This window comes from Rhinichthys klamathensis, unplaced genomic scaffold (genome assembly GCF_029890125.1).
Source record: "Rhinichthys klamathensis goyatoka isolate OS25496 unplaced genomic scaffold, OSU_Roscu_1.1 h1tg000237l_1, whole genome shotgun sequence".
Classification (NCBI taxonomy): domain Eukaryota; kingdom Metazoa; phylum Chordata; class Actinopteri; order Cypriniformes; family Leuciscidae; genus Rhinichthys; species Rhinichthys klamathensis.
Genome location: NW_026606760.1, coordinates 1,407,213 through 1,542,500, shown reverse-complemented (window position 1 = coordinate 1,542,500; position 135,288 = coordinate 1,407,213). Strand labels below are relative to the sequence as shown.

Genomic DNA, 135,288 nt, shown 5'->3' with positions numbered 1-135,288 from the left:
GCGTCCGGTGTGAACGCACAGTAAGAAGGAGTGCAACAGTTGGTATTTTCTCCCACTTATTTTCTACATAGAGACATATACCAAACCAACCAGATTACGTCCAGATTACATTCATACTACACAAAATCTTTTACTAAACGTACTTTTTTTAGCAGTCGCAAAATAATTGCTTATTCAAAATAAGTCCTACCTACTCAAGAGAGTATGCGATTTTGGATGCGGCCTAAGTGTTACTGTATATGTTTTCAGTAAGGCGAAATACATGTTAGCGTTAATTGTTCAGTTATGCTGGACATTTAGAAGAGTTTCTGTAATGTTTTTGAATTTTTTGAGTAAAAGTGGCGCTTGTGCTTATTTTGGTATGAGTATAATTGCTTCACTCCGTGTGTAATAACTATACTAATGTCAGTATTAAAGGAGCATTGCGTAACTTCTGAAATTTCTAACCGTTACTGACACCAGTGGCCGTTAGAGAAACTGCAGCCAGTCTCATGCTCGTTCTCAGTGTGCACGCCGCACTAGATAAGGCTTCTTTTTCTTTTTCTTTTTTTTTTTTACTTAGGAGGAGTTTCCGTGGGTGTCTGGATTGTGCTGGAGGCTGGTCACTTCTTTCCGTCTGCAGAGTCCATTTGAAACACTACTGCTAGCGATTGCCGCTGCTTACTAATGGCTGCCGTACGGATGTAAGCCCAAGTAGATGAGAACGCGCATGATGTCACATTTTGTGAATTTTCGCGCCAATTCGGACCCGACTCCTCCACACACACTTGAGCCTACAGGCTGATAGAGGCAAACGTGGTGAACAGTCAAGGTGTCATTCTTTCTATTACATTATGGTTGGCTCATAAATGTACAAATGAAAACTCTATCTTAAAGATTTTTTTAAGTAAAAACCTACACATTTGTGTATTCAACCTTTAACACCAGTCTATTCTTATTTGTTTATTGTATACATTGCATATAATGATGAAAGAAATTGCATTAGCAATAGTGCATGGCAGAATGCTATAGACATATGGTTAGTATGGGGCAGGAACCTTAATTTATTAAAGGGACAGTTCACCCCAAAAAGAAAATTCTGTCATCATATATTCACCCTCAAGTTGTTCCAAACTTGTATGAATTCCATTCTTCTGCTGAACACAAAAGATGCTATTTTGAAGAACATCAGTAACCAAAGAGTTGATGGGCCACATTGACTTCCATAGTATGGAAAGAAAATACTATGGAAGTCAATGGCTACCGTCAACTGTTTGTTTACCGATATTCTTCTAAATGTCTTCTTTTGTGTTCAGCAGAATAAATTAATACCGGTTTAGAACAACTTAAGAGTGTGTAAATGATGACAGACTTATTATTTAATTTTTTTGTGGATGAACTATCCATTTAAGTTGGCTCAAAAAAGTTTATATATCATTACTAAATAATCTGTTGCTCTAGAAAATGTATGGGATTTCTACTATCTAAATCCTGAAAGGGTAGATCTGAAGATAAATCTAAAGTAAGATGTCTTGAAGTAGACCAGAGCGCTAACACCTGCAAATGATACTGCTACTCAGGGCCAAAAAAGGGAATTCAGGGCCTCTGACTGTTTTAAATATAAAATGTAGTAATTGTTGTAAGATCTTCTGGACAAGAATTTCCCCACCTTTTACCCCACTAGGGTCCCAGCTGATACTATCGTAACATAGGTCAGATCACAGAGCACAAGTCATTAAGAATGAGTGGATTTAAGAATTCATGTACTAATCTAGAGCCCATCTTAGACTTCTGTATGGAGTTAATATTGTGCCATAATTAAACAAACAAATCCAGCATTTTGCAAACAAACTCGATCTGCTTTGCAAAGGAAATCTTGACTCGCAAAGGAAATCTCGACTCGCAAACAAACAGAAAGCAATGTGCAAGTACAAAGGTCAATTTGAGCAAAAATGCAGTGGAGTAACAAATAAGTATTGTGTTTTACAAATATAAATAAATGAGCCTAGATAATATGTCACAAATGTGTTCAAAGGTTACACAATTTGTAGGATGGTTTATATTTATTTGTTAAATATTATCTAGGAGGCTCATTTATTTATATTTGCAAAACACAATGCATATGTGTTACTCCACTGCATTTTCGCTCAAATTGACCTTTGTACTTGCACATTGCTTTCTGTTTGTTTGCGAGTCGAGTTTTCCTTTGCAAATGTTACACCCCGTCTAGGGGAAAAGGGGCAACATGAAAGAGTCAACAAAAGGCGAGGAATTGGAACAAAAGTTATTTATTTTTAATTTGGGACTTACGATTCAGGAGCTGACAAAGCCAAAATAACAAACAAAACAACCTTAAATTTAAACCTCTTTCCTAAACCCTAACCCAAAAGAAAAGAAAATGAAGATACAATCAATAAACCTATCTCCCTAACCAAAAACAGAGATTAAACAGTTTACAACAAAGAAAATGGCATCGAGCTCCCTACTTTCCCAAAAATCAATCAGTATTTACAATATATACAGCCAGGCAAACTGAAAAGGGCAGTCCAAATCAGTGTCGGTAAACAGGCAAAGGGTCAAATATACCAATGAGGATTATTCAGATACAAACAGCTTTCAAAACAAATAAACAAACAGTACTCACAGTTTCAATACTCTTAACAGTCTCAAATCACAAACTTTCTCTTTCAAATCAAACAAACAAACAAAAAGGGTACTCAGTCTCAAAAACTCTTAACATTCAAATCACAAACTCTCTCTCTGCTCAAAACACAATATCTCCCGACTTCATGTAAAGGAAGTGATGTCTCTTTTTAAAACAAGCTGCACCAATCAGGATCGAGCAGCAATCATCGTGCAGGAAACAATCAGATGGGCGTTCCAATCATCCTGCAGGAACCAATCAGACGATGTTCCTAAACAGACATACTGAGAGACTGACAAAACAACAGAGATAGCAAAATACAAACCATAGGGTCGTAACACAAAGCAGTTCGAGTTTGTTTGCAAAATGCTGGATTTGTTTGTTTAATTATGGCATAATATTAACTCCATACTTCTGTTTCATTCACCATGTAGGAGAAGAGAAAGAAAGAGAGAGCACTCAAATGTACTTGACAGCTCCCCAGCTCTCAGTTATGCAAGGATCCCCACAGGCATCCCATTTCTCGCCTCAGCATCCAGACACTGATGTGCATTACGGTCTGAGCAACTAGAGACTATGGCTTAGCTCAGAGAAGCGGCAAAGGTCTGATTGTTTTGGCTGATCCGACTCAAATCCATTTAGTTGTTTGTTGTCTAGTGAATCGCGAACAAGTCATGCTTCTGAACCAGTTCTTTTGAATGATTCACATGAACCGATTCGCAATTGCAAAGTGTTTGTAAAGCATTCCACTGTAGAACTTAGGGTATAAAACACAAAATTACCATGGTAATCATAGTTTCCATCAAAATACCATAGTTATTTTTGAAGTAATACAGCAGTGTATACATCACACTATCATAAATGGAAACCAAACAAAAGGACAATACGATTCTGAAAGCTTCTTTTACTGTTTGAAGGTGCCATAATATTATTAATTTATAGTAACTATGATATTTTGGTGGAAATGTATGGTTATCATTGAAGAAGAGTGACATTGGAACCATAAACTACTCTGCAGTTCACATAATCTTTATAAAACGGCTATATAATTAAAACAACAATTGACTACCGAAATTAGATGTAAAATGCTAACTGTAATGAATAATGAATGATAATATATAATTCTAATAAATCTGCGAATTGGTTATTTTAAACCAGTTCTTTGAAATGAATTGATCTTGATCTTTCCACTGTTAGTCCATACAGGGGATATCCAGATTTTTTCCCCCTCTCACTGGGATATGACAGCCTAGATAACGTCATATGCATTGCATAGCGCAGTACTGTCTGCTGTGTCTCATTTTCTCTCGCACTATATTGAATAGTCAATAAGTGAACGGTTTCGGACATAGAGTACTGTATGTATAAATGTGTGCATTTTACAGTAATGCTCCTGCTGCTTATGTTTTCTGAAGAATGATGAGTTCAACGCCGCCATGAGAAGACGTATCATTTCAGTTTTCAATCCTCTTCCACAATGACAGCTTCCCTCATGTCTCTTGCTGTCACTTATTTCATTACTATGGCGACCGGTGCTGATATACGGGATATTAAGCACACCATCTGACAGCCCATTCTCATCCCTAGGCGTCATGAAACTGACGCCTTGGGAATCATTTTGACCATGCTTCAATATTCGACGCTTTAGGCACCCTTTAGCGTCAGTTACATGACGCGATCCTAGGGCGTCATCTTGCTGACGCTTTACCTTTAACGTCAGTTAGATGACGCTATCTAATCCTAACCCTACCCCAGACCTAAACCTACCCGCGTCATCTAACATCTAATGAGGATCTGAGATCTTAGGTAAAGCGTCAGTAAGATGACGCCCTAGGATCGCGTCATGTAACTGACGCTAAAGGGTGCCTAAAGCGTCGAATATTGAAGCATGGTCAAAATGGTCATTTTAGTGACGCCTTGGGGTGAGAATGCGTTGCAGCTGAACAAGGATCTGAGTTCAGCACTTGCAAAATAACAGTGCGGACAGTCACTCCTAAAGATCTGATTTGATCAGATTTACATGCATTATGAACAAACCCAGAGATGCACTATAATTAAACCAGAAATTCCAAAGTGCTTTTGAATACACTGTCCTATGTTAGTAATGCACATTTTTAATGGATTTACTTTGCAGGAAGCATTGGTATGAGTTCATCTCAGTGGGTGGTTGACTGGTTTATTTTCGAGTCAGTGAGGACACATTAATGTAGCTCAGGCTACTCTCAAGGACCTTACAGAAGACTGTTCTTCCTGTGTCTGTTTCCCACCAGCCTTTTAAATGCACAAGGGAATTATAATGTACCTCCTGCACAAAGGCTTCACAGGAATCACATATATGAGAGAAGCTCTGGTTACACACACCCAGAGCTATGTGCTGGCTTTATCCCAGGATTCTCACTTCCCGTTAGAGAGTGTCAAATATGATACACCTGTCTCTACGCGGGGTCTAACCCCAGCAATCGTCACCAAGCTCACTGTCTGACGCACGTTGGCACCAGTAATGGAACCAATTTCCACATAAATTTGACAGCTGAATGACCCCATCTGCATTACCATTAATGTATAGCTGGGTTTGGTACGAACTGCTATTTATGATACTAAATCTTACTTTTGTGAGATTTCATAAGCATTTAAGGATTTCATGAACATTTATTTACTTATTTACAGTATTTATTCTAAATGTAATCATCTACAGGAGGTGAATAATGAAACTAAAACCCCTGGTTTTAGACCACAATAGTTTATTAGTATAGTGTAGGGCCTCCTTTTGCAGCCAATACAGCATCAATCTGTCTTGAGAATAACAGATACTAGTCCTGCACAGTGGCCAGAGGGATTTTGAGCCTTTCAGTCAGTATATGATGCTGTTTTCTGACTCGCTCCTCCAAATTACCCCAAAGTGGCTCAAAAATGTTTAGATCTGGTGACTGTGCAGGCCATGGGAGATGTTCAACTTACTTGCATGTTCATCAAACCATTCTGTCACAAGTCTTTCTGTGTGTATTATCATGCGGATACACGGCACCGCTTCAGGGTACAATGTTTGAGCAGTAGGTGCGCATGGTCCTCCAGAATGGCTCGGTAGTCATTGGTTGTAACACGCCCATCAAGCACAGTAGTGGATTCCCTGATATTGCAGCCCAAACCATCACTGATCCACCCCCATGATTCACTCTGGGCATGCAACAGCCGGGGTGGTAAGCCTCTTTGGGGCTTCTACATACCGTAACTCCCTAGGAGTGGATTCATGAGAGAAAACACGTTTCACATTGTCCACAGCCCAAGATTTGCACGGTTGGCACCATTGAAACTGACATTTGGCATTGGCGCGAGTGACCAAAGGTTTGGCTATAGCAGCCCGACCATGAATATTGACCCTGTGGAGCTCCAGACGAAAGTTTTGTTGGCAACAGGAGAGTCGAGCTGTGCATTTAATTCTGCAATGATTTGGGCAGCTGTAGTTTTATGTTTTTTTGGATATAATCTGGGTTAGTTCCTGGACATCCCTTTCAGATAGCTTCCTCTTGCGCCAACAGATTGGATGTGGTTCGTCCTGTGGATGTATGCCGACATTACCCTGGATACCGTGGCTCTCGATACACCACAAAGACTTGCTGTCCTGGTCACAGATGAGACGCGCACCAACAATTTGTCCTCTTTTGACCTCTGATATGTCTCATTATGTTGTGTGGGTTAATTCAACCTCCACACACTGCTCTTTCTGATGGAATTTGCACTCAGTGAAGATTGGCCACCAGGCTGCGCAAGTGTAAGCGTGAAACCTCCAACACTGTTTTGGCCAGTGTTTCAGTTTCATTGTCCAACCCCTGTGTATATTTATATTATTAATTTATTTATTCTCTTTTTTTACATTAAAAACATTAGCATGGCACAAGTAGTTTTGCTGACCCAATGGAATTGTTTTTGGTTGACCCAGGATTTTCAATGCAATGGATCTGTAATATTGCTAACATTCAGGCTTTCTAAGTTTAATTTGGCTCACGCTGCGCCCAGACAACTCCGACAGGATGTTCCCAGAGGCATATGGCATGCTCACTGGGCTCTTTCCCTGACAGCTGTGGCCTAAACACCCTATGGCTCTCAGATAACAGCACCTGTCCTTGTTGTGTCCACCATGGACTCTCCTGGGAAGTGTGTGAGAGAGGCAGGGTTTCTCAGAATGCATAGGTCAAACATCTGACAACAGCATGAACTCTGTTTACTTTCAGGCAAAACTGGGGGCACAAACGTGGGGCGAACAGTTGTGGATTAATAACACCTCCAGCTCGGTTGCTGTGGGACCCAGTTTCAGTCACGTTGAAATTGGCTGAGGTTTAATTATGTGCACTGTCCATGTCTGACGCATTTTCACATCTCTTGACGTCAGCTGTGCAATTATACCTCTTATATTTCATCTGTTCATTTGGAAATAGGATCATTTGTGGCAGGTCAGAAAATAGGACTCTCCAAACTGGCATTCTTGTACTTGTGCTGCATTTAGTGTGCATTTGACATGTGTCTGTACTGCAGTAATGTGCACATTGTACATCTCTGCATATCTCAATTCTGCATTCCCTGACTGAAGTTCTCTTGTTGGACCATGTGAAAATTGTTAAAACTGAGCAGATCACCCAACAGCCAACAGGCCTTGCAAGGATTAAAAACGAATTGAAATCACACATCCTCCTGGGAGCCATTCACTTTTTTCCCTTTGTAGGGGACTCTGTCTTTTTTCTGAATGTCTTTGAGGGTTTGCCACGATAACTTCTTAACTTCCTCTTCCTGGTTTTTGAATATTGTTGACTCATCTTATACAGGAAAGACCAGCCCGTTCTCATCCTTTGGCGTCATACATGTGACGTGACGCTTTGTACATTTCGTTGAAATCTTACGCACATGGCATCCTTTAGCATCAATATGAGACGCAGAACCCAAGGCGTCATACAGGTGACGCTCGTCTAAATTCAACGCACATGGCATCGTTTAGCGTGAATATGAGACGCAGATCCCAAGGCGTCATAACCGTACCCTACCCCAGACCTAAACCTACCCATAACAGTGCGTGTTATATTGACGCTAAAGGATGCCATGTGCGTAAGATTTCGACGAAATGTCATATGGCGTCACCTTTATGACGCCAAAGGATGAGAATGCGTTGGAAAGACATACATTTTTATATCTGTATATTAGGACTTACTGCATGCTTTTTTTCAAGTTGGATACACTACATGTAAAAAAAAAAAAAAATCAATTACAGGTTTTCTACTGTAAATTTGTCACATTTAATCAAATGTGTTAATTGCTGTTTCTTTATAATTGCTTGTAAAATTTACTAGCAATTTCTCAGTGAAAATTATTTGTTCACCAATTTTTTTCTCACAAATGTATATATTGTAACGTGTAGAAACACACACACTCATATACACTCACCGGCCACTTTATTAGGTACCCCATGGTAGTAACGGGTTGGACCCCCTTTTGCCTTCAGAACTGCCTCAATTCTTCGTGGCATAGATTCAACAAGGTGCTGGAAGCATTCCTCAGGGAGTTTGGTCCATATTGACATGATGGCATCACACAGTTGCCGCAGATTTGTCGGCTGCACATCCATGATGCGAATCTCCCGTTCCACCACATCCCAAAGATGCTCTATTGGGTTGAGATCTGGTGACTGTGGAGGCCATTTTAGTACAGTGAACTCATTGTCATGTTCAAGAAACCAATTTGAAATGATTAGAGCTTTGTGACATGGTGGAAGTAGCCATCAGAGGATGGGTACATGGTGGCCATAAAGGGATGGACATGGTCAGAAACAATGCTCAGGTAGGCCGTGGCATTTAAACGATGCCCAATTGGCACTAAGGGGCCTAAAGTGTGCCAGGAAAACATCCCCCACACCATTACACCACCACCACCAGCCTGCACAGTGGTAACAAGGCATGATGGTTCCATGTTCTCATTCTGTTTACGCCAAATTCTGACTCTAACATCTGAATGTCTCAACAGAAATCGAGACTCATCAGACCAGGCAACATTTTTCCAGTCTTCAACTGTTCAATTTTGGTGAGCTCTTGCAAATTGTAGCCTCTTTTTCCTATTTGTAGTGGAGATGAGTGGTACCCGGTGGAGTCTTCTGCTGTTGTAGCCCATCCGCCTCAAGGTTGTGCGTGTTGTGGCTTCACAAATGCTTTGCTGCATACCTCGGTTGTAACGAGTGGTTATTTCAGTCACTGTTGCCCTTCTATCAGCTCGAACCAGTCTGGCCATTCTCCTCTGACCTCTGGCATCAACAAGGCATTTCCGCCCACAGAACTGCCGCTCACTGGATGTTTTTTCTTTTTCGGACCATTCTCTGTAAACCCTAGAGATGGTTGTGCGTGAAAATCCCAGTAGATTAGCAGTTTCTGAAATACTCAGACCAGCCCTTCTGGCACCAACAATCATGCCACGTTCAAAGTCACTCAAATCAACTTTCTTCCCCATACTGATGCTCGGTTTGAACTGCAGGAGATTGTCTTGACCATGTCTACATGACTAAATGCACTGAGTTGCCGCCATGTGATTGGCTGCTTAGAAATTAAGTGTTAACGAGCAGTTGGACAGGTGTACCTAATAAAGTGGCCGGTGAGTGTATATACATGTAATGTCTAGTTTTTGTGGGGTTCCACAATAATGGGAAAATTATTTATTTACAGGTTTTTTCCCTCAAAATTATAATCATTATTGTTTATAGCAATGTTATATGAGATCCTGTTTATATTGCCTGTATTGCATTGCCTTATTTTTATTAAACAACTTATTCCGGATCATAACTGAATGTGACGAGACATGAAACGTTTTGAGTTTTGGACATATTAAGGCCCGTTCGCACCAACAATGATGAATGTGAAGATAACTATAACGAAAACTATATTAGGGTCCACACCAGCGAATTATATCATTCTGTTTATTCTAAGCTTGTGCTTTTATGTCACTTTAAATGCTCGAGGTCATTACAGCAGAATGGATTCTGATTGGCTGTCAATGTTTTTATCGTTCATCAGCTGGATAAAATCATTCTGAAAGTGATTCCAACGATATTGTTTCTTTGTGCTGTTATCGTTATAGCTGTGGTGCTAACTTTGCCATTCTTTAATATTGAGAATGATTTTTAGAACAACCGGTATCATTTTCTTTATAGTTATCGTCCTTGGTGTGAACGGACCTTTAGACAAATAAGAGTGAATGTGTGCATATTTTTTTTAAATAAAATATTATTTGCAAAGAATTTAAATTGATTACTTTTTTACCGTTTTTCTTTTCTTTATTCCCTTCAATCCCTTTTAATCCTTTAATTAATTAATTTATCTAAATATAGACCAATAACACCCCCCAACTTTGGTCCCCCCAATGTTCAAGACATGGTTACGACCTTGTTACAATTAAGTGCAAAGAACATTCCAAAAGTCCAAAAACACGTTGTTTGGGGCCTATTTGAGGATATCAGATAAGCCGTACTTTGAAAACAGCGTGTCTTTTGAAATTGAGCAAGTGATATAACTCTACATTATCACATCAAATGCACCACAGTCCATTATTCCCTTGGAAGGATGTTTTATTCAAATGTCTTGTTTACTTTACAGATAACTGGAAATTGTACAAGTAAATAGTCGACTCCCTTGAAATCCTGGTAGCATTCCTGAGGGGGGACCGGTGCCATCTGGAGGGTCTTTAGTGATTGTTTTCATTGAGTAAAGACCCTCCCGTCTTCCCATTTCCTGTGCTATCAAAGACAGGGCTTGATTAGAAAGAACAAACACACATTTGGCGCCTTTGTTTCCGGAATGGATTTGTGCTGCCCTGGTCAATGTGTCACAGCAGGTCACAGGCTACGGTATAGGGTTCAGGACCCCAGTGTATGTAATGTGGAGTCAAAGATTTAGTCCGAGTTCAGGAGTGATCCTGAATTATTCATACATTTTTTGAAAGATTTGTCATGAATGTTTTCTTCTGAAATGGAGTACCACCTACCAATATGAATACGGCTTTTTTTTTTCTTCTTCTTCTTTTCTTCATTCCAGCCTCGGATGTAATTCTCAGTCGTCCAAGTTTCCCATGAAGTCATATATTTAGCTCGGCCATACAGTATGTCAGCAGGTTAATGTAGGCTCAAAGTTTAAAAGTGCAGCTAAATTGCAATTTCCTATGGATGTTCTCATTGTGTCCCTTCAGGGTCTTGTTGGAGACAATTGTTTGCAATTATTGTAAAGTGACAGTTATGTCGTCGATCATAATATTGCCCAATGTGATTTAAAAAGTGATTTGATTGTTATATTTAGATGCCGATGTTTATATATGGAAATTAAAGAAAGCTTATTTGCACGTAATGCTACTCACGTGTGCATTTCATTTACCCGTGCATGTTGTTTGGGCAGTCATGATCGTTTTAGGTAAATGTGCAGTCATTTCAACAATATAATCATTTTTGGTGATGTAAGAACTATGTGCAAATAAACAAAATGGAAGAATAGGCTTTTTTATGTGTGTGTGTGTGTGTGTTCCATTCGCTGTGCTTCAGTCATGTCTTTCCCTATAGGCGCATTAGTGTGTGAGTGTGAGTATGAGAGAGAGTGTTATTCATCCATCTGTGAATTGTAATAAAGCATGTTTTCATCAGATTTTGAAGCTAAATGCAGGTGACACTGGCCTTGGGCAGCCTCCACCCTGTGTTATATTCCATTAGTGTGGCCTTCCTGCTATTTAGGTCATTTGTTCTTGAAACATGGATGTTAATGTTGTTGCCTCACCATTGTGTGAGATTCAAATCATTTATATCAAGACAACTGAATAGTTTAATTAATACCAAAACAGATGAACCCATTTAGAGGTGAGAAATGTTAACTGGAATACATTCACAGGGGGAGAAAAGATGAGTTACTTCAAAGTATGGATAGAAAGCTTTAAGGTGCTTACAAACACTGAAAACACTCTTTTCAGTGTAGCTTGTGTGGATGTTGCTTTACTGTAATGTATGTAGTTTTCTGTTTATTAGGACTAATTCATTTCCATTTATTTGATTTTGGCCTGACAGTGCTAAAAGGAATCCAAGGTAACTTACATGAAGTCGGCTTTACAACACTGCTTCTGTCATATAAAGATATTGACAGTGTTGAGATCAGTGGAAGATACTGTATTAGTCACATTTTTATTGTGCTAAATGTTCAATTACAAAAGAGAAATCATCAAGCACTGTTAATAAAGAAATTCATATGTTATTTCTCTTTTAGATTTTAACCACTATTATTCTCAAAGGTAGTGAAGATATTTAAAAAATAGTAAAAAAAAATTGTTTTATCATTCATGCTATATATTCTATAAGTTTAATTGGTGAATCTCACAAAAACATATCTAAAGGTCTATAGAATTGTAAAATAATGTCTATTTAATTTATTATAAATAAATCATAAATAATAAATTATAAAATATATTTTCTATGGCTATAAAAATGTTTGCGTTATTTTCATGACATTTAAAAACATTTTCCACAAAATTACCATTACCAAAATCATACCAAAATGTCTCCAGATGTATTTATTGCAATGCATAGAAAATACCGCAATACAATGATTTACCACCAATAATTTATAACTACTTTTTCTTGTCTTGATATTTAATTAGAATGAGAATTATTTTATTTTTTTTACATTACATTACAGTAATGAGAATTTGTGGGTGGGTGTTTATTATTAAAAATAATGTTGAAATGTAAAATATTTATGCAAAATATATTTTCCTTCTTTTGTAAGACTTTTTCTGTGGTTTATTGAAAGACATCGCGTTTAATAAAACAGCATATAATTTGTCCCCATAATAAATCAACATCATTTGCAGTCAGTGTGTGTGATATGCAAAGTCTCCTGAGAGCTGCTGCTGCTTTTTAATTTATTCTTTTTTCCATCTGACATTTTCTTTATGTCCTTGTCTTTAGCATTGATTTCAGGAAGTACATACGATATCCACAAAATGAATCGGGAGTGTGATCGAACATGAAAAAAACATAACCGCAAACATGATTGCACATGGAAACATGCTAATTGAACTTTATTGAATTTTATGAATTCTGCTTATGTAAAACCAATTTTCAGCAATGAAAATCCTGTGTTCACTTACCATGTTGTGTGCTATTTTTTATTTCTTCCTTGAAATGCTAAATAATATTAGGATTTTTTGAGCTGTTTATGCTCTTTTTATTTTATGTTTCGTGAAAGACATGAGGGTTAGGATGACAATTTTGGGGTGAACTATTTAAGATCACTAATGTGGCATTTTTAATACTCTAACTTTGTTTTTAACCCAAAACTATCAACTTTTTTGGGTTTATTTCCTCTTATAACCTCTTGGTAAAAAAAAACATAGTCTCTTCTCTCATTCTTCGCCTGACAGAAATGTCTCATCATTCCTGCCGTATCTCCCTGAATACAGATGAGCACTATTTATTTAAGACAATGACGTAGGTTACTGTTAAAATTCTTAGAAAAAGCAGAACATATGGTGAACACACGTTCATGTGGGCAGAGGAATGAATGCGTATCTCCTTTTTGTCAAGTGTTTTTGTATGTTAGCCCACCTGTTTCACCAGCCCTCAGTTTCAGTGGACTTTCCCTCTGATTAGACACCGTTCTACGTGTTGAGAGAGCTTGAACAGTATTTCTCAGTGTGTCATTCAACTCTTTCACTGTTTGTTTCCCATTCAAGTGTTGTAAAGACTACATCACAATGCTCTTTGGGATTGCCCCGTTTACTTAATTCTTGTCCAAGATGGTGGACATGTGTTCTCAATTTAATGCTGCACTGTGGCATGTCAAAGGAAACATCTGGCGGCCACTTCTTCCTTTGTAGATCTTTTTTTTTAGTCTTCAATCCCAGCATGATGCCCTTTAGTTCTCAAAAGTATCTATGACATGCAGTATAGACATTACTCCTGTAAATTTACTCTAGCAGGTATAGGAATTCAGCTATACCATCTTATTTTTACTTTTTGTGTTCTGATTCCCGTTTTTTAAAAGTAACTACTTGCAGTGTTCATTTTCATTTATTACATAAAATAATGACATTAGTTATTTCTATTCAGTGCTTAATTACACATCTAAATTTTTTTTCTTCATCAATGGCTACTAAATGAGCAGTTCACAGTCGGTTTATGTTCAGGCAACTATATTTTCATACTGTTAAAAGACTGTTTTATATATAGTCAAGTCAAGTCACATTTATTTATATAGCGCTTTTTACAATACAGATTGTTTCAAAGCAGCTTTACAGAGACAACAGGAAAATAATGCAAAAAAGTTTGTTTCCAGAAGAAAATAGCGTCACGGTCCAGCTTAAGTAAGTTCAGTGATGTTTCATTTTTGTTTTTAAAAAAGTTATTAATTTAGTTCATTTATATATATATATATAGCCGTTTTGGAGTAAAACGTGATGTCCTCGTCCAGCTCAGTTCAGTTCTTGTGTAATAGTGTCAATGCAGGCAGATCAATATTATTGTTGAATATTAAATTAAATGTTAAATTTAATGTCCCCAACTAAGCAAGTCAAGCCAATGGCAACAAAGGTGGAAAAAGGCGACAGTGACAAGGAACAAAAACTCCATCAGGGCAGAATGGAGAAAAAAAAACCTTGGGAGAACCCAGGCTCAGTCGGGGGGCAGTTCTCCTTTGGCCAATGAATGAACAGTGTATGATTATGATTCAGGCAGCATTACAGGTCAGAAGTCAGATTGGTTTGGAACAATCAGAATAATATCCAGTTCATCTGGTTGACAGGGGAGAGGCTAGTCGACTTAGTGGCTCACAGGGGAGAGGCTAGTCGACACAATCTCTGCTGACACTTCAGGGATGCGTTGTGGTCGTGTCTAGGTTGTGTCCACCATCTGAACTGCATACACTGCAAAGGTGGCACAGAAGCGCTTCTGAAGTGGCATTTAGGTGTCTACACAGTTTAATGCTGCTCAGAGGTGGCAATGCATCTACACAGCAATTAGAGGTGGGTCAGAGCAGGCATACTTTAGTCTGGCTTTTATGCAGCATTTCATCCTTGCACTAAATTTTGAGCTGGCACAGAACCGCCTTAACTTGGCTGTGTAAAGATACCTATAGATATTTTATAGTATAGTATTTACAAATTAACACTAAATAACAATATTTTTTTGCCTATATATATACAGGTCCTTCTCAAAAAATTTGCATATTGTGATAAAGTTCATTATTTTCCATAATGTAATGATAAAAATTAAACTTTCATATATTTTAGATTCATTGCACACCAACTGAAATATTTCAGGTCGTTTATTGTTTTAATACTGATGATTTTGGCATACAGCTCATGAAAACCCAAAATTCCTGTCTCCAAAAATTAGCATATTTCATCCGACCAATAAAAGAAGTGTTTTTAATACAAAAAAAAAGTCAACCTTCAAATAATTATGTTCAGTTATGCACTCAATAGTCAATACTTGGTCGGGAATCCTTTTGCAGAAATGACTGCTTCAATGCGGCGTGGCATGGAGGCAATCAGCCTGTGGCACTGCTGAGGTGTTATGGAGGCCCAGGATGCTTCGATAGCGGCCTTAAGCTCATCCAGAGTGTTGGGTCTTGCGTCTCTCAACTTTCTCTTCACAATATCCCACAGATTCTCTATGGGGTTCAGGTCAGGAGAGTTGGCAGGCCAATTGAGCACAGTAATACCATGGTCAGTAAACCATTTACCAGTGGTTTTGGCACTGTGAGCAGGTGCCAGGTCGTGCTGAAAAATGAAATCTTCATCTCCATAAAGCTTTTCAGCAGATGGAAGCATGAAGTGCTCCAAAATCTCCTGATAGCTAGCTGCATTGAGCCTGCTCTTGATAAAACACAGTGCACCAACACCAGCAGCTGACATGGCACCCCAGACCATCACTGACTGTGGGTACTTGACACTGGACTTCAGGCATTTTGGCATTTCCTTCTCCCCAGTCTTCCTCCAGACTCTGGCACCTTGATTTCCGAATAACATGCAAAACTGAGCAACAGTCCAGTGCTGCTTCTCTGTAGCCCAGGTCAGGCGCTTCTGCCGCTATTTCTGGTTCAAAAGTGGCTTGACCTGGGGAATGCGGCACCTGTAGCCCATTTCCTGCACACTCCTGTGCACGGTGGCTCTGGATGTTTCTACTCCAGACTCAGTCCACTGCTTCCGCAGGTCCCCCAAGGTCTGGAATCGGTCCTTCTCCACAATCTTCCTCAGGGTCCGGTCAGCTCTTCTCGTTGTGCAGCGTTTTTTGCCGCACTTTTTCCTTCCCACAGACTTCCCACTGAGGTGCCTTGATACAGCACTCTGGGAACAGCCTATTTGTTCAGAAATTTCTTTCTGTCTTACCCTCTTGCTTGAGGGTGTCAATGATGGCCTTCTGGACAGCAGTCAGGTCGGCAGTCTTACCCATGATTGCGGTTTTGAGTAATGAAACAGGCTGGGAGTTTTTAAAAGCCTCAGGAATCTTTTGCAGGTGTTTAGAATTAATTAGTTGATTCAGATGATTAGGTTAATAGCTTGTTTAGAGACCCTTTTCATGATATGCTAATTTTTTGAGACAGGAATTTTGGGTTTTCATGAGCTGTATGCCAAAATCATCAGTATTAAAACAATAAAAGACCTGAAATATTTCAGTTGGTGTGCAATGAATCTAAAATATATGAAAGTGTAATTTTTATCATTACATTATGGAAAATAATGAACTTTATCACAATATGCTAATTTTTTGAGAAGGACCTGTATATATATATAAATAATGGGCCAAGCCAAAAATGGGTAAACTCTAAGCTTTTAGTCTGAACCACAAATTATTGGTTCGAAAATTCGGTAAATTTAAGCAATTGCAATACTTAAAAAGCCACTGCTGTCTCAGAAAAACATCAAAAATGGAATAAAGTTTTTGTCAGAATATGGGAAGTTGTGTGTGTGGAGTCACAATGAAACACGAGTTGCATGGTGATACTCCAGAGCAGTGTCTTTGAAAATTTGATGAGAAATATAGTAATAAATGCATGTGTACCACAGAGAAGCATGGAGGAAGAGGTGTCGATAGGGAGCCTTTTTAGCTGCTGGTACTGGTGAGCTACTTCACTGTGAAAAGTCATTTAATGCTTCGGAGTACTGGGGAATATTGCAGAATGGCTTACTTCCCACAATTGAAAAGGAACGATCAGATTGTATTTTTCAACAAGACAATGCTCCTGATCAAATAGCAAAGACAACCATTAAGTGGCTTGAGGTTTTGGCCTTCTGTCTAGATTTGAACACTTTATTGAATATTTGGTTTTAAATTAAACTCAAATGAAACGATTTTTCAACTACTCATGAACTATTTGAAGCCACCAACACGGACTGTAAAAAGCTGTCTGCAAATTTACCCACACGGCTTAAACATTTAAAGAAAACAAAAGGAAAGGCTATTCTGTGCTAAGTTACTTTATCTACAGTATTTGTGCAATTCATGTTAATTTCCTGACCAGTGATTTGTGATTAAAATGGTGAAGACTATTAAAAGACCCCTAAATATTTAGCCATTTTTGCATTGCCTTTAGCTGTTCCTAGAGAATTGTGTGCAGTTGAAGAACACGTTTGATGAGGAACATGGCTTTGTGAGTGGACGTCATTAGATTGCCCTTGGAATTTGAGTAAATTAACTTCAATCGTGTTCAGTGTGAATAGTGGAACCTTTTATGTGCCTTTATATTTTGACCAGCGTCTGTTCCACACCCCAGTGCTTTTAATGAAACACACATTAGTATTCAAACAAGACACTTAAAATAATAATCTATAATTACAGAATAATACGATACACATGATTGCAACTGCCCACATTTTATGAAATAAATGTTACACGAATACACCTTAGGAGAACAAAAGACAAATTACATTCATACAGAAAAGAACATTTGTAGTGGTTGAATTTAGGTGCAGCATAGACACAATACAACTATTCTGATACAAAGTACAACCTTAAATACCAGGTCGAAAAATGACAAGCGAATATGTATTTGCAACATATATGAAACATAAACCGTCCTGCAGTGAGTGTTTTGTTTTCACTAAACAATTATCACAAACAACATAAAAATAACAAAACATCATGAGCAACAGTAATTGGCACACATTCATGAAAAAGAAATTACATTCAAGGAAAAAGATACTGCGGAACTTGATGAGACGATAGAGTGGATGTTTGATTGGCATTTTTTTACATGCTGTGATTTGCAATATTAATACTGATTTGTTCTGAACCCAGATTGAGTTATGTTTCTTGTTTATAGTGGAAGAAATGCAGTGCATATTGTATAATGCACACCCCTATAACATATTCAGATGTGATTACAGCTAACAATACAATATTTACATATTTAGGACAAGCACATTCCTGCTTTTGTAGCATTGCCTGTCTGTCATCAATTCTGTTTTTATGGCTTAATATGGACAAAAGCATAAATGAGTAGGTCACCCAAAAATAATGTGACAATATCAGGGAGGTTTTTTTTCCACTTATTAATGAACCACATCAGTTGGCTCATTCATAACAGACCCAAAATAATTGAACTCTTAATGAATTGAATTTCAGTCTGTTGAATAGATTGAAATTTAAATATTGTAGGAGTTCAGAAAGATTAGAATATAGTGCATGAGTCAGATTTGAATGATATTAATGGTACGTTAGACAGATGTGAACATCATTGGAAAGAGTGGCGTATAAGATTCATCAGAAGTTCTCCTTTTGTCAAACAGAAATAACTAACAGCATGTTGGTTGAGCAAGGTGAGGAAGGTGAGCAAATAATGACAATTTCCATTTTTGGGTCAGATATTATGAAAATATAACTATTTATGAAAACTTGCTGATTTCTTAGAGAAGAACAGAGTGAGTTTAGGTAACTCTGTGACAAAGGAAATAAACACTCGGCGCATTATTTAAATCATATGGAATGTAATTGAATTTAGGCCGAGTGAAAGGTAGAATTAAAAGCATCTTTAGAAGCCACAGGGTCAAATATCAGGAACCTCTTTTTTTATTTAGATTCACAGATTGCTTCTGAATCCCTGCCTTTGACACAAGAGAGCGATATCTCAAACACTCCAAGCGTATTATAGGAAATATGAGTAGCATTGGTAGCGGATTATTGTACCTGATTTCAAAGGTCACATGACTGAACACTACAAGCATGTTGAGAAATATGTCAAACACTGAAAATGTGGCATGTATAGTATAAATTTATTTGTGAAAAAATTAGGCATATAAATTAGATTATATTGAGAAATATATTTTAAAGTGATGAGCATGTTTTCATACTGTAAGGCTTCACACTGAGTTCTAACTAAAGCTAGAAATCTTACATAAATGATGGTCCAATCTCCAGTGTCATTTTCAGGGGCCCCTAAAGCAGGTGTTTTTGAATTACTTTACAATGTTCTCACAATATTTGTGATCTGTGTCGTCAAATAACAGATATACTTATGTAGCAATCAGAATTGAAAATCGTGCATACTAAAAACACTAAATCTTATTGATGTCTTCCTGAAGTTTCAATTGACTTCTTGTCCAAATAAACAAAGACAACAGCTGGCTAATACTGTCTTTAGATTTACATTAAAATAGTTGCCAAATCAGTGTTATAAAAGAGAAAGCGGCACTGGCTTTTGCACCCTCTTCAAATTTTGTTTCGACACTATATATATATATATATATATATATATATATATATATATATATATATATAGTTGTTTTGTTTTTGTTTTTTCAGTAAAATATACATTTCTCAGTGTGGTCATCATTTGGATTAGATTTATCTTTCTTTTTTTATCACAAGGACAATCCTATAAGACAAAGAAGTGCATTACATACAGTATAAGAGCTGAATATTTACACAAACTCCACTGCAGACAGCAGTCGAGCAAACTACAATACTGTGAAGTACAAAGACCAGCCAAATAATGCTTGTATTTGTCCAATGAACTTTAAATGAAGGTAGCAAAATGTTTTTCAGTGTAAATTCTCGGAGAAATGCCTTTTCTCCACCCTTCAGAGAGTATGAGCAGTGAATTATGAACATTTGTAGTAGAAAGGTCCAAGTCAGCCATGTAACTGTCGCTGTAATAAACAGTTTATATTAATATATTATATATATACTGCCACGTTCAGTGGCATCAGGCAAAGGGATTCTCTGGTTTGAAGATGGTGCTGTCAATGTCATTGCAGCTTTTGCCATTCAAGTGTTCTGTGTGGCCATCGATGCTGTAACAGCCCTGGACCTCTGTGATGGAGGACGCCGTGTACGAGGCAGACCTCAGAGCATCGGACTGTGTGATGGTGCTTCCAAACTGAATGCGGTACTGATTCCAGTGCCGCCTTAAAACCGCTTGGACCTGGGGAAGTTTGGACAGATGATCTCAGTGAACATACTGTACATCACTTATCATGCAGCATGAATAATACATTATCTACTTTTTGAGCATTTGTAACAAATCCATTTTTACTAGTTTTATCAAATAAAATTGATAATTTAGACATAAAATCTCTAAACACATGGCACCATTTTGGGGTGAGGGTGTCATGACCAAAATCATAAGATTAATTTCTCTGTAGTTGTATTTATCACAATTGAGTTGTTTTTAATGGATATTTAGCAAATAATAATATAATGGTAATATAAAAGTTTATTATTTAGAAATTTAGAGATATGCTGATATTTGCTAAAACAGCGATCATGATGTTGCTTTTATAACCATGTGGTAATGCATATTTTTGAATATTCAAATTAAAACAATTACTATACAATTGAAAGTGCGTCATCTAATTCGATTTATAAGTTTAACTATATATAAGTCTGGCATCAATTCTAAAATAGTGCACTGCCATGCAACAAAACTCAAAACAGTAAAACATTTATTATAAAATTGATTTTTACAGTGGTATACTGCATAAACTAAGGTTGGTTCTTCAGATTATTAAAATACTATACACTGAGAAAAAAATGTTCACTTAAAGGGGCTATATGTAAGAATTTTAATGTATTAATCACTATTTTATTGACAATGTGTGCACAGCTTGTAACAAAACTTAAAAACAAGACCTTCCCTAACTTCCTAGGTTGTCTATGAAAGCCTATAGACAGTTTTTTTGTTTTTTTATGGGAAGGATTTTTCCGGGAAAATCTAAAGGATGTGACATTTACACGCACTCCTGAGATTTTCTTTCAATGACACATGAAATGAATGCTTATACAATGTTCAGGATAAGGGCAACAGAGCTATTCTGAAATGTAAATGTGTCATGCTAAGAAAAGGGATTATTTCAAATGTCGTCTCAAATATAGGCTACTTTATAATCAAATTATCATTACAGTGTAATTGTAATTACCTCATCTATCGACATGATGGCAGTGAATTGCAGAGCTGGTGCAAACATCTCCACATCACCATGATCTAATGCTTTCTTAACTGCTGTTTTCTCACCGCTGTCAGTTATGTTGTGTGTTTATTTTGTTATTGAGAGGAAAGCGTGCATCACATTACATATTCATCTAAACGTCGCTCTCAGCAGCGTGGACGGCATCTGGATGTTCGTTAAAAGTATATAGCTGTAAAGGTATTCAACTTTTTTTTACTTCTGAGCAAAGAACAAAATCGGGACATTGAATCACGTTCAGTCTCTTGTATGTTACGTGTGCACGAGTGCGAGCACAAGCAATAAGTTGTTGGCTGCAGTTCATTAAACGGCCACCGGTGTCGCTATTAACAAGGGTCTCTGAATTCTACATATAGCCCCTTTAAGGGTTTTTTGGGAAGCAAAAATGGTTCTTCTAAGCCATTGCTGTGAAAACCTCCTTTTGGAACCTTTCGTCATACATTTTGAAAGCAATACAGCAAACACTGTAGCTGATATATCATCATAGCATCAGCCATCAATTCAAGCACACAGGCTGCATTAACTGCCGGACCGGTAATGTCATCCATATTAGCTTCTGCATGCCTCATTACCACATTGTCTCTAAAATAAAATGATTTGGACAGGTTCCCTCTGAGTCAGGCTTCTCATATTGGTACATGTGGACATCTGCCAATGTTTTTAGGATTTAGAAATACACAGCCAATACAGAATCTCCATATCTGAGCTCTGCTTTCAAGGAAAATGATGTTGCACAATCCGTGAAGATAAACAGGACATTTTTCATTTCAGTGGGGTAAACTCTTACCTCTCCGTTGAAAAAGCAGAAGATTGTGGCCACCAACAGTCCCTTAAACATACAATCAGAAATGCACGTCAGCAGTAAATCCGCATAAACTGCTATCTTGCATTGCTAAACTATAATCTCCAATATCGCAACCTCTTCACTAATCATTTCTCGGCCGGTGGTGAGTACTGTTCTCCCTTGTGTTTTGACACATTTTGGCAGCAAGTGCTCTTGATGTGCACAAAGAGTCATCTGGGATGACAAGCCTGTTTTGTTGCATTATTCATTGTGCCGATTCAGCTAGGTCTAGCAGTTCCAGCTGTCCAAGGCTTCTCACTTTGCTGTTTTCTCCACAGCAGACTACAAATTATTATTTTCTTGTTGCTGTACATCTACCAATTTCAGAATAAATGTTCAGGAGTCAGACTTTTAAGAGGCAAGTGGCCTGATGTTTTTTTAAATGAATGGTTCACCCCCCCAAAAGGGATATATACGTTTGCTATGCCGTTATTTCTTCAGCTTAAAAAAAATTAATGTGAATAATGACTTACACTTGTACTTTTTACGGGACTTTCATAGTGTTGTTTAATGGAAAAGACCAGTGTGGAAAACTTTCTTTTTGTTTACCACAGAAAAAATAACAGAATATGGTTTAGGAACAATACGAGGATTAGTGATTAAAAGCAGAATATCTAAAGAGACAAGTTTTCCCCTCTGGCTAGTAACAACAGAGCTTATGTTGTCATTTGCTTTACAAGTTTTTTAAGTAACTAATGGCAAAGTAAATTTAATTATAGGTTGCTGAGCTTCTGCCAGTCAAAGAGATAAAGAGAATGGGAAATCCAGTCTTGTAATAATAATAATAATGTACCTTAGGTCAAAACGGAAAATAGTGCAAAATACAAGAAAAAATTGGCATTGGCAAATAATTAAAGTTAGGAACTGCAAAATAATATTTGTTTCAAATATAATTGAGAATTATAGTCTGACCCTCGCTGATATAGGCCACGCACATGTTGTAAAGTTTCAGGAGTGACAACCACATTTAAATAAGGGAGTACGGAACACGACTCACTCCCGAAATTGTGATGCTTGACAGCATGGTAGCTAACCATTGCAAAGTTCTGGCATCTGGTGTGTTTGGTATCCACTATTTTTGACAAAAGTAATATTACAGTGGCCACAGACTATTTATGTTCTGTAATTTTAACTAAACCACCATTCACAAAGGCGTCATGTTTTGTTTCTGTTTCTGTAAAGCCGCTTCGCAGAGGGCGCTTTTGAAGTTTAGTCATTTCCACTTGTTATAAGCGTTTTTGGGCTTGTTGTTTGGGTTTGGTTCATAAAGCGATCAAGTTTATGGGGACATTAAATTGGGCAGGTGCAGGTCGCCATATTTTGGTCTTGTAAATATAAAACACATGGATTTATCTTAGTGTATTATGAGCTTCTTCTTGTTGATTGTTTTTTCGAGCAACATGAATGAGACAAAGATCGTACCAATTTCCCTGTGGTTTTCTTGCACCGCACACATAAGAGAGACACATCTCTGATGCTTGTTTAAATATGCCATTAACAACTAATTGTTCAATTCGGTTCCATACATACTGCATAGAATGTTTTAATGCGGTTGTTAATCCGGTTGTAGAATGCAGTTGTCACTCCCATAAATTACTGAACTGTGTGTGTACAGAACAGGATTAAGCACTAAAAGGTGAACTGACAAACAAATTAAACTGCTGTGTGTACGTGGCCTAAGTGACATGAGACAAACCATCAACTATAATTGAAAATACATTATAGCCATTGGAGAGTGTAGCAAAGATTAATTTTGGGCCCTGAATGTACATGTCAGATTGATAATAACTATTTGACAGCATTTTACCTGATAATGCATTAAGATATGCATGATGTAGTCGTAGATTTCAGAGGAAACGCGCCCCCCAGGTTTATATGGGAGGAGAACGTACTGGATGCCCAGGAGTGGAACCAGAATGAGGGTGGCGCGGACAGCTTTCATATACAGACTAGACTCAGCTTGGTGTGTTACTTTCAGTTTGGTGATGAGGACTCGTACGATGTTCAGCAGAAAGAACAAGTTCACCTGGAAGGACAGGCAAGATGATTGGAAAACGCAAAGCAAAGACAAAGGATCTCAGCTGGCTGGCAGATCATGTCAGATGTCAATATTCAAACGCTTTAGCATGCTGCTGTTTTTTTTTTTGATGTACTGATACATATAAAAATTGTGCTTGGCTACTCGAAAATGAATTCAGATTGGTGAATACAATCTTCTGGATGTAATTTGCACAAACAATACACAAAGATTATAATTAATGTTGCACAAAAAGAATGTGTTTTGAAAACGAAAAGGACAAAAACATCCAGATGTCTTACCAGCAGTGCAGCACAGATGGGGCCATGAATAATGTATAGCAGAGAAGTATTTGAGCTGATCCAACAACTGTGGATTAGGAAGGCAAGGGTTAGCCAAATGTTCAATATTGATCCCTTAAACAGGAGTATTATTTTGTGCAATAATTACTTTAATTCATGCGGATTTAGGTAAGCATCTTATTAAAAAAAAACTTTAGTTTTTGAGTGTAGCGTATAAAAGTACAAATAAATGAAATATAAAAAATAAAAAGTATCACTATACTTGCCCAGATGTTTGATTACATTAAGAATGGTAAACATTCAGTTTTCTAAAATGCAATGTTTAAATATGCACTAATTTACATAAATGTCCAGAACAGAAATCTGAACAATGGATAAAGTTTTCATTTTGGCAAAGGAAATCTATTTTGGATATCTTTTTTATCACACCATAAATCATAAAATACTGTCAGCAGCCAGAATTTTTTTTTTAGGAATAAAATGTGTAAAAACAGGCAAATATATATGCACAAACCCCTCAGTAAAAACCTTCAGCATATACATAGGAATAAAACTGGAAAGTTTGGCATATGCACGTGCTACTGAGATTTCTGGCTCAGTGTACGAAAAAAACTCATTGTCAGAAAGAAGCCTTTAAGATATGTATTGTAATTGAAATCTACAGACACAAATAGATAAGGTGCAATAACATAAATACTTAAAAGTGTATTTTTGAAGTTTTTTTCCCATTAGACCGAACCAACACGTTATGAAAAAACTAATTCTCAAAGTTGACTAGTGCATGAAAAAAAAATGTTTTGCCTGAAAGCTACAGAACAAGTATACTCACTTATCATTGTAGTAATAACTTCTGGCTACAGCATGTATTGTAGCGGGTATAAGTGGGAAACCTGTTGTTTAAAAAAAGATATGGTTCAAAAGAAGTTAGGTTTAGTTCGTTTAATCAACGCCGTAAATAAAATGCTTTGATTTATTCGAAAACTCACCCCATCCAAGAAGGTAGTACCACATTAAATGCTGTTTTTCAGCAAACACTGCCACAACAATGAGAGTGTGCAAGTAAATCCCTTCACAAAGCATCCAGAAGTAGTTGCATCCAAAGATGTACAGATGTATAAATTGTGATACTTTGCAGCTGACCTGAATAAAAGTAGCACAGACATTTAAGGACGATTAGCACAGCAGATTGATGACACACTGTAATGCCTTTAAATGATCAAAGGAAAACACTGCCTTCATTTATCCACCCTTTTGTCCCATAACCCGCAAGCCTGCATTATATGGCAAGATATGCAAATTTCTTACAGGAAAAAAAATTTCAGCATACAGGTTTGGGATGACATAAGGGTGAGTAAAAAAAAAAAAAACAATATTTTATTTTATTTATAGTGTCAGCACACACTTACTGGGTTTTGCTGAACTAATTCCTGGTTGTTTGCCACTGCTGTTAACCATATGATAGTGATGATGGAGTTTAATACAAAGGAAAAGAAAAGGTTTTTGTGCAGGGTAATTCTCTGGCAGCTCAAACTCCTATAAGCACAAAAAAGACAGCAAAATAACATAAAAATTATTGTGATGAGCATTAAACAGGAATACAATAGTGAGAGAGACATTTGCACTTACTTGAAATGGAAGAATATGCCTAGCGAGACGAACAAAGACGTTAAAGAGAGCCCATGACCTATTAACGCCAAGTAGAACAAGTTCATTGCGGTCTGCAATCACACAAACAATAGAGTCATGAAGTGTTTATACTACAAGCCCATTCAAATGTGTGTTTATATTCATCTCAAGTGACTGTAGTGTTTATGCTCATACCCTTCGTCCTTCAGTAGTGTGCAAATTACATCTGGTGAAATTTGTCCAAGTCCGGTTACTCTCAGGATGCAAGAACCACTGCCCACTTTCTGTACATATTTTGCTGACCATTTCTGCAGAAGTAGAAGTAGATCAAAATATGTTACTGTGAGAAGCATCAATATATGGAGTCCAGACAGTGAAAAGCTTTATTCACTTGTAAAATGAAGCTGTTCAGCATGTCTGAAGTCCATATCTTGATAACATTAGCTTCTCTTAATAACATTTTGAGGTATGGCATGTCATAATCCTCCTGTCTTATATACAGTATGTGGTGTGCTTTATTGATTTAATATTTCACTACAGTTATTTACCTTTTTATTGTGTTAGGGTGTTATATATCATTATTAGTTCTAAAATATAATATAATATAATTTTTTCTCCTCTTGCTTTCTTCTTTTCTCTAGTGTTCGTTTGGTTCTGTGAAAGTGGTTAAAATGTTTAAAAAAAATATATAAAGCAACACTCAGCCTCCAAAAAAAGACCAAAATAATGGCTAAAGTACTATTTTACTGGTATTTTTCTGAGCACCTTTTAAGATAAGTGTTGGAAATTATTAAAGTAACTTAATAACTTCACTGCAAAATCTTAATATTGAAAACATGCTCTTTCTTTCACATCTTCTTTCTTCATGGCAGAAAATATGTCTTAAAATTTTAATAGCCATTTGGCCTATGATTTTAGCATGATTTGACAGTGAGGTGTAATGGAGCTGGGATAAATCTAAGATGACGTAAGAGTATTATAGGCAGGTGAGCAGAAAGTGCTCAGACTGAACTTTATACAGATTAAAGGAACCTTATACTGATCTCTAACATTCACCTGTAGGGTCAAAGTCCTGGAAATAGTCAGGGCAGTGTTGCTCGGAGGTGATGCCGGCCTCTGTATCGTCCCAACACAACCATCCATCCCAGGTCCTGTTGCACACCGGGCCAGCTGAATATAGAAAAAAGCCCAAAACATTTATTAGTTTCTATGGAGACTGGGAAACCGTAACTTCCTGTTATCATTATCACTATTCTTAGTTATATCCGCCTGTTCCAAAATCTAGTCCCCCATGCACTTTTGGTTTGCCGCAGGCTATGGAGAGTTTTCCAAATCCGTTATTGTTGTGTCTTGTTTAGGATGCTAAGTAGGCAGCCCACTAGGTTTTGGAACAGAGCGAATATTTCACAGCTGTCCTGCCACCCAATGGGACCAAATGCACTCTCCTTAACAATGAATATGAGTCACCTGAGGCTTTTTTGTGTGTTCTTGCTGTACTAATTAGACAAGAATGTATGTCACAGTTTGCAGTGTATATGAGGGGCTTCCTGAAAATTGTATTGAATTATTACTTTTATCATATATTATTACACATTTAGCATGACACATTTAGCTTGACATAATAGTAATGGCTATATGGCTAGACTGGACTGGCTTGAAGCTGCTGTATGTCTTGCAGAATGAATTTCTGTAAAGTAGTGTTTTAACATTGAAAAAAAAAATCATCCTTGTCAGGATACAGGATCTTGTCAAAACTCTAATATGTACAGTGTCTATACCTCTACTTGGTATGACGTCTTGATTGTTGTCCTTCATGATCTTCTGATAGCACTCGAACTGTGCAGTCACAATCTTGTTTCTGGTAACACTGATGTCATGGTACACATTTTGAGGATGTTGTTGCTGGCTTTCGTTCACCTCAGGACTGGCTAGAACAATGAACTACAAACAGCAGGCACATTAAAAAGTAATATCTAAGAACAGGCTAATTTCACAAGCTTCTTTGATGAGATGTAAGTGATAGGTACATGTAAAATACTGCCTTGTGTGGTTGTTTCTTCAATTATAGGCACTATAGAGTTTCATGCTTTGTGGAAACTTTTACCATGTTTTTTAAATGTATAGATTGTATTGTTTTTCCTGCCCCAGACTCTAAAAACAACTGTTGTTGAAACATATGCTAAATAACTCATCTAATCTGTCCAAGGGCCAGATTTACTAACAGCTTGCGCCAGCGCAAACCCTCTTTTGGCATTACAAAACTACTGTCAGGATTTCCTAAACAAACGCAGTGAAAAATTAGCGCTGAAAAGGTGTGGACACAGTTGTTTTTGCGGCTGACCTTATTGCATTGCATTTGTAGGAGTTTCCCTTTCAGACGCAACATTTTATGGGAGGAGAGTACTTAAACGAATCACGCAAGGTGATTTACTAAGGTTTGCGCTAGTCAATTTACTGGTATTTGCGCCATTATTTACCACCCAAAAACGCATGTCTTAAACCAGGCGCTAATTTGCACTGCTCTAGGTAGATTGCGTTAGTCATTATGGAAATGATCCGGCTGCATCTTGTGTTCTTTCATTTGCACGTCGTCAATAGATCACACGCAGATCTTTCCACTCCCATCTGCGCTTTTTTTGCAATTGCGCTCTCACGCTAATTTGCCCTGTTTAGTAAATCTGGCCCCTAATCTCTTATTTGTTTTTAACACTTTCAGTTACACATAATGTACCATTATGAGACATTTACTCATCCAAGACATTACCCTATATTGTAATAGAGAGCTGCAGGGATGACATATTTTTGTAGGCCAAAACCCGGAAATGAGTTAGAATTTTAGCACTCCGCTTCCATCGTCCTGAGGTCAATGGGGTGTTTGGTTAAATGCCTATAATAAGGTTTGTAACACAAGCTCAAGATATTTTCATGTTTTATTCTACAACATTAAAAACATCAGTAATACCCCCAGATGATTTTTAATTTTTTTTAACTGTCTTGAAAAAGGCATTTGCTAACAAATGGCTAAATGGCACCACAGAGGTTGTCAAACGTCAACCCCCTGAACAGGTAAACTCATCTACTCACTAGTCTGCTTTTACATCCTCATTGTGTTTATAATCACACTCTTGCAAATTATTCTAACTGTTCTAACATATGACAATGTTTTTTAAAGGTGCTCTATGTAACTTTTCTACTAAAATGAATCCTTTTTTTATTGCCTGTGTGTGAAGGGGTTGTAATCACACATTAAAATGATCCACTTGTCGAGTTTTGCTATTACCTCTGAAGGCCAGTATTCCTATTTCTATGTGAAGTCTCCGGGTCGGATTTACCGCGAAATCCAACGGATGTGACGTGCATGCGCGCTCCCGAGCCTCTCTCCTTATATACAGTCTATTGTAGACGGTCAGGGAGTTACGTCCGGTTAAAGGCGCACGTTTTTCGGCTTATATCTCAGTCAATCTTTGATCAATATTCCCAAGACTCTAATCGTTCGTAGTGCTGGACGGGGCCTTTCGAACGAGCCCACCCCCGAGGTCCAACTCGCTCCCCGAGTTATAGCCGTTCGAAATCGGGGGTCCCAGCGAACCGCGATCCGGTAGGGGGCGTCCCCGAGGCCCGCCACTCTAGCGTTCGGGCAAGGGTTCCCCTGGGACCTCCTCCCCCGAATTTGAGCTCTCTGGCTCTTTGCGTTCCAGAGATACGAGCGATTTTCTTCTGAGATCGTGACGTCACCGGCGTCCGCAATTTTGCAGCGCGCCCGATGGTTTTTTGCTAATATCTCAGCGAAAACACCACCAAAAACTATGGAACTTATATGGTTCTTTTCAGCTCAACTAGATGGTCCCAACGAGCTCGTCTAGTATTCGCCGAGATATTTGCGTAATAGGCGGTATTGTCTATGAGTTCGAGCACGAGCACTCTTGTAAAATTTGGTTGCAATCTGAAACGTCACCACTAGAGGCCGCTAAAAGTTACATAGAGTAAAGTAAAGACTGAAAGAGTTGATGGAAGCTAAATGGACGTGACGTTGAAATAATGTGACGGTGGTGTAGTTTGTTTACAGCCTACGTTTAGCTTTTTACTTCTACAAAACTTGTAAGAACCACACACTTTTGTTGGTCACAGAGCTTATTTTCTGCAATAATATAAAAGCCACTGGAAAAATCCTATTGCGTCGAGGGAACCAGGTTGATGCTTACTTTCGGGTTAGCCTACAAAATACGTAATAACTGTAGCACTTTATATTTTAAAGGTACAGATATCTTATAGATGTTTATAAAAATCATGTGGCAAATAATCTTTCACCTCAGTGACAGATCCCAGCAGAAACAGACAAATCGTCCAGTCGCCAGCTTTCATCTTCTTTGGCATTTCCAGTGACCCACTATCGATCTGCAAGGAAGGTAACGTCAATAAAACACTGTGCACAGTTCTAAGGGCTCTTAAACTGTTACTGACACAAACAGAAGTAGGCCTACTTGTCTTCTTTTCTAGCCTATTGCAAACATAGACCCACACTCACCACGCATAAACATGCAGACATATGCACAGAATATACATACAGAAAACTCTATTGTCTCTGATGGTTACTTCAGTTCTTGTAGCATCGATTAAGAACATGTGGAAGTTAGGCTTGTACAATGTAACTATATGTAATTATATGTTCACACTATATAAACACTTTTTTCAATGTTTTTGTGTGTTGATCCAAATTAATCGTGAAATCAGAGTTCTGTATAAATTCACTGAAAACTGATTCACATCACTTGCCCTGTGTCTAATGGGCAAATTAGTCTAATGAGTCTAATAAAATCATTGTTGCTTAATTATATCGCCAGCAAAACCATTGTGAATAGCTTGAATATTCACTACTGAGCCCTAGAAGGGTTATTTTTCAGTTTGTCAGGTCACATACTGTACATGCACTTTAACTTAGATTTGGGGGTTTCTTTAAAACCCAGTGAAGAACGGTTTAGAAGAACGGACTCTCACAATACACTTATCTATTGCTAAAAAAAGAGTTGCTAATGTGGAGCAAAGATCCCTGATATTACTAAATAATGTCCCCTGACTGCTCACATTGGAAGGTATGGCATGTCTTCAAATCTGTTTGGACATGCGCTACTCATTGGGTCACACTCTTGCAGGAGAGTGGGGAAAGCAAAAAGGGGGTATTTCAAATTAGAAACAGATGGTGAAAACCAGTCATAATGTTGCTCACAATGCAGCATGTCATGAAACTGCACAGGCAGATTCCAAGGACCACTGCTTGTAGCTGCGTCATTGGCTGTAGCTGAAATAATAGTGTTTACTTTTCCATTCGAGGGAATAAACATGCAGGATAGAGCCTTTGTGAGTCATTCTGCAGGCTGGTTGCACCGATACTGATATCCGCACTGTGTTATCTTCTGTGGATATCTGCACTACTTGAACAAACAGCTATTTTTCCCTTGCCAGTGCAGCCCTTTGAGTACATCCAGATGGGAAATGTATGTGTCTTATGGTCATTTTAACTGATTGAGTTTGAAACCGATAAATCAAGTACTCAGGGGACGAGATAAGGTGGAGCAAGTTCAACCTGTGCTTCTCTATAAGATGTGTCAACATCAATATAGTTACATATTTTGAATGCAATAACATCCTGTACTGTACAATCTCTAAACTTGATACAGTTTTCAGAGCTTTACTACCCTTGACTTAGTCACTGTGTACATTGCTGATGCAAGTTGCCATCTTTCTCTAACCAATGATGAGATCACAAGGTTTAACTAAAATACCACCATAACAATTAAATCACATTATTTAGAAGAAGCACCTCATTTATGTGTTCGACACCCACTTTTATCAGTGGGAAATGTTGAAAAAAATCACGCAATCAGTGTGTTTAAATAATCAATCAATCAATCACTGATTAACATGGTTAATTTCTACAGGAAATTTAACTTGATGAATAAGGAAACAGCACTTCCATATTTTTATTTTCGTAGTAGTGCTAGAGGTCTATTATTACAGTATGTATGTGGGTGTGTGAGAAATAAAATCTGAATTATTATTACTATTATGAATTATTGCCATTTGTTTGTTTCCTAGTTTTAGGTAAATCTTGGCCACATAGTACTAGTGTGTTCCCTTGTTTTATGTAAACTATAATGAGAACTCTTATGATAACTATTAGTGTCCACACCAATGGCCAATAATTTTCTGTTTATTCTAGCTTGCATAGTTTTGTTTTATTAACATAAATGCAATGCACACTTTTAAAGTTGGATGGAATATGACTGGCTATCACTATGTTAAAATGCACACTCATAATGCGATTATAATGAGATTTAGGTTATATAGCAATTAAAGTCCCTCATGTTTCCCTCCCACTTTGATCAAATTGATGCGATTAAGCTCATAATCATAGCAACCATAATGATAGTAAAATATGTGGCGTATGCCGATTTTAATCGCAATTAACAGACATGTGTAAACACTTTAATTGCATCTATTTCGCTCTGAGCAAAGTGTGCATTTGTGATGACGTTGTCATGCGTAGATTCATAAACATGGCAGTAAAGAAGACCACATTTTGGGGGTGCTTAAGAAACTGAGTTCATGTTGACAACGTTGCGTGACATGAATATAATGCAGTATATTGATGGTCAGAAAACAACGAAATGAAGACACCTGTAGGCACGTCACCGAAAAAAATTCAATTCATCCATAAAAAAAGGTTTTGCATTTGACGCAAATAGATTAAAACTGTGGCCAGTAACACGCTCACTGAATGTGAGTTGAGGTGTGTGAATAATGGCGGTAAAAAATAACCACAATTCTTAGCGAAAAGTCATGATAATGAAAATTTCATGTAACAAGAGTGAAGAGGTTTACTCGTCTCATGTAAACATCTTACTGTGATTAAAGTTCTTTCTCTGGTTTTTGGAAATAATCCCATTATTGGTGCACATGTAAACATAGTCAGTGTTAGAGTTACTTTATGGCTATTATTATTATCGTTCTTTATTCTGACTTATGAAACATACTTCCTGTTACATTCCACATCCTCTTGTTTTATGCTCATGAAACACTTTACATTTATATTAAAACACCATTTTGTAGTACACAATTGACCTAAAACGAGGGGGAAATATTTATTTATACATTTTTTGTATTGTATTATTTTATTGTAGTTAAAATAATATAACTTTTCAGCAAGTCAGCAGAAGAAATTCTTTATGTGTGTTCACAATATCTTTTCCCCTGGATGTTATGAGGTTCTCCGTACATACTCTCCATGGCTAGAACAAATACTGTGGTAAACGTGTCAATGAATTTCTTTCAAGGCCCCAATATACAGTACTCACAGTGGAGCTCTTTTCATTCTTTTATCTTGGGGGTAAAAAGAAGTAAGCCTGGTTCACACTACATGATTTTAAAACGTCGGGCTGAACTGTGCGGTTCACACTACATGACTTGCTCTCTGTGAAATCAGGAGTGTTCAAGTTGTTGAGCTAGTTCACACCACACGACACAACGTGATTGATCCACAACAGGAGGTAACGCACTAAACGAGTTGACAACAACTCTGTCACCCAACGATTCTATCTTGTCTACAAACCACGTTTTGTCACGAAAAATCACGCGATAAAACGAACCGGAAATGACGCGAAACAGCACGCGCGCCAATACCCAGCGAAGAAGACGAAGAAGAACACAACACGCGAACATGCCTTGCTCTGATTGGCTGTAGCTCATGACATCACGTGAGCTTGAGTCGCGCGACAGCTCTGGATATCTAGCATGCTAGATATTTTTCTGGGCTCGGCGACGCGTCTGCTAGGCGTCTGCGAGCGTCTTTGAAGCGTTGTTGGCTCTTTCATACTAACAGATTGGCGAGCGTTCATCGCCCGCTAATCCCCCGCGATTTGCACGCGATAACACCCTGACCTGTCGGCGAGCTCAACGATTTGCAAATCGGGCTTAAAATCATGTAGTGTGAACTAGGCTTTAGCGGTATACTGTTAGTGAACAGTGGAAGAGTGTCTCTTACAACTTGATCCTGCTGATCCAGGAACATGACTGGGTAAATCACGGTGACCGAGCAGAGCACACCTTCCTATTGCGTAATCGCCACGTACCAACGGAAGGTGTTTACCAGCCGGAGCAAAAGTTTCTGCAAAGTTCGCTTTGGCAAGCTGTTTCGAACTACAGAAACGAACTCCAGACAAACTTCGTTTTGGCCTGATTTTGTTCAAAATTATGTCACACCAGTTCGTTATTCGATTTCGCTTGAACGTATATAGGTGTCTTCACTTTTGCTCTGATCTGAATACATTTGTGTTGTAGTCATTGTACAAGTTAAATAGTTCCCCCTTTGAAACCCTTTGTGTCACATCAAGTGTAGAGCAATTGAGAATGAGCAGGAAATAATCAAGGGCTAAGTGCACGCACACTCCTCTGAGTAATGACCGATTATCTCCAACCTTACTCTTCCGAACGGAAATCCAATAACGCTTCCTTAAATTACACTGGTTGGGGCTATTAGTCATACGCGAAATTAATACCATTTCTTGCCAACATGCGGTCTAATAAATGACTGAGCGTTCCAAACTATGCTGTGTGTGTGTTAGCTTATTAGTGTTGCAATCGATAGACAAAAAGGTCACTTTGTAGGTCAGGCAATCTCCCTCATTGGTATAAAGACTTTGACGTGCGTGTTCCTTAATTCGGCGGAGCAGATCATCGTACTCGCATGTTGTTAAGTCTGTTTTATTTATATGAAAAACCAATAGTGAGTCCACTGTGATTTACTATTATTTATATGATTTATTATCCACTATTATTTATTCTACAGCAAAGACAATATACACTACAATTCAAAACTTTGGCGTCAGTAAGATTTTTTTTATTTTTTTTTAAAGAAATCACTTATTCAGCTGTATTCAGCAAGCATGCATTAAATTGATGTGACAGTAAAGACTTATAATGTTTCAAAACATTACTATTTCAAATAAATGCTGTTCTTTTGAGCTTTTTATTAATCAAAGAATACTGGAAAAAATGTATCACAGTTTTCATAGACATATTAAACAGCACAACTGTTTTCAACATTGAAAGTAAGAAGAAATGTTTTGTGAGCATTTTTTATCGAGAAAAAAAAAGCAGCCTTGGTGAGGGAAAAACAAAACACAATATTGACCCTTAAAATGTTGAAGGGTATATATTAAAGTGCTCTAAACACTGTGTACTTGTGTATAGATTTGTAAGAAATCTTTCTTTCAGCTTATCGCACACTTGTTTTGAATGCAGTTGAAGCTAGTTAACATCCTACAGTGACCAAAGGATGTTTACTTGCTGACCAAGTTCCTTCTAAGCTTTCACAATTACCTTTTCCTATTTTCAGAATAACCACAGCTTGCTCAGAACTCCCACAATGTGATCCGTGGAGATTAGACTTATCGCTCAGATATGCTCGGCACAGACCCAGTGGCACGTCTGTTGATGTAAATATGAACGAATTTGTATTAATCTCATTTCCATTAGAGATGCAAATGTAAACATTGCTACTGTGCACTCAAGATAAACACTCCTTAAAATATATTGAATTGAAATCCTAGAAATTTATGTCATTTATTTACTTATTCTAATGTTATTCCAAACTCAGTTGCTGCTATTTTTACATGGAAAACCAAAGGTGAGAAACAAAATCTTCAGAATTTCTCCTTTTGCTTTTACTTCTTTCTTTAGCATGTGTTTTGGAACAGACCAATTATTCCTGTCTAGACCCAACGATTTGTTTTATATGTGACATGAAGGGTTTTAAGATAAGTTTGACAACTGACTGCATATTTCAAATATAATTGATCTAGAAACACATAACCGTAAAGCATTTTCTTTCCTGAGAAGTGTTATTTTAGTATTACTTATGTACTATTTGTTTATTATTATTTTAATATATTGTATGTATTAATATTTTGAATCAAGTATTATTTTTTTTACATTTTTATATTTTCATTTTAATTTTAGATTTAGTAATTTTGTTTTTTGCTTTCATAATTTTCATTATTTTTTAGTATTAGTTATTCTTTTTTTTTTTTTTTTTTATATTCTTGTTTCTTTAGTACTTCAACTTGTTTTATTTCAGTTAGTTGCCAAGTGCTTTTTACGTTTAAACTTTATTCTTTTAAGTTTATAGCTTATCTGATTATTTGAGCTTTATTTTAATTAATTCATAGTTCACTTTTAGTTAACAATAACAACAGTGCTCCTAAATGCAACACATTCTTTCTTGTAACTGGCAACTCTTGCAAAAAAAAATCTGCAACAAGACCATGATCTAGAAAGCAACAGCTGTAACCTGTCACCTGATTTGTACATAACAGCCCCAAAAGCCCATAGGTGCAGTTCACTCCTTTACACACTTACTCCACAACCTTTTGTCAGGGCACCTCAAACCCTTAGATGATCCTTTCATGTCATTCCACTGTTGTGGATTTTTCTGTTAGCTGTAGCTGATGTGTATTAACTGAAAATGAAGCCCACATTGGCTCACTGCCTTGGGTACAACCAGATATTGAGCTTTACAAAGCGAATCATAATGAAGTCATGCAGATGCTGGTGATTCTGTCAGAGTAAAAGCTGCTCTGAATTGTCTTGGAAGGTTGAAGTAGGTGGGTGGATTGTAGCACAAGATATTAGAAAATGCCAAGCTTTTACTTCCTCTGATACCCGTGCCCTTCCACATCCCTGAACAACTATCTGTCACATACAACAACTAATACGACATATATATATACAGAGACCATTTTTGTTAATGCTGCAAGTGAAATTTATGTAATCCGGATCATATTATTTTTCTTTGCTTAGATTTGTTCATGGTTTTAAAGTATGTTGGCATGTTGCACAACCTGTTCATGTTGGCAATTGTACAATTTTATTAGATTTTATTAGTGTAATAGATGAATTTGGTTCAAAATATTGTAGAGTTTGATTTTTTTCATCCCCGGTCTTTGAAGTCAGCAGTAATTTGAAGTATTTTTACATTGTTAAAGATAAGAAGCCTATTTATGTTGCTATTCTAACTACTCACAATTATACAGTAAATACCTTTCAAAAGTTTGGGGTCGGTAAAAGTTTTCTTATGTTTTTGAAAGAAGTCTCTATGCTCAACAAGGCTAGCTGCATGTATTTGATAAAAAAATCAGTAAAAACGGTCATATTTTGAAATAGTATATATTTTTAAAATAACTGTGTTCTATTTTAATACATTAAATAGAATTCCTGTGATGCGAAGCTGAATTTTCAGCATCATTACTCCAATCTTCAGTGTCACATGATCTTTCAGAAATCATTCTAATATGCTGATTTGATGCGCAAGATTATCATTAATGTTGAAAAACAGTTGTGCTGCTTAATATTTTTGTGGAAACCGTGATAAAAAAAAATCTGGCTTCTTCAATGAGAAAGTTCAAAAGAACTGTATTTATTTGAAATATGTCTTTTGTAACAATGGAAAAGTCTTTACTGTTACTTTTGATCAATTTAATGTAGCCTTGCTGAATAAAAGGTTTCATTTCGTTTTATTATTTGCATTTAGCATTTTTTTTAAGGATAGATCTGAGATCCATTTTTGAGAACCACTGTTGCAATATAATGCAAACACAAGCTTGTCATGTTTGTTTTCTATGAATTAAACACAGTAAGGTTATCTCAATGTCACATCATGATGGTTTCAACAATAGCAGCTATTATAATGCAGTCACAATTTGAGGGATTATGTTTACTTGAGCATCAGGTTCGTCTAGATAGCAACGGGATATTACAAAATAGGGTGTGAAATCATACACTGTAACTCAATCTGAGGAATATACAGTACCAGTACTGTAATTTAAAATAGAACCAGGGAGTATGAAAAAAAGCCTATAAAAAGTAGTACAGCATTAAGCAAAAAAGTATGAATGTTTTATTTAGACTGAAAGCTACACCAGCATCTGTCAAATCAGGGCAGCAAATTGCTGTTATGAAACACAGAGAGTAACTACCTGGAAACATCTGCCAAATGTTGATTCTTGGTAATGTGATCTGACCCTCCCTTTCCTGCCCCAGCATAACACAGCTGAACATGCAAAACTGCAGGGGTGACCATTATCCTCTAGTGTGGCTACTGATACAAACAGCCCAAGGAGAACAGAAATAAAACAGGACGGCAAAGCTGTTCATTCATATACAGTTACAAATACACACATTTAAAAATAAAACCATCACAAGCTGCTCCAGAATAACACCTGCAGAGTAAATACATATTTTAAGCTATTTCAGGGTTCAAACCATAATCCATCCCCTGAGTGTTTCCACTGTTTTTCATGACTTGCTCTTAAGTGTCTGGATACAGATGCATGTTATGATGGATCATTTGAAAACTATCATTTTGGAAATGCAGGGGCGAATTTACTAAATAGCTCAACCAGCTAATTGCTAAATAACTGATGTGCAGTATTTCTTTGGTGAACTGAATGTTAAACAACTCATAAAATGCATGTGAATGAAGTGGTATCAGCTGGCACAATTTAGATATTCAAGTGTTTCGCTAACAGCGTATTGTAACTTTTAGGGCCCTATCTTGCACCCAGCGCAATTGACTTTGTACACCGACGCATGTATCATTCCTATTTTTCACCCGACGCACAGCGGACTTTTCCCTCCACAGACACACGTCGGTAAATTAGGGAATGAACTTGCTCTCCCGGGAGCGGTTCAGCGAAAAGAGGAGGCGTGTTCCGGGGCAAACGTTCCCTGGTGCTATTTTGCAGTTTCCAGAAAACAATTCCACCACTGATCAGGAAAAACCTATAGTCTAAAGTCAGTGGCGCGTTATTCAGATGCTATTTTAAGGGCGCATGCTTGGCCATAATGTAGCGTGTGCACAACGCGCATAAAATTTGCTTCTCTCATCTACACAGACGCAGCAGTTCCCATTTTTGCAAGGAAAAATATCAACAAACGAGGGAAATCATTGTAGTGTCCATAAAGATGTGAAAAAATAGGCATAAATCTAGCTTACACATTTACCCAAATTATTATACACCTGTTTATCCAGAGCTAATTTGGGTGGGTTTCTCCCATCCCCATACAATGTCACTTCTCTGTCTTTTACGGCCCTGATGAGAACGTCTGTCTCCTCGGCTGTGAGACGCTCCTGGCGTGCGCCTGGCAAATCCGCCATTATAATAGCAATCCGCCATGGAACAAGCGCGCCTGCTTTTAAAGGGAATGTGAGATGACGCTCTGATTGGTTTATTTAATGTTACGCCCAAACCACACCTATGAGTAATGTAGCTACTTCAGACCAACCCATTTTAGATTTGCGTCGGGCGCAAGAGTCATTTATCCCGCCGGTATAATAGAAACAGCGCCCGAGATCCGCCCACAAAGTTACTTGCATTTCGCGTTTGATACTTGCGTTTCAGATTGTTAAAATAGGGCCCAATGTGTTTAACATTGGTAGTGTTGGGAAAGTTACTTTTAAAAGTAATGTGTTACAATATTGCGTTATTCCCTAAAAAAGTAACTAATTGCGTTACTTTTTATGGGTAATGCATTAAGTTACTTTTATAAAACGGTTAGTTCCAATCCTTGATTCTGATTGGTCAATAGCTGTGCTTTATTCATGATAAAACATGGCTATGACCGCTTCACCCAACGGTTCTATTTATCACTGCGCAACACCCTTAGCAACCACCCGTATCAACATAAAATGAAACAAAGTTGGAGAACGATTCCTATGTTGTTTTTATTTCAGCTTTCATGCATATTACACATTGGAACGTTGTTGCTGTTCACGGTCAGGGACTATTTTTTTTCTAGCGGAAGGAAGGCTTTTAGTGATTTTACTTCATGAAAGTTGCACTAATACATATTTTTTTTACTTTTATATTTTTATTGTGTGGTAAACGTTTTATAAAAGCAATAAGGTACTCAAAGCTAGTGCTGTATCGTGAATAAGTCACGGCTGAAGGGGTTGCAGGCACTCCGCTCCACTAACAACGCCCTTCAGCCATGACTTATTCACGATACAGCACAGCCTCTCGAACCTTATTGCTTAATTAAGTTGCCTTTTCTCACATGGGCTTTTTAATAACAAACAAAAGTTCTAGTTCTCGCAAATGTAAAGGCCCTTTCACATTAATAGTAATATGAATAAGCCTCAGACTGAAGGAAATACAAATTCATGCCTGTACAGTAGAGGGCTTAGCTCAAACAAACCTTTCAGCTCTGCTGCCATTCTGGATTGCAGAAAAAAGGATGCAGGAGAAGAAAGTTCAGGGCTGTGTTCGAAATCGCCTCCTATACACTCATTCACAATCCCCTACATTATTCCTATTCACATAGTGAATGAAAAGGAGTGAGTAAATGAGTGAAGGGCTTCCGCTTTTGCATAGTTTGTGCTTGCTGTTTAACCCTCTGGGGACCAGGGTGTTTTTGGGGCCCTTGGGATGTTTTGACATGCACTGACATTTGTGCTGTTTTCAGTTATTTATAAACATGTTAATGGCAAAGGTGTAAATTTACTCTATATAGACGGGGGCTACCATGATATGTGAGCAACATGTATGTACATGTTTGTATTTTTAAGAGAATAATGTTTATGCGTGGTTATTGAAAAAAATAAAAATGAAAGTTGCTGAAATAAGACCACAAAACACATATTGATTATTTCTTCACAAGACTTTTGAAAATTGTATCACATAGTCTAGAATATTTGCTCCAAAACTATGTGAGAATCATCCTGACTACTCATTCAGATAAGTCAATAAAGTCTTTTAGAATGTGTATGACGTGTTTTGTTTGAGAAAGCTTTATGCAGGAGGCTTGATCTCTCATTAATATGTGTGGCATTCCACACCTGAGAAAGACAAAGACCCTCCCATAATGGCCCTATTAGGTGCTATCAGGCCATATCATTATCAGGAGCCTTGCACAAAGAATGAGGAGATTTAAAAAAGAATGGCTTTTAGATTGTTTGGATTCATTTACAACACACACACACACACACACACACACACTGCTTAGAATAAGTGAACACGCCCATGCTAAAGTTGACTAAAAAGAGGAATAAAAAATCTTAATGCCTTAATTAAAAAAATGAGGAAAACTCCAACCTTTAGGGACATGAATAATGTCCTTGAATTCTTTGTGAATGAATAATGTATCGCAAATAATTAAATGTTCTTCTTTAAAATACAGGGTGCATACGTCTGGACACTTCTATCACACACCCTTCACCATATAGACATGGTTTTATTTCAGTTCAAAGTTAGAGTTGGAAACATCTTGAAAAGAAAATAGTCTTTTTCCATAAATGTCTTAGTTTGATCATACATATTTCAAAGTTGAGGATTCATTATTTTGATATAGCTTGCATTGGAACAAACACTTTAACATCTTAGTTGATTAGTTTATTGACAAAACATACTATATATTTAACATATGAGCAGAAATTCCTAACAAAAGCTTATTTGATGTCTATTTTAGAGTAAAAACTTTATCCAAAACTAGTCGAAATGTTGTCTTTTATTTAGTCTGTAACAGTGCGTATCTGTGCGTTCATTCATTAATTCATTCACACACACACACACACACACACACACACACACACACACACACACACACACACACACACACACACACACACACACACACACACACACACACACACACACACACACACACACACACACACACACACACACACAAACATGATTCACATTTAAACAGTATGCTATTTTTCCGTTTACAGACACTATCGTTATTCTATATCGCGATTAGAACAAAGCACTTGCATAAAACACTTACTTCTCAGCTGAATCTGTTGCTCATCCTCGAAGTGAAAATAAACCAGCACTTGTTCTGTGGTAAATGTCCCAGGATTGTTCCTCATATAGCCGCGCAAGACGACAGTAGATTAATCTGACTAAAAAATATAGTGTTTTCAGAGTTTATGGGCGTTAACGCGTCTCAATGTGTTGCTTCACATATTTGCGTTTGAATAGCGTGTGCTCTCCATGGGCGTGTCACATTACCAGAGATAATGAGCTGAGAGAAAGATAATTAGAACGGCTGACACGTCTCTCTTTTTATATAGATGACATAAACGGAGAATATTTATTTTAGTTTTGAATCGGATCATTTAAAAGTACAAACTCAAATGATTTAAAAGATATATTGCTTATGGCTGGGTGAATAGTATTAGCTGAGTTGTGTTGAAGATTAGAGACGTGCTCCAGAAAAAAAGTTCACGGTGACGGAGAGGCAGAACGCACACCCTGTTTATTTTCTTTATTTTACAAAAGCACAATATTTTATTTCGATTGTATGTGGGCACATAAAAAAATAGACATTTAACAGATTATTTTGTCATATTTCTTAACTCTATATGAACAGAAATTATGGTAGTACTTTAAGTCTATTTTTCTGCTATGTGAAAAAAAACCCGAGAAAAACGCGCCGGCGCGTTTCTGGTCCCCAGAGGGTTAATAATCATTTGAAACTTAGCAAACTGGCAGCTCCAGTAGTATGAGAAGATTTATCTTGAACTTGGAAACTAGCATGTATAAACCTAAATAAACAATTTAATAATCAATTAAAAATGAATTTTTAGACCTGTATGATATTATGCTGCACCCACATTGGACCATCGGTTTGGAAAATGGATGGATGGATGATTCAGCTTTGAGTTATGATCCACTGTGTATAATTCACAGGGAAAAATGGGTATTCTCTAGCCATTGAGCATACATCGGATGTACACTCATTATTGCAGCGCATTGTGGGATTGAATGAGTGCACTCGATAATGTCCACTATGGTTTCGGACACCACTACAAATGGCTTGTCCCCTCAAATAGTGTCCTATTTAAGGGTATAGCAGGCGATTTCACACAAAGCCCAGCACTCAGCAAAATTACTTCAGCAATAAAAACAAAATATGAAACACAAATGTGATGTTTACCTAAAGTCATTTTTGCTACGGTTGAATTGGGTCATCGAAGGTCATCAGCAAAGATATTGGTTAATAATGTGAGATTAAATACATAACGTATATTTGTGTTATTTAACATTTAATAACTGCAGGTTTGAGTAATTCTGAGTTTGCCTGTTTTTATTCATTTTGAGGAATACTTAATCTGTTTTTGTGCAAGTGAGAAGAGTAAATGCATGCTCACATTTAGTTTCGAACTACAACAACCATCATGTTTACAGCACACCTCTGCATCTGATTTCTCTCAACATTAGGACAGAAGAGGTGTCCGTCAATAAATTGAAAAACAAAGTGATTCAGCTATTTTGTTGTAAGTTTAAAAGTAATGTGTTACTTTACTTGGGAAAAGTAATCTGATTAAGTAACTCACGTTACTTGTAATGTTTTACCTGCAAAAAATAAATAATTTATAAAAAATATGTAATTACCCCTAGTGCATTTCAGTGCATTTAGCACTTGGTTGAGCTGTTTAGTGAATTAGTCCCTGCATTTCCAAAATGATAATTAAATTTTTTTGTGTGTTTTTACTTGATTTGCAGAATTTCTTTGGTGAATTGGATGCTAAACAACACAGAAAATACATGTAAATAAAGTGGTATTAGCTGTCACGATTCAGATATTCAACATTGGCTAAGAATATCCTGTGAAAATATAGCTGTTAAAAACACACTTCTCTCTAGTTTACATAAAATGCATTATTTAAAGCATGCAGCGCAGATGCCCATATGCAAGATAATAACATAGTACCTCTTGCAACGAAGACAGATTTTGTTTAATGAAGCAACCAGGACTAAAACAACTGATTTAGCATATTCTGCAGGAACAGGCTTGTTCAAATAAATCAAAAGGACAGAACAGGCTTCCTTTTATTTCACATGGCTTTTTTTATAGAATGCATAAACAAATTGAGGAGACAATTAAGACTTTCTCAAACCACAGACACAGAACCTCCTGTGATTCTGAATCCAGCAACCAAAATTATTCGATTTACTTCATTGCATGGAAACCTGTCCAATCGCAAGCAAATGTTTCCCCTATATTTTGAAACTAGACAGCTGAAAAAGCTCAGGGGGGAAGCATTAGAGAAGCATTGTGTTCATAGAAGTTCCCAAAGATGTCCTGCTGTGTATAGACAGCTAGTTCTGTGTCTAGCATCTAAAACCACTTCCTCTGCAGACCATTAATCGTGAGTTTTGCCTCTGCAGCCCCACCAGTCTGCGCTCCCAGGATTCCTCTGAGCCATGAAAATAAAACTCGGAACCGGATCATATTCACCCCTATTTTTAAACCCGCAGACCATTCGCCTGTACCCTCCAGGACTAGAGAAGGCATGTGAAAGGTCCTGAACTTGAACTTTAGGAGACTTTGCTGCTTACAGGAGAGAACGGCATCGGAGGGTTCGCACGAATGAGTTATGAAACTCAGGTAACACTTTCGGCAAGCTCTGTGAGGAGCAAACACAAGTGAGAGACTAAGGGAAGGAGCCGGTGAGTGTTAGAATTAGAAGAGGAAGATCCAGATCCACTCCTAAATCATTCAGAGAGAAATGAAATCCCACTTTTAAAGGAAGTGTTTGGCAGACGCATGGTAACCTAACACTGATCCACATGGAAGTGGGTGGGCTTTGACTCATCCACATGCATTGCCAGGATCCCCCGCACTCCGAGTGGTGGCAGAGGCCAGTCAATCTTAAAGCCACTGCCCGCCAACGGCAGTTTGTTTAGTGTATATCAGCGTTAAACACTCATTCTGAATCTCCGTTTATATTTCCACTGTCCGGCAACCCACACAAGCCCTTCATCTCTAGGGTCCATGTTTAAAAATACTACAGCCTCATTCCCTCTGTGTCATCAGCTACATGTATAGCCATGATTAATTATACTGTAGGACAAACCTGGCTGCCAGTATGCATAGGAATATTCACATAATGCTGTTATTTGTAGGCCTTTATATAGCGAAGCGAACCGTTACTAATATCTAGAGTGGAGGTGGCCGATAGCTGATATAATGCCAAAATACAAAGTGGTTCAAAATTCTGAGAAGCACTCCTATTTTGAATTTTTATATATTAATAATCAAAAATTTGATATATTAATAATTATATTTTACATTACCCAAACTGAAACCGTTATGTATCTTTCCAGATCTAAATTATATAAGTACAACAGACCCCACTGTTTATATAAGTATATACACTCACCTAAAGGATTATTAGGAACACCTGTTCAATTTCTCATTAATGCAATTATCTAATCAACCAATCACATGGCAGTTGCTTCAATGCATTTATGGGTGTGGTCCTGGTCAAGACAATCTCCTGAACTCCAAACTGAATGTCAGAATGGGAAAGAAAGGTGATTTAAGCAATTTTGAGCGTGGCATGGTTGTTGGTGCCAGACGGGCCGGTCTGAGTATTTCACAATTTGCTCAGTTACTGGGATTTTCACGCACAACCATTTCTAGGGTTTAGAAAGAATGGTGTGAAAAGGGAAAAACATCCAGTATGCGGCAGTCCTGTGGGCGAAAATGCCTTGTTGATGCTAGAGGTCAGAGGAGAATGGGCCGACTGATTCAAGCTGATAGAAGAGCAACTTTGACTGAAATAACCACTTGTTACAACCAAGGAATGCAGCAAAGCATTTGTGAAGCCACAACACACACAACCTTGAGGCGGATGGGCTACAACAGCAGAAGACCCCACCGGGTACCACTCATCTCCACTACAAATAGGAAAAAGAGGCTACAATTTGCAAGAGCTAGTTGAAGACTGGAAAAATGTTGCCTGGTCTGATGAGTCTCGATTTCTGTTGAGACATTCAGATGGTAGAGTCAGAATTTGGCGTAAACAGAATGAGAACATGGATTCATCATGCCTTGTTACCACTGTGCAGGCTGGTGGTGGTGGTGTAATAGTGTGGGGGATGTTTTCTTGGCACACTTTAGGCCCCTTAGTGCCAATTGGGCATCGTTTAAATGCCACGGCCTACCTGAGCATTGTTTCTGACCATGTCCATCCCTTTATGGCCACCATGTACCCATCCTCTGATGGCTACTTCCAGCAGGATAATGCACCATGTCACAAAGCTCGAATCATTTCAAATTGGTTTCTTGAACATGACAATGAGTTCACTGTACTAAAATGGCCCCCACAGTCACCAGATCTCAACCCAATAGAGCATCTTTGGGATGTGGTGGAACGGGAGCTTCGTGCCCTGGATGTGCATCCCACAAATCTCCATCAACTGCAAGATGCTATCCTATCAATATGGGCCAACATTTCTAAAGAATGCTTTCAGCACCTTGTTGAATCAATGCCACTTAGAATTAAGGCAGTTCTGAAGGCGAAAGGGGGTCAAACACAGTATTAGTTTGGTGTTCCTAATAATCCTTTAGGTGAGTGTATAGTATGTATGTGTGTGTGTGTGTGTGTGTGTGTTTCACATGCATTTTTGAAAGAAGTCTCTTATGCTGACCAAGGATGCATTTATTGTATACATTTTTTTTTAAAACAGTAATATTGTGATCAATTGATATTGGTGTTTAATTATTATTATTAATTACAATCAATATTAATGTTTTTGCCATTTAATATTTTTGTGGAAACTGTGATGCATTTTCTTTCCACATTATTTGATGAAAAGAAAGTTCAATGATCAAAATTTATTTGGAATAGAAATATTTTGTAACATTTATAAATGTCTTTACTGTCACTTTTGAACAATTTAATGCATCCTTGCTGAATAAATATATATTATTATTATTATTAAATCTTTCTTACCCCAAACTTTTGAATGGTAGTGTATCACAGTTATTTTAAATTTCAATCATATTTCACAATATTACTGTTTTTACTGTATTTTTGATCAAATAAATGCAGTTTGGTGAGCATAAGATACTTTCTTTTGATCGGTCAAACTATTAAAGAGATACATGGTACAGAATAATTGCTCTAGGTATAACCTTATGAAACATATCTTACAAATAAACATCACTGACTTTGATGCTGTCACGTTGTGGGTTTTGTGTCTTGTTCCTTGTTCTTGTCTGTCTTGTGATCCTGCCATGTGTCTTGTCTTTGGTTAACCGTCTGATCGTTGTTCACAGGTGTTCCTTGTCTTTTAATTAGTCTGTGTATTTAAGCCCTCATGTTTGCCTTGTGTCTTTGTCTAGTATTGAATGTTTCTTGTCCAGGTTTCTGGTCGTTGTTCTTGTTTCTGTTTCATGCCTTTGTTTGATTATGTTTTGAAGTAAAGTTGCATTTGGGTTCTCAACCAGCTTGCCTCCAGTGGATTCATTCATGACAGATGCTTTGATGTTTGATGATGGAAATAACAGCTAGAGAGCGGGTTGCAATAAAAGGCTTGCCACACTTCAACGCACATAAAATCAAATGAATCCAGAGAGAGGAAATGAAATGGTCCTATTAGCCTGAGTCCAGTTTAATGCCTGAAACAAGACACTGAATCCCTGACTGTAATAAATCTTTTTTTGTTGTTGCATTAATTCAAAGCATCTAATCATGAACTCTGACACCACTGCTAATAAAAAATGCAAGACATATCATCATGGCCTGTCTCACGGTGGAGATGGAGAAAATATTTACTTTGCAAAATGCTCAAGGTTGTTCTGAGCTCACATGCATCGAATTATGTGACCAGTGTGAACAAATTCTATTAATCCAACCAGTGGGACTGTAAAGTCGATTGCTCAAGACGAGCACACTTTTTCACTAATAGCAAAGGATTGTGATAGCTATATTTGCACTAAAACATTTTTTCTGCTCTCCACGTTTCCGTTAAGGGGTGAACCATGGTAATGGCACAGTAACTGAATGCAATGTCGCCAGGGCAGAAACACAGCTTTGTTCCACTGACATTAAATCCTCCTCGAAAGCAGCACTCAACCCTGACAAACACATGCATGCTTTGGGGCTCTGCATAGAGAAGCACATAAAAGGCTCTCAAACAGCGAGGCTAAATAATTGATTACCTTTAAAAAGCATAATCTATGCTCTTTAAGGTATTCTGTGTGGGGATTAATTGGCTTTTTCGTGATCTAAGTTGCAAATCCTCTTTCATTAGGTCCCTTTGCCAGCTATAGCATCCCCAGAGACGAACAGTCACTAACCTTTTAATTTTGCAACATATGCAGCTGAATGGGTAGAACAAATTGTTCATCAGCACTATGAATAAGGTCTGATTTCAAAAATAAGCGATATTAGAGAATGCTTGTCCATGAAAAACTCGCCGCCATAATGCTTGAGTGTGATTGCCAGAGCTTTGCTATGCCATTGTTAAAGTGTTCTGAGTGGTTTTACCATGCTTCTGTGCAGTTACTAGAGTATTCAGAGTGGTTACTATGGCATTGCTAGGTGACTGCTAGTGTATTCTGGTTGATCTATGAAAGCTGCATGGTGGTATTAGCAAAAACTGTGCAGGATTAGTTGCACTCAAAAGTTTAATTTTTATCATAAGAAGTTTGTTCAAATCCCTAAGCACAAGTATGAGCAGTACTAACTGATGCTTGCATTCACAATTTTTTTAGATTAAAAAGCCAAGCAACAGGGATAAGACAGAATTTTGCATGAAATATCTTAGGAATATACTGCATGTCAAACGGAGACTCTCAACGGTGTCATTGCATCATATGAGCTAAATCTGAAAAGATCATTTTAGCATTCTATGCCCCATCAGCTCCACAGTATATCACAAGTGGCTGGTTATGTAACCATGTAGCCAAGAAACACAAATACCAAGGCTATCTGTTGGCTATTAATTATCAAATTTTTTCTCCTTGCCAGGCCCCTTCTGTCAGTAGTGTGGTTAGGTGTCAACAGACCTTGGTATTTCCAGTTACTTCATGATACTGGTATTTTATCTTCTCAGTTCCTGGCACTGATGGGTAGGCTATAAGGTTTTGGAATAAAGATAAAATACAACAATAAGAGCTTACGGTTCTAAGATTGCATGGAAAATAAATAGGTCTGTTTAGAATGCCCAACAAACTAAGTTCGTATCGCATTAATGTTATATAGTTAATTAATGTTCACACACACACACACACACACACACACATATATATATATATGTATAATAGTGCTGCCAAATCGATTAATCATGACATATAACATAAAAGTTTTTGTTTACATAATAGATGTTTGTAGCCTATGCATATGAATATGTATTGTATACGTCTGTGTGTGTGTGTATATACAGTATACACACACATACACACACACACACACACACACACACATATATATATATATATATATATATACACTGTATGTGTTTATATACAGACCCATGCGCACACACACAGATATATATATAATATCAATAGGCTAGGTTAATAATATATAGGCTATACACACACACACACACACACACATCTATTATGCTATTACGTCTATATTTATTATAAACCTTTATGTTAGATGTGATTAATCATATAGCCTATATGCAAACATTATGTAGCCTATATCTACTCCCCCCCCCCCCCCCCCCCCCCCCCCCCGACACTTATGACTACTTAAAATCCAACTTCAAGCGGATTTTGGCATATTTAGATCTTCAGTATTGCGTAATAGTAATGATATTTCTCACTTTTTGTCGACAATGGTGGATAAGTCTTGGATTTGCTAAGTAATCTAGCAGTTAATTAAATGGAACTATAATGCTTGCTTGGCATGCTGGTATTGACAAGCAGTATCGGGTACAGTCATTCTTCATTATATTATAGTCCTACCTATAAATACAAAATAAATTAAAATGATGATAAATTTGTTGGTGCTGCAATCCAGTTTCGGTCATACACATGCACAGATGTGCCCTCACATATTGCATCTCTTTAACTTGAGTTATAAAATTACCGGAACACAAGAGCCAATATCTGAATGATATCTCAGTCCAATACAGACAACCCCGCCAATTATTTCTCAGTTTGAAGCTCTTATTAATTCATAAGAAGTCTGTGAGTCCGCAGCAATTGTTATAACATGACAGCCCGCTTGACTGGAGAGGCTCCAGCAGCACTAAATTAATTCCCTGTCCATATATAATTCACTAGTCGCTCGTCCGTATCAAGCATTTTCTTACCTGTAGATTAAATCCAAGGTGATCAGGAGAGTTTCAGATAAAAAACTAGCGTGCCTTCTTGTTATTTAAAACCATAAACAGTCATTACTTTGCTTTGCGACGTCACGGTGACATATACGCTGTACAATATCAGAGCGCGAGATGAAAGAGCGCACGAGACGCGCAGCGTGTGAATGACGACGGCTGTCAGGCTGGAAGATATTCAGTGTAGTGGCTTCCTGTTACATCATCACTGGTTATCCCCGCCTCGATGGCACATTGAGCATTCCATACACTGTTTGCTTTATGCAATTGTAAATCACAAGATGTAACGTAATATATATTATTGGTATATCCAAACAATTCTAGCTTCTAAAACTAAAAATCTTTTTAGTTTTATTATTTGCTGATACCTTTTTCTTAAACGTACATTTATTTTTCTTAATGTACATTACATTTTATGTTGAAATTTAAAGTTTTATGTCTATTTGATGATGGGATATTTGAGGACACAGTCATTTAGGTAACACTTTATTTGAGTGTCCTCCTTGTTACACGTTACATGTAGGCCTACTTAATATAGTAATAACAGTAAATTAATCATAATTACATGCAACTAACTATAAAGCAAACCCCATTCCTAACCTAAACTCTAAAGTAAGTAGCTGTTGTTAATTATGCACTGTGATTAAGTACTGAGTGATATTAATTACACTGGAACAAGGACACCTTAACATAAAGTTTAACCTTAATTTGAATTTAAAGAATGTATATTCTTATTTTGAAGTAAAAAGTTAGACCCTCTAGAAAAGATGACCCATATAATTTTGGGCCAATTTTCCCATCTCATGACATTTTCACAGAAAAATATGTACACAATAAGTACATTGAATCAAATGTTTTAAATTTTAATAACCTCCACCAGTCAACTAAGAAACATAATGAAAGATCATTCAAATATAACTGTTTAAAAAAAAGTTCAGGTAAAGGAATATTAACAACTGGTAGTGGATTCCAAAATGTCTTCTCAAGAGTAACAGCTCCATCTTGTGTAGTATCTTAAGCATTTTTTTTGTACAAGTCTATCATCAAGTTCTACAATCCTTTTCACAAAAGAATCACTAGCACTCTATTGGTAGTTATGCAGCTATAGAGAGGTGAGATGGTCTTACTGATGATCTGTTAGTCACATTTAGTATATTTTATTATACAATTTTAAGTTTTTTTTAATGCTAGACTCAACTCTCAATGGATTTATCCCTGTGTCCTGGATAAAAGACAGTTATTTCCCTCAAGTCATTACATACAAACAATGGCATAAGTTCAAGGACACAGTGCAAGGGCAGCAAAAGTAAACATTTTGGAGTGTTTACTGTGTATACACATTATAAAAAAACAAAGAATTAGTACAGTATGTTTGAACATTGAGAACAATTTTACAAAAAAAGAAGAAAGGATTTAGAATCCTCAGCAAATATTTATAACTGCCATAAATACAGTGTTAAAATAGATCCATAAGCGCATTGTGAAAAAATGATATGAGTAATTTATAATGTATGTTAATAAGTAAATTTGTCCTTTCTTCCCCATAAAACAATATAGAGTGGAAAATTATGTTTTACACTTAAAATACATAGAATAACTTCATATATGAAGCCAAGATTAAAATCCATTAACTGTAATAATTATATACATGATAATAATGTGTGGGTCAGCAAGATACAATCACATGCTGCTGTCTCTTATTTTCTCGACCACAATACCAAAGCTGCACAATGTGGATTAAAGAGTGGTTTCGCATTTGGTATCATGAAAATATATGTCCTAGACAGATCGGAATAAGATATTTGAGTTCCTCGTCTTTATCCGTATTTGCTTTCTCCGACCGTGATCTGAAAGAGAAAACATTGAACATAGAGAATCAACAATACACATAAATCTTGCTTTACTTTTCACTCTGTCTCTTTGAGCATGCATCATCATCATTATTGACACTAAACTATGCAGTTCTTCTCAATTAAAATATTAAAGGTGCAGTAAGCGATTTCTGGTAAATGCTGTTGATATTTGAAATCACCAAAACAAGCAAGTCCCTACCCAAATGGATCACACCCGTATCTTGATGCCTCCCCCCCACATTCACGTACACGCTATGCAACACAGGCAACGACTATGGCGAAGTCTGCTGTGCCTGCCGCCCGAGGGTATGATGTCATCAATAAGTGAAAGCAGTTTGTGTTACTATGATAATTCAGGTCGAATGTCTGATAGTTATTTAGCTCCTCTACTCCTTCGATGGCAAAGTCATCCCTTCCATCCCAAAAAACGAACACAGTTTTCATGAACTGCTCCCTACATAACACGACAGTCCATGTGGGTTATACAGTATGTTATATATCGATCACTATAAGGGGGACCAAAATACAATTTTTTTATATATGGAGTATGTTATCTCACTGTTCAGACACACTTTGGGAGCCGATGCTTAAAACAGGCAGGAGAGGAGGTTTACACGTTTCAGGTTTTATAATAATAATAATGCATTTGAAAAACCAAGCGAAGATGACAAACGAGTATATTCAAGCAAAAGACAGCATATCTTAGTTCTGTGAAACACAGCAAAACCAACGTTACTCATGTGTCGAGAAGAAATAAAGCAACCTCGGCATCCGTTTTCAGGCTTTCCCGCTCCTTAAAGAGCAACGTGCAGGTTGAATTTATAACTGAATTAATACTTGATATTGTCTGAAGAGGTCTTTTAAAAACACATATGTAGAAATTACTAATGAAATCTCATTTGATGTAGAAATTTTGATGAAAATGTGCTAGGCTCTGGAATACGCCTTTCCCGCTAGCAACGCGTCATATGACGTAGGCCGAGGCAAACAAGAGCTCGCGTTCAGCTCTAGTTAGAGCAGTAGTGAGAGACAGAGAAAGTTTTAGATCGAGTTTTAGAGATGCCATCATGGTAAATTATTGTGTTTGTGCTGGTTGCACGAATTCCAGTCTGTCAGGACATCGTGTCCATCATTTTCCTTCTAGGAAAAACAAGGCTTTTCGTTCTTGGGTGCGTTTTGTGCAGGTGAAGAGAGCAGACTTCACTGCCGCGTCTGTCACCACACACTCGGTCGTTTGTAGCGCACATTTTACTCCGGAGAATTATAGACCTGGAGATTTTTTGCATCACAGACAGATGGTTTAATTAATACGGCTTTGCAAACATTGCATTTTGCTGTCTTGCTCTGCGGTGTTTCCATTGTGAAGTATTTACACACAGCGAACATGTTGGCAGCTCAATGCTATCCTGCTTGCTGGCTGCAAACTGCGGAATGGATTTCCTGAGGGGGGTCTCTGTGTCTCATTGAGCGGCACCCCCGTTCAAGAAACCCATTCCACAGTTTGCAGCCAGCTAGCAGACTGGCCGGCGGGAATCACTTTTGGAGTCATTTCAGCAGGATATCGGATATCTCCGCAGGTTGGATCGGGAAAATCCGATACATGAATTACGCTGGTATCGGTCCCGATACTGGATCGGATCGGCCCCATCCCTACCTGTGGGCCATAGGCATGCTCGTCAACATCGGAGAACTCGGTTTCTTCATTCACATCCATTGTAACCTGAGCTTGAACTTGACCCATCGTCACTTCCGGTTAGTGCTTTATAGACGCGGAAGTTATTTTATCACAATTTATCTCAAAATATCGTTAATGGCTAAATATATATTACTCCAGTTCAAAAAATCTAGTTGTTTTATCATCAACATACACTATGCTATATAGGGGTGTCCAACCTGCACCTTGCTCTTTAAGGTCTCTCCAGTGCTGGAAAGCTTCCAATATTAACGCAGATCCTACCTCTTGCCTGATCGTAACAAGAGATCGACCGATATATCGGCCGGCCAATTAAAGCTGCAGTAGGGAGTTTTGAGAAAATGTTGACTTAGCCTGAAAATTTGAACAAGCACAACTTACAGGTCCCACCCCCTTGCTCTCTGCTGCGCTACAGCCCTCCCTCCACAGCTCGTCCTCCACAGCGGAGCCTGTCGTGAACGCGCAGGCTAGTAAACAGGGCCACCCATAACAGCGGATAAAAAGTTATATGGCACATTCACTAATAGGGACTAAACGTCAACAATATGCTTTACATTGACTATGGCCTGCCCATACTTTGACTACAAAATTGGTCCTCAAATCATTATGTATTTTCCAATAGCCTACATGTAACTTTATAACGTTGCACTCTTTCTATAAGTTATAAATAGCTAGTAAGATAACGTTAATATAACGGTAACTAACGTTACAGTATGTAAGTAATTATTCTAGCGATATATAATGCTAGATAAGGTGTGCTAGTACATTATTTCAGCAACATGACAAGCCAGTGAATTAGCAGGTTTCAATTGTTGCTTAGCAGAGTGCGTGACATTTTATCTACATGTTATGCGGCTAGAGTTTTAGAGTCAATGGGCTCTGTGTAATTCTTTCTTTTTCGCTTGTTTATCGTCATCGGTCTTTTTCCTTTTACCTCTTTGTTTTATGAGCAAGTGTCACTCGAGAATTGGCAGTTTAGGTTGTTTCTCCGTCATAAGCACAGCTGCAGCTCGCCGGCAATCTTGAGTTTGAACGACGGCTCGCGCTCCGGCGCTCGCGCTGTGCAAGAGAGGGGTGTGATCAGCGCGTACACGAGCGTGATTGACAGTGCTAAGACATTCCTCCTGGCTCTGATTGGTTGTTTCTGACCGGGAGCGTGTATTTCTTGCAAATGGCAATAGGACCTCTGGGAGGAGCCAGAGGAGCTTGATTTTTACACAGATTATCTGTCTCATATTCTACTGTCAGGACATAATGACAGTTTTAGCAAATATATGTTTTCAAAAGTTACCTACAGGAGCTTTAATCGGGCTGATATTACGTGTATCGGCATCGGCCAATACGGCTGCTGCGTTCGCCGATAGTTTTTTCCCGGCATTATTTCCAGGCAGGCGTCCACAGGCAGCTCTGTGTTGCTGGAGACGCTGCAGTTCACGTGCAGATGCACTGCCCCTCCCCCACTAGCACAGTGCTGGAAGCCTGCTCTTCAAGACAGCGGCAAGTTTTAAACTTTCAAAGCATCTTTTTGACTCATAGACTGTAAAAAAAGACTTAGTTTGACTTAGCTGAAAATATTGCCATACACTTTGAAAGTGGAAACACGTTGCTCTATATGTGCTTGCAACTATAGCTAAGCAAGTTTGTGGGTCCAAATGGAAAACGCGAATGCCGAATGCCTCGTCTATAAAACTGCTTTCCATTGTATTTAGGGAGCTGCAAATAGCTAAGTTGTTACGAACACTGGTCATAGGATTAAGTAATGCCGACGTTGTTCCGTGGTATTTGTGGGAGTTTTATTCAGCGACCACCTGGCTGAGGTTTAGACGCGTGTGGTGTGTGTCTCTCCCTCTCTCCGTGAGCTGGGCGGAGTTGCCATCGCAGTGATATCAGAGCGCAAGAAGAGCTTTAATGATGAGATATATGTTTTATAAAACAAAAACAAGGTCTGCAGTAAACACACCTTTCGTGCACATCTTCATGCAGTGTCTCTTGTGGACAAAGTTGTTTTTGTTGCCTCCACAGCCACTGTAGCGAAAAGCCTGGCATCTCCCAGTCCTGGGGTTGTACACGTATCTCCTCTCAGAGCCGTCACAATCGCCCCGATCAACTGGACTCATGCAGATTTCTGGGGGACTGAACTCTGAAATGCAATAACAATATATTGACATTATCATTGCTGTTTAAAATACACTCTCATGCATATTCCACTGAGACAAAACCCATAATAATATGACATATCAAGTTTCAAAGATCAAAGTGCACAACAAAAAAAGTTATTGTCTTGAACTGCCTAAAACGAGTCGTCAGTATTTCCACTCTTACTTCCTGCTCGAACCTACGTAGGTTTGTAACAAATGGTCTTCATTAGTTGACCATGAACAATGTCTACTTTGACCCGTCCTCAAACACTGTAGTTGTAGCAGAGGCCTGGAATAGTTTGGTTCGTGTTGTCGACTTGTCGAGAAGACACTTTTCCAAAAGGTTGAGGACTCGTACTCAAATTGATACTGTATAAAACCGATGCTGTTGTTACTGTTCGTATCACTGTGTATACAAGCGCTGAGGAAGCTGAAAATGAGATATTTTAAGTTTAAGGGGGGTTTCATTTCTGACACGCTCTGTGAGCTTTAGACCAATCACAACAGACTGACCAATCAGAGCAGAGTAGGCTCTCGGAAAGGAGGGGTTTAGAGAGAGACCGGATCCTTTATCAAACTGTTTCAGACACTGTGAGAAAAGAGGTGATGCTGCAATGAGAAAATTATTTTTATTTTTTACCTTGAATGCATGTAAATGTAGGAGACCTCCAAAATCATAATAAAAACTTTTAGAATAGCATAATATGGGCACTTTAATGAGTTATTATTATACATTGCACTGCACTTCTGCTACACAATAGACCTTATTCACAGCAGCGGCATCTTTGATTTTTAACGGGAATGAAAGCGAGGCTGTGAGGGATAGACTTCCCTCTCTTCAGTGGGTTGTACTGTTATTTAATGTGTCTTTGGAGTGTTCTGCTGATGAAACACTGCAAAAATATTTTTTCAAGAAATTTCAGTAGACAAAAAACTTCAGACAACTTGAGCTGTGGAAAATTATAAGTTATCCAGGGGCTTTATACAGCATTTTACAGCGGATGCCATTGAAAACAATCGCTCACAGCCTAAAGCTTTCATACCTGTCATAGCGCTGCTCTGAATAAGGTCAATTGAACAATTAACTATCCACTTTTAATAATAATAATAATAATAATAATGCTTTGTTTATAAAGCACCTTTCCTAAGCTTTAAGGTCACTGTACAGAGTAGCAATACTAAAAATGTTCATGCCCCTTTGCTGCCAAGTACCAATTACTGTAACTGGATTATTTGCAATGTACACTATTGTGCATACTATAAGTAAACCTCACATCTGATCTCTATTGTATCTTATTTTTTGTTTATAGAGTATGTTTTGTTCAACCGTAGATGATGTAAACCGGTAAAGTGGGATACTATGATAATTTGTTATTGATGTTGTTTAAAATATGATCCAAGTTATTACTGTACATCAATGTTATTTTATATTATTACATTAAGTTATTATTTAATGACTAAATTAAAGTTACATAATGATAAATGTTTAAATATAAGTGTACTACTTCCTGTATTTATTATAGCTGGAATGACATTAAACTTTATTTGACTTACATGATCCACTAGATGGCAGTAAAATCTAAGCATCATCCTTCAATGGCGCCACAGAGAGTTTGGCCATCTAATGCTGCGTCCCATTTAGCCTACTTATTCTACACCCTAAATGAATGTACTCTTTTTGTGAAGAAAAGGTACACACTTTTCTGTGTGTAGCAGAAGAGTAGACCAGCTTTGGGACATATTGTACTATCACGTCATACAATTGTGTCTTTAACAGAAAGCTCTGTCACATGGTTGCGCGCAGTCAGTAAACTGGCCTGTTATTTTGTCACAGTTAACATTCTCCACATTTCATTCATTTAATTTCCTACCGTATTGGAGAGAAATGCAGTGGCATGTTGATCTGCAGTCATGGGTCTTTTGTGCGGAGAACTCTCCTCATGTTTTTGCATTATGATGCATTTAAAAGTTAACCCCTTAACTGATTATTGCTGAAGTGAAAGCACTTCAAAAAATGAAAGTATGAAAAAGTTATGGAAGTTTAAATTTACAGTAAATCAAATATACTGTACTTAATATTTTTTCTTTGATATAAAATATATATTTGACAAAATATTGGTTACTATAAAATTACTATAAAATCAAAGCCATATATCCAACCAAGTTGTGTTCCAAATTTGAAGTTGCCATGAGATTTTGTTCAGGCGTAATACCAAAAATAGCCACCGGGTGACATATATTCCATTGAATTTAATTGTATGCATTCTGCCGTAACAAATTAATACATTTCAAAATATGGAACCTTGAGACTCAGACCTTTCTGACAATATGTGTTTTGATCATAAATTATGAAAAATGATGACGCCCAAAAGGGGAGGAGCCCGATAAAATAATTTAGAGTACCGTTTTTATGGTAACGCAACGTCCAATTTCAAAAAGGTTTTCACAGGATGAATTCTGAGTTCGTAAGCTTTCAAATGATACCTAATTTATGATAACTACTAAAATATGTGATGTAATAAAAAAGGCGATAAAAAAGATAGTTATATTTTAAAGGATAATATATATATATATATATATATATATTATACTTTTTAGAGGATAATATTATTTAATTAATTTTTATTGACAAATACTACTTTTAGCATGAAAACCAAAGTTTCAATTATTTTTGTGACTTAATTTTGTGACAAAGGTCAGAACTCCTGTTATGATGTAGATTTTTTGAGGTGCACTCTTGTCATGAATTCATCTATTACTGTTCCTACATAATTTGTAACATAAAACAGTGCTAACATATCTATTTAGGAGTCTTAGACCTTTCCAACGATATATAATTTGTCATGATTAGATTAGGATTTAATTGTAATATAGTGAAGTAAACTTAGGCGTCCCGCTAGCCAAACAGATCTCTATAAAAGTTCACATTGTTGATTATTAGTCACTCCTTTATCTAAACCTCTCTACTTAACTGTGGGTGGCGTGGCGCACAACCAACATGCCAAGTTTGTAGTTTTTTAACACTTTTCATTTGTTTGTAGTTCTGAACCAAATCCTCTTACAAAGTGCAGTGGGCTGTGGGCAGTATTAGCCTTTAGAGTGTGCACGGATCCACACTTCTACTGGAAAAGTAGACCATCTGGGGACTTCTGGCATACTCTTTTCAACATACTTGTGGCGGGCAGGACGAGGTCGAGGGACGTGAGAGAACGGCGCGAGGCCGGTGGCGTGATTAATGATGGGACGCACCGGTCTCGTGCCGTTCTCTCACGTTCCTCGACCTCGTCCTGCTCGCCACAATACTATGCTTTGGGACACACTTATTCTAATCTCACATAGGCCTACTATTTAGGATGGATAGTATGCACATTGGGACGCAGGGTGAGTCATCTTTTAACCCATAATCAATTACTGTAATTAATTAGCAATAACTTTTAACTCAAAAAGTAAATTGCAAATAATAAGTTTGTAAAACAGACCACTGACAGGATGGTTTATCTTAATTCACTTACTATACTTCATTAACCACTGTGATTAAAGAGGCAAATGTGGAGTAGTATGAATGAATAGCCATTAACACGTAACCATATAAATGTTACAATTACAGAAACTGAAATTCAGTTTTTTTTAAATATTAATATTAGGATTAATATCATAAATATCACATATTTGACTGTGATTTGTATGTGTCTCAGTGTGTGCTATCTCTGTGCCAGACTGGGATGTCATGAGCCCTGGAGCTGAGGAGCAGAGAGCAGCTCTTAACTGTCAAAATAAGCAGAAGGAGGCTACGCTGCCCTCTGGACTCAAACAGACTGTCTGACATGAAAACACAGCTGTCTAGAACCCTCTGCCTTCACATCCACAGCTAGTGTGTGTGTGTGTGTGTGTACATGTGTGTGATTCTCACCTGCTTCCTGAGCAGCTGGTTGGGATACTTTCTGCAGTGACACATGGGATACATCCAAAGGAGAATACTCTAAAAAGAACCATATACTTAGTGAATCACATAAAAAGATTTATATAAAAGGTTCTATTGTTCTCATTTGTAAGTCGCTTTGGGTAAAAGCATCTGCTAAATGATTAAATGACTAAATGTATGTAAATGTATCAATGGTATTTCTACAAAACAAAGTTTTTGTGTGATGCTGCATTGGTGCCGAAAAGGTACTAAAAATGACTTTAAAAACAGATCATTGTAATATACAGTATAAATAAAAAGGTTTTCTGACATTATAAACAAGCAGGTTGTGTCTCATCTCACCATGTTTAGTGAGAGGTTCTGTCCTGGGTTTTGCTTCTTCTTCCTCTGGTTTTAATGGAGAATTTTGTTCCATGTGGTTTGAGCCAGCTAAAAGGAGGAAACAAAGTGAAAACATCACATTTGATGTCCTTTTGTTACAGAGGAGTCTTTCTCAGGTTGCACAAACACGCACCATTAAAGGGATAGTTCACCCAAAAATGAAAATTCTGTCATTATTTACTCAACCTCACGTCATTCTAAACCTGTACTACTTTCGTTCATCTTCGAAACACAAATGAAGATATTTTGAATAAAATCAGAGCGATTTCTGTCTCTCCATTGACAGCTACGCAACTACCATTTTGACGCTTCAAAAAGTTCATAAAGAGATCGTAAAACGAATCCATATAAGAGACTCGATCAATTTATATGATGAACAGATAGAATTTAGGCTTTTATTCAACTGTTTAGGCTTTTTAGGCTTGTATTATACTGTTTATGTTCGCTGATCAATGTTTATATGTGAATAAAAGCCTAAATTCAATCTTTTCATCATATAAAGCGAAGTGAAGTGTTTTTGTTGTTATATATTAGCCCGTTTCATTTTCATTTTCTTTTACGACATTTAGGACACCTAGAGATTAAAGGTGCAGTAAGCAATTTCTCTGAAGCGCTGTTGAAAGTGGATTAGACCGAGCATCACAACACACTTGTAGCCAATCAGCAGTAGGGGGCGTATACACTCATGATGGGGGAGGAGAGAGAGTGAGAGTGAGCGTCATTCATCTTTGCTTTTTTTTTCTTTTCGTGAAGCATTATTTTGCCTCACTTCAGCTATCATAAAGTGACATCTAATCTTGTATTGCATGTTCGTGCATGTTGGGGGCTTTAAATATGATATGTATGGTATGTGGAACAGTTATCTAAACAAAAATCCAATTGTGGTAAACAAATAAAGATGTATTGCGTCCACCCTTTGGTTGCCTTATAGTTTTATTAAAAGGTTTTTTGTTTGCCAATTGTTTTCCCACCTTTTCTGACTATAAACAAGCTGCTGCCCCTTTAAGACATCTGTGTAAACGCTCTGTTCACAAGTGAAATAAGATACAGTGCTGTGCTGCTCTGACACTCAAGCTGTTTGTTTGCTGTCTGGTCTAATATACCATAGTTTTTAACAGTATTTATCCTTCAAGGACAATTTAATTCCTAAAGATATAATTTTCTACAGTGCATTTGACTGTTGAAATTACTGCTAAAAATAGAATGCAACGAGCTGGATTTGAGTCTAAATTAAAAGTGCAAATTGTTCTATAAAATGAAGGTTAGAATACCAAAGGGCTGTAACCTTTGTCAAGCACATGACTTTAATTACAGGGCTTGTGCAAAAGCAATATGTTATTATTGAAAATTGCAGAGAAGAGAAATGTTTAGTTGCTGGTACATACGTTGACATTTCTCATGGCATTCTTTTATGGTCTTGAAGTTGTTGGCATTCCCAAAGCAGCCACCATAAAAGAATCGTTTGCATTCTTGGCTCTTGAAATCGAAAAAATAGCGAGGCACCAGTCCTCTGCATGGCCCCGGCTCATCCTCCAGATGACATGGACTCTTGTCCTCTAAAAAAAACAACAACAGCAAAAAGATGGGACAGCCATAAATCATGTGCTCCTTTTCATCAACTTCAGTCTTAGAAAATGTTATGTGTTTTTTTCTTCTTCTTTGGAATACCACATAAAATATCTATGATCATGAGAAATGATCACAGCAGTCTCTGTGACTGATAAACACGAGTTGTAATAACTACACTTTCTGGCTGCAAAAAGCAAAATAGAAATTGTAAACACTTCATTATATTATTTTACCAGTGCCTGATTTTCCATGGTCTCCTCATTGAAATGAATATTTATCCCTGTTTGCTAGCTTTAATTTCACAGCTCTGGATAGTCACTTACAGCACTTTCAAAATAGTTAAAAGTGCGAGAAACTGCCGGCACTTAACATTTTAAAGAAAACAAAATAGCATTCATTTTCCCATTATTTTTATGCAAGATGGATTTTACAATGAGAACACAGAAATTAGCACGACAGATAAAGTATGGCATATTAATATAGATATTGAATGTTTCGTGATTAATCTAGGCAAATATTGGAATTGAATATTAAAGCAGCGGCTTTCACCAGAAGCAGTTTGACCGTTGCCTTAACAGATTTGGCCATAAGCCACAGGCAGGCCGGAGTGATTGATATATTTTCTCTCCATCTAGCACATGCCCTGTTGATATATTAATGGCTGGATTCCAAAGTTCAACAGATTAAAAGAATCACTTAATTTCCTGCCACGTTTTTGCCCTGTAATGCAGAATTTATTTATGGCTACTGCTAATTAAAATATTTCACTTAAGTGGCAATTCATCATGGAGAAAGGCAGCTTTAATCCAATCAGCTGGGAGAAATCGTCAGGGTATTTTGTTGTTCTCTCTTCTTTCGGATAGATTGAATTTACAAGCAACGATGAGTTGCACAAACTTAATCATAAACATCACATAGTGACCATACAGATTGAAGCCGGTTGCTGCTTTTGGATATATAATTCAATGTTAATTGCAGTGTTAACTACTGCTTGAATGTGGTTAAAATGTGATTATGGTCAGGGGAAAAAATAAATAGAAAAGAAGATATTATAAAAATGTATTCTAAAAAGCACATTAGTCTATGTGGGTGCAGCACAGTCATGTGGGTGTCCAAAAAAAACATCCCAAACCGGAACTATTCACTTTATAATCATAGATATAACGCATTCCACCACAACATACAGTATACTTTTATGGGAACAGGGAACAGTTCTCAACGACTCAATACACACACACACACACACACATTGGTGTTCTGTAGAAGAAATAAAGTCTACATGTTTGAAACTTTAGAGTGAGTAAATAATGTAAAAAATGACTAAATAATTTTTTAGGTAAACTATCCCTTTAAGATACTATTGTTGTTGTCAGATTTTATTTGCAAGATTACTTGCCAAAATGGATTATCCCAGTCAGTTAAATACGGCAAGTTTCTGTAGATAAAACTTGCAAGCTAAATAACAAGTAACATACATCAAGTACACCTTATGCTATTTCTACACTGTGTTGTACATGATGAAGTGGGAGAATTCATCAGTCAGCAGCTGAACTCTCTGCATTAGATACTGACTGTGTTCTGATACTCTACGTCCCAGACAGTCGTCCTGAGCGAGAGCGGTGGAGGAATGCTAATTGAGCTTAGCAAATGACCACTCACATACAGCATTAATCAAAAGTTAACATTCATAAGGACACTTAACAAACTGAATATTAATGCTACAAATGGATTATGTAATTTTAAATAGTCATAGTCAATATTCTAGCACATGAAGTGCAGATGTGCTGCATCTAAAACACTTATCAAAATGAATAATTCAAAACTGCTGTTCTCCTGAGCAACCTCTTGGGTGATATTTAGGAAAGGAGATTGTATTGATGCCTGGCTAGTGTCTCTCACTGTGTGTGTCATTTACTCACAAGGCCATAAGCCACAGGCAGCTACTTAGGCGATGGCGCACGGTTGGTTGGGCTCCATGCTCCTCTTGCTTTGGCCTTTAAAATCTGGCTATTTTATGCACTCTGATAGACTTTCTACTGACACCAAGATTTATAAACAGCAAATACGTGAATATGTCAATAAACCAGAAGCCGTAAATAAGAAGGATAAACAACATCAACTAATGAAATACCGGCGTGGAGCAAACAAGCAGCGTCAGCGTTCAGACCTGCTATTCACCTGTTTGGTGTGGCTTCTTCTGCTGCTAATATTTGGATCACTTGTCCTAAGGATTCCTCAAAACGAGCCTGACAGTCTTCTGTGCAACACGCCATACCTGAACAACGTTGGATATGGCCGTTTTACCATCTACTATTCCCTCCTGAAGTTTGGAAATGCACGCGTAATAGGCTTACGCACCAAAGTGGAGCTGGGTAAAAGGAAACAAAATAGTGGGCGCACTATAATATATCTCTCCTTCCTGGTCCTGTTAGCGGGAGACATCCAGCTTAACCCCGGCTCAGACGCTGACTGTGCGCCGCGGGTCCATACTGCCAACGTGGGGCCGGGTCCCGGTGCGGAGATGGAGCGGGGAGCGGCAGGCTGGATTGGTGGGCGGCCGGGGAGCCTCCGCGGCGGAACTAGTGCGTCATCTGCGGTGGCCGGCGGACCCGGAGGTGGTTGGCGGATTTCCAGCGGGAGACAGCTCTGGGCGCTCTGTGCGGGCGAGTGTTCGAACGCCGGCACCGGAGGACCCGGAGGGAGTGGATCCGTCTGTCCACGTCGACCGGGCTGCGGCGGGGGTTGCGCCCACAGATGGCCCGGCGGACTGTTGGAGCGACCTGGTCCAAAGTGGTGCCCTACTTTTGGCGGATTCTTCTGTCGACAAGGCGGAGGAGGCCACACTGGAGACGGATTTAAAATCATTGTGTGCGCAAGGATCCAGAGGCGCTCCTAACCGTAAGACTGACTATACTAAGGGTAAAGTCAATACAACTCATAAAGTCAAGCATAAGCGAACAAACAGAGACACTACTGACAATATAAAAACTTTGCAGTCACAAGCAATAATAAAGCAGAGACAATATTTATTTTTCCAGACAGTAAATCACGCGAAAATAATCTGGGATCGCACAGTAAAGCCCAAGGGTATTTTGGGAGGGCATTTAAATATTAGAAGCCTGTATCCAAAATGTGATGAAATTAGAATTCTTTTAATTGGTTCCAATCTTGATTATTTATGCATAGGTGAAACATGGATGCATGATAAAATCCCCACCTCAATGATAGATGTGCCTGGATATAAGTGCTATAGAAAGGACAGGGTTACTGGTAGAGGAGGTGGAGTTCTGGTTTATATTAAAGACTCCTTTAAGACTAAGGAAGTCCAATTAGATGAATCTCTATCAATTGAAAGTCTATGTGTAAATGTGGCTCTATCCTCACGCATGATGTTTAACATCCTTGTGGTGTAAAATCCACCATCTAGTTGCCTACAAACTTTTTATCAAAATCTAGAAAAAATTCTCAAATCTTTTAAACCGAACAGTGAGGTGCTTATTTATGGAGATATTAATGTTAATTGGTTAAATAAATCCAGTAGGAAACAACTCAAAGAACTAGCATCAAAATATGACTTTCATCAATTTGTAAAGGGACCCACTCGCCTGACAAAAACATCACAGACAGCAATAGATTTAGCTTTCTCAAATAAGCCGGAAAGAGTTTTAAAAACATACAATCTGGTGTGTGGCTTATCAGATCATAACATGATATTAATTTCCAGAAAACTCTCAAAAAAGCGTCTAAATGAATATAAAAATCACCAAAAGGTAACTAAGTTAATAATTCCCCGTAAGGATCTTATTAAAGTTGAGAATGAGTTAGCAAACACTAATTGGGATGAAGTCTCACAACATAATCAAGTGAACGAGTGTTGCGATATATTTACTTCCACAATGAGTAACATTTTAAATAAGTTCTTAAAACAATGTAAAAGGCCACAAAGAAAAGTGCAGCTTCCATGGGTAAGTGATGCAGTACGACAGTTAATTAAAAAAAGAGATTTTGCTCTAAAAACCTATCTTAGAACCAGATATGACACAGATCTGATGTTATTTAAAGGTTTACGAAATCAAGTAGTAAAAGAATTGCGAAACTTAAAAGCAAACTATTATATGAAAATTCTAACTGAAGCTAAAGGAAATTGTAAAGCAATATGGAAACAAATAAACAGCCTAATTAAACCTAATGCAAATATAAATAATTCATATGAACTAAAATGTGAAGGAAAAAACATATCAGACCCTGTCCAAGTTGCTAATGCCTTTAATCAATTTTTCATCAAATCTGTTGAAGATCTTGCTTCTAATTTTTTAGATGAGGAGCCCAATAGTAGCAACTTAAATATATTGTCATCAGCAAATGAGAATTCTTTTAAAATTAGAGAAGTGGATCAGGCAGTGGTATTGAAAGCCATTTCAGACCTGAATACCAACTTTTCCAAAGACAACTACAACATAGACGCAACTTTCCTTAAACAATATGCTCAAATTATCATTCAACCTTTGACCCACATTATAAATGTCTCTATTAAAACGGGGATATTTCCAGATGCTTGGAAAAAGGCACTGGTTAAACCCATCTTTAAGTCCGGGAATACCACAGACGTTAGTAACTATCGACCAATAAGTCTAGTTCCGGTAATGTCAAAAATACTAGAAAAAATAGTTTCAGAACAGCTAACTCAATACTTAGAAACACAGAAATATATACACCCTCAACAGTATGGTTTCAGACAGAACCATTCCACTGAATCAGCTATCTGCGCTTTATTGGAAAATATTGTGCAGCCGCTTGATAAAGGAAACATTGTGGGTGCAGTATTCCTGGACTTAAAGAGGGCATTCGATACAGTAAACCATAGCCGTCTTATCTCAAAACTGTCAACCTATAATACGTCACACCAGGCATTATCATGGTTTGAGTCATATTTACAGGGACGAGAACAATGTGTAGTAATTGATCATGTAAAATCTGCCCCATGTAAAATTAAGACCGGAATCCCTCAGGGAACCATACTGGGGCCTATTCTCTTCAGCCTGTATGTGAACGAGCTGCCTGAAGTGTGTCCGGAAGTGGGTCTTCAGATGTATGCCGATGACATGGTGGTTTATGTGTCCGGCAAAAGCCCTGCTGTTGTCGGCAGTACACTGACCAAAAGTCTTGAGAAAGTGTTTAATTGGCTAAACAAATCATGTTTAACACTTAATCTGAAGAAAACTAAGTCTATGTGTTTTTCGATAAGGGCTCGGACAATAAATGACCTTAACATTAAAATGAATGGCGAACTAATCGATCAGGTAGAACAAGAAAAATATTTAGGAGTGATTTTAGATTCTCAGCTAAATTTTAAAAGTCATATAAAAAACATTTCAAGAAAAATGAAGGCCAGTATGAACTGTTTTAGAATGATCAGGAGCTGTCTTACATTTGAATGTGCTCATGTATTTCTGAACACTATGATCATGTCCCACCTGTCGTACTGCACCACCGTTTGGTCCCAGACCAGCCAAACTACCCTGAAGCCTATTGAGAGGCTTTATAACCGGGCCCTAAAAATTTTAGATGAAAAGCCCATTCGATTCCACCACTGTTATATTTTAAGTAAACATAAAATCTTAAATTTTGTAAATTTTGTTAATCTCAGACACATTAAGTTGTTTTTTAAATGTTTAACTGGACTTGCACCTGAGCCACTTTGTAAATTTGTGAACAGGCTGGAACCCTCCAGATCAACAAGAGCTGCTACTCGTGGAGACTGTAAAGTTCCATTTTTTAAAACTTCTTTTGCCCAAAATGTTTTTTCAGTGAAAGGAGCCAATCTGTGGAACTGCCTTCCTACAAATATAAAGATTTTAACTAAACTATCCACCATTAGAAAACTAACAAAAGCCTGGTTCATACAGCAGCAGCAGTGTAATCATGCCATATGAAAGGAATATCCGTGTGTATGTGAGGTGTGCATCTAAGTTCGAGTGAACGTGTTTATTTACCAATTTTATTGGTGCTAACTGGTTTCTAGACATTTTATTGTATTCACTGTCATTTTTTTTTACTCCTTTATTATCCTAACTGTTAAAAGCCCTTCTAGGGACAGGTGTTGCGAATTAGCCTTGGCTATAAACACTGTGATACAGGCATCGGATTGTTCTTTATGGAATAATCTATGTTTTTTTGTATCTGTCCCTATTCAAATAAACAATAAATAAATAAGGACAGGACTTATGTGTAATATGTCTAACTGAGTGCCCATTAACAAAGATGTCAGCAAGACAGGTAATTTCAAGAAGGTTCTGCACCAGCTGACCAACAATCATTGAGATGAATATAAATGCTATGGAAAGCATAATAGACCTCCTTGGCTCAAACAAACAGATTGCAATCTCATTTACAGAAATTACACACTTTATATTTCAAAAGAAATGTGTAATGATACTGGATCAGTCTCAGAGGAAAAACTTTCAGAAAATGATGTTTCTCTCCTCGTATGTCTCTTTCTTTGTCTCATTCTTGAAATACAAAAGCAAAAACAAGCCACTCTTTAAAGTGCATTGATGATTTGATTCACTAGATGGAGACATTCATCATAAATATCTCACAGTGGTTTATTATTTGATGTTGGAGCTTAAATGCAAACAGTGTGGACTCATTTAATTGTTCCCTTTTTATTTAGAAGATGCTTTTATCCAAAGCGACTTGCAAATTAGGAACATCACAAGCAAGAGCCAAAGTACCGCAATGCAGAGTTACAAGAGTAACAATGCAGAAAAACAGAGAAAAGGGAAAGGAAGAGGAGATCCATTTAGTGTTATGGTTAGGTATAGAAGAGTTTGTGATGGTGCTGCTAACATCAGAGCTTCGACCAAGAGGAGTGTGACATTAATCCTCTTTGGTTCATTGAAGACCAGATGTTATGTTAGAAGGGTTGTTATGTTAAAAGGGTTCAAATGTTCTCTTTATTACCAGGAAAAACAAGTTTGGTGGCCACAGAAATTAGAAACGGACTTGGCAGAGCTGAAGATAAACAGGAGCATGTGGTAAAGGGAGCAGGAGAAATGAATCCAAACACAGCAGTCAATTTCCTCTTCTGCCTCTATGGGGGATCTTTGGCAATCCTTCAGGCATTTACGAGTGCTGTGTCCTTGGAGGTGTTTGTCCAAATGAGCTGCAAAGTTTCTGTTTTCCCCACTCTGTGATGGGACTGAGGCTTGTTTAGTAGTCACATGACAGAGTCTGTTTTGTGCTGATTATTACGATGATCTCTCACAGGGGCCCGTCCAATTCACAATGACCCCCACTGGAAAGCGTAATGAGATATGACTCACCCAACCAACCAAAGTGCTTTAAATAATCCAATGTGGCTTGGCTTTAATGTGAACCGCACATTTGTCCTCTTTTTAATTGGAAAAGGACCAATAATTCTTTATTATTCTAGCAGAAATAATCAGATTGTTTAAATGGTATCTCCCTCATCTCAGCCTTGGCTTGTTGCCATGAACTGGACTCTTTGTTCTCGAGTAATCTCCATTTCTGCCTTTATATACTAATTTAATGCCAATATTGAAGATGAAACGTAATTTGATATTTGGTTTGTTTGCTTTTCCTTGCATTAGAATTCTTTGTATTCATCAAAGCACTGCTTTGAAGGATTACAAAAATGCATTACTCCATATATGGCTTCCCAACATACACATATATGTGTATATGTGACATACACAATGTCTTTGTTTGAAAGCATTTGTTCTGAACAAATCAACTGCTTTTCTTCTGGTCTAAGTCTCTGTATTTTTTAAGCATCTGTCATGCCCTCAACAAAATAATACAGTTCAAGTAATAATCATGACACTTCTATACTAAACCATAATTGAAGTACCGCACCAATGCCTTACATTATTGTTTTTTATGGGATGTTAATGAGTCATTGGGAAAGACTGCCTCATGGTGAACTCTTCACTGTTCCCATAAAAGTATATGTTGTGGTGGAATGCCTGTTATATCTATGAGTATAAAGTGAATAGTTCCGGTTTTGGATGCTGATTGGTCAATACAGCATTCCAGATGTAGTAAAGTACAGATATGACATGCAACACCCACATGTGCTGCACCCATAGACTAATGTACTGTTATTGTTTCATGTCAGAGATTACACTGGGTCCATAAAGCTGATAACAACGCTTCATTTTTCTCATATAAACTTACTTAAAAGAAAATATTTTCAGGAAAAAAAGAAAAAACAATGACATTCCGAAATTCATATTAAATCATCTTTTCAGTCAAGTTGTTATGCTGATAGCAAAAAAGATTCAATTTATATACCGTATTTACTACTATAGTATTTAGCTTATATTCTTATTATACTTTCAGTTTTCATTTTAGTTAATATTTTGTAATTTGATGTGCTTTTGTCATTTTCAGTTTACAGGTGAATGAAAACCCCAATTCAAAATTCGAATAATGTGAAAAGGTGTTCAGCTGTAAGCCATAATCATCAAAAATTATAACAAATAAAGGCTTGAAATATCTCACTTTGCATGTAATGAGTCTATACAATATATCAGTTTCACCTTTTAAGTTGAATTACTGAAATAAATGAACTTTTGCACGATATTCAATTTTTTTTAGTTTCACCTGTATATAGCTTCAATACATTTTTATTTCAGTTTTAGTCATTTTAGTATGTAAACTTATTTCAATGAGTTACCAAGGCATTTATTCATTTAATATTTATAATAATATAATATTTTTAGTTAACAGTTACAACACTGTTAGAAAAATGGGTAACACTTTATTTTACAGTGTCGTCCAGTGTTACACATGTCCCTATAGTAAGTACATGTTGTTAATTAATATTACTCAGTACTTGTAAATATATATAACATAAAATAAAGTGTAACCAAAAAAAATGCAAAACAGAAGCACTTTAACTAGTACTTTAAGACTTTTGGTACTATTGTATATTGAGTTAATGGATTAAGTTATTCAAAATAATACCTTTCCTTAATATTTTTCTGTAGTAGGTGTTTCATAAAAGCAATAAAGCCCTCAAAGCTGTGCTATATAGTGATTATATACTCTGCTGAGCATTGCTCTTCATCTTTGACTCACTCACAATATTGCACAGCCTCTCATAACTTATAGCTTCATTCTATATTAGTAATATGTGCTTTTACTTAACCCAAGATACGCTTATCTGGAATGCTGTTTATAGCATAGGTGTGTGGAATACTGCCATGACACATGAGTCTGGGTCAGGTCATCCAATATACTGAGTGAAAATGAAATGGGACTAACACATTCTGAAAGATGCATTGATTCTGAAAAAGGTTATTGAATGGTTATTCGTCATTGAAAAGTTAGGTAAAGATTGCCTTACCTTTCACATGACACATATCCTCGCACTCCTGCAGGGTCTCGAAATTGTTTGCATTGCCTTGACAGCCTCCATATTCAAAGAGCTCACAGCGACCTGTGTCAATGTCGAAGTAGAACCTGTCCTTCATTGCCCTGCACGGCCCTTCAGCTTTCTTCAGGGCGCATGAGTGATGGAATATGTGGAGTTCAGACCTCACTCCATCTGCTGAGGGTGGAAGGAAGCCAGAAGTTATAATATGCTCTGTACATAATTTACTAAACTCTGCGTGCTAAATTTAAGCCATCTATAAGCTTTCACCTAAGGCTTTGTAGGGGGTAAAAGAGCTTTCTGGCACTGGAAATTAACCATACACCTACTTTTAATAGAGTCGGCCTTGCTTAAAGAGATCTCAATGACATGAAAGTCTTTAGATTTTTAGGGATATCACAGCTTTGCCCTGGGTGTTTAATGCTTGGGTAAATCAGGATGAACCTCCTACACCATTCCACTCTCAAGCCAACGAGGATGATAAAGCACTCTTTCTTGAATATAAATTTGGACGGTTTAAATAAAAAAAATATATATTTTAACCCCAGAAATAGGTTCTTAATCCCTACCATGAATCAACCATATTAGTCTGTTCTAAGAGAACGTGCTGGGTAAAGTGAACTAAGTGGACCTTCCTGTTCACACAACAAGGACTGAATCCAAAGTGGCACAAACTAAAGTAACAGATGGTCTTGGACTTGAGTGACAACATCCTGTGGGTGGCTGGATTACTTATCCTGTCACATCCTGATGTTCATCTCCCCACTGCTCTCAAAATCCTCTCTCAACCCTGGCCTCGGGTTGGAGAGAGTTCTGCTGAGGTATTCCAGAGGCTCTGGATAAAATTCTTGCCTGCATAAAAGCAGGAAACACCCCCCCACCATTGCGTGATGGGTTTGCCATTGTAGAAAATAACAAAGGCATCAATTTTCTTATTTTCATTATTATCTAATGCAGACAAAGAAGAACACACTAAGGCCCCATCCACACTACTGCGTTTTAGTTAAGAAACGGATAATTAAAACGAATACGATCTCCGTCCACACCAGCGTTTTAGCTGCGTATTAGAATTGATCTCCGTCCACATTAAAACGACTGAAAACGCGGATCATGTGACCATTCACCAACACTGGCACACAACTTCATTGATACAATTATCCCACCATGCTCTGGGTTAACCCCAAACCGACGCTCCATGTACGGTCAACGCCGCCGCTGCACACGGGAATTTTCACAGATCGCTCGAATAATAGCTTGACTCCGGCGCATGTAGGCAGTTATAGCGTTGTAAAATGCAGAATTTACTTGTACAACAGCTGCTAGCAAAGATATACGCCATGACTGATGACACCCAATCATAGAGCCGAGCGTGAGCCTCTACTACGTCATCGTTTCTAAAGTCCTCCGTTTTGACCCGTCTACACTAAAACGCCCTCCGGAGATTCAAAACGAAACGGATCGGCAGCGTTTCTAAACTTCTCCGTTTTGGGTCTCCGTTTTTGCCGTTTTAGTGTGGACGGGAGGTGCAAACGTAGCAAAAGGTCTCCGTTTTTAAACGAAAACGAAGTAGTGTGGAAGCCTGGTCCACACTACTGCGTTTTCGTTTAAAAACGGAGACCTTTTGCTAAGCCACTCATAGAAAGTGCTCACATGAGTTTTCACTGATGGGTCTATTTGCCCACACAAATTTAAAGTAGGGATGAATGATATATATTGGCCACCATATCGGTATCGGCCGATATATGTTCATTTTTAATGTTATCGTTATCGGTCCGACAAGAAAATTTGGCCGATATATTGAAGCCAATAAATAAGGGATTATTTCCTTAGCTTCTATACATTGCTCACATACACTTCCGTTCAAAAGTTTGGGTCTTTAGACTTTTTAAAATAAGATTTTGTAACGTTTTTCTTTTTGATTGCTGTGTATGGCTAAGTGTTTATCAAGCTAACCAGAGAACTCCCTTGCCTTACAAGTCGTCAAACACATGATTCGGCTAGTTCGGTTCCGTAAACTTGATGACAAGTACTCCGGTCTTCAGTATCAATGTTGAAAACAGTTGTGCTGCTTAATATTTTTGTGGATACGTTTTTTTTTTTTTTCAGGATTCTTTGATGAATAGAAAGTTGAAAAGGACAGTGTTTATTTGAAATAGAAATCTTATGTAACTGTCACTTTCTTAATGTTTTGTTAATCAATGTTTTGTTACTGACACTTTTGAACAATTTATAGCATCATTGCTGAATAAAAAGTATTAATTTCTTTAAAAAAAAAAACATAGTGATTTAATCTTTGAAGACTTTTCACAGAATTTGGGGTTTTGCTAAATCTGAGCAGCATGGGCGGCACTATAGCAGTGCTTCAGCACCCCCAAGAGAGACCAAAGCACCCCGATAGCATCCCCAAAAATAATTTCTGGAAGCAATTATATTCAGGGTGTATTCTATGGAAGCCCTGAACCGCATGGTGAAAAAAAAAAGAAAACTTATCTTGTTATTTCGAGATATTAAGTCGTTATTTCAACATAATATCTCGTTATTTCTACATAATAAGTCGTTATTTCAACATAATATCTGGTTATTTCAACATAATATCTGGTTATTTCTACATAATAAGTCGTTATTTCGACATAATATCTTGTTATTTCAACACAAGTCGTTATTTCGACATACTATCTGTTATTTCGACATAATATCTCATTATTTCGACATAATAACCCGTTATTTCGACATAATAAGGGGACATTCTAATCTGCATTAAGCCACATTAAGCGTTCTTATAATGGTTTTCTATGGGAGGAAAATGCTTAACATGTAATCAAATATGTTGCGTTCATATTCTGGGCTCATCTGATATTTTGTACATAGTATAGCCTACTTTATTATGATTTTAGTATCATAATGATTAATAAATGCCCGCACAATTATCCGTGAACTTGATAAATGTTGCAGATATGGTTTACTATGCAAACAAATGCCTTTCAACTTATGTGTGCAAAATTCTGAATTAAATGAATGTGCAGCAATTTGTACAAACAGAGAGTCTGTAGGCCTACTACTACTACAGAGAGTCTGTAGGCAGATGATGTTCAACTGTACAGCTCGTTCAAGGAAACTGAGTTCCATAAATTGACTTCTTTAACTAACTGCTTGACTAGTATTAAACAGTGGTTTTGTGACAACTTCCTGCTTCTGAACTCAGAGAAAACAGAAACACTGATTATCACGCCTGAAAGTAAAATTCCTCAGATTAAACAGCATATTGTTGACTTAGACTCGTCTGTTCAGTCGAGCAATAGGAACTTAGGTGTTGTTTTTGATTTTGCGATGTCTTTAGGGTACCACTCTAAACAATTAGTCAGAAACTACTTCTTCCAACTAAGGAATATTTCCAAATTAAGAATACTGGTGTCAAAGGGAGAGTTAGAGATGATTATTCATGCTTTTATTTCCTCTCGTTTAGATTTTTGTAACAGTCTTTTTACCTGTTTGAGCAAGAAGGAGCTTTATCGTCTCCAGGCTGTTCAGAACTCTGCTGCAAGGCTTTTAACTCACACTAACAAAAGAGCACACATCTCTCCTGTATTAGCAGCACTTCACTGGTTATCTGTCCAGCATAGAATTCAATTTAAAATCCTGGTCCTTATACTTTTAGAGCCCTACATGGTCAAGTTCCTTCTTACATCTCTGAGTTGATACAGCTTCATACTCCGACCCGTAGTTTGAGGTCATCAGGTCAGAGGTTGTTAGTGGTTCCTCATACTCATTTGGCTGTGGAATGCTTTACCTCCTTTTCTACGTTGTATGAATTGAATTCTGTTGATTCGTTTAAAAAGCAACTAAATACGCTGCTATTTAAGCAGGCATTTGGTTAGACGTGGGGTTTTTATGGTTTTGTTTCTATGTTTTCCATTTAGTTTTAAATTTTTTCATGTATTGTATTATACTTTGTTTTATTGTATCACATTTTATTGTGAAGCACCTTGTGATTTTTTATGTGTGAGAGGTGCTATACAAATAAACTTACTACTACTACTACTACTATACGTGTTGTAGCCATTAAAAAAGCACATTTAGTTTCATATTTGTTCAAATATTATAATGTTATTTTTTTCCATCTATGTTGATTATAAAAAGTGAACAGCATGAGTAAGATAGGATGCGCAATATATCGGGAGACATGGAGTGGGTCAGACATGATTTTGACCACTTCATTAAGTTTTGTTTTGTAGAAAGCCTTTCTTTATGAGTGAATTTCGTTTTAAATTGTATCTTAATTTTAATAAATTTTTCATCAACCAATTGCCTGGATTTAATAAATAAGAAGCAAATATAGCAGACAATATACAGTAATCATGACATGGAGGCGCCGGCGCGGTCACTTGCATTGCATGTGAACTGGAGCGCATCTCATCATAAATTAACCGAAACTCAGCGTATACCTCACAGACATGAGAAATATATCTAGAGAAAGCTTGAAATGTCTTTAAACGAAACAATTAAAAACAAAAAGAAATTATGTGCATTTCTCTCTATAGGTGCGTTCACTAATATAAGGAGATGGCGATCGTCAACTTCATCTTTGCAGCCGACACTGACACAGAAAACACTAGTTTATTAATAAAAATCAATGCACGCGATTATAATTAAAATAATTGAATATTAAATATTGAGTGACCAAGTTTTGCTTATTTATTAATAGTATTTATATATTTATATATATATAATTGCGCAGCTCCCCGTCAATGATCTAGCACCCCCTCAAGCACCTGCGTTAAAGATTCTCTGGCGCCGCCCCTGGACAAGAGACTTTTTTACTCAAGAGAAAAAAAAGAGAAGCAGAAGATGCAAGTTAAGTCTAGAAATAGATTTCATTTATGATTTTTATTTCCTATGAGCTACTGTACATACTGAGATAAAAAAATATATTTTTTCTTCTCTTATCATAAAAATTGTAAATGTCCAGAACAGCTTGAGAAACTTTTTATTATTTATTATGTTATTACTTTTTATATATATTTTATCTTATCATAAAGCATTATGAAAAAGATAATGGTAAAATATGCTGAACAAGATAATTACATCAATTATGTAAGCCAGAATTCCAGAGGACCTGTTTTTTCTTCTCCATTTCCATGGATACAACAGCTTTTTAAGACAACTTTTTAAAGGTTTTATATGACCCTTTACAATTTTACTTTTTAAATTTACCAATTAAACATGCATTCCAGTGTATCATAAAAAGGTTTATTCAAAACAATAGCTGGCCCTGCAGAATTCCCCCAAAAAGTTATGTTAATAATGGTATAAAACATGGCTGGCTGTTAAATTTTCAACTGCCAGTTGCTTTTTTAGGCCAGCACGAATTGTCTGTTCTGCTTGGCTTCAGCCTCAACACACCTCAATTTGGATAGTGGTCAGAACAACCTAAACTGGTTCTTTGCCAAACTCATTGCCAGTGCTGAGCTTGGGCAGGTTGCCCCATGTTGAGACTCAGCCCTTTCTTGTTTTTATTCCTGTTTGAAAGAGATGTGTTGATTTTATCACAAGCTGGAATTCAGCACATCAGTCAGTATCTCAAAAGAGTAAAACATTCAGGAACTCTCGGTCTGAAAAAAAGCACAATGCATGTAAATACTGTTTACAGGTGCCAACGTGTCATGTTTGCTCAGGGTTTGCTGTTAGTTACCTTTGCAACGATGCAGTGATTAATAATACCGTCAGCAGTGGATCTACAGTGATGCAATGCCACTATGAGGATGAGTGGCAAGGTATTTGTCATTTGTAAATTACTAACCAGTGAGTCAGTTTTAAATTCAGACCCTTTTCTTTATGTGACATAATAATAGTTTCCTCATCTATGATTTGTCTGAAAAAATATCACTGGTACAGATGTGTGTTAGACACTATAGTCAAAGAAAGAGAGGTTTCATAGTCAGAGGGTATGATTTTACCAGTCTGAGTCATGCTTCTGATTTAGTCAGCAAATAGAGTCCAAAGTCTAAGGGAACAGTCACTTAATTGGGAACACTCACTAACACACAGGAAAACAAATGGCCATCCTTCTACAGTACAGTATATCGATATTTGACATCAAGTAACAAAATTCTGTTGATTTTGTCTTTAATGAAATGGAACTAAATCAAGAACTTGTGCTTGTTAACTTGGTGTAAGGTCAAACTGTAAGGAAAAGGAAAGGAAGGCAAGGCAGTCTGGTTCCCATGATAAATATGGCAACATGGCCTTTCACAAAATCAAACTGTTGCTCCTTAAAAGGTCAATTGTGTAATTGTGTCACCAAACTGCCAAACACCAAACAAATTATTTATGTTTCTGGGCATGGAGGCAAAGAATCATCAACAGCGAAGAGCATTAAAATCGTTTAATGCACAGCTTGCCGTGAATTATCCCGTTTATACCGTGGTAATTTATATAAATGATATAAGCAGCAAGACAAAAAAACATAATGTGCTTGTCATCTCCTAATCAGGTCCTGAAATAGATATCGTTTTATTTAGCGTTCATGTAAACACTATGTTCAGATTCATCAGTGATTTCATTCTGATTGAAACAAAAAGTGTCCATGTAAACATAACTACTGTTATTATTGGCTAACGTCATATGAAATATGAAAACGTGCATATGAAAAAGTAGCAATGCCCCCTCACTTTTGCACATGAGTAAGAACATTTTAACATTAAAACTGTCATTTACAGACAAAGCATTATGAAATTGTTTACTAATGGTTTGCGATGTCAGATCCAGTAGAGTTGGCTGCTTTATCTTTAAACAAAGTTTATTTGGCAACTCTCCATTACACTGTTCATCATTTACAAAACAATCTGCAAATGCTCCATTTGATTGAAGATTACTAGGGCACATGAATAAAAAAAAATATGTGCATAGATAAATAATTTATTAAAAAAAACACTGAAATATTCCATAAAAAATAAGAATTGTCAATTTTGATTTCATGGTGACTTTAAACATGACGCGTCAAAGCAAACATTCCTTTACTCTTCCATTTGTCATATGAGCATGGTGCGATGTTGTGAAACTATTTGTCTATTTGTGTCTTGCTCTAGATGCAGTCATATTCAAATGCATTTAACAGATCTGTCAGAATGTCACAAATCCCACAATATACAAACGAGCCGTTTTTGGATCTTGGTTAAATAATTACTTTGTTTTTAATGAGGAGGACATTTTAAGCTATGAAATTTCCAGAATGTTTTAATGGTACAAAAACATCTTATACTGTATGTCAAAAGATCAAGAAAAATGTGATTTCTGATGTCATGAAATCTTTCAACTAGGCCACAGTGCGTGACAGTGAAGTTATTTATATTGTTACGATTTTTATTTCAAATAAATGCTGTTCTTTTGAAGTTTCTATTTATCAATGAATTTCTGAAAAAATTATCAATTTCCACAAACTATTATACAACTGTTTTCAACATTGATAATAAGAAATGTTTCTTGCAGCAAATTATTTTAAAATATATCAAAATAGAAAACCGATGTTTTAAGTTGTAATAATATTTCACAATATTTCAAATTTTTACAGTTCTCTTTCGAAAGGGAGCTTGCACTGCGTCGAATGACGCTGGGGGAACGCCTCAGGCGTGACAGGTGTCTGAAATCACTATCAAATCACGGCAATCACATTGACCGGCGACAGCCCGTGAATCATTAACGTAAATGATTAACGTGCGACCTGCAAGTATATAAGGGCGCCTTGCAAACATGACAAATCATCTTTTCGTCTTCAGGGACTGTCTGTTTGAAAACGCTACTCAAGAAACTGTAAGGGAATGAAACGTACAGCGAAGGTCGATTGCTTTCAAAAGTGTGCCGACCCGTGCCAAAGGTTTTTGACGCCGGGTGACACACACGAACTGTGCGTTTTCTGTCTGGGAGAAGAGCATGCACGGGAGGTTCTCGAGGGAGCCCTCTGTGCAAACTGTGATCGTTTTTCTCTGAAAACGCTCCGCTCTCGTCTGGCCCTCTTCTCGAGTGAAGGGGATTCAGCATCTGGACCTCGTGGTTTCGGTCCCGCTCATGCCGAGGCAGAGCGGCGACTTGCATCATGGGGCTCCCAGGTGGGGCTCGTCGATCACCTTGAGAGGGCTGTAAACCTCTCAGATGATCTGACGACTAATGAGGGCGATCTGCAGGTCGATGATGAAGATTTCTCGCCGACTGTTCCTTCAGATAGTGCTCTTCAGGACGAGCAGGAGATGGCTGAGGAGGTGATAATCAGGTAGATCCTGAACCCCCTCAGCCACCCTGCCCCGTGTATGCAGAGCTGGTGGATGTTATGGGGCTCACCGCCGGCAGGCTGCAGCTGCCATGGCAACGCGCTAGGGGAGAGACCGTTCGCAGCAGGCTCGACGATCGGTTTCTCCCCGGCCATAGACCATAGACTTCACTTTCAGTTCTGTATTATCCTACCTCGCACCACTATGGCTCGGGTCAAGCGGAAAATTCTAGCCTTCACTTCTTTTTTGGTCGAAGTACGCTCCCATGAAGCCAGAGCATTGCCATGAGCTGACGCCCATGCGTACAGATGGTAGGACCCTTACTCTGGGGCCTCCGTTGAAGCAGAGTGGCGTATGTTGTACTCCCCTTGTTTAAAGGGTACTAGCTCTCTTGCTGAGTACACTGCCATGGGCAATGTGATTAGGCACCAGGATGCTGTAGGCGCTGTGTAAACAGCTTATCTGCCAACGAAGGCTGCGCCGTTAGGTAGCAGGCCTCAGCAGGCCTCCTTGAATGGGCAGCCCCCAAGAGGGCGCTGTAGGCCAGCTTACTTCATGTGGTTGGCCTTGGTGGTTCGGGCAGTTGACTCACTGATGGGTAGTAGGAGGTGAGTCCCAACATTGTGGGGCATACTTTATAGCCGCTACCAGGTAGCTAGCCGTATTAGGCCTCCTGTGGCTGGACCCAATAGTTATGTTGGTGTAGTATGGTTCCCAACAGTGTACCTTTGTAGCAGAATTGACTTGCTATCAGCTAGTAGGCCCAACCATGCCTCCCTTATAGGCGAGTCCCCAGCTGGCTGGCCTTAGCAGGCCACCTTGGAACTATCACCCGGACTCAGGGCTCATAGTTACCAGTTCCTATCAGGTAGTAGGCTCCTCAGGCCTCCCTGAAGGTGAATTCACATTTAAGATGGTAGTAGGCCTCACTCGGCCTCCCTGAAGGTGAGCTTCCACAGACTATGGTTATCAGGTAGTAGGCCTCACCAGGCCACCCTGAAGGTGAGTTCCCCACATACTGTGGTTATCAGGTAGTAGGCCTCACCAGGCCACCCTGTGAGTGGTTTCCTAGCGGTGCTGGGTTCAGGAAGCTAGTGGCCTCTTGCTATCAGTTCAGCTGGCCTTAGCAGGCAGCTGCTGAAGGCGAGCTTACGCCTTGGCTCGACTAAAGTGTTCATTCTCTGCTACTGGTTCCCTCCCGGAACCTCTTTTCCTGCCTACAGCCTGGTTTGCCTACCAGGCGGACCATGTGCTCCCCTCATCGAGGGTCACTATGAGCATGCGGACTCCTGAGTCTGGTCAGACGTTCGTAGGCCTCTCGTGAGGCCTCCCAGTTAGATCAGCCCTTAGGCCTTCACAGGCCTCCTCAGTGTTTTAAAACACAAACACTGGGTAGATCGGTGGATCGAGTAGATAAACTCCCCTCGCTGGCAAGGGTTGGAAAGCACTATGCTGAGTCATACTCTCCGGGATATCCCGTCTCTGAGATCTGGGCCGAGTGGTTCACTGCCAGCTTCGCAGTCCCTCGGGTTGGATGCCTTACCTAAAGGCAAGTGTCCAGAGGCTCTGTCCTCGGACAGACAGGAAGTGGCCAGACTAAGTGTCTATGTAACTGACGCCAGGTCAGGCCATCCTGGCGGCATTTCGGGGTGAGTACGTTCCCCTGAATAGTGATTGGCTGGGGTTCCTTCGGGTTCCCTAGCCACATTCCCTAGAAGGGACCCCTTGTAATTGGAAGCTGTGGTTCCAGGCCCTGAGCAGGCCCAGGTAGGCCTTTCATTTAACCATGTTTATGGAGGTTTTCCTACGAGGCGTATGGCTTAGGCTATGACCGTAGGGAATGCTGTCACTGACAGCCCAGTGTGACCTGAGTGGTTCTAGCGTTTCTTGAATTTGCTGGTTCTGACAGTTGTCACTGCCACCTGGCATGCACTCCCATTAGCATGGCGTCGTGGGTATATCGTTCCCCTAGCGTCATTCGACGCAGGGCGAGTTCCCTTTCGAAAGGGAATGTCTCAGGTTACGACTGTAACCTATGTTCCCTGAGAACAGGGAACAAGACACTGCGTCTCCTTGCCATGCCTCGGGGCCTGCCTACCAAACAGTCCCTTCAGACGATAAGGTGATTTGTCATGTTTGCAAGGCGCCCTTATATACTTGCAGGTCGCATGTTAATCATTTAAGTTAATGAATCACGGGCTGTCGCCGGTCAATGTGATTGCCGTGATTTGATAGTGATTTCAGTCACCTGTCACGCCTGAGGCGTTCCCTTAGCGTCATTCGACGCAGTGTCTCATTCCCTGTTCTCGTAACCTGAGACGTTTTTTTGATAGATAAACGCAGCCTTCGTGAGCATAAGAGACTTCTTGGGTGTTGTCTGGTTATCTTGATAAATATTACAACACAGCCTTGCACAGCAATCAAACTCTTGCTCAGTTAAGGTCAAATGTGTAATTTCTGTCACTGAACTAAACTGCAACAATAATGACTGAGTTCTAAAATGACCTTTTGTGCACCACAGGTTGAGCTGGAAAGTGCCACAGAGCTACAATGTTTACCTTTTTAAATAGCTTACAAATACATTTTAAATAATTTACTTATATACTTGTCTCTGCAAGTTAAAGTGGGATTAAAGCATTTTAACATGGAAAAAAAGAAAAACGATATGGGTGTTTTGATTTGGTTATCTTTTGCACTGACTTGTAACCTAGCTTTGACTTTTTTCACTTTGCTGTTGTCAGGTGTCCTGACTTGATCCACGTATCGGCCTGTATGCCAGTGACATTGCAGATCGTCTTTGTCTACAAAATCCTCTGGTTATTTGCAACACCTTAAAATCCCAGATAGGTCCAAACTTGTTTATTCTACTACCGTTCAGAGATAACAACAATGGGTGACCTAGTTAACCTTGCCGTGTCGGATCCCATGAAACTCTTTTGGGACAGAAAATCCGCCTCGCTGTCACCTCGTGCAATTATCTGAGGTCTGCAGTTCAGGGCTCGCTGAAGCAAATAATCCCGTACACCCCAATTAATCATTGTCAGGTCTGAAACTGACTGCATGAGAGGATTCTGGCTCTTTAAATGAGTGTGTGGCCACCGGTCTGCTCGACCATATGGGACACCTGATGTAGACTTATGTAAAACATAAGGCTGAGAGGGAAAGATATCCAACAGCATTGCATGGTATGCTGTATAGCTAGTAAACCGCCTAAAGTAAAAGGCTTATCTGGTTTCTCTCTGTCTCCGCAGTAAGTCTGTACACAACACAGAAAATGTGAAATTGAGAGCACTGATTAACCACCACAAGGCTGTTGATGTAAATGTGCCAGGCAGGAATGCATGGCTTTGGGATGTTTAGAGGCCTCATGTTAAATACTAATTTGAAAAATACAAATATATTTAAGCTCACTTTCAGTTAATTGCTTGTTCAACTTACTGATATGTCTGGAAAGATTTTTAAAAGCCATTTTAAATTTTGCCATATCGCCCACCAGTGCTAGTTTTGATCCGAATGAGTTAATGCAACAGATCAAACAAGGTCTTGACAAACTGGGAGACCTTTTGACTGTTTTCTACACATTAATTATCACCATGGGAACAGAGTCATGAAACAAGTTGATACTCTTGGGCACAGAATGTTTGACTAAGTCAAAGATAGAATTGAGACATGCCTTCTGGCACTTTTATGTACAAGGCTAATAAGAGGTTGCATGATAAAAACATACATTTCGGAATCAATATCAGACATATTAAAAAGGGGACAGATAAATGAATGGGGGAAATCACAATATGATAATTTTAGGAAAGGAAGTCATGCCCTTTATTTAAAATGCCACATTGCCTTATTGGTAAAGTGTTAGCTGGTCTTATTGCTCAATAACATGCATGCACATTATCTGGACCAACCTCCATAATTTGGGGTTATTTTAGGTAGGCTAAATAAAAAAACAAAATGATACCATTTTGTAAAATATGATACCATGTTTTGAAATATGAACCATAAGCTTAACCAACCAACAGTTTCTGAGATTTATGTCTTTCCACATTCAAGTAGACCTGTACTTGCATGCCTATTGCGATAGAAAATAGCTGCCAGGGGGTGTTGTTAACATAGCTGCCAAATTCATTGACTTGCCTTAAAGGAACTTTGGATATTTTTTCATATACTTTGATACAGATGGCTGTAGGCAGACATTAACACATATACTCACACACATGCTTTTAAAGGTTTATAAATGAGATGACAATGCACTAAAACGCAACGTCCTTCGATCATTTTTCAATCAGTGATTAGCTGACTTTGGCATGGGTAAAAAAAAAATTAAAAAAAAAAAAACAGATCCTGCCACAAAGAAGTCTATAATCCAGTGTAAGAAAAACACAAGAGAAGATATGACAGCAAAGGTTTGTTGATAATATTGATAGACCAGCCCACATGAGTAATTCTGACATTAATCTTGTGTGTTTTGCATGCAAAACCAATTCAGAATTTAAACTACTCAACCATGCTACTGTGTATTGCTATGAGTGACATACAGCCCAGAGGGCATTTGCTATAAGTTAGTCTTGATAAGTGATCTTAATACAGTTCCTTTATGATCAGACAAGACGACAAAGAACAATGTCAGAACGTGCCTTGACACAACCCTATTGCTGAGCTGGTCTGTAATGAAAGCAAACCAATGATGTCATCTCACAAAGACTCATTGTGGAAATTGTGATACATGGCATACATGATGAGCAGGCCCAGACAGAATCGGCAGACTTTTTATTTATTTATATATATATATATATGTATGTGCTGATTTTAAAGGAAATTTATTTTGAATTGTTTATCAAAATTAACCCAATACGCAAAGTGTGGGCATGTGTGGAACCGGCTGCATGATGAACTTAGTTCTTTGGAAATGTGCTGAACTTTCTGTGGAGTTCTGTCATAATTCTCACTGAACAGCTGTCTTAGGGCCCCTACACACAAGGGAAGCATTTGTTGAATAGGACCTATAAAATATGTTTTAATGGCAGAGCGGTATAAAGTATCTGACTAATACTTACTCTTAGTAGTATGTCAAGTATTATTTTGGGGAATCTGTACTTTACTTGAGTTCTGTTAAAACCAAATATGTTTACCGGTACTCATTTTACTCCATTACAATTTCATCCAATCTTAAAAGTAACAAAGCACATATGTCATACACAGTGCTGGGTAGTGACTGATTAAATTAATCAGGATTACGTAATTAGATTCCAAAAATGTTGTACTTGTAATTAGATTACATCATTTTTTTAAATGCTCATAATTAGATTACAGTTACTTTTTTATACAGTAGATGACATGATTACATGTTATTCATGCGATGCAATGGCATTAAAGTATTCATAATCTCTAATTCTTCTTTTTACTCTTTAATTCTGCTTTCCAAATTAAGTACTTATTGTGTGTCAAACTGTTTAGCTTTGAATATATTCACAATATAAAATGGCCATGTAAATAAATTTGTGATGCTTCTAAATTTGGGCACAAAAGCACCTCTCAGTTACACCATGTATGAGATTAATAATTATGCAAATTACTAACCACTGCTGACATATAGCTGTGAAACATGCAGTGACCTTCACAAATTATTGACTTAGAATAAAGTCTGTACATAAATATTTAAAACCTGGAAAACTTTGAATGTATAATGTCATTGCTGTTTTCATGTTTATTATTATTTGTTCATGCAGGGATTCCTGAGATTTTAAGTAAAATTTTCAATCATTTAACACATTTGCATGTTCACACAGTACTCTGGTGTTGGATAATGGTCACATTGACATGCAGGTAAAAAAAAAAATATATATATATATATATATATATATATATATATATATATATATATATATATATATATATTTATGCATTTATTTTATATTTCATAGCTTTTGATAAACTCATAATGCCCCTGCAGTTCTTTCATTAACCTCAGTTTGGGAAGCCCTGCCATAATGTAATGCTTAATGCAAAATATTTTCTTTCTCTTTGTTTTCTGTTTATAAAAATAATCCCATTCAAAACTAAGTGATGTCAAACAAGTTAGGTCAAAAGTAATCTAAAAGTAATGTTTTCTTTTTAAATATGATACACAATAATCCATTTCAAAGTGATGAACGAGGTCAAAAGTAATCTAAAAGTAGTCAGAATACATTACCTAAAATGCGTGATCTAGATTACATTACTAACTACAATTTTCAGCAACAGACTACAATTTGCAAGTAACCTAGCACTGGTCATACATCACTATGACTTAAATCTCTCCCAAATGATTTGATACATTTTTTTTTTTTTTTCTTTATCATGATGTGACTAAATAAATTTAACTTGCCTTTTATCTAAACAGCCAAGTCTACGGAATCCCTAAAGGGACGTGGTGGTGGAAAAAATTTGGGATTGCAGATTTTATTTATTTTTTTAAATCTTTTGCGTTCCCTCGCAAAGATATTTGCGTTCCCACGCAAAACCTGTTGTGAGCTCGGACAGACACTTCCTGTTTAATGTCCCGCTGGCAGTGTTTCAGCAGTACGATTTCTATAACTTAACATCGCACATCCAGCGATGTGACTACCGTGGATGCCCACATTAAGATGTTGATGCTGAAACGATAATATCGTGCAGGCCTATTTGTCACATTTGTAAAAACCCTTGCGTTCTCCCTCTACGCTCTTGTGACACACTATTGAAATCAATCAATGTTACAGGATTCTCTGACGCAGTATAAAAGTGTGCAGGCGCCTTCAATCTCATCCAGCTTTTTACAACCCACACAAGGTTACTCTACATGTCTTGGCCTTTTTACACTGTTTGAGCAATACAGCTGCCATATGAACACATTTGAGAATAATGAATTTTTAACCATAAGTCTATATTTAATGACATCAGTCTTGCATGGATTCATCTGGAGCAAATGTGTAAGCAACGACAGATGCAATAACAGTCTCTGTCGTAGTCCAATGAAAGGAGCACACTTCTCCCTGACCTCTCCTGATGTTTCACTGGGACTTCAGAAATGGCACTCACAGACCATTCAAAAGTCCCTTAAGGGAGAAGCTTTCTGCAATTCTGCGAAGAGTCTCAAAAAACACTGAAATAAACCATTCGTCTCGAAAAAGGGTCAGACCTCAGGAAAAAGATAGAGCTATCGGCTCAGACAAGCCTTCCTCTAATGACTCATTCAATGAGGCATGACTAATAGCTGTATATTTAACCCAGAAAGAAAAAAAATTAGCGAGGATTATGCGTCTAGCATCTTAGGATGGCTTTGCAGGGTTCAGTAAAATTTCATGATGAAAATTAATATCCAAAAAATATACAGAGCCAATGACAACTCCGTGAGGCTGAAAGTGTTTCTTAAATATAAACAAATACAAAACCCTTCAGAATGTGTTCATTTACATAGGCTAACCTATGTCGTATAATATTCAAAACACAATCAGTTATGTCATTAGCATAACGAGAATTCATTACATGTTTGTTCATTGAAAAGGTTACTAATAAATCACTGGTTCACACACTGTCGAGACATATCAGAAGCCTGATCTCTGCATCGCACCATTCTTGAGAATGGACGTCGCATTTGGTTGTCTCTTAATGTGAGCTTCACAGCCGATACTAGAGTACAGCCCCATTATTCACAGAAAGGAACATCTCTTACACTCCCTTCTACATTTTTCAGGACTAAAATGCACATGTGTCAGAAGAATCTTTCAAAGGACATTGAACTATCATTTCTATGCACTATGCCTGGTGACAACAGGGGGACAAGAGTAAATATAAAAAAATATATACAGTATGTAGGGCTACTATTAAAAAAATCTAAACAAAATCACCAATAACCCCAATTTTTCCAAAGTAATAAAAACAACAACTATGTATTGGTAACTAGCCATGTTTTGGATAAATCATGGTTACATTTTGTCTTAGGATATTATTCTGGTACTCAATCAAGTTTATATATGGGCTTCTTAAACCATATTTAATCACACTATAGGCTTCAAAGGAAAGAAGCATCACTTTAAAGTAAGTCAAAGTAAAATCTGCCCAAACATGAAGCAAGGATAGTGTCAAGCAGGCAGATTTTTATAACATTACCATATGCACAAGCCAGATTTTCGCAGCATGCATATTTCATTCCACCCATACATACACCAATCTATTTTTAAAGATCATTTAATTAAAACAAATCCTTTCATCATAACAGCGTCAGTGTTGAGTTGAGATTGTGACCTCCAAGCATTCAGAGACGCTAAAGAGATTTATGGAGGATTGAGAGCCAGCGTATTGATTGGTGCAGTTAAGCAGATCTAAAAGTTCACAATGCATGGACTGCAGCCAAGAAGAACAAAACATTTCTTTGGCATAAGCGGTTTCCTTGTGCAAATTATTAAAGATCAATGGCACCAAGGGGTGGGTTCTAAGAAAATATTAGATTAATAACAAATTAATCACATTTTATTGATGTTATATACCAACCATAATGAGATCTATAATTGTCTCTCTACCTAAAATCTAATTGCATATATTGAAACATGCAATTCTTCATATATTTCATATATTTTAGTCAGGGTCCAAAATTAAAAAATAAATATATAAATAAATATCCAAGATATTTCACAGGCAAAAAGTTCCCTGTAATGAATTCATCTTATCTAGCAGATGTGCTATGATATATTGTGTATTATTAACAAATACTGCAGTTATACAGTACAAATATTGTTTAGACTATTTCACTTATTTAAAAGACATATAAATGGATGGCACAAATGGATGGCATTCTCTGTGCTTATAGCCTGAAAATAAGAAATAAATACCTTATAAATAAAACGCCCACTTAAAATGAATTAGTTTTGATAAATATTTTTTTTTTATTAAGAGGCAATATTTGCTAAATATGATTTTGGTCTGAATGACTGACATGAAAAGGAACTGATTGATGAAATCTTTGCATTTAATGATATTTGTTGGTGTCAACAATTAAAAAAGTCAAGGAATACACTATTACAGTAGCCTATATCTAAATCACTAATTTTTCTCTTTTTTTAAATCAGATTTCCTACACTTAAACTAAACTAAGAACATGTCAAATACATTTAGCTATTTCCTCTTATAATACAATATAATCAAACATTACATAATTGCAATAACACAAAAACTACAGCCATTCAAATCTGCAAGACATCTACTGACCCTTTTGTTTGCATTGCAGGGATTAAATACACCTACCAATAATAAGTTAAATATTAAATTCCAGTTCCCAAAAGTTAAAAAGTCATGCATGTTTATCACAGCAGACAGAACAAAAGTGGCACAAAATGCTCGTTTTAATGTCAAATCCTTTCAATCCTTGAGTTTAATCTCCTTTAGAAATTGTGGTTGTAAATACACACAGCCTTTGTTGACAAAAAGAAATCCTGAAGATTATTTTGGATTTAACCATCAAAGTTGAGCTGAAAGTTTTGAGCCACCAGTGCGCTTGAACTCTCAATGGCGGGACACCTGAAGAAACCCAGTAGCCTGCTATGCAATCTTTATAATCCGTGATCTAAAATATAAACTGTATAGCTGTTACGTTAGATTCAAAGCAGCTTTGTGTCTCTATAAACACTTTAAAAGGTGAATATTGCGTGATTTGACTTTCATTTCCTTAGTGGTCGTGTGAGGGTTAAGTTACAAGTTCTGACAGCAAATACATTATAGGCTAACTATTACACTTGAATCATTATTGTATTAAAATCGACAAATAGAATAGCACAGTTAGTCTTATGTTCTTAAAATGCTTTAAGAACTTCTAGAAGTGCTCCTTAAAGCGGAATATTCCCTCCAACTTTGGGAAAAAATGAACTTTAAAATTATAATCATGAAAAAATAAAATAATAACTCACCTCTTGCAAATTTCGTCAAACATACTCCAATAAGAGGCAGTAGAATCAGCAGTCTACATGACAAGCTCAGTAATGGGTCCATTCCAGCAGGAGAGGCAATCACACGCGCTCAGAGAAATGTGGACTAGTTAAGTATGCTGTAGTTTACTTTCTGGCTCCAAATAGTCAACTACTCCAAGTATTCATTGACTGCGCGGTAATAATATCACCCACTTCCGGGTGACAGTTCGTTCTGGTAAAGTGTTCTAAAGAATTTCATGATTCTGATTCCCTTTAACTATTCCGGCTCCACTTACGAATCTTTTAGTAGCCTACTTTTGAAAAAAAAAAAATAGATTTGTAAGAAAGATCCGTCTGTTGCTACATTCATTTTAGAGTTCAGAATAAATAACACATAGTAATACAAATAATTCAAAGATTATTTTACAGACTTTTTAATCTACTCTTATGTATAAGCATGCAGTCAAATTGTTCCTATAGGATATAAAAAAAAAAAAAAAATTATAGTAGGCTAATTTATTCACATTCTTAATAAAAAATACAGATTACAGCTAAATGTGTAGACTATCTTTAAGTTCTAATTAGAATAATTTATTCAAGTTTTGTGAGCCATTAGTTCTCGGTTCATTTCGAGTCGGACATTATAATTTAATAACTCATTAATAGCCTACACTATCGACAATAATATAACTTGTGGTTAATTTTTTTTTATTCTCTAAAAAGAGCCGGATCTTATATGAGTCATTTTTTCGGGAATCGAACTACACTGGTCACGTCGTAGGCTTGATCCACTTAAAAATAAAATATCCGACTCAAAAGAGACATTCGTTTGGGAATCGAACTACGCTAGTCGCGCTGTACGTTTTGACTCACTCAAATGAACAAGTTCATAAGAGTCATTTGTTAAGGAATCAGTCCTCACTGGTTCTGCCGTAGGTTTTGCTTAACTAAAATGAATCAGCTCATTCAAAGTGATGCCCCCACCCCCCCATCCCACTCCCCACTCCCCCACCCCACTCCCCACTCCCCCACCCCACTCCCCACTCCCCACTCCCCCACCCCACTCCCCACTCCCCACTCCCCACTCCCTCCACATACACACCACCACCACACACCCATGATAGTGATAACCCTGATTGAGGCCATGACACTCATCTTACAGGAAATGGATTTATATTCTTTAGTGACTCACAGCTTTAGCTTGGCCTTTTGAATAGATGGTCTTTAGGGGAATTATGATTCACTTTTAGAGGAAGTATAAACCTAAATGAAACTTAGACACTTATATCCACTAAAAACATTAAAATTAAAGTTATAATTTAAGATAACATATTTAAAATTATATAATTTATAAATTATATTTAAGAAAACAGCTGGTGTTTGCCAAAGTGTTGTACAACACAGGGTCACAATAAAATAAGTAAAAACATATGATGCAACATATAACAGCTCTTATATGTTTGGACCTGCCTCATATAGAGGCAAATTATTCCAGAGTTCCGGGGCAGCAACCACAATAATACAGTCTCCCCGGCTCTTCAACCGTACTCTAGAAATGACCAAAAGCAAATGGTCGGCAGATTTGAGTGCTCTTGATGGAGCATATACGGCTGTATTAAACCCGAGAGATATTTTGAAGCTAGCCCATTTAAAGATTTAAACACAGACTCTAAAATCTTAAAATCAATCCTAACATAAACTGGAGGCCAATGGAGGGAGGCCAATATGGGTGAACTGTGTTCACATTTGGTTTTAAAGTGCCCAAATCCATATGCTATGCTTCACATGCATCACTAGGTCCAAAAGCAATGATTTCAATTTTTTTTTTAAATGAAGGCCATCAAGGCTTAAATATCCTCAAACCACTTCAACAATGGTTTTAGAGATAGAGAGTTTGTATCTTTCCATTTCAAGGGCAGATAAAGTTGCATATCATCTAGCAATGAAACGAGATGCCTTCATTTTTAAGAATGGACCCTAAAAAAGTATAGTTGCAAATGTTGCAGTGATGTCCAAAGACAATCACCTAAAGCACTCTAATGGATTTTTATGGGCCAACGTATTTATTCAGCAATGGGAGAAAAATACTGTGAAGATTCAAGATTGGAGACACTTTAAAGGGTTAGTTCACTCAAACATGAAAATTCTGTCATTAATTACTCACCCTCAAGTCATTCCAAACCCATAAGACTTTTGTTCATGTTTGGAACACAAATGAAGATATTTTTGATAAAATCTTAAATCTCTCCTTCATTGACAGTCTATGCAACTTTGACGCTTCAAAAAGTTCATAAAAAGATCGTAAAACTAATCCATATGAATTGAGTGGTTTAAACCACATTTTCTGGAGAGGCTCGATCACTTTATATGATGAACAAATTTAATTCAGGCTTTTATTCACATAAACATTGATCAGCTAACATAAACAGAAGCTAAACCGAACCTGCTTGAATGAACCTCATTGGTTCTTGCGGAAGCTCAAACGTGATGCGCAAAACGAGAATGAACCTCATTGGTTCTCGCACGTCAAGCAAACATGCATGAGCTTTCGATTACCATAACTGATGTGTGTTGTTGAATGTTTATATGTGAATAAAAGCCTTGGAACGACATGAAGGTGGGTAATTAAAGGTTCTCTAAGCGATCCTGGGTGACGTCACTTCTTGTTGACAACTATTGTCAAACAAAACGGAGGCTAGCTAGACCCTCCCTCCTCCTCATCCGCACACTAACCCCCCAAACCACACCCCCAAACCCTTCTTGTCGTCATTGGCTGGAACAGTTTGTTATGTTTCGTGGTGCAGGTAAGCCCAGTTTGTTTTTGTTGCCGTTTGTGGAGCCTGGGGTGTCTGCAGAGACCGCGTTTCTTTACAGTGTGTTCAGGGGACAGGCAGCCAGCGGATAGTGAGGAAATGTTTGCTGTATGTGACAAAAAAAGTTTTGGCCTAAAAAACGCGTGACATCGCTTAGAGCACCTTTAATGACAGAATTTAATTATAAAGGCATAATAAAAAAATACATTAACTTTTCTTTATCTACATACATGCACAATTACAGTTTATACACAGACACAATAAACCTGTGCAGTGTCCTGATTATGTTTTCTTTAGAGTTTTAGTGGATTAGCACAACCACAAGTTCTGTGTGATTGTTTGCAAAATGGGAAAACAATGTGATTCTGATTTGTGTGTAGTTAAGGCATGAAGTTAAAAGTGTTATTCTGCTTTGTGTAATGCATTATTTGAACAGTCGGGAATGTATTTTCTTCTGGTCGCCAGATCTGTTTTTGTCTGCCTGTCTCTGGCTGTGTTCCTTTTTTTAGTTAAGTGTTGGTCAGGTCTTCCAGGTTTTCTATTTTGTAAGATAAATAGACAGACCACATTCCAATTCAGTCTGTTTATTTGTTGTTTCTTTCTCAATTTTGTGTTTTCCTTTTGTTGATAGAGTTTTTATACTGTGGCGGATCCTGCCATGTTTTGATTTGTGACCTTAATACCAACCTTTTTTCATTTAGGCCTATTTCTATTTCACCTCCACTTCTTCCTCAACTGTAAACAGTCATCATAATATTTGCAGTCTGCTTTTTCTTTTAGAGTGTAAGGTTTACAAAAAATGTAATCTAAATTTTCAGGTTTTAAAAACGGTAAAAATATAAATGTATATGACTAATCAACCATACTTAGTTTGGATACATAAACAAAAGTTATTTCTACTGGTCAGATTAAGTAGAAATAGCTTCTTAATGTAAATAACTGCACATATTCATCTTTACAGTATTCTAAAATGGAAAAGTGAGAACTTTTCTTTGGCCTTGTTGTTCTCACGATACCACAAACCTTGCTTTTTTCATTAGCCTCAAAAAATGCGTATCAAAATATTCCATCTCGATTCAGACCCTTATCCCACGTGAAATTTTATACTGCAATCATAACATCTCAATGCAAAAATGACAAATTTACAGACGTGAGCTTGATTTATACTTTATGGTCTCAGGTGCCTCTCATTACATCAGCAGGAAAGTATGATTAAATGTTCCACCACCGTCACTCAGGATATTATAGAGCAAAATAATATAGCCAACTGTTAAAATTACACTGCCCTAGATAGTTACTGTATTCACATAGACATATAGATAGAGAGATAGACAGACAGACAGATGTTTTTAGTGGAAGTGAGCTCCTCATTGGATGTTATTGAGATGTGTTTATTCCGCTGAGAGACGTAAAACATTCTGGATGGTGCATGTGTCTGGATAATGTTTTTGTGGATGCGTCCTCGTTCATCTCAGATGGGTCCCACAGACTGGTGTTTACGTGAAGGCAGGTTTGAAAATATGATTGGGGCAGGCGTGGTCTCATTCCCCTGTGCTGTGCTGGCCGATGTTGCCTGGAAACAGATGGAAAATCACAGTCCATCATGCATTTATGGTGGTGATTACCTTGAATATAAGCCTGCAAGGCCACATTCAATTAGCTTGCAACCACAATAACTTGAAGTTTACACCAAGTAATGTACCAGGTAAAGTGACACTTGTAGACATCCTGCTGAGAATTAGTCAGTAAGAAAATGTAGCGTTTTTAGCTGAAATTGCACCATTAAAAAATGAGTCTTGTGATTCGATCCAAATTACTTACATTGTATTTGCCACCTATATGTCCACACTATCCCTTTTCACATCATCAGTGTTGGGGGTAACGCATAACAAGTAATCATATTACTTTTTCAAAGTAACTAGTAAAGTAATGCATTACTTTTAAATTTACAAAATAGCTGAGGTACTTTTTCAAATAAGTAACTCAAGTTACTTTGTTTTCCCATTTATTGACTGACACCTCTCCTGTCCCCATGTTGAGAGAAATCAGGAGTCCCGGTAAGTGCAGAAGCGTTGTGTGCGCTGTGTAAACATGATGGTTATTGTAGTTCTAGACTAAATGTGAGCTGGCATTTACTCTTCTCGCTTGCACAAAAACAGATTCAGTATTCCTCAAAATAAATAAAAACTGTGAATCCAGAATGGCAGCACAGCTGTTTGAGCTGCACCCTCTAACTGTTCAGACATGAATTTGCATTTCCTTCAGCCTGAGGCTTATTAATTTCACTTTTGGTGTAAAAGGGCCTTTACATTTGCCAGAAATAAAACGTATATATCTATATGAAGACTTCAGATGCAAAAGCCTCTAAGTCTGTCTAACGTTTTTCTTTGATATTAACATTTTTATCAGGCTCCTATGTATAGGTTTCTACCTAAGTAACCAACATTTCTGAACGGGCTGAGGCTGGGATTTAGTGAGTTTGAAGTGAAAGTATTTGACGAACGTATAGGCTACTATGTGCGGAGAGCATTCACTCAATATTATTATCTCATTTTTGACATAGGTGGCTTTTCGAAGCTTTTGCATCGGAGGGCTTGATATATATAAACAAGCAAGCTCAGCCCAGGCGAGAAAAAGTAACGCAAAAGTAATGTAATGCATTACTTTACTTAAAAAGTAACAAAGTATGCAATTAGTTACTTTTTAGGGAGTAATACAATCTTGTAACACATTACTTTTAAAAGTAACTTTACCCAACACTGCACACTATAATTATCATATAAAAGCGATGGCAACCTCTCAGTCTCCCAAATCCTTAGAAGCCTAGATTAATTTAATTTAAAAGTGGAATATTGTGATTAGTTTTTTTAAATGGGTGCTATTTGATATTGAATGAGAGAATCACCTCTGAGTGTCTGAAGGTCATTATATTATTTGTGCTAGTTAAATAAGCTTCCTCTGCAGTCATTTAATGTCACAGTATACCTGTGGGCAACTTGGGTTACATCTCATTATGCAATCATTGACATTTACAAAAAAAGTCTGAGCACAGAGACTGGAATGTTTTTAGTTTGGTAAAAATGGTAAAGTGACTATAAGGAAGGTTAAATAACTTGCTGACTCACTGTTGATGAACATATTTTAGAGACAGATGCAAACATTTGCACTGTAATTTATTTGTCAGGTTGACCTTTCATGCTGATATAAAGGAATAGTTCACCCAATAATAAAAATAAAATAATTTGTGTTATCATTTATTAACCTTGGAACAAAAAATAATTAGTAAAATGTTGACATGGCTCTCCCCCAACCACACCCCCCCCCCCCCCCCCCTCCCCTCTCCCCCACTAGATATCATTCAAAATCTCACTTTGAGATGAGGATGAATAAATCATGACAGCATTTTTATTTTTGGTTAATTTATTCCTTTACAATCCGCAGTATGAATATTACATGATAAACCCTCTTGATTTTGTCTTAGTCAATATTACATCCCTGTCTAAAGATAATCAGCATTTCCTATAGAACATTAATCCACTGACAAAAGAGGGCCTGTGAAAATAGTGTGAGAACTGACTATCTCTGAAGTGTAGTCTCTGTTAATGCAAAATAGTGCAGCTAACAGTTTCAGGATGCCATAATCAGACTCAACAACAGCTCAGTACACTGAGATAGAGGATAGAGTGTCAGATCAAGTTATCTGCTTATCCATCTTACGGAAAAAACAAACTGCTTCAGGTCACCTTGAATAATGGTTTGCACAGAGCAAAGTATCGCTTTTTCATTTGGCCCTCGGATACACTTAGGGTCCTGTGATTTCCTTAAAGTAAAATTTGAAAGAGAGAGTTAACTGATTAATATGTATTTGGGTCTTGTGTTCATGTTATGTAAAAAAGCCTGTAGGGTTTAATTCGTTGCCAATTATCCTATACAGGAAGTTGAGAACAAAGGCTTGCTGCCAAAATAGTGATTCTAGCAAAAAAATCACTGATGAATCTGAGAGGATGGCTTGAAGACACATATTGGATGAGAGACTTATCATGTTGGGCAGAACTTAACCAGTGCTAGTAGACCAGTTATGTTAAAAAAAAAATGTTTGCAGTTAATAAAGAGACATAATTATATTGTAGAGTGTAAAACCAAGACATTTTTCTACTATTATGTTAATGTTTTTACATTAGCTTTTATGCTGAATAACTGTATAATACTCAAAATTAGAAATTGTGTTTGTGATAGAGTATAGCCATGCAGCCTGGTTAAAACCAGACCATTCTCAGTTGTAACTGAGTTATGGTCTGGCAAAGCGTCATAGACAAATCATTTCCAGAGGGGCGTCACCAACGGACGTCGCGGATAGACTTAAAACCAATCAGAGCGATGAAGGAGATGACGTATGCAGAGCGGTGGAGAAAGTGTTGTTCTTTGCTCAGTTTTAACTAAAAGGAAACGTTCAAATCGCTTAAAACAGACGCGATAGCTGATTCGAACGAGTGATGTTCGACGGCGGCATCCATCTTTGTAATGTAGGCTACAAAATCCCAGCGCTGTCGCCATCGTGTAAAGCCCGCCCCAACGTTTCTGATTGGTGCCTCGATTTCGACGGATTGGAAATGGGCTTGAATGAGCTCTTTGCCAGACTAAGGCCCTGTCCCAAATGGCGCACTTCATGCGGACTTTCGGTCTCGTGGACTTAAATTGCGCGTGCTCGCCGAGTCTACGAGTCCGTAGGCTGTCCCATTCAGCATTTTAACGCTCTGAAGTGTGCTCAGCAGCGCCCCCTTTGTACCCTTGAAGCGGTCTTCCGCGAAGCCCGCATAGATGCAGGCTCCACGCACTTTAACTACCCAGGAATCCTTGCGAAAGGCCAATCAGACAACGGATGGGAGGAGATTTCGCTCACGGACAATTATTAACATGGCTGAGAAGAAAATATTTAAGTGTAATTATCATTACGGTTTTTATGACAAGTTTATACAAACATTATGATCATCGGCCAGTGGTTGATGTCTCAAACATAGGCTAATAATAGCGAGCTGAATAATACGATCGCATTATGATTCATTAAATAAATAGAACAGAATGTCAAGGCTTTACTGAGTCATATGTAAACACAACAACAATAGGCAGCATATTTCCCCGAACCTGTAGCTCCTGTCCATAACAACAACCAGACCATCTTCCTGTTTCCGGCGTGACGATCGAGTCTGTCCCAAAAATACCTCTCAATGCGCCCTCGCGGACTCGCGCTAAGGGCCCTATAGGTCTACACTACATGACGTCACCGAAGTGTGGACTCTGAGGAAGTCCACAAGTCCGGAGTGTGCCATTTGATACAGGGCCTAACTTTCAGATCAAATCTAAATTTGCCGGAAGTTGTCTGGGTTTTCCCAGGCTACAGTATAGCATCTGTTTTCAAATACAATCTGCTTAAGTGTTCACACGAGACTCGTTTGATGCATGCATTTGCTGTGTTTATATGGCTGTTTTAATGTATTCATAGTTGTTTGTAACATACTGTATATTTAGCCCTGTTTTCACATTGCTAAATAAACAGTAATTTCTCAGTAGAGACCTCAAGAGTGAGACACACAAATGTGTGAAGACTCAAAGACTGCAGAAACAGGCATTAATCTATCAAGGATAGAGGCCATAAAAAGAAAGATCAAGGGAATTGTGCCCAAAGTAAAGGCTATACTTCAATATGAGTTTGTAACCATCTTTTTTAAGTTGCACACAATATTGAAGGATATTGTTTAAACATTTTATGTAACATGTATTTCATGTATTTTATTTAATCTCTAAATACCATAAATCTGCCTGCATGTACTGCCAGTATCATTTCACATGTTTTTCTAAATTGGAATTGTCCAAGTTACATTTGAAGTTGTGACTGATAATGTGGAAACCAGAAACCTTTAGCCTGTAACTTTAAGCCTAATTCTTTCCACTGAATAAAGACTGTTCTGGTGAAATTTACTGGTAGCAAAAGTCAAGCCAGGATATGTGGTCATCAAGACAAGCACAAAAAAGTATCCCTGTGGTTTACAAGGCTATTCCATTTTCAGCTGCATCGTTTGAGGATGTAATCAGCAGTGAAATCATTCATAACATGCGGGATCGTTTTGCATATAAAAAAGGCAAACATGTTTTTGATGTAGGCTCATATAATTTCAGAGGGGTTGATGAACAGATCAAATCAACTATTCTGCAAAAAAAGGAGAGGGGGGTGGATTCATTTTTGGAAAACAGTAGATGTCCATTTATGGTAGGCATAAGCGTGCTTTCCCATATTTACTGGTAGCTTCCTCGCGCCTTTGCGTTCTGAAATGTGCAGAGAACAACGGATAACAACGCAAGTATTTGTGTTATAGAGGAGCGATAGTTTATTAAAGAGAATATTACTAAGAAATGTAATGTTAAAATCATAAAAAGCTTATAGCAACTTACCTACATCCAACGACTCCTGAATGTGCTTTGGCAAAGCGCTGGCCTCCACGTTCAGGCTGCTATATAGGCTAGTCGTCATTCTCCATGCAAAAGTTGCAGACTGCTCTTTTGGGTAACGGTACAACTGCCAAGCTAATTGGGTTACTTTTACAATGTTGTCGCAGGGTTGTTTTATTATTCTGCGGATTGAAGAATAAAATGTAATAATAAATAGGCTAATAAAAATGGTGGTTGCTTATGGGATATTGCTGTTGCTGGTGCCCTTTTTTAACACATCGCGAGTTACCTATTGGCCCAGTTCAAAAATGCCCACCCTAAGTCTCTCTATATTTTGGTCTCTATGGCTCAGGTAACTATAATAAATATAAGTTTACACGACAGCGTTTGTTTAAACTAAAAACAGAAAACATTTAATGCATTTTGGCCATTTATTTAGCCTACATGACAATCGCGTTTTGGGGGCTTAAAAACGGGTTCAAAGTGCAAGTTTTGAAAACGATACTGTTATCTTCTCCGTGTAAAAGGTCTTCTCCACGACCTGGCATGCATAATACAGCGTTTTTAGTCATATTTGTGGCTCCATGTGAAAAGGGATCATTTTGACAACATTGTCATAGGCTACATAGAAAAACATTTGCATTTTTTTGTACATCGTTGTCGTGTAAATGTAGCTACCAGTCTATAAAGTTTTTTACTTTGTTATTGTCTGCCAGGTGAATAGCCTATCATAAGCATGATGTAGAAAATAATAGCACACCTCACCTAAACAAGCTGTATGAATTAATGTTTAATTTATGCCCATAGGACAAATTGAGGTTTAATATTTAGGGCCCTATTTTAACGATCTGAAACGCAAGTGTCAAAGCACAAAGCGCAAGTAACTTTGTGGGCGGATCCCGGCGCTGTTGCTATTTTCCCGGCGGGATAAATGCCTCTTGCGCCTGGCGCAAATCTAAAAGGGGTTGGTCTGAAGTAGCTTCATTATTCATAGGTGTGGTTTGGGCGTAACGTGAAATAAACCAATCAGAGCGTCATCTCACATTCCCTTTAAGAGCAGGCGCGCTTGTTCTAAAGCGGATTCCTATTATAACGGCGGATTTGCCAGGCGCGCGCCAGGAGCGGTTCACAGCCGAGGAGAGCAACGTTCTTGTCAGGCCCGTAAAACACAGAGAAGTGACATTGGGGATGGAGAAACCCACCCAAATTAACTTCTGTTAAACAGGCGTATGATAATTTGGGTTAATGTGTAAGCTACATGTATGCTTTTATAATAAATTGCCTATCTATCTATCTATCTATCTATCTATCTATCTATCTATCTATCTATCTATCTATCTATCTATCTATCTATCTATCTATCTATCTATCTATCTATCTATCTATCTATCTATCTATCTGTAACCCACCAAACCTATGAGAGAAGGAAGAAAAAAGACAGAAGTTATATATATATAAGTAATTTATTACTTTTATTTTAATGAAAAGGAGGTTAAATGTGAATAATAAAACATGTAAATGTGACAAACTAAAAAAAGGAAATTAATTCGATTAATTCGAATTAGCCCCGCCCTCAGCTGTCGCGTCATGACTAGCGCGAGGGAGAGTGAGAAAGAAAGTTGTCGCAGAAAGCCGCGAGTGAAATGCATGTAGATTCTGATAAAAAGACAATATTAGATAAGAAATCCTGCGGATTCAGCAGAGGATCGCATCTGTCCTAGTTTCCTAGCTTGTCTAGGATTTGTTTCTGATTGATTAACACCCGTTCTTGGTGAGTGAATTATTGATCAGCCATAATATACATTTGTTCTGTGTTTTATGGGTTTAAATGATACTGTTGTAGTTTTGAGAAATGTGTTTAAGAAATGTGATTTAAAGTGATTTATTGAGAATTAATCTACTGCTAAAAGTGGCTATTTATGGTTTTTCCTTTCATTGACGTAATGAGTGTAATGTAGCTCACGTGGAGGTTTTGCTAGCCATGTGGTGCGAGCTATAAGCTAACCTAGTGCACGTCATTTTCAAATGTCGTTTCTCCACTTTATTTCACATTTGTGGGATTTATTTAAGGGTAAAGAAGCCATAAGCAGTGATATGTGTATATATATTCCTTTTAAATGATTTGTTAATGAGAAATTGGTCAAGTTGAAATGTTAATGTGTGAAAAGGGAATTGATTGTGACTAATTGTATCTTTCTGCCTTGTGTTGCAAGGTTGGGTTTTTTGTTTGTTTTGTTTTGTTTGTTGTCTTGCTTTTCCCTTATGTCGAGTTCCTGTTGTGATGACTTGTGGAATCGAACGAGAAGTTTGAGCTGAAATCTGTCTCTGCCGTCAACGAGGTCAGCTCAGTTGTTGGTGGATACTGGCGAGCCAGCCCTGGTTTTTCTGAACTTGGACATTTCCATACATGTTCATCGAGGTGGTAGGACCACACGTGTATGCCTTTGTGTTTTGTTTTTCCTCAAGGACATCGTTGCATCAGTGAAGGAGTTCCCATTTCATTTGTTCACTTTGAATTGCCTTGCAGTTCATAAAGGACACTGAACGAGTGAACTGAACATTGAGTTGAAATCTATTCATTTGAGTCAATCCTGATACTATTCAGTGTGTCATTGAGTATTGAAGTCTATTGTCCTACTGTTTATTATTTTCTATTTTGTTATTTGTTTCTAATTTCCTTTGAAAAGAGTCAACAGAGTTATTAAGTTAACTATTCACCTGGTTTTGAGTGAAACTGATTTCCAGAAATTATTTTAAAGGTTTTTCCCGTGTAATTTACCTTGAAACTATTGTTTTATTTTTGTTGTTTTCTTGTTGTTTTGTCCTATTTCCCTTAATCTGAATTAATCATTTCAAAGTAAAAAGGAAAGAAAGAAAAATACTTACCTTTTTTTATACTATATCTGTTTCATGTGGTTCTTTCCCTCTGTCTTGCTGCAACACAGGCTTTCGAACTTAGTAGTCTTCTGAATCTGGTCTGAGATATAGAAATTAATTCTGTGCTAAGACCGCTAAGCGCGCGTGTTACATAGAAGTTGGCGAGCCAGCCAGGAGTCAGTCTTGCAGCAAGGGTAACTGTTAAAGAGACAGAAAGGGGGAAATTATTAGAACAAGAGAAACCACTTATCGAAAACTTCGACTGTTACAATGGATATTGTGAAGCGGGAGAACGTTAACGTAGCAAACGCGCTCATAGTCGGAGGCCTTACGTTAACTGAAACAGACAATGAGTTAGAAATGTACCTAGAAAGATTTGGTTCAATTAGCCGTAACATTATCATTGATGACCCAGCTTCAGAGTTTCACCAAAATGCCATCATAGAGTATAATCATAACTCAGCAATCCAAAATTTGCTCTCCTTCCTACCCTTGACTTTGGGGAGTCTCACTGACCCAGGCGTTACTTTCCGAGTGCGTGCCTTAGCCACTGTCTACACTCAACCTTCTATCTGCACTGCCACTGAAGGATATCTTGAGGAATTGAAGGCCATTGCTAAAGAAAGTGGAATGTCCTTCCAAAGTGTGCTTCAAGAGGAATTGGAGAAACTCAGAGAGACCCATTCTGAAAATGAAGCTCCAGCAGAATCTCAGCAAGCGAGCTTTCATGGTTCTAGCAGTGACTCACAGAGTGCAGAGGCCACCGCCCCATCGTCAATAAGTAGCCCCATGACTAATTTGAAAGTGACACCAACTCAAAGCTCAGAACCTAAAAACCCAACCAAGAACAGAACAACGTTTGTTCCTCCCCCTTCTCCAGAAACTACCACTGAAGGTATTACCGTGACAACCTGCCCTGTGTTCCCCACCAGCATTGTGGACCCACCCAGTGTTCAGAGAATGGTGGTTGAACACATAGTGAAAACAAGTGAAGCTACCCTGTCACAGCAAACCTCGATCCGTCTGAGAGTCTTCTCAGGGAGGTCTCCTCGCCCTCCCAACGAACCCGATTTCGACACCTGGCGTGCGAGCGTTGACTTCTTGCTAAATGATCCTTCCATTTCTGACTTGCACAGAACAAGAAAAATCCTCGACAGTCTCTTACCTCCAGCTGCCGACATTGTAAAACATGTGCGCCCTCCAGCCTTACCTGCTGTGTATCTTAAGCTCTTAGAGTCCGTTTATGGTTCTGTCGAGGACGGAGACGAGTTGTTGGCCAAACTCATGGGCACTTTACAAAATCAGAGTGAGAAACCGTCAGACTACCTACATCAATTGCAAGTTATTCTGAGTGCTGCAATCAGGCGAGGTGGCATAGCAGAAAGTGAACATGACCGTTACCTTCTGAAACAATTCTGCAGAGGGTGTTGGGACAATCGTCTCATTGCCGACCTTCAGCTTGACAAAAGAGAAGTCCAACCACCCACTTTTGCTGAACTAGCAGTGCTTATTCGAACCCACGAAGACAAACACGCCTCTAAGGAGGAACGGATGAGGAAGCATCTTGGGATGACAAAACCCCCTAATGCCTACCCAAAGTCACGAGCACTCTCTAACCGAGTATCAGCCTGTTCATGTGATGTGCCCAGTTCTGATGGCTCGGAAACTAGCCTTCTAAAGAAGCAAGTCGCAGAAATCCAAGCCCAAGTCATTGCCTTAAAGCAGTCTCCTGATCGGGGAAATCCCAAGAGTCACTCCGAAAATGCAGAATTGACCGCTCTGAAGAAGATGGTGGGAGAATTGTGTACTCAAGTAGCAGCAGTAAAAGTGTCGGTTACTCAGGGACTGAAACGGAACTAGAACCAGCAGAAGAACCAGAAGAACCAGAAGTTGCGAGGCTGCAGCGTCAAATCGCAGAGCTACAAGCGCAAAGTGCCACTCGTAAGATGCCTCAAACTCCTAACAGTCGGAGACCGCTTGACACAGAAACGGATAGAGGTCCCAGGATGGGCCAGCTGAGATTTAACAGACCACGACCCTGGTACTGTTTCCGGTGCGGAGAAGATGGGCACCTAGCTATCAACTGCGAAAACGCTCCAAATCCTGCCAAAGTCGAAGAGAAGCGACTTGAATTAAGAGAGCGACAAAGCCAATGGGACTCTCTGCATGGGAGGCCAGCCCAGCCTTTAAACTGAAGAAGGTCTCTGCAGCGGGGCATATGGAGACCAGATGTTCAGACTGTCGCCCTGAATGTTACAAATTGATAGATACGAGCAGCCGTGAAGCACCACCATTGAAACGCTTGCCAAAGGGATTAGTGGGAATAAAATGCACAGCTAAGGTCACCATTGAAGGAAGAGAAGTAGATTGCCTGTTGGACACAGGGTCACAGGTGACCACGATTCCACAGTCGATTTATGAAGCCAATTTGCCAGACTACCCCCTGAAGCCGTTGGAAGACTTGCTGGAGGTAGAAGGAGCTAATGGACAGTCTGTGCCATATCTGGGGTTCATTGAGCTAACACTGAAATTTCCCAAAGTGCTCACTGGTACTGAAGTTGAGGTTCCCACTCTGGCTCTGGTGGTTCCGGATTTAACCAGCCTTTCCCAGATTCTAGTTGGAACCAATTCCCTAGATGTGCTTTACAGCAAATGTGCTAAAGAGAATGCAGCTAGCTTTCAGTCAAGTTTCCATGGTTACCAAGCCGTACTCAAAGTTCTAGAAGCTAGATGGAGACAAGCCAGTAGTAAGACTCTGGGTTATGTGAAGTTGAAAGGAAATTCCCCTGAAGTTGTGCCTGCAGGAAGCACAGTAGTCTTGGATGGTTTTGTTCACCTATATGGTCCCCACACAGAGAAGTGGGTGACTCTTGAGCCTCCATCTATTCCTTTACCAAGTGGTCTACAGATTGCAAACTGTTTGCATACCTTACCTCAAAAACGACTCTCCAAATTGTCAGTTCTGCTGAGAAATGGAACGCGAACCGACATAAAAGTCCCTCCTAAAGTTGTGCTGGCAGAGGTTCATGCAGTTCAGAAGATCATAGACCAGCAGCACCAGAGGTCAGAATTCACAGCTGAGGAACCGTCGCCCAACTGTGCTAACCTTACCTTTGAATTTGGTGATTCTCCCTTGCCTACGAGCTGGAAAGAGAGGATCTCGAAGTTGTTGAACTCCATGCCTGAAGTCTTCTCTCTGCACGACCTTGATTATGGCAGCACTGAAAAAGTAAAACATCAGATAAAGTTGAATGACAACACCCCGTTCAAGCACAGAGCTCGACCCATACATCCTCAAGATGTTGACGCCGTGAGAAAGCACCTTCAAGAACTGTTAGAGGCCGGGGTGATCCGCGAGTCTGAGTCTCCATTTGCGTCACCCATAGTGGTAGTCCGCAAGAAGGATGGTACAGTAAGGCTATGTATTGACTTTCGAAAACTTAACTCACAGACGATTAAGGATGCATACGCCTTACCAAACCTAGAGGAGGTCTTTTCAACACTTACCGGCTCAAATTGGTTCTCTGTGCTCGACTTGAAATCCGGGTTCTATCAAATCGGAATGGAAGAGACTGATAAGTGTAAAACCGCCTTTGTCTAGCTTACCAACGCACCAAGCACGTTTCAGAGGTTGATGGAACGGTGCATGGGAGACCTGAACAGGAAGCAAGTGCTGGTTTTCATCGACGACCTCATAGTCTTTTCAAAAACTCTGGAAGAACATGAGTCCCGGTTGTTGCAAGTTCTAAACCGACTGAAGGAGTATGGGTTGAAATTGTCACCCGATAAGTGTCGATTCTTCCAGACGTCAGTAAAGTATCTAGGTCACATAGTCTCACGAGATGGAGTAGAAACGGATCCGGCAAAAGTCGAAGCCTTGGAGACATGGCCGAAGCCAACAAACCTGAAAGAGTTGAGGTCCTTTCTAGGTTTCGCTGGATATTATCGGAGGTTTGTGCGAGAGTACTCCAGGATTGTTAAGCCTCTCACCGACCTTACAGCGGGATATCCTCCACTCAGGAAGAGCGGTATTAAGAAACCGAAGGAGGGAAGCTACTTCAATCCCAAGGAAGAGTTCGGTGATCGATGGACTCCAGATTGTCAGAGTGCTTTTGACTCCATAATCGGCAAACTCACGTCTGCACCTGTGTTGGGCTTTGCTAACCCCAAGCTTCCCTACGTGCTTCATACCGATGCCAGTACCACCGGGCTCGGTGCAGCTTTATATCAGGAGCAGGAAGGGCAGATGCGGGTCATAGCTTATGCCAGTAGAGGGTTGACCAAGGGTGAAAGCAGGTATCCTGCTCACAAGCTAGAGTTTCTGGCGCTAAAATGGGCTGTCACCTCCAAATTTAGCGACTACCTGTATGGTGTAGAGTTCACTGTGGTAACGGATATCAACCCCTTGACGTATATCCTAACCTCAGCGAAGCTTGATGCCACCAGTTACCGCTGGCTGTCCAGCTTGTCAACCTACAGCTTTAAGTTGCAGTACAGAGCAGGTAATCAAAACCAGGATGCTGATGGTTTATCCCGACGATGTCATGACCTGATTTCTCAAAAGGAGAGAGAAAGGATAAGGCAGTTCACATTGAATCATCTCATGAAGCCAGAAGATGAGTCATCTGTTTTCATGGCAGACACAATAAAAGCTATCTGTGAAAGGCATCAGGTGATCGGATCATCTAAAAGTCCCAGTCCCTCTCACTCTTCTCTTGCCTTGGTTGAAACCATTGCTCAACATGAGGACGCTCTGCCAAACGAATTCCAGTATGAAGAGGAACATGGTCTTCCAGATCTTCCTCATCTCTCAGAAACATCCTTAGCAGAATTACAGAGGAAAGATCCGGAAATGAGGATTGTTATTAGAGCATTGGAGAGTGGAGTGAAACCTCGTAATCTGAGAGATCAACCCCCTACCATGGGTTTGTGGTTAAAAGAGTGGAACCGTCTCGAGCTGAGAAGTGAGGTGCTGTATAGGAGGAGACAGGAGTGTGGAGCCTCTGGCTATCAGTTGGCACTGCCCACTACATTGAGAGACATGGTGTTACGGAGCCTCCACGACGACATGGGTCATATGGGTATTGACAGGACCCTGGATCTCGTCAGGTCAAGGTTCTTCTGGCCGAAAATGTCACAGGCAGTGGAGGAAAGGATAAAAACTTGTGAGCGTTGTGTCCGCAGAAAAACACCTCCGGAAAGAGCAGCTCCTTTGGTGAACATCCAAACTAGCAGGCCCTTAGAGCTGGTGTGCATAGATTTTCTGTCCTTGGAGCCAGACCGGAGCAACACCAAAAACATTCTAGTTATCACGGACCACTTCACTAAGTATGCCGTTGCAATACCAACGCGAAACCAAACTGCCCAAACCGTTGCAAAAAGCTTGTGGGATAATTTCTTGGTACACTATGGGTTTCCGGAGAAACTGCATAGTGACCAAGGGGCAGACTTTGAGTCCCACACAATAAAGGAGTTGTGCAAGGTTGCAGGAATTCACAAGGTGAGAACTACCCCATACCACCCGAGGGGCAATCCTGTGGAACGATTTAATCGTACCCTTCTTCAGATGCTGGGGACACTGGAAAATGAAAAGAAGTCTCGGTGGAAGGAGTTCGTAAAGCCTTTAGTGCATGCCTATAATTGTACCCGCAATGACACCACTGGGTATACTCCTTATGAACTCATGTTCGGACGACAACCCCGCTTACCTGTCGATCTGGCTTTTGGATTGCCAGCAGATACTCCCGTCAAGTCTCACTCTCAATATGTGAGAGATCTCAAGAGTCGGTTGAGAGAGAGTTACGAGATGGCTACCAAAAATGCAGGGAAAGTAGCTGAACGTAACAAAAGGAGATTTGATAAGCGTGTGGTTGCTTCAACATTGGAGGAGGGTGACAGAGTTCTTGTAAGGAATGTGCGATTGAGAGGGAAGCATAAGCTGGCTGACAAATGGGAACGCGATGCTCATGTGGTTGTCAGGAAGATTCGAGATCTACCAGTATATACTGTCCAACCAGAAAGGAAAGATGGTCCTCTCCGGACGTTGCATCGAGATTTATTGCTGCCCTGTGGGTTTTTGCAGTCAAACAACTCAGAAGAACGACCAAAGCAGAAAGAAGTTCGAAGGCCTAGAACCAGAGCTTGTCCTGATGAAGGGATAAAGGAGTCCGAGTCTGCTTCTGAATGCTCAGAGTCTGAAGATGAGCGAATTCCCTGTTATGTACCTGGAAGAACATTGGGCTCTGAAACTCAAATTATTACGGGCATTGAACACTTACCTTGTGTTCGAGAAGTTGCATCTGACTTGCCTGTCCCTAATCCTGCTAGGGAGAACTTACCTGCTCAAGATTCTGTGGAGAGTAACTCTGGAGAGCCTGCAAGACAATACTTACCTGAATGGAAACCTGTGGAGGAAAAATCGGATGAACCTGTTGGAGGAGGAATATGTGCAGATGAGATTGAATCAAGTTGTAGTGAATCAGATGTCTCAGTGGAGCAGAGACCAGAACCAGAACAATCCCCTGGATCTCTGGATGACTACCCTACTCAATTGGTTGAGACAATGCCAAGTAGTTCTGAGTTAGGTAGTGTAGGAAGAAATCTGATCTCAAATGAAGAGAGTTGTGTTGAAGACACTAAAGCTGAAGAAAGGAGTGCTGAACCTGAAGACACATCTACCCTCAGACGCTCACAGAGAGAGCGACGTCCCCCTAAAAAGTTTGAATATCCCCAGTTAGGGAATCCACTCACCCTAGTAATCCAGTCCTTGTTGCAGGGTTTAAATGAGGCTTTTAGTTCTTCCTTAGAAGAGTCAGTTGTCGCCCCTGTAATTCATGTGTAGATGCAACGGGACGTGCATATATTCCAGAGGGGAGGGTGTAACCCAGGTTACTAGAGCGCACACCAAACCTATGAGAGAAGGAAGAAAAAAGACAGAAGTTATATTTATATAAGTAATTTATTACTTTTATTTTAATGAAAAGGAGGTTAAATGTGAATAATAAAACATGTAAATGTGACAAACTAAAAAAAGGAAATTAATTCGATTAATTCGAATTAGCCCCGCCCTCAGCTGTCGCGTCATGACTAGCGCGAGGGAGAGTGAGAAAGAAAGTTGTCGCAGAAAGCTGCGAGTGAAATGGCTGCGTGAGTGAAATGCATGTAGATTCTGATAAAAAGACAATATTAGATAAGAAATCCTGCGGATTCAGCAGAGGATCGCATCTGTCCTAGTTTCCTAGCTTGTCTAGGATTTGTTTCTGATTGATTAACACCCGTTCTTGGTGAGTGAATTATTGATCAGCCATTATATAAATTTGTTCTGTGTTTTATGGGTTTAAATGATACTGTTGTAGTTTTGAGAAATGTGTTTAAGAAATGTGATTTAAAGTGATTTATTGAGAATTAATCTACAGCTAAAAGTGGCTATTTATGGTTTTTCATTTCATTGACGTAATGAGTGTAATGTAGCTCACGTGGAGGTTTTGCTAGCCATGTGGTGCGAGCTATAAGCTAACCTAGTGCACGTCATTTTCAAATGTCGTTTCTCCACTTTATTTCACATTTGTGGGATTTATTTAAGGGTAAAGAAGCCATAAGCAGTGATATGTGTATATATATTCCTTTTAAATGATTTGTTAATGAGAAATTGGTCAAGTTGAAATGTTAATGTGTGAAAAGGGAATTGATTGTGACTAATTGTATCTTTCTGCCTTGTGTTGCAAGGTTGGGTTTTTTGTTTGTTTTGTTTTGTTTGTTGTCTTGCTTTTCCCTTATGTCGAGTTCCTGTTGTGATGACTTGTGGAATCGAACGAGAAGTTTGAGCTGAAATCTGTCTCTGCCGTCAACGAGGTCAGCTCAGTTGTTGGTGGATACTGGCGAGCCAGCCCTGGTTTTTCTGAACTTGGACATTTCCATACATGTTCTTCGAGGTGGTAGGACCACACGTGTATGCCTTTGTGTTTTGTTTTTCCTCAAGGACATCGTTGCATCAGTGAAGGAGTTCCCATTTCATTTGTTCACTTTGAATTGCCTTGCAGTTCATAAAGGACACTGAACGAGTGAACTGAACATTGAGTTGAAATCTATACATTTGAGTCAATCCTGATACTATTCAGTGTGTCATTGAGTATTGAAGTCTATTGTCCTACTGTTTATTATTTTCTATTTTGTTATTTGTTTCTAATTTCCTTTGAAAAGAGTCAACAGAGTTATTAAGTTAACTATTCACCTGGTTTTGAGTGAAACTGATTTCCAGAAATTATTTTAAAGGTTTTTCCCGTGTAATTTACCTTGAAACTATTGTTTTATTTTTGTTGTTTTCTTGTTGTTTTGTCCTATTTCCCTTAATCTGAATTAATCATTTCAAAGTAAAAAGGAAAGAAAGAAAAATACTTACCTTTTTTTATACTATATCTGTTTCATGTGGTTCTTTCCCTCTGTCTTGCTGCAACACAGGCTTTCGAACTTAGTAGTCTTCTGAATCTGGTCCGAGATATAGAAATTAATTCTGTGCTAAGACCGCTAAGCGCGCGTGTTACATATCTATCTATCTATCTATCTATCTATCTATCTATCTATCTATCTATCTATCTATCTATCTATCTATCTATCTATCTATCTATCTATCTATCTATCTATCTATCTATCTATCTATCTATCTATCTATCTATCTATCTATCTATCTATCTATCTATCTATCTATCTATCTATCTATCTATCTATCTATCGTAATAATGTATGATTTGCAAAAATGAAAACTGCTGGTTACATGAGAGAATCAACGTGTATGCGCGTTTTGCACACGCTACATTGATTATGGCCAAGCATGCGCCCTTAAAATAGCATAATGAACAACGCGCCACTGATCTATCTATCTATCGTAATAATGTATGATTTGCAAAAATGAAAACTGCTGGTTACATGAGAGAATCAACGTGTATGCGCGTTTTGCACACGCTACATTGATTATGGCCAAGCATGCGCCCTTAAAATAGCATAATGAACAACGCGCCACTGACTTTAGACTAGTTTTTTTCTGGTCAGTGGCGCAATTGTTTTATAGAACAGCAAAATAGCATGAGGGAAAGTTTGCGCCGGAACACGCCTCCTCTTTGCGCTGAACCGCCCCGGGGAGCGCAAGTGTATTTCTTAGTTAACCGACGTGCGTCTGTGGAGGGAAAAGTCCGCTTTGCGCGGGTGCAAAATAGGAATGATACATGCGTCAGTGTACAAAGTCATTTGCGCCGAGTGCAAGATAGGGCCCCCAGAGTTAAAGACTTGTTCAATTTTGAGCAATTTCGAGTTTGAGCAATATTAATAATGATGATATTTGCATCACCACTAATTCTGATTTTCATTTACTGATACCACAATTTAATTTGTTTCCCTATGATAAAACCTGAAACTGGTATGTTTTAACAGGAAGTTGATGGATCAAACTAATAATGAATTGGCATTTTGCAATTTTAACTTTATTATGCATACTGTTCTTATTCTGGTGCATAGATGAACACCAAGTACTGTTCTTATAATTACAGGATTAACATTTAAGAAAGCAAATGAATCAGGGGGTAAAACAAACAACAATTCCAGCATAGTGTCTCAAAGACCAGCTGGAGTTTAGACCTCATGGGGGACGAAAGCAAATAAGCACACTAACTCTGGCCAAATACAATAAATGGCACATTTATATCCAGTTTCTTCTTACTTGGAAACAAATATTGACTCTAGCCATGACATTGAAGCTGCTCTTTTTAAACAAACAGATTTAAGAATCATATTAAGTTGCACATTTTATGGAATAGTGTCTATTGTTCAAATTCAAGGCCACACAGACACATTAAACTTGAAATCTTTGTTTCTTTTGTTTAAATAAGTGATCAAATAATTACTGTACATAGCAAAATCATCCACAAGAAAGCAAAATATGCAGGAAAAAAAACATATAGTACACATTTAATGTTATATATATAACAAAATTGTATTCATTATATTTCTTGACAGGTTTACATTGCTTTAAATCTTAGGGGGTGACATAGTTATAGTTTGGGAACACCCTGGCCTAAGTTATAAAATAATTCTATAACTTTTCCTTCCCAGAAAAGGAGGCTGTGTGATTCATCTTTAGTAAGTGATCCAATGCTTCTTTCTGAGTATACTTTTCCTCAGTTAATCATCTCTCCTTGAGTACGTGGCTGTATAGTAGTGATGCACTGAATGTTTATTCATAGGGCCCTTACACCTCTATTTCTCATTGTGCTTATCACAATATCAGAGTATGTTAATATCTAAACGGTTCTGCATGGATAAAATAGATAATTTGTCGGGATAATGTTTTTTCCCCATTATATTCTCTCTGTTCAGCAGACTGCAACTTCGACAGTGCCCACCCAGACAACTCAAAGACAGCATTCCACAGAGGACTGGATGATCGTGGTATTTCCCTGCTTTAATTCAGTTACCCACTGATGTGAGACACCCATAAGGTATCTAATGAAGCAAATAACTGATTCAGGGTTGGTTTTGAAGAGGCAGGAGGGAAGAAAAACATAGCGATGAGGCTGGAACCCACAAGACAGTGCTGTCGACTCTCATTTAGATGTCTTACTGGAGACTGTGCCAATAGTGCTTTTCAACATTTGCTTGGAATAATCACAGAAAAAATCTCAGAGCTTTGAGAACTTCTGAACAACTGAAACTCTGGTGTGAATTATATTCCTAGTCATACAATAGATTAGTGTGAAATTTAAATCATTATTCCCTCATTATCTCCACCACTAGAGGGCTGTTAACTGTTAGGACCGGTTCCGAGTTAATGAGTTGAACTCAAGAACCAAATCATGTTCATGATGCACAAATGGATCATTCGGTCCAGCTTTGTATTTTAACTGGATCAAATGCTTTTTTCATTGATAAAATCAGACTCATAATTCATCTTCAGATATCACTACTTTTCTTATAAACCTCATTATCTCTTATTTCAGTGCATAGTTTGGAACGACATGAGAGTAAAAATGACGTAATTTTACATTTTACAAAACTATATAAAAAAGAAATATCTATTCATCAAACAGCTAGGTTTCAGTTTGTTTGCTCTGATTTGCTTTTCAGTGTTATTATTTTGCATCATTGCACTAAACACTGTAAAATATGAAATGGTCAATAAGTTATGACAACATATGTTTTTACATTGCATTAAGTCATCAAAATTAGTCAGCCATTTTCAACTTATTTTTGTAAGTTATACAAGATTCCACTCATTTGTTTAGGTCAGTTAATTGTGATATAAGTACTTAAACAGTTGATTGTACCTAAAAGTAAAAGGCAGCAACTTTTTTTACAGTGCAGTTTATTGTTTAGAATTAGTTCATTTAGGCTATGATCAATTAGGTGACTGGAAGTTTTAGCATTCACAGCAAGGTCAAGTACGGTTTTCTGATTGTGCATTAGAGTGCTCATTGACATGACACACACACAAAAAAACGCCCATTTACACATTTTAACTGAAGCTCTTTATCTTACAGATAAGCATTTTTTTCCCATAAACCAGACATCTCGTTCTGCCAGTATATGTGCTGGGCCTTTAAGGGAAAGTCCAGAAAGGTCACAGACTCCTGACTGAAAAGTCAATGCCGGGAAGCAGTTCCAGCATGCCAGAACAAAACCGTCCTTGTGAGTTAAAAGAAACTATGCCAAAAGAATTACAAAGAAGATTTCCCTTGAACAAATTTACTGTTTCTATAACACTGCTATCTCTTATTTCAGTTGTTGGAGAAAAGCCCAAGATTCCGTAGGTTAAGCAATCCAGTGTTCATGAACATTCAGTCCAAGCCTTCATTATCTGCAAAACACAACTGTCAAACTCCGGACAGAGATAGTTGTAAGGAGAGAGGTATGACTGCCTGTAGACAGTAGATCGATATGAATTGAACACATGTTCCTTATGGCACATTATGTTCTAATAGACAAAAAATAGTATAAAATGTTACCTGATATACATACACTGAGTTGAAAATCTCCTAACATGGCCACATATTAAGGTTTTAGATTAGATGATATGCAAACAATCAGTTCTCGTAATCAACAAGTTGGATGCAGGGGAACTGGGCAGGAATAAAGATATGAGCCATTTTGACAAGGGCCACATTGTTATGTCAAGGTGACTGGGTCAGGGTGTTTTTGAAACAGCCAGGCTTGTGGGTTGCTCCTGGTCAGCAGTGGAGAGAATTTGGAGAGTGGCGCCCAAGGCTCATCATCGATGCACAAGGGAAACAAAGGCTATCCCGTCTGGTCTAAGCTGTTATGAATGTATGTGTATATATATACAATTAAAATTAATATAACATATTAATGTCAATTGTTTATGGGATTCTATAGGAATAACCAATTTTCAACTACAACTGATTACTGTTTTTGCCACCTTCATCTTTTGAAGCTGCACCGAGAATGGTTTTCCCCTTTTCCTTCTTCAGTAGCGTTCACAGCCAGTCTTATTCACCGGAGAGCAGCTTCAGCATCTTATTACTGTTTCGAGGTTGTGGACTTCTGTGATGAGTGATGCGGTGTCCTATAACTCAATTAGAGGAAACACAGTCTAAAGATTTTTTTCTTCAAGAATCATTTTCTATTAATCTGTGCAAATACATCGTGAGCTGTCAGACTAGAGAATCCTCCTTTAATACACCTGAAAAAACGGACAGGCCCTATAATGAGATTCTCACTCTGCTTTTGCAGTCTCACACCGAACAGCACAGGGTGCCGCTAAGTAACTCTCTAAAAGCATGTAAAAGGATCAAGAGAAATGTGATTAAGTTGGTTCAATATGAATGGATGCTCTAGATGCCATATGACTGTTTTGCAATTGGCTTGGCTTGCAATTTCACTTTCACTAATGTTACCTGAATTAACAATGGTATGATCCTGAATGGTCCTTTGTTTTATTGAAATTTCATTTTCAAAATATGTGATTTTAAATATTCAAGATGCATCATATAAAAGGCAGCATTCTGTCACAATCTACCGTATATGTAGCCTGGGAAAACCCAGACAACTTCCGGCAAATTTAGATTTGCTCTGAGAAAGAGCTCATTCAAGCTCATTTCCAATCCGTCGAAATCGAGGCACCAATCAGAAACGTTGGGGCGGGCTTTACACGATGACGACTGCGCTGGGATTTTGAAGCAGATTTTGTAGCCTACATTACAGAGATGGATGCCGCCGTCGAACATCACTCGTTCGAATCAGCTATCGCATCTGTTTTAAGCGATTTGAACGTTTCCTTTTTGTTAAAAACCGAGCAAAGAACAACACTCTGAGATGTTTCTCCGCCGCTCTGCATACGTCATCTCCTTCATCGCTCTGATTGGGTTTGGGTCACGATGACGATGACGATAGCGCACAAACAATATTTTTTGATCAGAAATAAGAGTACTGACCTATTCCCTTTTTGATTATGCTTTCTTTGCAACAAATTATGTGTTTTGCTAAACACTGTTACAAAGACCACAAACTCACATAAATGCCAAGAGTCAAACTGACCAACTCAAGGAAACGCTCAACACCAAAATGGTGACCAAACATAAAAAAAAAAGCTACATCTGAACCTGTTTATTCTTAATAAGAACTTCTGTTTCCAATAGACAAAAAATGTTGAATTGGTTCAACTACAAAAGATTTGTTACAGTATAGTTGCATCTTTCCAGAAAACAAATAATGTCAAGTTGACTCAACTAAAGGTTTTTTTTTTTTGTCACAGACAACTTATTTTCAGTTCGTATAACTATTATTTACAAAAGTTGAGTCAACAAGAAAAAGCTTGGGGAAATCAGTACCAAGATTTTTTTTGTTGTACGAGATTTTAACAGTCAGTCATTTCAACTTTTTTCAAGTTGTGTTTTTTACAGTGTGGCAAGTTGTGGAAAAACAGTCCTTGCATTGCCTTCCTTGTGATCCTAACATTAAGAAAGCATTAATGAAGTTTATTTAAAATTAATTTCCAAATCACACCTGTTCATTTGTTCGCTTCATTTACTGCGGGATTAGTTTTTTGAACAAGACAGAGTTTGACGCAGTGTCACTATTGCTTTGTCTGTTACAGATTGTTTGATATGTACACTTTCACTTCACTGAAAATGATGAATTTAAGGACAGTGAAACAAACAATGGCACATTCATTCATAATTTGTATTCACAAAACACTGTAATCCTGTCAACTATAAGTGTGTTTCCTCCAAGTACTTAAACTTTATTTGCTACAACCAAGACTTATAAAGCATGTAAAACTATGTAACGAGATAAACAGCATCTTATCTTTCTGTATCGTAAGTTGTCTTTTATGATTAGTAATAATGTCAAGATGTTAATAAATATATTTCCCCACAGATGTTATTGGAGAAGCTGAAGTGAATTCATTTTTTATGACCCAATTACAGAAGGCAATTGAACTGAAATCCAAAAGGTCTTTTATCTAAATACATCCATGAGGGGGGGGGTGGGGGGGGTTCTTTTATCTAAACTATGCAGCAAGATGATGACCTATTGGCATATTCTCGTTCATTTTATCTCAAGGGTGGCATAGAATTTAAATAGCAAAAGGTTAATGGTATTTTAATGACTTTCTCAAACAGGTTATTGATTAAATGCTCATTAATGTTTGGATGTTTCCCAGCTGATGCAGCATAATAGTGTAATGCTCTAGACTTTGCCTTATGGCCATATGATCCTACTATTCACATCTGATAGCCAGTCCAGCAGTTTTGTTGCTGTAACATTTTACTGCTGATAGATTTTTTTTCTCCTTTCATTGGTCAACCACAGTATTAAAAATATGACTCTGTGTGGGAGCTGAAGCACTCAGTTAATTGTGTGATTAATGCATGACAATATGTTGAACGTGGACTACTTGCAATATATAAAGCAAGTCGTTATCAGTGAGACTGGTATGTTTAGAATCAGAGATTTGCAGTATCAGAGTCCACATTTTTTCTGTTATGTTAGGCTCTTTCCATTGATTTATATTGTTTTGTACACTAAGTTAATTAAGTTTTTTTTAATCCCCAAACTCTAAACTTTCACATAAAACATTTTAGTTTTACATAAAGACTTTACTTAATATGTTTATTAAAAACATAAGTGCCCAAAATGCATGTGGTTTTACTATCCTTGGGGAGCATTCTGGTCATTTGATTAACCAGATAAAATAAACCAGCTTTTATTTGGCTGATACGACTGGAGTCTTCAACTCTTTTGAGTCAATGTGATTTTTAAAAGCAAAAAAAAAAGTTTGTGTAAATCTTTTTTAAATGAGGAAATAATTACTGAGTTCACATTTAATTACATTGGATATGTCATGTTTCTGTTGACCTTTTGCACAGAGGACTGGCATCTATTGTCTGTCTACAGAGACACTGATTGCAGATTATAAGAGTTAAAATTGCAGGGTTGTTCTTCTTCTTGGCATGTATCTTGTCAAGTAAGTAACTATCATTTCAACAAAATAAAGTCATTAATCACTAATGATTTTTGAAATTAAATGAACACCTAATGCTCACTGCATGATAAATGGATTTATCTGAGATAGAACATCTAGTTGAAGTACAGTATAATGTAAAGAATTGCGTAAAGACTTGCCAGTGAAAACTACCGTAAGTACAGGCGATTTGCCCTACCCACCCTGAAATCAAAGAATCTGCAAAATTCTAAACATATTTCATAATAACAAATACAAATGATGCTCTGCCATCATCTGTGTTTCAGTGACTGAAAGGAACCATTATGAAACCTGGCAGGCTCCATAGCTTGCTGGCACTTTGAAGCTAGACGTTTTGGTCAATGGGTTTTGCACCGGTAAGAACTTTCTGTGCCAAATTCATAATTGATTGCAAAGAGGCTCATTTGACATGTTAAATGGAAGTCTTAAATCTTTTGCAAGGTTAAAGCATGGTAGAAAAAGCAGTACACAAGACCTTGATAAAAAAGACTGTAAAAGGCAAAATAGAGAGAGAATGCAATAAGTATAAAAGGTGCTGTAATCCTACTGATAGATTTCATTTAAATTGATGTCCTGAGATATCACACTCATCTATGGACTCTTATACTGGAGAAAGCTATTAGCATTCCCATTGAGAGGGTCTGCAAAATGGCTGGAATCAGTTACTGCACTTCTACGCAATTAAAAATTGTCAGAGCGTTATTTCAAGTCACCAGATTGCTTACTCTAAGTGCTTATGTGAAAATCCTAATTAATGTTTTCAGCAGTACTCTTTTGGAGTTTTTGTTTTTGAATTGCCCTCTAGAGAGAGCCAAGACCGGATGGATATATATCATCATCTTCTGTCTATGCAAATGCCACTGCAACATGTCCTTTCATTTGTTTTCAGTTTGGAACAAAGGCTCTGTTTGTCATTATATTTAAGTTAGATATAAGTCACTTAGACTGCGCTCCTGCCTCTGAGGATGGAGTTCCACATTTCACCCTGCGGGACGTCTGCATTGACTTGTAGCAACATTAGACAAAATGGACAGTTGGGCTGCAGGGCATAAACAAGAAAGTTTGCTGTCAGATTCAGCAATCATTTATAACAAAGTACAGAACAGTGGGTTTAACTGGTGGCGAATGACCCAAAAAGAGTCAGAGAATCAGAGGTCTGTTCTGCAGACATGAAGGAATAAATGCAAAAATGAAATGCTACCATTGTGCATTTAGGATAACAAAGCTTGTCAAGTTGTCTGTTTAATGTTAAAAAAAATGTTCATATTGTTGGACTTTTGAATTTTGTTTACTTTTATATGATAAACTGTATTGACAGTTGAGAACTAATGATCAAAACATTGAGGTTTCATTCAATTGCTTTCATTTAACAGTGCATTAAAATGTAACCTGCTTTTTTCTTTTAATATTGCTGTCTTGTCAGAGCCAATAGCCATGACTCCCACGCAAAAGATACCAACAATGAGTCCAAAATTCAAGAAAACCGATAAACGTTTTATTAAGATGAAGAAGATAAACATAAAATTGAGTATTTTCAGAGCCAGTGGGTGTATAATCTTCAGGAAGACCCAAGGCCCAAAGTAACAAACAAAACAGATAAACAAAATATCAAACTAACTTCCCTCGAAGTATCCAAATCAAAATCCAGAAATTACCCTAAATACACAAACAAAACAGAACGAACGTGATTTCAAAGAGAAGGGCAGTTCAACCGTACAAAACACCATCACTGAATCATAACAGCTCAACTTCAGAGAGAGGAAGGGATAGTTTTAAACCCTGCTTAGAACAAACAGCAATACAAAAAACACACACAAAAATAACAATAACGGAGAATACAAACAATATACAGAATCAAAACATATTATACGAAATCACACATAATTCCTAACAGCTTTCACTCCAAAAGTGAAATGAATAAGCCCTAGACTAAAGGAAATACAAATTCATACCTGTACAGTAGAGGGCGCAGCTGAAACAAACCTTTCAGCTCTGCTGCCATTCTGGATTGCAGAAGAAGAAAGTTCAACATGATGGCTGCGTCTCAATCGCATACTCTCTTGTATAGGTACTTATTTTAAATAAGTATTACTTCACGACCTCTAAAAGAGTATGTTCTATATAGTAAGAATGTGTGTAGTATGAATGTTTTCCGGACGTACTACATTCGCCATGTTGTCATTATCATGTCACCTACTAGAGTCAGTTACGTCGCTTCACTGCCATTCATACATTTTTTCAAGTGGCCTCATGGGGTAGTAAAGTGTCCATTGTATGCACACTTTAAAATCTCGCCAGAAGAATAGGTCATCATCATCATCATCATCAATCGGCTGCAAACAGGGTAGGTTGACAGTCGGTCACTAATTTTCTCCATTCCTTACGATCGCTGGCAACTTTCCGTAGTTCGCTCGCTGTTGCTGGTACGTCCTTATTGATGAGTTCGTCGATATATTGATGGTATAGATTTCGTGCTCTGCCTCGACTTCTTTGCCATGCCGCTGTTGTGGCGCGTACAAGACATACTTGTTGATCAAGTCGCTCTCTTGTCTTCTTAGGCAGTGTACTACAAATCTTAGTTGCCTCTGTTGTACTTGAACAACAAGTTGGTTGCGGCCGACTCTTTCATAAATCTCTTTATTGCTTTTCTTGTCCAGACGCTTTATGTCAAGCATGATTCTGTAGCAGTTGGTGGCAAAACTGTTGAGTTGGTCTCTGAGTTTGCTGCTAAGGATCCAGCTCTCGCAATCATAGAGCAGGATTGAGACACACGCAGCTTCAAATATGTTGATCTTGAGTGTAATTGGAAGACTTCTTGACTGAAATACATTCTTCATCTTCCAGAAGGCCCCCCATGCTTGGCCTTTTCGTATTTTGACGTTGGATTTGCTAGAGGCGATGTGGGAGCCAAGATATTTAAAGTTCTTGGTCCATTTGATGGTCTGTCCATCTAGCTCTATGTGCTGATGCTTATGTATTGCCATGTCCAGACCGGCATATTCTTGGTTACTCAGTGCTTCTGTTTTAGAAGGATGATGTCGTCAGCGAAATCCAGGTCAAATAATGATACTTCTGGATTTCTGCTGGATTCTTTTAAACGTGTTACGATTCCGCGCGATAATGTGTTCTTTGCATGTTCTTCTTCGGCTTGAGTTAATACATAGTCTATGACGATTATGAATAGGAAGGGAGCTAGGGTATCGCCTTGTAGGACTCCTGTTGTGATGTCGAAGGGGTCTGACAGCTTCCCTTCTACTAGTATATGTGACTTGTTGTAAATTGTGCGGATCGCTCTTACTGTTTTGTCTGGGATCCCATAATGTCTTAGTATGTCGAACATGGTTGATCTCTTGATGGAATCGAATGCCTTCTTGAAATCTACAAAGGTGATGTAATAATCGAGTTTCTTGTCTTGGAAGCCTTCGATTATTCTACGCAGGATGTGGACTTGTTCTATACATCCTCTCCCTCATCTAAAGCCTGCTTGATTGGTACGTAAAATCTTGTCGATCGGGTCTCTTATTCGATTAAGAAGGACCTTGTTGTATACTTTGGCGGTGATCGACATCAAGCTGATCCCTCTGTAGTTGTTCATTAGGGTGAGGTCTCCTCTCTTGGGTAGTGGTACTATCAGATTTGTGGTGAACTGTTCTGGTGCTTTTTCTTGATCGTATACATCGTTGCAGATGAGATTGGCAACATAGTCTCCTCCGTATTTCAGTGCCTCTGGTGTGATTGCATAATTGCAGCCAGGTGATTTGCCATTCTTCAGTTCTTCAATTGCGCACTTTATCTCAATGATAGTAAATGGACTTGTGTTGATGTCAAGATCCTGGGCAGCTGCTTCGATTGGCAAGTCGTCAGTGATTATGTTGTTGTTTAACAAGGTTTTAAAGTATTGTTGCCACTCCTTTAGCAGTTCTTGTGATGAGTTGATGTATTTTCCGTCTGCTCTTTTCATTTTGTGTTTGTTAGTTGACTTAGTCTTGCCACTGATCTCTTTGACTATCTCCCAAGTTATTCTTAGTTTGTTTGCTTTTGCTGCTTCTTTAAGTCGCTGTAGTTTTTCTTCCAGGTCCTGCCTGTCCTGCTCGTACGAATCAAGCAGATCTTGACTGAGCTGTTTCGTGTTCGCTCTCTTGTTTCTCTTAGATTTATTTCGTGCTTTGAGAACCCAGTTCTTTGGTGCTTTTTTCCTGACTAGGCCGACCGTGCTCTTTGCAGCTTCTTCAATGGCTGTTAAAGGAGAACTCCGGTCAATTTTAACATTGAGCTCATTTTTTTGTACATTTGGAGTGCTGTCAGTACAGACAAAAACGACAAAAATCGGTGTTGCCTACACCGTGTTATCCTCTTTTTAAAATTCGCACCCTGTTGACTTCAATGGGGCAAGTTCTAAACCTGCTTTTAGCCTCTTAACAACCTTAATGTGTCATTACAAGTGCACAGCCATGTGAGTGGTGTTATTAAGAGTGACCACGGTCAATCTGACTGCAGTAGATGTGCAAGATATTAATAAAAATGATGTTAATTCAGCCAGCTCACATACCTGTATTTACTTCCTGTTTTCGTTTGAAGTCCACAGTAGCCAATTGTCGAGTTCGCGCGCGCGATCATTAGTTATATTAGTTACCAATGATCGCGCGCGCGAAGTCGACAATTGACTACTGTGGTCTTGCACATCTACTGCAGTCAGATTGACCGTGGTCACTCTTAATAACACCACTCACATGGCTGTGCACTTGTAATGACACATTAAGGTTGTTAAGAGGCTAAAAGCAGGTTTAGAACTTGCCCCATTGAAGTCAACAGGGTGCGAATTTTAAAAAGAGGATAACACGGTGTAGGCAACACCGATTTTTGTCGTTTTTGTCTGTACTGACAGCACTCCAAATGTACAAAAAAATGAGCTCAATGTTAAAATTGACCGGAGTTCTCCTTTAAAAATCTATCGTATTTTGGCTGCATATCATCGCGGTCATCTTCTCTCCTGATTGCATTGTAATGATTTTGGATGGTGACAGTATATTGTTCTTGTAGCTCCTTGTTGTCTTTGAGCTTTCTCCAGTCGAACTTGAGGCGCTTGTTCTTGTTTTCTTTTTGCGCTCACAGGCTGATCTTGATCTCTGCGCTTACTATTCTGTGGTCTGACCCAAGATCGATTGTGTTGTACGCTCTCACGTTTTTCACCGAATTGATCCACTTGCCATTGACGAGTATGTGATCTAGTTGGGCTCTGTTTTTCCCGTCATTCGCGTTTCTGTTGGTATCCGGTTGCCACGTCCAGGGCCGGCTCTAACCCTTTGGTTGCCCTAGGCGATATTGAGTTTTGCGCCCCCCCCCCCCCCCCCTCCCCCTCCCTTTAAAAAATTATAAGTATTTATTAAACTAAACATGCTCTTATAGTTACTCAAAAACTTAAACAATAAATTGTTCATACAAATGCTACAAAGAACGTTCAAGGATATTTATATCATAGTTGCATTGTACAACTATATTTTATCTGACCAAAAAATAACTTTTAGTAGATAAATTACAACTACTACCACCTCTAGGCCTACTATTATTACAATCTATTGGGCTGCTACAAGGTTAAGGGGTTTCGGGGGTATTTCCCCGTAAGAAAATTTTGTGCATTTTAATGTTAAATTCATCAATCTGGCGCACTTTGAGAGTTCAAAACTAAAAGCTCCAACCCATATTCAGTGTGCAAATTGAACAAAGAAAAATTCAAACCTCTTTTAATTACAGTGTCTGTAACACTACTACTACACATTACACTACTACATAATAATAGATATAATATTAATCCCATGCCAGTAATTGCCATAGGCTATATTGTAAAACAAATGCACTGAAAAATAAAGGAAACTTTCATGAGTATTGTACAAATTTCTATACTTGAAAGTAAGTTATATATTTGGAAGTAACCCAGCGCCGCCAATTAAGCAAAACAAAACAAAACGAATGGGCCACCGATGTACAAGTTTTATGGGCCGTTAAGACAAAAATAGAAAAATAAAAGTATGAGATGTAATGTATCGGCCCAAAAAGCACGTCAGGCCCGCGGGAATCTCCCGGTTGTCCCGATGGCCAGAACATTTGACACCTTAATGGATGAGATGAGAAGACTTACTATACTGGGCTTTCTTTTTATCTTGTTGCTTTCTCCGTTTTCGTCCCTGTGCACCAGAGGGTTTAGACCGCTTCATTTTCGATCAGTGCGCGCAGCAGCCGAGCACTTGCCTAACGTAACCATAGAACGTAACGTAACGCAACTAACCCCCGCCCCCCCCCCTTTAGGAAATGATCGACAATAATCATCCATTCAATCTAATAATCAGGTTGACAAGTAATTAAACGTATGGCTGAGGGGCGCCTTAGGATGATCATGTTTAATAAACATGTTTTTGTTTCGCTTGTCATTCTAATTCTATGATTAATGGGAAGTAGGCCAAGGGCGACACTGGAGGGCGCCCGCGCCCCCAACACATTTGTCGCCCTAGGCAACCGCCTAGCTCGCCTATAGCAATCGCCGGCCCTGGCCACGTCCAGATTTTGCATTTTGGATGCGGGAATCTAGGCTGTATTGGCCTTGTTTTTGTTGCTTCACAGAACTCAACTAGTCTACTTGCATTGTCATTTGTTGCCAACATGTTTGAGAACATGTTAGGCTATAACTCTTAGATCTGACTGATGGCTGTCTTCTCCAATTCTTGCATTGAAGTCATCTGCAATTACAAGCATATTGTGTGGCGATGTGTCTTGTGCACATTTGATGAGCTGGTTATAGAAGTTGTCTTTCTCTGTCTTTGGTTTTTCTTCTGCCGGGGCATAGGCTACGATGACTGTTGTTAAAGGGTTGCCCGCAACCCGGGTCAACCGGGTACTTTTTGCCTACTCTTACTGTGAATTCAGACATACTTCTTTTGTCACCTACTGTTTTTCGCATACTATATAGTAGGGAAGTATACAATTTTGGATCTTTGCCTCTTTAGCAAAAAAAAAAATTTAAATAAAATTTGAAACACAAAGGTGATGTTTATCCAAAGTCATTTTTGCTGATTAGTATGTTTGAATTGGATCATTGAAGGTCAGCAGCAAAGAAGACATTGGTTAATAAAGTGAGATTAAATACATAAACTATATTTGTGTTATTTAACATATATAGTCAGGATCAGGAAGTCAACGACTTCATCCGAAAGGCCAGGGGAAGATCTGCACAGGGGCCAAATGGAATTCCATACAGAGTTTACAAGAACTGCGAGAGGCTGAGGAGATGTCTTTGGAGGCTACTTAAGGTAACGTGGAGGAAGAACCATCTGCCAGACAATTTTCTTATTGCCGAGGGCTGCTTCATCCCTAAGCAGGAGGACTCTTCCAGCTTGAAAGACTTACGCACAATCTCGTTGTTGAATGTGGAGGGGAAGGTGTTCTTTGGAATCTTGGTGAAGAGGCTGACTCAGTTCTTGATTAATAACAAGTACATTGACACCTCGGTCCAGCAAGGCGGAGTACCAGGAGTCCCCGATTGTATCGAACACAACAGCGTCATCTCCAAGATTATCGAGGACGCTAAGATGAACCAGGGAGATCTAGCAGTCCTGTGGCTTGACCTAACAAATGCTTATGGCACAGTGCCGCACAAGTTGGTCAACCACACACTTAAACCCTATCACGTCCCCCAGAAGATCTAGCAGTCCTGTGGCTTGACCTAACAAATGCTTATGGCACAGTCCCGCACAAGTTGGTCAACCACACACTTAAACCCTATCACGTCCCCCAGAAGGTACAGCTGCTACTCTGGAACTACTTCGGGCACCTCAAGATGCGCTTCACCTCTGGTGACTTCACTACCAACTGGCAGAGATTGGAGGTCGGAATCGTGACCGGATGTACCATCTCTGTGATTCTGTTCGCAGCGGCGATGAAGCTCCTCATCAAGTCCCCAGACGGGGAGCTGTGCTGTCGAGTGGAGTCCAACAGGTCCCAGTCAGGGCCTTTATGGACGACTTGACAATCACAGCGAGGTCAGTCCCAGAGGGCAGATGGATCCTGGAAGATTTGGTAGAGCTCACCACAGCAGCTAGGATGGAGTTGAAAACCTCAAAATCGAGAAGCTTGGTCCTAAAGCGGGGCCGTGTACAGGACCGCTTCCGGTTTAAGATCGGTGAAGATACCATCCTAACAGTCACGGATAAACCAGTAAAGAGCTTAGGGAGGTGGTACAGAGCTGACCTGACTGACAAAGCAAGCATGAAGGAGATGCTCAACCAAGCAGAAGAATGGCTGAAAGCCCTGGAGAGGAGTGGCCTGCCTGGCAAGTACAAGGTATGGGGCTACCAACACGGCATCCTTCCAAGTAGGGCTGAGCGATTTTATCGATTCTGCGATATAAATCGATATTTTTTCTCCCAAGAAAGTATCGATTTTTAGGCCGCGAGTATCGATACATAAGTCCCATTCAAATCCCCCGTGTTAAACCCGTTCGCGTTGCATGAAGAGTGATTTGGTCAGCCAGCCGCTAGTGGCCAGCTGCGCGCGTGCATCGATATTGACGAAAATCCAGCTGTATTCAAACAACAACTTAGCTCTCCTTGTTGGCTAGGCTCCTTGCATGCTGGCTAGTAGCTTTTTTTAAAGCTGGGTCTCCGAAATTGACAGCGCTGTGTTGGACAGATTTGTGCAGCGGTGTTCCGTGAGTGAGAAAGTGCGCGAGGTACGGATGAGTGTGTGTGTGTGTGTGTGTGTGAGAGAGAGAGAGAGAGAGAGCGAGAGCGAGGTAGTGCTGCGTGAATGCGCTGCGGCGCTCTGCAATCAAATACGATTTTAAATAGGCTTAGTAAAAAAAAAAAAATGTAAAAAAAATCGTATTCGGTGGTGGAAAACGCCGGCTTTAGGCGCATGGTGAACGCGATGGAGCCCCGCTATCCTATTCCAACCCGCGAACACCTCATCAAGGTTTGCATTCCCAGGCTGTACACTCAGGCAAGAGCACACGTCAAAGCCTCCCTGGCCAGCGCGGAGAGAGTTTCCCTGACGTGCGACGGCTTGACCTCGCGCACAACTGAAGCACGTCACATGTTCAGTGTCAAGCTAAAAAAGCTGTCAAAGAAAAGGCAGTGCAAAGAAACTGTTCACAACAGGCCACTTGCTGCACCTTTTAACTCTCCATTGAAAAGTAAATAAAGTGCAGTATTGCAATTAACAAAGGCTTATAAGCTACAGTTTGCACTGTTGTCTTTCAATAAATAGAACTAATTTTCTCTACACATATTTGATTCATTTTGTCCAGCATTTGCAAGCTGTACTCTCTGCCCAGTCAGAGACATATATTGTGTAAATGATGTTTTCAGTTTTCAGTTCAATTAATTCAATCCAAGTAAATGGAAGACTCACAAGATGTCACCAAAATCACTCTGTCCCCTTTAAATCTTTCAGAAAATGATGTAAGTGTATCGAATTATATCGAATCGTATCGTTGGCTGAATATCGTGATATATATCGTATCGTCAGCCGAATATCGTGTATCGTATCGTATCGTGAGATTAGTGTATCGCTACAGCCCTACTTCCAAGGTTCCTGTGACACTGCTTGTGTTTGAGGTCCCCTTGACAACAGTGGAGGCTTTGGAAAGGAGAATCAACTACTTCCTCAGGAGGTGGCTCTCTGTCCCCAAAAAGCTTTTGCTCTATAGGGCTATACAGCTCTGGGAGCAAACTCCAATTGCCAATTGCATCAGTCGTGGAGGAATTTAAGACAGCCAAAGTCCAGTTGGCCAAGATGTTGCGCAACAGTGATGATCAGGCTGTACGACAGGTGAACATTGTAGTGAAGACAGGACGGAAGTGGAAGGCCAGCGGAGCTCTGAGGGAAGCGGAGGAGCGCTTACTACATGCAGGTTTCCAGAGGAGATTGCCGTCACCAGCCTCTGACCAGATATCGTGCTCTGGTCCCAAGCAACAAGGCAGGTGCCCTAATAGAGCTGACGGTACCCTGGGAGGAAAGGATTGAGGAGGCACATGAACGCAAGCGAGGGAAGTATCAGTCCCTCATCTCTGAGAGCCAGCAGAGGGGTTGCAGAGCCTGGAATCTACAGGTGGAGGTGGGTTGCAGGGGGTTCCCGGGACAGTCACTTTGGAGAGCATTGGGGATGCATGGGGTTAGAGGGGCAACCCGCAAGAACGTCAAGAACGTCATATTAAAGCAAGCAGAGACAGCATCCAGATGGCTGTGGTTAAAAAGATGCGAGCGGTGGATAAACCAGGCTGGCAGAGCTGAGTGGTTAAGTCCTGAATGGCCGAGGGAGCAGTTCCAGGACGCTGGTTTCTGCTGTCAAGCCCCATTGAGGTGTCGTGGGCTAGTTGATGAAACACCGGTGAGGTGGGGTGCCCACTTGAAAACCCAGTGAAGTCAACAGGTCTGAATCATGCAGCTCTGCCCTCAGTTGAAGACGTCTGAGGGGAGCGACTTCAATGCTAGCCACCCACATAAGGAGCAGGACGTAACTCATGCCTAGTGCGATGGCTGCGATATACCCTTTCGTTTAAAGACAACATTAATTACTGCAGGTTTGCATAATATTCTGATTTCGCATTTGACTGTTTTAATTCATTTTGAGGAACACTGAATCTGTTTTTGTGCTAATGAGATGAGTAAATACATGCTCAGATTTAGAACTAATTAGTAATCTGATTACCTAAATCGCATTACTTGTAATGCGTTACCCCCAATGTTGAACAACCATGCAAAAACATGGCAGAGATAAACATTGTTAGAAGTAGATGTTAGTGACAGATCCAATGTGAGATATTTCTCTGCACAGGGATCAGACACTCTTATATATTTATTTCATATCATCTTTAAAACATCCATATCTCTGTGGGGTACGACAGAGACTTCATCTTTATATTGAAGTCAAAGACAGGTTCTATTTTAATAAATGTCTCTGGAGAGTTCATACCAGTGTCTCTTGGGAGGGTGTGTAGCTAGATGAACACTCAAAGGTGCTGGGAATTGTGTGCACAAACATATACATGGGGCTAATCTACTGAGGGTAGGGGCATATTTTTCTGCACTTTGAGCACCGCTTACTATAATCACGGTAGTTTGCACAAGATAATTTACAGTACTTTCAGCATTATGAGTAATTTGATATTGAGCTTGGTGAAACATACTGTATATCTCTCCATCTTTTGATACATTAGAAGCCAAAAAAAATCAATCTTACTACCATAAGAATTTTGATGAAAATGCTGGGGTTTTTTAGCAGACAGTTGGCCGATTCTCTTTAAAGTACAAAATAGAGCTTAAAACTCTTAAACAACAAATGGTCAGTGAAAAGAGGTGCTTAAAATGTAGGTCATTATGCTCAGAAGGTCAAACTACATATTATATGAGGTGTTTTTTAGTATATTTTTATCAATACATTTTAATTCATTTTAGATGATCTCTAAATACAGTTTTAAATAATTACGTTATATTTTATAGCAGTAAACATTCAATTCAACTCTGTGGCAGAATGGATATGCTACTGTCGAGTAGCTACTTTTTAATCAAATGTTCTATGATCATATAGCATCTCTTTCCTAAAAACTTTAACACATTAAATCTAAATCAAAGATTTATACTATAACTACCACAAAAAAGACATACATAACCATAGAAAACAGTACTAAAGTGACTGAAAACTGTGAATCTCTTTTTAATCAGTTACTGGACCGTCCAAGCTGATTCACTACAATGAAAAGGACTTTCAATTCTACATATGAGACAGATGACTGTTTAAGCTCCATCCACACAGAATAGAATAAACATCAAGTAAGCCACTACATCAACACCTCTCATAATGGGAGTGGGGGAACGTATTCCGACAGCTGGTTTGTTTGCCATCGGATTCTGTTCCCCCATGTTTCTTACACAGAGAGGTTCTAATATTCATCAGACTGACAATGGATAATTGACCCCTATAGCCTAGTGGTCAGTGCACTGACTTTTAGCAATGTTGGGCTTTGGGGGACCTGAGTTCAACTCCCGGCTTGTAGATTTTTCTTGATCCCATACTGAATACCCATAATAAAAGGAATCCAAAAAATGGATTCCAACAGCAGATTTGTTTGCCGCCGGATTCTGTTCCCCCAATTTTTCTTACACAAAGATTTTTTACTATGTATCAAACTAATGCTGGTTAAGATGAACCGATTCCCTAAATTGAATCAGACTTTCCAACGTTACAGTACATAAGAGAGATATTTTAAGATGAACCAAATCATAGAAGGACTCTAACTTTCCAGTGCTGCACATGAGAGAGAGGAGGACCATTTAAGAAGAGCCAATTCACTAGAATTATTCGGAACTCACAACGTCAATGTGGTGTTTTTAATATGCTGTAAGACTAACCATCACCAAATACATAAGTCAACACCATTGCTGAGTATTTTTCTCAAAAACACGGTTTGTAATCACTGGTGTTTCTTACGTCACAAACTACCTTTTAACTAACCACGTCAACGTGCGGGCGGGCTTTAGCATATCATTATCTGTTGCGAAGCAGAGTCTGAAGAGAAGCCAGGTATATTTCTCTGTTGATATGTAAAATCGAGTACATTTAGCAATATAGCTGGTGAATTATGTTTTTGATGTACATTAACATGTTATGATGAACTATATGCCTTTCTCCACTGACGTTCTATGATGTTCAAAGCGTTTGGATACTGATTTTTAGAAGGCAACTGTCTGAGATGGCGAACAGGAAAATGGTTTAACATTAGCAACACATTATTAGCTGTTTGATAACATAGTCAAGCAAAAGCTAATCATATTAATTACCGTTATGTGTCCGACGTTGTAGAGAGCGATACATAAAAAGCATTACCATCCTGATACATCCACTTGTAGAGGAGCCTGTATAAGTGAGTGGAGGCAGGGCTAATTTGGATATTCATGAATCCGCATACTAAATGAAGCAAATGTGTAGTTACATTCAAGCTATTGTAAGGTATGAATAGAAAAAATTTACAGGAAAAAAACATAAAAAATATGCCCTTTTGGTGATCAAATATGAGTTTTAAGGGATAAAACTATTGACTACAGGGGGACTTTAAAAACGAACTACTTTTATGCTAGATTATGTTTATGTTAGATAATAGTTTATGAAACATTTTTAAGAGATCTCTATTTATTCTGGGAAATACAAAAGAATGTATTCTGTGATCAATAGCAAAAAATGCTTGCTTAATTCCTGATAATTAGTAAATTCTTAATCTTGGAATTAAATTTATTAAATTGTATTTGTTTGATTCATTATTATTTGATTCATTTTTATGTGACATCTATTTGCAAGAATTATATGATTGGTTTGGTTGAGCTGGGAGCTCTTTCACAACAATCCTACCCGTCACTTGCATTGTTCTGCTATTAGCCAGCTAAAGCTGGAGAGATTATAGCACTAGTGTTTTAAAACAGGCATGTAATTGGCTATTTCCAGGATAAAGAACTCTCTTGCCCAGGGGATGCTTCGACCTCTATAACTGCCCTGTTCTATACGTGAAGGGAATGGGAAGCCTTTGTGTGTTTTTTGCATCAGTCCCTGAGAAAACTTGCCATCTGCACGTGAACTGTTAAATGTTTTCCTGAGAAGATCACATTCTGGCATATTTTGGTGCTGGTTCCTAGCATGCTCAAAGAAACATAAAGGTGATGAAACGATTCTGTAGTCATCAACAGAAAATCGACCTTGTTGGTCCCCTAAGTGAGCCTTGGAAAATTAGATTGCTAAAATGGTATCATGAAAGCTGCCACAACGACTTCTCCTTGGCAGTTTACCAAAGCCTCCGCAGATATAGCCTACTTTAAGAAGGAATTTATATATATATATATATATATATATATATATATATATATCTGGGAGAAATAATGTTCAGTAAAGGATACCATGAAGCCCATTGTAATAACCAGATGAATGGCACTTGTTTTCAATGTTATATGCGAGAAGAGAGTAAAGCTCTTTGATGCTTTTCACCAGTATATAGGCCAGCTATACAATTTTCTGAATGAGACAACAGCCTTCTATAGGCTTACACATACTATTTTTGACTGTGCATTGACACTTGTTAGTGAGCTGTTTTTACCATGGCAGTGCTGCTTTTTTTAATATTGTGGCTGATGGGTGGAAACCTTGTATCTCCCAAACCACTACATTTCAGGAAATGGAAAAAAACTACGTATTTCTTAAATAATAATTCTGTGTCAAAGTTGATATTGTGACTATATATCCTCTCGCCGTTTTACTTTGAAACAACAGGGGGCGACTCGGAGTAATTGTCCTCTAAACCATCAGGAATCAGCGGTGAGAAGTAAGGCAGCCTACACACATGAATGTGTATTTAGTAGGCTACACTTCACCAAAACCACACTACAAAAGAATAATTTAAATCAGTCAACCTTGAGATTATTACTTGTGACATTAGAACATAATAAATGGACATGAGACAGCCTATAGGCTTTCAACTAAACGATATCTTACATATTTTCTAATTTCACTAAACATTTTGATTTAGTTTCGAGAACATTTTTATAAAACATAGACCTGTATTTTTATTAAAAGGGCTTATGTCTTCTATTGTAGGCTCATTTTGTAAATGTAAGCAACTAATTTAAACACACAAACTGGGTTTTCTCGGACAGATTTGGCTCAAAGTCGTGTATATGCGGAGCCACGTGTGCAGTTACAAAAAGGGCCCTGCGCACTCAACGCGCACGACCGCCCACACCGCGATGCCGTCATACATGGGTTTCCTATTTACAAACATTACAGGCTGCGTGCGCATACCAGAGGCAGAAAGCCAGATTGGTGGTCCGCTACTGCAACAACCTTAAAGGTCCCCTGACATGGGGTTATTTTATTATTGTATAATGTTTCCTGGGTTGCCCTTATAATGTTAGTATGTTTTTTAGATCAAAAATAGTCATAATTTAGTAATAAAAGGCATTTTTCCTAGCCTGATTTTAGCCTCTCATTTGAACGCTCTGTTTGAAGGGGCGTGTCTGCTGTGGGATTCAGTGTAGCCAGCCACTGTGATTGGCTGACATGCTTGCATATGAAATAGCTATGTATTACATGCGAAACTTTCTCGAATACTTTTACTACAGCTATTATACGTTTTTACTATTACAGCTATCGAGATTAACGAGAAGTTTTTAAAGTATTTAGATCTATTCCCATCACATAAAATGTTGCCGTGATGAGCATTGAGCAGCAGATGACAGTCTGTTGATCGGAGCATGAAGATCTTATCTTTGCAACGCAGTTTCTGCACTCTCTCTAATGCTTTCACCAATGCAAACACGATGATGTACATACCTAATACAGTAAGAGCTTCGTTGTGCAGTGTAACGTGCGTCATTGATTTCATAACAAGTTGTCCAGATAAACTCGTGCTGTGTGGAAAGATTGTTCTTTGATCACTTTCTGTATAATTTGTTCAGAATTTAAATAAGATTATTTTCATCCTACTAAAAGAAACGATGTGAAGTTGATATTTTAGTCACTGGCTTGACTTACTGATGCATAAACAGTATTGAACTATTTTGAGAGAAATATTAACTTACCTGTCTGAACTTGAACAATTAGGCTACACATCAGAAATTTTTGCTTGGTAGCTCGATTGATTTATTTTCAGACGTTCATCGAGTTGAGGAAACAGTCGTCGGTGAAATGTTTGGACCATACAAAACTTTGGGAAGTTGTGTCGGCGCATTTCCAGAGAAAATAAAATTAACCCATTGTTTCTTCAGAGGCTCGGATGAAGGAACTAAAAAATACTTTTGTGTTCATTTGTACATCCTAACACTGATCAGCTGCCATGCTTCGCTTGTTTGCAAGCCATGATATCTCTCGAGGAAAAACTCAAATCTCAAAGCTAATTCTCTAAGAAAAACTAAAATCGCGCCGGCGCGTTCGTACTCCCTGTTCCTAGCTCGTTTTCTCATGGGCGAGCCAAATTCTCCGGGTGGGCAAAGCAGAGAAAGGGGAGGTAACCTTTCCTCGTTATGACATCATAAGGAGGAGATTCAAGATCAGCGCGTCTGAGCTGCAGAGAAGAGAAAATAGCCAAAGCTCGGTTTACACCGATTGAAAATTCTAGACACGAGGGGACCAAATACAGGCTAGGGGAACTAATATTAATGTTAAAAAACCTCAAAAAGTGAAAATTTCATGTCAGGGGACCTTTAAGTATTGAAGCTTTCCTTATTGTTTGTATATAACTGCTGACTCAATAAAATGTGATTTTAGCTGTATCTGTTTGTCTGTCTTTACTGTGATATATGTATGAATTATCAAGTTAGGCTAGTAATGTAATAGCCGATGTTAGCAGTGCAGAATCTACTGGACAGCTCGAATTAGCTTTTATAGAAGTTATGTTACACTTGTTTACGTTGGCATTTTGACTTACAGAAACCACCACTATGCTACTAGCTTACTACACGAAACCACGAAACACGTCTTTTTTCTGCCTCCCGGTTGCGTGCGCAAGCAGTGATGACGTTGCCGAGAAATCCATGTTTAAACCAAGCTTCAGGCATTTTAGAAAAATATACTTGAAGTGAAAATTCTGTTTATTTGCACTTTCCCTAAAAACAAATATTTAGGTAGGCTATATTTTTAACTGTGTGCTGAAAATGATCATTGTAACAATGCATTGAAGTACTTTAAAAACCCATTATAGTATAGGCCTACAATAGTATATTTTAGCTACAAAGTATAGCTAAATAATATTTGTTTATTAATGTGCATTTGTTATTAAGGACAAAGTGTGCAATTTGTATTATTTGGAATTTAAGTCAAATGTATTACAGAGCACATAGGCTATACTTTTTACTCAAATATAATACACTTATGGTATATATGTTTATATATGGCCAACTGGCTTGTATGTTTCGAAGACACTCGTAATGAATTTGTAAATTTGTACTTCTAACACAAATAAAGTACACTTTAATGTCACTAATCAAGCATGTAATTAGTCCCTACACAGGCTAACTTGTCGACTTGCAGTCCCATAGACATATAGCCTAGGCGTAGCTACGTATTTATTATGTCCATATATCTTATAACAGTTAGTGAGGGCTGTAAAACTGCAGTATAGCCTAAGCTAAATTAATGCGCTTGTGCTTTTAAAACGTAAACAAAATGGAGTCGAGACATGTTTTCAAAAGCTGACCTTTTAACTTGACACAGCGTTTTAAAACATGGCGCGAGAAACTGAAAAAACTCTTGAACAGGTCAACTCTTGTTTAACGCATTCATCTATAGGCTATGTTTAGATCTAAAACAACCTTTTCTCTTTATTTTTTTCATCTCCAGGCTAGCTAGGGCGAACAAAGTGCAAGAGTGCAATTTGACGTTTAAAACGTGTGTGAATCTTCAAAAAGATCAGGGTAGATACTCACCAATAGCAGATTACAAGAGGACAATATGTCTGTTATCTTCTGAACTACAAATATTTTTACTTTTTGTATTTTTCTTTTTTTTAAATGACGTAATATTGATGTGTGCGCGCAGTAACCCCTGATAGGACAATCTGACGGGTATGAAATGTCAGTACACTGGCACGAGAACCAGCGCCATTTCGTTGGAAAAGAATGGTTGATCACAAGTGAATTAAAATGTTACTTCTAAATGTTAATATCTAAAATGTTGTAAACAAGTTTAAATGCAGGTGATATTGTATGCATGAATAAAAACATGATATGAAATATGCTGTATTTAGAACAAAATAAATGACGTATTATGTAAAGAGTGTTTTACAAAATGTTCACAAGCTCTGAGTAAACCTGGAAATATTAACCCATGAGGTAAAATAAGATTGTATTCCTGTAAAAAGTAGCTGAGCTAGCATAAATAAACCCATTATCCTGGGTTAAATAAACAACACTACATGCTAGGTCAAAATAACCCACAATTAAACAAAATTGTCACTATTTCACCCAGCACTGGGATGCAAAACAACCTATAACCTATTTATAAATAGGGTTATTTTCAACCCAGTGGTTTTTAGAGTGTGTGGAGAACGGAAGTGAATGAGTAGGCCTAAACAAGATGGATGAAGTTCGCTGCTACTGTCTCTTGTTTTATTGGTGCTTACCAACCCCTGACAGATACCACAGTGTGTACCTTACCTTCTGTAAAAACACCTGTCCCAGTTGTTTTGATTTTCAAATTTCAGTTTCTGCAGCTTTGAGTCATTCTACTGCCTCCCACTGCAGAATGAGTAACTCAGAATCCCAGTGTGTCCATTTATAACTGGGGTTGTGTTGGGTCGTACAGACTTACATTAAACTGTATGTTCTGAAACCCTTTTAACTTTTATTACTGTAAGGATAATTTCTGCTTATGCTATAGCACCCTCAGCACAACTTTAAGAGTGTGTTTTTTAAATCAGTTTTAATAAGCACCTGCAAAAGTTCAAATTCAGGAAGTCCAACAAATTACAGAACCGTGTA

The 135,288-nt window shown here is 38.3% G+C and overlaps 2 protein-coding genes across 5 annotated transcripts; both read right to left on the bottom strand.

Annotated features, from left to right (window-relative positions):
• Positions 1–19,450: 19,450 nt before the first annotated feature.
• calcrla (calcitonin receptor-like a) lies at positions 19,451–50,217 on the bottom strand. Its single transcript, XM_056265654.1, has 13 exons — positions 50,000–50,217; positions 30,186–30,272; positions 27,656–27,818; positions 26,934–27,047; positions 26,073–26,185; positions 25,878–25,969; positions 25,658–25,784; positions 25,238–25,391; positions 25,081–25,141; positions 24,252–24,318; positions 23,740–23,958; positions 21,876–21,917; positions 19,451–20,046 (listed from the first exon to the last, which is right to left on the bottom strand). Exons 2-13 carry the CDS (start codon positions 30,249–30,251, stop codon positions 19,828–19,830), a joined length of 1,437 nt encoding a protein of 478 aa, XP_056121629.1. The 5' UTR covers positions 30,252–30,272; positions 50,000–50,217; the 3' UTR covers positions 19,451–19,827.
• A 644-nt stretch (positions 50,218–50,861) lies between these two features.
• Positions 50,862–89,343, bottom strand: tfpia (tissue factor pathway inhibitor a). 4 transcript variants are annotated; one of them, XM_056265670.1, is made up of 7 exons: positions 89,161–89,343; positions 70,953–71,153; positions 61,396–61,566; positions 59,972–60,058; positions 59,618–59,686; positions 55,530–55,709; positions 50,862–51,870 (listed from the first exon to the last, which is right to left on the bottom strand). In XM_056265670.1, exons 1-7 carry the CDS (start codon positions 89,240–89,242, stop codon positions 51,803–51,805), a joined length of 858 nt encoding a protein of 285 aa, XP_056121645.1. In that variant the 5' UTR covers positions 89,243–89,343; the 3' UTR covers positions 50,862–51,802. The 4 variants fall into 4 exon arrangements, with proteins under 4 accessions (XP_056121645.1, XP_056121644.1, XP_056121647.1 ...); XM_056265669.1 differs by having other exon boundaries at positions 70,953–71,156; positions 89,161–89,342; XM_056265672.1 differs by lacking the exon at positions 61,396–61,566 and having other exon boundaries at positions 70,953–71,156.
• Between the last annotated feature and the right edge of the window lie 45,945 nt (positions 89,344–135,288).

Excerpts from the sequence above, each read along its gene's own strand:
- calcrla (XM_056265654.1), bottom strand. The coding sequence starts at position 30,251 with ATGCCAAAGAAGATGAAAGCTGGCGACTGGACGATTTGTCTGTTTCTG. Across the intron at positions 24,319-25,080 it reads AGTTATTACTACAATGATAA|TTGTTGGATCAGCTCAAATA; the intron begins GTGAGTATACTT and ends CCTAATCCACAG. Across the intron at positions 23,959-24,251 it reads CCATCTGTGCTGCACTGCTG|GTGAACTTGTTCTTTCTGCT; the intron begins GTAAGACATCTG and ends CTGTCCTTCCAG.
- tfpia (XM_056265669.1), bottom strand. The coding sequence starts at position 89,242 with ATGGACCCATTACTGAGCTTGTCATGTAGACTGCTGATTCTACTGCCT. Across the intron at positions 71,157-89,160 it reads TTTGACGAAATTTGCAAGAG|CAGATGGAGTGAGGTCTGAA; the intron begins GTGAGTTATTAT and ends TTCCACCCTCAG. Across the intron at positions 51,871-55,529 it reads CATGAAGATGTGCACGAAAG|ATCACGGTCGGAGAAAGCAA; the intron begins GTGTGTTTACTG and ends TTTCTCTTTCAG.